Source organism: Anopheles nili, chromosome 3, assembly GCF_943737925.1.
Source record: "Anopheles nili chromosome 3, idAnoNiliSN_F5_01, whole genome shotgun sequence".
NCBI classification, from domain to species: Eukaryota; Metazoa; Arthropoda; class Insecta; order Diptera; family Culicidae; genus Anopheles; species Anopheles nili.
The window spans coordinates 11,398,087-11,531,394 of record NC_071292.1 but is presented as its reverse complement, the minus strand read 5'-3'; the positions used below and the strand labels follow the sequence as shown (position 1 = coordinate 11,531,394).

The following is a 133,308-nucleotide window of genomic DNA, read 5'->3' as shown; positions in this document are numbered from 1 at the left end:
TATCTACACGTCGCTTTGGCCTTCACTTGCAGATGGCGCGCGCGCGTGAAAGTGTAAATAAAACGCTCGCTCGCGTGCCAATGGAGGGTCTTGTTGTGCCGCTTGCATCTAGCGTAGAAAAGCAGGTCCACGGAGCCCCCACAAGTTCTGCGGTCGTGGAGAAACCCGCCCGTGCCGTGATTTGTGTCGTATCGCTGCACTGAACGTGAAACGAAAAGCCACCATCATTAAGCATGAAATGTGCTGCCTGCGATTTAATGGAGCGCACCTCAATGGGAACCTGCAGTTGAATTCGAAAAGGCATTAATGGCTCCAACGCTCCAACGAGGTGGGAAAAATGGCAAAAAAAATGAACACGTGCCTTTGTGAAAAAACCCTCGCTTTTGAGCGTTCTCCAACGAATCTAAGCAAGCGCGTTCCATTTTCAACGCATTGTAGGGCATATATAAACATGATGTTTTTTTTGCGGAAGGTTTTAGAAAAACTGCTGTGATGAAAATTGCATCCCAGAAACGAGTAGATTAAAATGTACATCCATTCGTGCTTGTCGATTATGCAAAGCAGTGCTGCTCCTGGCATCCATTTATCTTCGGTGGATCCTTCCGAACATCATCACCATCAGCGACGCAAATTCTACTTCACAGTTTAACACAGCTTAATTGCGCATTTCTTGTGACTATTGGTGCACCAAAGAGCCCTCCCCATTTCATCCCAATCCATGCTTGTTGCTAAACTCGTGATAATAGCCGTAATCGTGATCGTTTCCTTTCTTTATTTTTCATTATTTGTCTGGTGATTCAAAAGGGGTCCCAAGAACAGCGAGCCCGCTTCCGGAGCTTGCTTGTTGTGAGTAATCGTGTTACTAGCCAAACGATCGACACATACACACCCACGTACACCCACAACCGTAAATCACGCCCGACAGCCGCTTGATTAAACTATCAATTAGTGCACTTTTTCACTGCCCTTTCGCCTCTGGCTTCGGCACCCGGACGTCACTGGTTTGGTTGTGAGCGACAAACAACCGATTGAGGGTGGTGGGGGCCAGTAGGAAAAACACCCACCCCCACCCGCTCTTTGTTTCACACCCACGCGGTACACCACCAGCAAACGGTGGTGGTGTTGTGTGAGCATCCTCCAGGCGGAGTGGGTGTTTTGCACGGGAACGAGAGTTTATCGCGATGCTGAAGTGGCATCAATTCACTTTTCCGATCCACGCCTCTCGCCAACGATGATCCGATGAATAGCCCCGTCTGGTTGTTTTTTTTTTTTGTACTGCATCCACCGTGAGCTTTTCCTTTTCAACTTCACCCACCCCCGACCGATCGCCGATGGTAAGATAAATTATCACGCAAAACTTTACCCAAACCCCCAACCGAATACACCAACAATCTGGTGCTCGCGGCCATCGTCCCAACACATCGGGGGCGAACTTTTCCCAGGCGGCGAAAGAACAGAAGGGTCAGTACCATCAACGGGTGGATGAGACGAGAACAAAAAACACTCCCCAAGGAAGACGCGCACGATCCGCGATCGCGGTTTGTGTGGAGAAAGAGAGAGAGAGAGAGAAGGATTTAGTTGGCCCCTTTTCGATTGATAGAGTCATTCCGGAAAACGGCGATGGCGATGGCGATGGAATCGGGGAAGGGAAAAGACTAATAGAAACGCCGCGTCTGCACTGACTTCAGACTCAGCTCAGAGTGTGGATGCGATGGGAAACAGCAAAAACACACACACCCACAGAAGAGCAAGTTTGCGCCCGCTATGGTAGAGCTATGGTCGCTTCTTACCCACGTACTTTATCCATCAATATGCCAAGCCAGTGTCGTTGATGAAAGTTTTATGGCTGATTGTAAAATTGATAGCAAACGGGGAAGGATTATCGTGCGATAGAGAAATCGGATCGGTACAGGGGGAGGTGAGAGCGAGAGACACCGATCGTGGGTGGTTGGACCCACCGTGTGTTTGCGTCTCGTTCTCTCGACTGTAGCGACGTTAAGAGCCGCTTCCAGGACTCTGGCAGGTGGTAAGACAGCTTCCAAGAGCACACGATGCTTGCCGCTAGTTCAAATATGATTTTCTTTGATCAAATACCGTGAGCGCTCCCTCCGATAAGAAGCTTTGCGCAGCACGCAGCATGGTTCGGCACTCAAACAACAAACATCGCTTCCGGCGGCATAAGAAGCAAGCCGGTCCTCATTCCTGGCCGCATATGCACGCAAAATTTAATCTCAATCTTCAGACTTTCAAACGCCCCAAAAACCCGTGCGCTCTGCACGAGATTAAAGGCGAAAAGCACTAAGCACGGCATGGCGGTCACGGAAGCTCGATCGCATCTGTAGGGGCACAATTTTGCAACACAATGGCGCATTGTTTTGTGGCAGATAAAAGACCCTGCTCCTGATGTGGAAGTGATTTATTCCGCTACGAGCGCAAGCAGGATGTGCGCCTTTTGCATCGGAAGAATCCGGCCATGAACGAAATGGCCACTGACCCACTTCCGTGTCCATGACAAATGCATCGTTCGAGCGGCTTCATCTTTTCGGCTGCTTTAATAAGCACCGACGCCATGTGTGGTGTGGGTTTCAGGTTGTCGAGGGCAAAAAGAAATGGCATCCCATTATACAGGACCTACTCCTTTTCTTGCGCACAGGATTAATGCAATCTCGCTTTCGATATTCGAGCTGCAAACTTTACGTGGCTCCTCAGTCAAATGAAATATGCTCATTGCGAGCGCTGATTTTGATGACAATTTTACAAGCGCAAGCAACAAAAAAAACAAAACCCACTCACAGAAGGACACCCTAAGGAGGATCTCCTCCCCTTCCATGGTGGGTCTGTAAAAAAAGTCGTTAAAAAACTTCCAAACTTAAGTCAATCAATTTTGCGAAACTGTTTTATATTGCTGCATCTTGCGCTCGAAAGCGCGGCGTGTGTTTTGCATTCACGCAGGCATGCGCCCGGTTTGGCCTTCGGTTTCCGGTCCAGTTTTGTCTTCTTGTGCAAAATGTGAACCAAACTTCTCAGAACGAAACCTCCCATTGCTCTTGCAAAAAATAAAAAAAAAAGTCGTGTGCCTTCCCAGACACAAGGATACGCTCGGGATTTTTCGGTTCGCCGCGGGAAAGCGGCAACTTTTCACATCGTCTTTTCCATCGCTCTCCTGTCTCCAGGACCATCTCCCGTCGGCCAGCCGGCTGCGAGAATGAAAACTTTCCCCGATGGGACGGAAAAAGCGTAAGAAACACATAACAAAGATAAACACATTTTCTCCGCCCGAACTATCCCGCCCCCGAAAAGCTACAGCACAAGCTAGTGCGGCTGGCAGCTCTCCCTTAACGGTGTTGTCGCTCGTTTTCAGCTTTTATTTTTGGCCCCTTGCTTTACTTCCTTAGTTTATCGCTCCCTCCCGTACGTACGTACGTACGGTGCGTGGGTGGGTGCGGGTGCGTCGTTCAATTTGTTGCAATGATTTATTATGAGCCAGGATCAGGGTTGGAATTTTTCCCTCTAAGCCACCCACCAGCTACGGGAAAGTGCTCCAGCGGACTAGAGGAGTAAAGGGAAAGGGCGAGAGAGGAGGGGGAGTCGAAAGCCCTTCCCAGACAGTGGGGGGGAGGTGGGTGGGCGGCGGGCAAACAGCATCCGCCCATCTTATCGGGCAAAAACCTGACGAAACAATCGCCATTTTTTATGGTTTCATCGGTGCACCGGGTCATGGTGGATGAGATGTTGCCGTATTTTCGGAGCTTTTTTTTCTCTCTCTTTTTCTCTCTTTTTTATCATCTTTTTTGTCTTCACACCCCAACCCCGTTTTGTCTCGTCTTTATGGGGTGCTCCAAAAACGCCGCGGTCGTAAAGATGTTGTGTTGGTTCAGCTGTCCTGGATTATGTGTCCGATGCAGAGCGAAACTGGTGCTTCGGGCCTGGCGATGGTGGTATCAATTGAGAGTGAGAGAGAGAGAGAAAAGGAATAAAAAATGGGTCGATTGGAACTACCCGGCATCGGACAGACGGTGCATCACTTACTGGAATGTGGACTGAAATTTTTGTCTTCCCTCGACCCGATATTGGTGGTCTAAAGTCTAAAGTTTCTGGAAAGGTTAATTAATTGAAAACTAGTTTCAAAACTGACCACCAGGAGTAGTTCGCTGGTCAATCCATCGATGGGCGGACGGTTTTTCGTTCCGTTTTCCATCCGCCTGGAAAGTGATACGAGAAAGTCTCTACTATCAACGCCACCACTTGATGCAAAATTCATTATACGCCCTTACACTCGAATCTCCGCCCAAAGAAATCAAATTTATCATACCGTGCTAAATTGCTAAATTGCCCCCGTCAAACATTCGGGCATGCAATGGCTCCTCAAAACAATGTAAAGCACAAATTTATCTTTAAACTCCGGCTGCAAGCGGCTAATTAATGGGTTGAATAAATCTGTGCGGTGCAACCTCTTGGAAGCAGGACCACTTCCAAGCGACGTTGCTGCCCCATAAACTATTCCACGACACACCCAAAACGGGGCCCGCTAGCACGCGAAAAGGATGCACATCTCCCGAGTGGCTGCTAAAAATTGGTACGCTTAAGCCCAACTGCAAAACTGTTCGTAATTTCACGCGAGGAAAAACTCCATTTCCCATGCTCTTTGCTAGCAGGGAGCCACGCTGAAATCGAGCGGGAAAAAGTTTGAGTTGGAAATTGTCCACCCCACCGGCGAAAGCTTACTCGCGCGCGAACTGTGCGCCCGTGGCACTAGTCGACAAAGCCGACCACAATGGCACTGCCGGAACAAACGTCGACGTGGAACTCCGGGCGGTTGCTCTTAAGGAACCACAACGTGATGCTGGAAGAAGTGACTTTTTTCCAGGTCTCGCGGAAATGCAACCATTTTAACTCCCACCCTTTGGTGTGGATGTAAAATTTACATCCACCAGCAAACCATTACTGGCTGGCCTGCTCGCTTTTGGACTCTCTCATCCCGAGATGAGCCTCGTGAGAAAAATATTTTAATTAGAAAATGGAACCCAACGAAATAGCTTCTAGCTTTGTGCAGTCGCTCGGGTTAAGCTAGCGTTCAACACCGCGGCTAGGGCTAGTTAAATCGTGCGAAAAGATTAGCCGGCATCCGGGAAATCATTCAGCGTCGTCCCGAGCATTCGGCTTGGAGCCCGCTGGAAGATGGATTTACCACCCGGCAGGTCATTCACCGGGTATAGCTTTTGCAGAACGGCAGCTTTTCTGTGAATTTCGTATGTTGCATAATTCCTCGGGCTCACGCAAAAATAGTCCCATTTACAATCAACGTTTATATTTGCTGATGAGATTCTTTCCGCCTTGTCAAAGTCATAGGTTGCTTTTCTTTACTATGTTTTTTTTTCTTTCACGACTCAAAAAAAAACGCCTCCAAAAAAAACGCTCAAACATTCGGAAATAGTAACGGAAAGCGTCGCATTGAAATTGCGACAGTTCGCAAAAAAGCACAACCAAATCGATCACGACGTTTAACAAAACCAAACCAACTCCAACCGTACTCTCCAAGCAAACAGTGCCGCTCGTCATTATATTGAACGAGCAAATATTGTTGCGCAAACTTTTGAACTTCTGCTCGAATGTTCTCGAAAGCTCCGCAGGGTCCCAAACCACCGCAGCCGATAAGGAAGCCTCCCATCCATCCATCCGTAAACATCCTTCACGGCAGAATGGCAACAATAAACAAAGATTTGCGATGTGACGCACCAACCAGGCGGCTGATAGATCAATATCACGGTCACAGCGGCATCACATCCGGTAAGATGACACAATTTCGCTGACAGTGCCGTTGGCAAATTGTTGCCACATTTGAGTGCACAGTTGCCGAGAGGTTTGGAAGGGAACCATGATTTTATTGCAACCGACGGCTGGATGAGAGAAGCAACAGCGAGCAAGTTTTCATGTAGCTCACCAAGCGGGAAGTCGGTTGTCCGCAACTGTGTGGGTGAGCCGGTGACGATGGAGCTTTTACGTTTCCTCCTAAACGGGTCGAAAGGACCTGCGAGGCGGAGTTTCCAACCCATAACCCCCGTCGAGCGGGATAGGGGCACGAGTTCGTTAAAGGAAATCATTTCTCCTCTGGGATGCCTTTCGAATGAAGCCCTCCCACGCGCTATGGAAGACGGTCATATTTATTTAAGAGTTCCTCGCTGGCTTCCTGGAATCCAAGACAGCAAGTCCTCTTGTCAAGCGTTGTGCAGTACATTAAATCGTTCCAGTTCCCTCGTAAAACCGTGCGATGACATTCAATTTCAGAGGACAATTCATCACGATGTCCTTGCTGGCACTCGAACCGTTTGGAGACCATTTTGTTTCAAACTGATGCTGCTGCTCCTGTTAAACAAATGTAAAAAGATCTTGGCTTCGTTTAAACACAACAAGCTTAGGGATGGAGAGGGATTGAACCAACATCAGCTTCGGACGGACCTCCTTAACCACACATTGACCCCAATCAATAAAACGATAAAATCATCACTTTATCTCTGATGAAGCCACTTTCCTGTATCAGCTACAATAACATTTTCCATTTTTTTTCCCCAACACCAACACGGAAACTTTACACATACACCGAAAATAGAGTTAGCAGTAGACATTCACTGGAATCAATTAAAACCGCCAGTTAATTGGTTTTCTAATTTCATTTCCATCCAGAACGCCCCCACGCGTCTTGATCGCCGTAAAAAAAACGATACATAGCAAGGATGCCCTTTCACGTTCACGTCCACGTCTCTATTGGCACTGTTTGCGCTCTCTTCTTCCAATACGGAGAATCGCTTTGAAGTTGCTCACCCCTTTTTTGTCCGGTGGGCGAATTAGTTCAATAAATACACCCTCTTTACGGGGCTTTCCGGGTGGTTTGGTAAATCGGTTTCGTTAGCGATACTTCTAGGACGCGCTTGGTGAAGGAAAAGTAGTACCCTGTCCTTCACTTCACAGGACTCCTGCCTGCCAGGGACACCTGGGCTCATGGTGCCGAGTTCACAATTCGGTCGGTTTCTAGGTGTGAGAAAGAGAAAGAGAGAATGAACTGCTTCCACTTAGTAAACCTCCCTCTACTACGAGCTCAAACCGGAACTAGAACATTCCGATGGGCGCTTCCTCGAAGCACCTGGGGGCGAGAGTATAAGAAAAAAAAACAAGCGAGCGCAAAAAAAGGACACCAGCACACCAAAACTGTTGCTGAAATCACGTCTTTAGCCTCCAAAAATCGACCAGCGACGTTTTCAGGGGGCAAAACTTTCCTATCTCAACGCGCCCCCTTTCCCATAATGCTGCTCGGGTGCATAAAATGAAGGAAATTATTATCCCAACACCGGTGCCCGCTGCTGCTGTGGCTTCCGGTTCGCTGGACTGGCAGGTTTCTCTCTGCTTCTTTTTTTTGTTCATAAACCCCCACGGCAGTACAATCCTTTCCCGAAACGAGCCCTCTCGAATGTTACCCAAAAAGTGCTAGATTACGGTACTCGATTCCGTGTGCGAAATTTGTATCCCAAAACCCTAGGGAGTGAGTAAATAATCCCAGGGACTTAAAATTAACCCTCACCCCCGTCAAATTACAAACCGCACGCCAACGCGCGGTGGGACTTTTTCCCTCCGTGAACGGTACGGTGGATACGTGCCAAACCGAAAGCGCCACAGGCGTTGGTGAGAGAATTAAGGCAAGAGGTTTGCCGGGAAAGAAGCACTAATTTCATTGCGATTCAGTCACACATCGCCCGTTGCGAAATTATCCTCCATCGCAATCACGCGCACGACCGAGCACCCTTGCGTACGGGGCTACGCATACGCCTGGAGGAAGCGCTTTGAGGCTTAAATAATCCACTCTCAAAAACCAACCTCACGGTGACTGATAATTCTATTAACAACGCCGCACGCCTTCAAAACAGGGGCTGTTCTTTGACGCCTTCCGCGGAGTTCCTTGATGGGTCCTGGATGGGTGCATTATCCTTGTCCGGTGAGGCGCATCCGACGCGACGCGGCAAGGCATCCGGCGATTTATCGCAGTAATTTACGTTTGCTCAACACTCATTTACACGATACTCGAGCGCGAGGAAAAGTTTCCCGTCCGTTGAAAAGCGATTCTCGGGCGATGGAAGATGCACAACACCGACACGCCAGGGTGATGCACCTTGCCTTTGCTTCGTGACGGTTTAATTAATTATTGTTCTGCGCTGAGAGTGGAACCACTTGCTTCTGGCAACACGCGGCCACGTCGAGGGGTGATTTGTTGAAAGACCCATTCTCTCTCTCACTCTCTCATCAAAGGGCTGGGCATTGGTTTAAGGATAATGCCATTTTTTGTGCTGTTCGTTCATATCCTGGGGTGGTTTTTCATCCCAACCCCGGGTGAGCGAGTTCCCAAGCGGTAATGGGACGGTAGCCCGCGAAGAAAATTGCCCTAATTTGGTTGCACTTTTGCCACACTCAACCACCAGGGGGCGCTACCGTCGGTTGGGAGTACCAGCCTGGAAAGCTTAATGGATTTTTTTGTCTGCACTTTTCCTGCGCGATTCAACCTTCCGTCTTCCATCCATGATGAGTTCCGTGGGGTTGCAACTTTTGCTGCCACATTCCACATTTCCGGTATGGCCAAGCGCGCCCAGGCTGCAGCCAATCGTATTCCCCGAGGGAAAAGCAGGAAAAACTTACCCTCCTGCTAGACTCTGTCTGCCAGGCCGGAAATCGTAACGGGAAACATTTCGTACCACGGAAGGGGGGGTCATTAAAAATTTGGCACAGAAACATTTTTACGATGATTGCGTACAAGGCGGCGGCTAACGATGCAAATTATCGTACCATTCGCCACTTTTTCGTGTCCACCTTTTCCTGTGCAGTGAGAAAGTTACGGTGAAGCGTTGTTCCGATTCCAAGCTACTGCCGGGTTACGAACCCGGTTTCGAAAGAAAATCCAAAACCCGGCGCCCTTCGAAAGCTGCACCAGCCACGGGATCGGGAAAGCCGTGCCGGAAACGCGTGGAAAAGTCTTGCCGCATCACGTGTGGGGTGAAATAAAATTAATGTCTCTTCGAGTGCTTTTGCGCTACGGCAGCTGGGGTAAATTGTTTGCAAACCAGGCGGACGCATTAAGTTTAAAGCCGCGCAGTAATCGGTGCTCTTAATCGGGTTATCAAAGGTGCTCGTTGGGATTGAATGAGTGAATTGAGCTGCGAGTGGGAGTTTTTTAAGTGCGTTAAAGAAAGCAAAGTGCATGTTTTATTGAAATCACCTTTCGGGGGCATACAAAGCAGCAGGAGGTTTTACAGAATTTTCGTTCATTGATCGAAGGGAAATCTTTAATTTTTCTCAACACAATCAGTTTCACAGAAACCAACGGCCTAGTTATAAACCACATTTGAGTGTTTATTCTAAACAAAAAAAAACTCCCCAAAATGCACCAGAAGGGAGGTTTCATTTGGTGCTGCCATCCGAATCTTACACTGACTTAGATTTATACCATGTTTGGCCCATTTAAATTCGCGAACTGAATATACTCTACCCAGAGGTTCAGAGAACTTCCAGCCCTTCACACGAGCGACAGGACCTTCGTAACGAATTTACTCCCCTTAACCCAATACTTGGCCCGAGCTCGGTTAATGAAACTCGAAACCCAGTCCCATAAATACGTGGCCACCAACACAGTCGACCCGAAAGAGCTGCCTCCAGGAAGGACCATGGCCCGATCGGTCCGTAATATTGTATTCCGTCGGCGTACGCACATGTGACTGGGCCATGCAACCAACCGCCAACAGGAAGAATGGCAGGATGGCGGTTTATTTTCTGCCATCCCGCAGCGACACGCGATATCCCGACTGTCGTCTGAATGCGACGTGAAAAGCCGAGCAGAGAATCCTTGCACTACGCGCGAACCTAAAACCCCGTGAGGGCAGGATCCTTCCGTAGGGTCTCTTCTGGTAGCGCTTTTTTTTGTCATTTTCATTTCCCATACCGACCCTGCACCGACAGTGTAATAATCCTGGACCTCTGGAAGCGCGCAACGTCGAGATCTACGCGCCAGCACCGAAGCTTGGGTCTCAAAACTTTTGCGCCACTATTTAGCGGGTGCTCCATTTCATTTACGGTACCGGCACTCTCAAAAATGGATACAATTAATTCCATTCTCGAACTCCCAGCAGTCAGGTCCCGGGATGTTTTCGGGAGCTAACGGAGTGGTGCATAAATTTCACGTCCACTTTCACGGACGTGGCCAGTGTCAAAACAAGGAACTTACACCTACGGGTGCATGGGCGCGCCAGCCAGTGGACGGAATCATTGCCTTTCAAACGGACGGCGCACGTAATCCTGGGACGTTTTCCCAGGCCATCGAAACCCGGCGAAATGAGAATGCTGCTCTATCTCCATCTCTGGCAGTCCTGGGAGCCCAAACGATGGACCCAACCAGGCGAAGCAACCGGCCGAAGTTGGACACACACACACATCTCCGTGCCACGCACGCACTCCGGTTGAACGAGGCGTACCGGCTTTTCGGCACCAGATGCTAACTCTAACACCACACCCACACGTGTGACGTGCTCTAGGTTTGGCCACGGAGACGGCCCTTTGCTTCTTCTGACCGAACGGACGGACACACAACAGCTTCCGCCGGGTGGAAGGTGCATAAAGTAGCCGAATTTATATTTATTCAATTTCAAAATGCCATTTCGTTTGCACTATTTACGACGCCCCATGGGACGGATCATCCCGGAACCGGCAGTGAGGTCAAGCGTTGTTTTAAGTGGCAGAGTTCGGAGTTCGGAGGAGGCTCATCGTTTCATTTAGCTGGAGTAATTTAATTTCCACTGTTTTCAAACCAGCGCGCTACGGATGGGGACGTGGCCTGGCTCCAGTGGTGCTTCATAATACGTGACGTAGATATATGCACCCAATTTCGGGAGCAACGGATGGGTTTGGCCGGCTGGTAAGGTTATGCCAACATGTGCAATCAAGCCGGGATTATTGCAGCCACCGGATGGAACAAAAGTTAGAGCCCGCTGGGTGGATGAACCCGTTGGCCAAATGAAACCAATGTCCCTGCTTGTAAGGAAAACTTATGTGATCTGAAAAAAAAAACAAAACGAATTGGTGAAAAATCGTGCGGAATTGTGGAAAACCACCCCCAGACGAATGGCGCGTGGCACGTTATCTGCGCCTACTACCACCACGGTTTGCATAAGGGCTATGTAAATCTCTATCGAACGGGTTTTGGAAGGCGGATTTTCATCGGATCTATCTAAAAGGACATTTTGGAGAGCCACAGCAACCACAAAAAAATACACATGATCCCCATTAAATTGCCCACCGGAAACAAACGCCATACAGCGTCATTTCGGTGCTAGAGATTAGAAGTTATCTTTTATCGCTTGTATCGCCCTGCTCTTTGTTCTAATAAATTGCCCCAATTGGAACGTGCGGTAGATGTTTTTTTATGTCTGTGTGCCATATCACCTCCCTTATCTTACCACACCTAATCCCGCGGTTTCCGAACATGGTGGAAAAACGACCCTCCCTCCCGTTAACGACGTCATTCGCCTTTTATTCGATCCCAACAGACTAACCATGGAGCCTTTTTTTACGGGTTTTTAGGAAAATCCATACAGCTCTCTTGCTCTCTTTTCTCTCTCTCTCTCTCTCTCTCTCTCTCTCTCTCTCTCTCTCTTTTGTGCTTTTGCGAGGTTCGTACCGGAAATAGCCCGGTGGGCTCGAAAACGGTGAAAATTGAATATTCATAATCGTGAAAATGACTCATGAATAAAACATATTTGATTCCTTCGCGTGCGTTTTTTTTTTCGATGCCTTCGCCATTTCCTACCAAAACACACAATCGGAACCGAGCCCAATGCATTCTCTCTAACTCTCTCTCTCTCTCGCCTTTTGATGCACCAATTCGTCCACCCGTGTAGAGCCAGTGCACTAAAACATTGACGAACGGGTTGGTTGGCCGCGGGCCAGAGACCCCCACTTTGCAGGACGCTGTTCGTGACGCAAAGTGACCGAAGAAACACGCCGATCTGCGCCGATACGCAAATACTGCTGGTGTTGCGGGAGGAAGAAGAAAAAATAAATTTCCGTACAGCCCTACCCCAAAAAGTCACCAATCGTAACGGTGACCGTGCGGGCAGGCTCGCCTCGGTTGCATTTATTAGCAGCCGGTGGGAATTCAAAAATCAAAACCCAACCCGAAACGTGTCGCACACAATCGAAGAAAAGAAAATAGTAAAGCAAAAATCCCGCTGTACGTGCGGCACGAGTTAACAAATTAAAATACCATGCAATTCCGTGTGGATTTTGGCCCAACACCCGGGCTCTATTTTCCGTCGTGACCGTTCCGCCATTTACCGGTGGAGCACGCGCCCGGCAGAACGGTTGCATCCGATTAGAGGCATTAGTCGGTGCATAAGCAAGTGAGAACGTCGGAGTGAAATCACCATCGCTGCTGCTGAATATTGCCGGGCCGACAATTCGTTCAGGTGCTCGGGGAAATGCACCAGCACCCAGTGAGAAGAGCGACAAAAAAAAACAGAATCTAACGAAACGCGAACGTTGAACCGAAAAATACAGCCAACTGAATGCCAACCTCGTTCCAAGGAAAGAAAGAAAAAAAAACACCCCCGGAAAGGAAACAGATAAAACTATCATATGTTAATATTGCGAGAGCTGCAACGCGGCCATTTCCGGTACGGTGCACGCGCCGATGCACCGGTTCCGTGACTAAACCGGGGCTTCTGCACGCGGATCATGTTCAGCGGTGCTGAATAATTCAACCGAAAAAAAAACCGATGCCACGCTTCCGATTTTCTAATGCGCCCACCGCGAAATCGGGCCGGCTGATTCGACGGTTCAATCAGTTCGGTGCGCGCGTCAAACAAACCAAAAAGAAAAACACACACAGAGAGGGTTGCAAAAAGAGCACGTTAAAAATGCACCAGAGCATAAACCTTGCTGTGAACGAGCAGCACTGGCACGTGATCAGGAGCCAACGCGATATCAAAGGAACGAGGAAGCGGCCTGCGCTACGTTTCCGTGGTTGAATTTCGAAACCCTTTTCGAAAGGCTTTTGGCTTCCGTACCGGTGGAACGCTGATATACCGGGAACCGAATCGTACGCAAGGCGCTCTCCATCCGAAGCCGGTTCCATGTTTTAATTACCCCGATGCAAATGCCGAAGGATGGGAACCGAAACCTCTAGATTGTGGTACATTCTTTGCAGGCATCGCCATTAACGCGTTTCGACACCGTCTCGCTCGCTCGATGCCACACCACTTACGGAACTAAATCAGCTACATTCTAGCCGAAGTAACTTTGCCTCAAATTATCCAACCGCTCTGGCTCCAGACTTACATGCTTGAACGACGGCACGCCGTAAAAGCTCGACCATTCCGGCAAGCCCTGGGTGGCAGATTCTGCAGTCGACAAACTTTTCCCTTTTGGCGACCTCTACGCACCAGTCATCACCTCGGCAGTCGCTCTTTCGCTCGTCCTTTTGCGTAATGATCTACTCTTTGCTGTGCGACCGCGCACCGGGCAAATGAAGTGCCAAGAGTGTCACGGCCGTCGTCCTTGCAGACAGCAGAACATAACACCCCGGGTTTGCGAGAAGCGCCAGGCTGAGCAGGATCAGGCGGGGATGATGATCAAATGACTTCTAACATTATTACCTCCGGTGGAAAAGTTACATTGTTAGCCACGTGTTCCCGGGGAGTGGCGAGAAAGCGCACACCGTTGCTCATCCTGAAAGCGTTGCGCAAAGGCGTCGGTGTTAAAAGTTTCCCCGTCGAGCACCGCCCCGGGGAAGTTAATTTCTTCGTACTTCGTCGTGGAGGTCCTTGGGAAGCGACGCACGAGACTGTACGCTCCAGGATGCGATGGAGGAGGTTATTTCGGCTTACGGATGAATAAATGATGCACACACTTCACAGCAATGCGTAGGGGCACCCGGTGATGTGACGCGTACCGTTTGCTGCGCGAGAAATCCTTGCTCACGGACAGCATGAACTTCTGCAATGTTTCCTCTTCTTGACCAAGAGCGGGGCGCAGACATCAGCACGCGATTTGCGAGGTAAATTTCGTACCGCGCATTAACAATGTGGTCACTGTAGTGCGCGCCGCAGGGCTTTTGACAGTTGACTTTGACAGCTAGTAGACGTTGCGAGCGCGCGCGTCCTTCAGCGCCAACTGCGATGGCGGGTCAGCGTGATTGTGATTGAGGCAATAAAAAAAAAGCTGTGAACACCTTTCCTTTGTGGACACCGGCGACATTTTGTGGCGGGTTGTATCCCGAGGCGGCACGGTTTTGCACGGTTAGCTTTAATGATGTTTCGCGAGTTACGCTTCTTAGTTACTCCTCGCTTGCGATCCTGATGGGTATTGTGTTTTTTTTGTTGCTTCTTTTTGTTTGACAAAAAATGTCGCTCGTGAGGGTGAAGCTTTTTATTTTTTTTTTGCTCATTTACACCGAACTCTCCATGGGACGCTGCATTCACTGCGGACATTAGTTATAATTAAATTTTGGGGACATCGCGCCATTCGCTTCGGCCGTTCGGTGGAAATTCGCCGGAAAATGGCTCGCACATTAAACTGCGCACTTATCCGGACAAACACCATCTCTTTGCCGGTGGTGTGGCGTGGAAACACACAAAGCTCCAATTGGCATCGGCCAAAGCTCACGAAGCAAACATGATGACCTAACTCAAAAGGTTAAAAAAAAAGACTTCGTTACCCTTCGCGCTCGAAAGGTCCCGGATTTTATAATTTGACCTCTTCCTCATCATCATTTCTTGCCCGCTTGAGAAGCCATTTTTTATCATTTCTCGTTGTTTTTTTCGGGGTTTGTTCCTTATCCAAGGTCACCAAAAACGCTCTCCCTTCGGTTAGCTAAGAGGAGCCAAAACGATGACTAACACGGTCAATCGTACCGGCCATCTTCCGCGGCGGTTCGGGAGACTTAAACGAAGATTTATGCCACATAATTTGCACGCTGCAACCATCCACAACCGGTAGCGCCAATCGCAGCCACATTGTCTATTCATAGCTGGTAAATAATTGATAGCCGGGCGGAAAAGGGCGAAAGGGTTCGCTAATGGAAACCGAGTGAAATGATCCGCAAAAAGGTTGATTGATCTAAAATGCTGCACGGCAACGGAAAAGAAGCAAACAAAAAAACGCAATCCGTCCCTCGCTTTTCAGCATTCGCGAACCGAAAAGATTGTAACGCCATAATGCGCTGATGATTAATATATTGCAGCGAATGTAGTTATGCGAGTTTTAGCCGTTACATCATCATGGGGTTTGGGTGATTTGGAGCTTCGTGCATTATTAAACGCGCTATCATTGTCGATCAAATCTGTTCAATTGACAATCGTTCTGGAATTTTCTCCAATAAAAAAAAGTTCGTTATACAAGCAATCAACGCGCCATACATCATGTTTTGCCACGCATCGATCAGCATCCCAACATTAATTGAATCCATTGTTTATGCGTACACCTTGTACGCATTATTTTCCTCACAAAAAGCCGACACATTCCGCGAAAATCCCATTACGCTTGCGCAACGCATCCTAAGCGCAACGACCCATTTTCCACCACCAAACGGTTCGGTTAGGGTGGGGGTTTAATTAAATTTAAATTACTATCCGAAATGAGCCGCCCTGGTGTCGGTTTGCATGATAACTAATCGACAGGTTTGGCCGGTGCGGGTGGTTTACTGACCGCAGGCGACCGGGTAGGCGTGTGGCAGGATTTATGAGAGCCATAATTAAGCGCCTGATTCCTGATCCTCCCCTTCGGGCAGGTAACGCTCGGTGCCTGGAATGATGAGAATTTTCAGGAAGAGCTACCAAATGGTTACGCGGGCGCCAAAAGAGGGGAAGGGTGCGAATTGAAATTATCACCGGCACTGGAACGGGAGCAAACAACCACAAATGGGACCCTAAAGGTGGCTAAATTTAGGAGCACTTAGTGATGGATTAAACACATGAAACGGTTGATTTTTGCTGTGAGCTTAATAGAAGTTTCTAAAAATACCAAAAGATAGCTAAGCGATACGATCTTTTAAAAAATACGACATACGATGCCGTCACTCGATCAGCCCGTATCATTTATCGGCAAACGAAACCTCCAGTTCCATCAACTCTCAGCAAATCGAATCGCTGCCAAATCAATCCGGTTTCCGGTTGACAATTTGATCGCAGTTTTCTCGGCGCAGCAGACGGCCAAACCTGAGCTCGTGCTCGCAAATAAATCATACAGCATGGTGTGCAAGGCCCGCGGAAAAGATTCCACACAAAACATAACCCCATTTGCCGGCGCCATAAGCCTGTGACGCCGATCCGTTTGTTTCTTGTGCGATCGAAATCAAATCGAGAACCTGCCGCTCGGTGAACCTCTATTGTTTTCGAGCCGAATCACATTTTTCTCAACAGCAAACCGGTGCACCGGTCGGTGGAAAAGCTCGGCAACGGTTTGCCACACCGGGAACGACAGGAAATCAATTTCCTTTCGCCGCGGATAAAACCGTCCAATACTTAGCGCCCGGTGTGCGGTGCGGTGTACCGAAACGACAAGGAATTCGAGCGTGTTTTGGGGCTGGCTTTTTCCCCGCTCTTCGTTGGAATCATTTTTCGACCCCCGTGATAACCGGAAACGGTAGCTACCCCCAGCAGCCCAATCCGGACCGTTTTACGATCGCCCGACCACCCCAAGGAAGAACGCGAACGCGTGGGCATAAAATATTCAAAACATCTTGTCCTCGAGGACATTCATTTTCGCAATATTTATCATCGTGGAAGCGATTGGAAGCGATTGCCGGGCGGGCCGTCTCGTGTCGCCTCCGACGGCCTCAATGGCACGCGGGCGACATCCGATCGGTGTCACTTCCTGCCGTGTGTCGTCGTTGTGTCGGTTCAATTTTTTGACAGCACCGTGTCGCCGGATGTCGATCGAACGGTTCCTAATAGGCGGAGGCGGGGGGAAGGAAAATAAATAAAAATCAAATTACCGTAGAAAAGTGAATGAAGGTTCATTTTTCTCGCCGCCTCACGCCGGGTTCGATGAATAAAAATCCGCTATCAAGCGTCTCCACGTCTGGGAAGGGGGGGGGGGGCTATCGGGTTTGGGGTGAAGGTGATTTTGCATTGATTCGAATAAATTCGAACGTTTTCCTCTTTCAAGGAAATAGAGCACACACACAAAAAAAGGTAGCTCAGATTTTCGTCCAATTTACCGCTCGTTGGGTTGAGCTCAAGCAAAGTTATGCTCCATTGGCACTGCTTATCAGTTTTTATGAAAGTAGTACACCTTGAATGCTTTCCAGCGTATCGTCTCGTTCTCGGGACACTTTGTACGAGGTTTTTGCCATCGCAAATTAACCCCGTATACCAGAATGGCCTTTCACCGTTGCACAGAAAGGACAGAACTTTGGCTCAATAAATCCATGGTAACCATGGTAACGCGAGATCGAGTGGTGCCTACCACGAAAGCCCCATCGACCACCGGTGCTTCAATCGACGACAATATCATCCATAAGCAATGGGGAACGGAAAGTTCATCTACATAGATTTCCCATTTGCATACATCTCCGTTATCGCACCCGCCACGGCCCCGGGGGAAGTCGAGTACGCCGGGCGCGCAATAATGCGCCTACAACCGACACGGTGGAAGTAAATCCTACCACCGATCGCTCTCGGGTGCGGGAAACTTTTCCCCCGACGCGCGCCGGCAGGAAATGAAAAGCGATGCTGCGCGGCGGAAAAACAACACAGCGCAGGATAACGCCGGAACGGGATGGAGGCATTCTCCTTGATTACGGTCGACGCCATCGTCTTCTTCGTAACTGTCGTTTCCGCGTGCGAAAACATACGATAAATTTACATTTAATAAGGTAAACAAAGTTAAGTGCGAGGACTTGGAACGGGAAAACCCGAGGGAGGAGAAAAGAAAACCCAGGAATCCGAAAGTGCCCCATCGAACTGTCATGCATTGTGTGCTTGTCGGAACGGGGGATGAGATTTTCCATTCCCACTGGTGGTTACCGATGGGCTGGAGTTGGTGCCGTTCATCCGCCAATGCATTTTCCGGGTATTCGGCTGTCACCGGGAACGAGAATGGATGCAGTTTTTCCGCGCACGTGTGTATGTGTGAGAGCGGAGGATAATCAAATCATTCTGCTGATTAATTTATTGCACACGTATCCGGTACCGCGAATCGAACGGATCGGGAAAGGATATTCATAAGCCTACGCACCCGGGAAACGCCACAGATTCGCGGAATGCGAAAATGTTGTCCCATCGCTTTGTAAACGATTGATTGGAATTTCAGGTGCCATTCAGGTCGTTCTTCCAACGGGTGAGTGAAGCCATCATCACCGCCACCATCAGATCCGTTGGTGATAAAACATGACGCATGCGAAACTGTCAAAAAAGGATCCTTTTCCTTTTGTTTTTGACATCACGTATAACATCGCTCGAAATGTCAGTTGATGGATTATCGCGGTTTCCGCCATGATCATTATTTACCACTACTTTACTTAACGGTTTAAAGAAAAGCACCAAAGTTTTATTTTAAACACTGTGGCAAGCGAAAGAACGAACAAATGCTCACTGCTGCGGCCGGAACGCTCCAGCGGTGTTAATTTCAAACCACAAGCAACCCGGTTTTAGTTTCGGCTCGTAAAAGCTTAAGCACACAAAACCTTCACCCCCCCACTGAAAGGCTCGACCGTGCGAATACATGTCCACCGCACACACGTATCGTCAAACCGCACACACACGCCCGGCCGGATGCGGATCGGTGCGAAACTAGGGAAGATTTATGCCATGCCATCCATCCATTCGTCCTATCCGTGCACCGGTGTGCCCATCCATCCATCTTGGATGTAACCACCGGACCTTTGATGATACGCTGGACCAACACCGGGGCCCGGACCAACACCATTATGACCTCACGGAGCTATGGGATTCGTCACCGGCTCCCCCTGCGGTCCGGGTGTGTCCTGGGAGGGACGCACGCCACGAAACATAATCGCACGTGATGGGACGACGTTAGCCACTTTTCTGGTCGAATTATTCACACATCCACGATAAGGTACGGTCTCCGTTGGGCGTTGGACACTTCGAAATGAGGAAAAAAACCCTCACCCAGGAAGGGTGGGGTCCGCTTCTGGAAAAGCATAAAAGCAGGACGACAACAAGGATTTGACACGAGGACCACGGGATGTGATGGAGCTCTCTCATCCCGCCACCGGAGGCTGGCGTGTAAAGTTTACAGTGAATTTCCGTGAAAGGATAAACCCCCGCCGATTCCACATGTCCGGGAAATGTAGCGAAGGAAGGCGAGAAAAACAAAAACCACCAACAATGTGACCCCACCGGTGAGGCTACCTCGGATTTTCCGGGAAAGTCTGGTCGTGGCACGCACCCGAAGCAACCCGCCACAACCGCAAACGTACGTTTCCGTGTCGCACGCATTCCATGGGATGCCATGGTGGGGGTTCCGAAAAACGGGAAAGCTCCCACGAGACCCACCTACACAGGTCGTAATTTAGTGTGTGTGTTTGTTTTTCCAGGATCCACGCACCCCGAGCGGGACTTTCGCTGGGAGTTCGCGGACATTAGTTGAGCCGACTGTTCGGCCTAGGGAACGAACCAACCCAAACCGGCCGACGTGGACATCAAACGCAACAGAAACGCAGGTTCGCGCGTGGCAGTTGTTTATGGATGGCTGCGTTCGCGCGTGGGTGTGGTGCGAACTGGTCCCGAGGTGACTAATGACCTCGACAGGCCCCTTTGTGAACTCCGGGTCCATTACTAAAGCCCGAATTCATCATATCCTCGGGGCCACGAGCCTCCCGTACGTGGGGCACAAAATTTTATTCAACAAAATTCGGACCATTGTGAGTTGCGGTTGCTGTGGCAACCACTGTATGTCTGCTATTTGTTGGAGGGCGTGTACCACCGTGCCTGGAGGCCGTGGCCGTTAACCGAGTGGTGCAAATTGATAATCGCCTGGCGTCCCAGGTTTGAACGTCTAGGAGAACGGCCTCAAGCCAGTTTCCTGTATTCCTTTCCAATTAGGGCCGTTGTTTTGCGGTTGTTTGGATTTTAAAACCACAGCTTTCGGACGATTTCACGGTTTCCAAAAGGCTGCACACCGAGCGCCGGATAAAAGTCCGAAAGTTTTCCAGGCACCCGAGAACCCGCTTTTGTTTGCCGCGTGGCAGCAAACGGGGAAAGCATAAGCAGCTAAGGGTGGCTATTTTTAACTGCCAACAATAGGGATCGTTCGTAAAACGCGCAACCACGCGCTGGGTTGAACTTGTTGCTTCGCTCAAGTGCCTTTCACACCATTTTGTTATTACGGGCAGAGGAAACAGGAGATGGCGCTTCGTTGTGCTTTCGTAGTCAACCATTTCCATTCATTTCATAAAATTGTTCCTTTTTTGAATAAGCTTTCTTCGCCCCATACTGCTGTGGGTGTTGTCTGTGAGCATTGATTTTTAATTTAGTGCAACAAAAGAAAACCCCAAACTCTCGGGGCCGTAGCTAGTCGTATCAAGTTGATGGTAAAAATCATTCTTATAAATTTTATTGCACTCTCCTTACCAACATTGTTTCCTGCTCTACATCTTCGCTGCTTCAACAGTTGCCTCAGACTATTACACGACCACTTTCCTCCATTGCGGCGGCTTACATGAGCACGATCGGGCAAATAAAAATCGAAAAATGGCCCCAAACGAAGGGAAAACTTTCCCCATCGTCGACGATGCTTGGCTGGTGAATTGCCGAAGCCGTCGCGAACGCGTCCCGGGCACCGGAGCACCGAAACTAGCTGCAGTAAGTGGAATGTTCCGCCAAAACGGGAGCACCGGAAGTGAAAATTAATGCAACAACTGCTGCTGCGGTCGCAGGGCAGCGTACAAAAAAAAACGCTGGTGAAACGAAGGATAGAAAAACCGCGGTAGAAAACTTTTCAATTGGTCTTCGCCGCCAACGACAACGGAATTACAATTTGCAATTCTAGCGGGGACAAAATAGGGAGCGAAAAACGAGAGAAGAGAACGATACCGTCGATCGAACCGTGCGGGTGACAAAGGCAAGTGCCGGAATGGAACGGGCTCCATCGAAATACAGTTTGGGTGAAAGTTTTCGTTATTATCTTCGCTCTGTTTGTATCTATTTTTTTCTCCAGTCTACTCTGGTGCAATCCCGCCTCGGTCGCGACATCCGATTTTGATGTGTTTTATTTCACCGTTTTTTTTCGGTTGCTTTCTTCTTTTTTCCAACCACCGGAAGATTATTTCGCCCATCGTGAATGCAGATGCACGGTGAGCTTCGCCGGATGGAGGGGATAGGACCATAAAACTATTCAAAGTGGAAGCCAAACAAAACCAACCCAACGGATGGTACCGAGCGAAGGACGAAGGATCACCAGTGCTCGACTAGTTTTGCATACATTTCGCGTGGCAGGATTTTAGCTTCCGAAGCTCGCACAGGATCGAATGGTGCAATACACAACAGCAAAATTGGGATGCAGAACGAACCGAATACCGAATGCCTTTCGGCTGACGGGAACCAAATGCAGCCCATTCAATTTGTCTCGTCGTGTTGGCCTTTAGAGCGATTTCGAATTCCGGTAATCATGAAATCGCAAGCTGAAATATCGGCGACATAAATTTCGCTGCAGAATGCGTTTGATTTTTAATCAACCTTTTGTATGACAGATTAATTGCACGTTGCACTCGTATAACAGTAATTATGCAGCACGTTTCTCACAGGCGTATGACAGTTTTGTGAATGTATGCTTAAAACATCGGACAGTCAACGTAATGCTGTAATTGCTACCATCTTAACAGCGGATGAAGATGTTGTAAGAAAATAGCGTTATATTCCCAGCCCTCAGATTTCATCAGAATAATATTTCGCGCTACTCAAAAACGACACGTGGTTGATGTTTCTCGTAACAAGCGCATTACAGCCGCTGTCCAGAAAAAATACCACGTTCGCTTGCGAATCGCCAACACCCAACACGCTCGGCTGATTAATACCAAGGGGAAAAAAGAAAGCTTCCTTTCACGCAACAGCGAACCATCTTTCACGTTTTCTGCAAATCACCGCACTACAATTTTATTGTTTTACTGCCCTGCAAACCGCGGCCTCGCTTCGCCATCGGTGTAGTTGGGGCGGTTTCATTCCCCACGTCCAGGAAGAAAAAGGTAAAAATAAAACCCCTAACGGAATGCGAGAAACTGTGGCCCCACTTCAAAACTACACACCTGACATTCACCCCTTTTGCTTGCGATGAGATATTCCTTGCGTGATCCCAACCGCATAGAAACCGGGAGCAAAAGGCTCCTGGGGAAAGAAATCCCACTTTCTTCAGGAAGTGGAAACGGCATAGAACAGAAAAAAACCCCAAACCCCAGCAGTGATATTAACGAGAGCAGCAGCAAAACGCGTCCTTCCGCTCAGGACGCTCGTTTGGAGCAATACCACTCACGGGGCGTGCGGGTGGCGTTGTAATAAATTCCTGCCCACGTAATTATACGCCATCCGTCTTTGCAGTGGCCCTGGGTGGGCGTTGGAAGTGGGGCATGATTGCCAACCATCAAGCGGGAATGTTTCAAATACTGCAGTGGAAACTCAACAAACAAACGAGAAAGTGGGGAGAAAAAACAGACCTATGAGATCTCCCTCGAGGTGCGGCATCATTCTGCAAGTGAACATATTTTTGTTTTCAACCCCACGTGAGGTACCGCTGATGCAACAATGATGTTGCAGTGTACGTTAGCTTCCGACCAGAATGAAGGGGGATCCCGAGCCTGAAACGCGAATATCTACTTAAGCTTGTTTTCGTGATGTACCACGCAGCCCTCTCGCAGGAGCGGTGGTAGTAATCATTCGCGAAGGACATACAAGCGATACGAGAAGGAGAAAACGAATGATATTTTCCTCTAAATTGTGTGACCCTTTGAAGGATAATGTAACGGTTGTTGGCAGTGTTCATTCCACCTGCAAAAGATGGGCATTTTTTGAACGCAATCGAAAACCTATCCATAATTGAATTACTTTATCAACGTTCACGTCGTACGGAATATTATACATGCACTTTTCTTTGTTTTGTTCAAACAATGGCTTTTAATGGTTTTTAAATCCAGCTACATCAGCTGGTTCGAGTGAAACCACGCGCGTTGAACACACAGACGCATTGCGTTCGATGAGAGCACTTTCCCCGAGTAGGTAAGGAAAACACTGTGAACAATTATTCCATCGCGTGGATTGCATGTGCAATGCGTATTATTTACCTTCTCGCCCGTCAGCGGCATTGTCGCAGCATAATGAAAATTCTCGCACAAAAAAACGGCTTCGGATTGTAATTGTGCAGCTTCAGTGAACGCTGGTGATTTTTTATTTATATTGCTTCAAGCCCCCTATCACAGCAAGAGAGGAAACCAGCCCCAAATGTACCGACGATGATTGACCATAAATAACAGACTTACCGGTCGAACAAATACGACAAGGTCTACAATAACTCACTCGTATCTTAATCCTCTCCACCGGCCTCTGAAAGGCACAATTTGGAACAAATTTGTCACCTCGAAGCTGCTCAACTGGCACCTCTCGATCCGTGTTACGTACGATCATACCCACCATAAATCAGCCGTACCATTTGTTCACACATTTTTGGTGCTTTTGCGCAGGAGGACATTTTAATTTCGCACCAAATGAAAGTGAGCAGCTTCATTAAGCGGTACTATTTCAGCCCAATGCAGGTACGTGGAATTGTAGCATTCGCTGCAGAAGCGCAACGCGAGCATTAACTGTAACGTACCCGGGAGTGAAATATCCGGAAAAATGCTTCCACTTTTCCGAGCATTCCCAACACAGGATAACACGGTTCTCCCAGCGAATGCCGCTTTATTTGTGTTTTATTTTTCGATCCAAAATTCTGAGAATCATCCGTTCGTGTTCCGCATGATCACCTGTAGCATATGTGATAAGCGGCAGGTGTCACTACCAATAAATAAATAAATATGCCACCAAACTGAAACAATGTTCTCGAATCGGTGGTGGTGGTGAAGCTCGAGTGATCCTGGCAAAAAAAAAGCACAGCATACATACCGTGGCAGTTGGCTATGAATTTTAAAAGCAACCGATTATTTCACCACGCTTCGTTTATGCTGCCGATTTGGTTGGCATCCGTAATATGTGCTGCCATTTCGATGGTAATATTAAAATGGCTTTTGTTTGGTTTTTGTTTTCATTTCTCTGCCAGCTAATTGAGTCAGCATCGGCGCGCAAATGGAATTTAATTTCTGCCACCAATATCCCGCCCATTTACGCCCCCTAACACTCCGTAGGGAATTGCTTCCGTTTCGACGGCGAAATTGCGTCTGTTTTTCTGCACCATTACAACGCGCTCCATTTCTGCCCGTGTGCCGCTGGCAAAGTGATTACAAAGTGGCCACTTTCTTGTGATATCTCGTGCGTGAACCACCTGTACTCTCCAACCGTGCGCCTCTCGAAGAGCCGTGGCATCCCGGCGTGGGAGGAAACAATTTAAAAATACCTTGTTGCACCGTACAAAACGCGGGGATCGATGAGTTGTTGTTGGGGCGAGGCAAATAAATAACGAAACGCTCATTTGATGACATATTCTCGCCGGTCACAAAACGGCACACGAACGTGCGGCAAACAAATTTCCGTCCCCAGCACAACCAACATTGACCCCAATTACCGGTGAGCGCGTTGCCCCACGCGTTGGAGTTCATTTTTAAGCATCCACGCGCAAAAACCACCCAAACCCGGCCCACCGGAGGGTTAAGGACTCTCCGTGCGGCACGATAAATCCGAGCAAATACATTAATTATGCTTTATGACATTAATATCCGGTGGGAAGAGAGAAGTTCGAATGGAGAGAAAAAAAGGGAAGAGTGGGTTGCGCGTAAATAATTGTTTTATTAAATTAGTCTGAACGATGTGTGTAAATTATGCACGCGCGTACGTGCCGCGCATAGATATCACACCTGTCCCCCACACGCTTGACATCCCCAAAAGGGCAGGGATGTGCTCGAAAAAGGGCACAGGGCGCACCGTACGCTTACGGTCGATTGTTTCGTTTTCCCTTTCACACTTCATTTGTTCGCATTATTGGGCGGGGTGGAGAGTGAGTTTCTTCGAATTTTCACCAGCAGGCATTGTTTCATTATGCATGCAAATTTATGTATGCGAACAATCAAACCGTCTGCTGCGCGGGATGATTTTAAACGCATTTTAATCCATACAAACAGCTGGCGGTGGGTGACGACCCAGGTCAACATCTCTATTACTGCGGTTTTTTTTTGTACCGTATTGGTGCATTTTTGAATTCACAAATGAGCCCAAAAACGATCGTTTTAAAGACACACTGTTTGGGTGGGTATTTTGGTGACAAACTTCAAGCTTTAATTAAAACACAATGTCACCATTAAATAGAGAAAATCATTGCACCAACACCAGCATAAAACCCGCAACCAGATGCGCTCATAATAAGCCCCATCGAAAACAACCGCAAGGTGCATCGAAACCGTTATTCACTGACGCGTTCCCGGACACGAACACACAGCCACGGGAACGGCCTGGCCGACCGATGGTAAGCGGCGGAAAATTAAATACTTCACAAATCCTCGTTTTCCAAATATTTAAGGCTACTTCCCGCGGCGACGAACGTTCGACGCAGCGTACCACAAGGCTCCACCCTGGAGGCGGTGTAGAGTCGTCAACATTCTGGTAGCATCCTGTTTCACCATCCACGGCGAATGTGTCGGTTCCACCTACATTTGGGAGAGGGAGAAGCTTGATTCGATTTTGGTTGCCTCAGATTGCTGTCGGTGCACTTCGATGTGCGGGTGGGATCGAACGAATGAAGCACAGTGTGCCTTTGAAGGACGTACAAAGTTTAAAGGAAAAATACAAAATTCAAAGAAAGCTGTTTAAAATGCACTCATGATCGTACCGCACTGCTTTTACGCAGCCATTCGAAAGTGCATCTGCTCAGCTTTTTTCCACATCCGCGGGGAATATTTTGTCCCCTTTTGTGATGCCCTCGAAACCAGTGTTCTTCCGTGTGGTAGAGTGACGGTGTGGTCTCGAACCGGCAAGCAGCAAATTAATAGCTGACATTTCACCTTTAGGCCATCCACAATTCAATCGAACTGCCCCGTGAGCGTACGCAAACAACGCTCCCGTTCGCTGGTATGGTTCCCTTTCGGTTTTCCCATCAACACATCCCGATAATAACGCACTAATGGTCATCATTCGGGCATAGGTTTCAATTTTCGCCTGATGCCCGGTTAGCCATAACCTTCAATTCACCAGTTCCGGTGCAGTACGATGGACTGAACGTCCTCATTTTCAAGGAACACGCCGGTACACGTGGTCTGAAAGGAGCAAATCCCTTCGCAATGAGCTCAAAAAGATGTTCCCCTACCGCATTGTTGGCGCACATGGGCCCTGAGAATTCGAGTTGCACTGCACTCGGACCTTCGAGTCTTCCATAAACAGCCACTGGTTTTATCTTGGCACGCGTGGCTAGTAGGAGTTCACCCTCTGCCTGATTGCCTTCAACAAATCCAATCCGCGCTTAGCGCGTTCGGTCGATTAATTCCATTAATTGCACTACGCGTACCACGCGCGAAACGACGCAACCGCAGGCCTAACGCAAGAACGACGGTGACCCAAAGCCGTTTCGAACGATCGATAAATCAATTTCGATTTCGCGAACGTTATTGCACCGGACCGAGCTTTCGTGGGAGACGATGATAGACTTACTTCTGTATCGCGGTCTCGCTGATCTCGCGGTTGCTGCTTCGGAGTTGAATAATTGAATTAACAACTATTTCCTGCTCGTTCGACGCGTCTGGGCCATGCACTGCCGCAACAGCAGCAGCAGCAGCAGCAACAGTACACGTTCCGGTTTCTTCATCGGCCGATGCAATCTGATTCCACCGCTGCAACCGGAAGTCCCAACAGGCGCCTTTGCACCCGGCTGGCTGGCTGGTTTGTTGGTGGGTTAGCAAATTCAATTACGAACCGTACAAACAGGAAACGGCACCGGTGTGCCTTTGGGCGGTCTGCGGATATCCTTCCCACGTGCGGGCATCATTCCTGCCGTTGGGAGTTACGAGACGCAATTTAAAGTTGTTGCCCTCGAAAACGAAAGCACCAATCAGAAGTCGAGTATTTATTAGCTTTTCCGCCTCGAAGGAAACGTGCTGCTAAATGGAAGAAAAAACACGCCGTAATGTAACGTGTTTTTGGGGGTTGTTTTATTTTCCTGGGTGTACAAAAATTGATTTGCCTCGAAAAACAACAAATCCATCTCATTACAGATTGCTTTTTTGTTTCCCTCGGTGCAGATCGCTCGCCGGATTGTGGGCGTTCTTTTTGCGCCCTTGTTTCTTGTTAAAGAAAACAAGCAATACATCATTTTAATCGCCCAAACGCCCGCTCCATGCGAACGTAACCCCACGGTGGCTAATCCTATTACAGTGTTGCAGTGCAACACCGTGCGCGGTAAACATCCCTAACGGGTAGCAAATCAGCGACTAAATCCCGCCTTCGAGTAACGATAAATTAGTGAAGTTTTACCACCCCTACCCAGCCGAGCCCAGCTCGTCCGGGTGGAAAGCGTGCGGGCAAATTTCCACCGTAAGTTAAAAGGCTATTAATCATTAAAATCCACCGGAAGCTGGCCAACGGATTGCACCGGAGCTGGTCTGCGTTTGCCCGTCCGACGATCGCTCGGCGGATTAATGGACGCTGGACCGGCGTTGTGGCATGCAACTGGGAGCCACCGTCCCCGGGGAAGTGCCCTTGTTCGGGGTGCGATTGTATCCCGTGTCCGCTGACAATCCTGGAATCCTGGCTGGTGTTGCAGCTAAGCTTCTGTTTAATCGTTTTGCTCTCGTAAGCTGCCGGAGCTTCTTCAGCAACGTCGACGCTCGAGAGCATACAACGTCTTAAAACTGTCCTGAGGTTGGAATTTGTTTAGCTCCAAGCACGCGGACGTCCTGCATCCTTAAAAGCACTCCCCCCTCCCCGTTAGAGACCGAAAACTGGGCCTCAAACTCTTGACTAAGATGGCATGGGACCGGCATCCTTATCCGTGATGAATGTCTTGCTGTTGTGGGAAAGTTGCCTTTTTCCCCGTCGTTGCATCCTTGCCGGATGCGCACCCAGAAGCTGTGAAATGCAAAATGCATCGCTCTAAATGAGCGTCGGCCCTTGTCAAGGCTGCGGACCGCCAGATTTCAACCAGTTGTGCATTCGTCAGGAGTGCCTCTTGAATGGCTCCCGCTTGGCGGGAGGACGCTGGACGGATTTTTGTTGCTTGCGAATGGGAAGTTTGCTCATGGCCCGATGCCAAAAAGCCATCGCTACAGAAGCAGATGTTCTGTGGCCTTTTCTGCTTCTGCTGCTCGGTGTGCTTGCTGGTCCACGCCCTTCACATTGTTGACGAGTACTCCATTCAACTATCGGTGCTTGCAATATTGAAATGGTTTTGCACAGCATAAACATAAACCCTGGTAAGCAGATCATGTGCGTCCGGTCCACATGGCACAAATTCCAACGTACCAACCCAACTCCCCACGATGAGAAAGGCTTTAATTTGTGTTGCGAGAGCGATGTGTACGAATTGAAATGAAACGGGGCGCTTGAGTTATGCTTTTCCATTTGAAACAAATGCATCTTGGGAGTAGGGCACATTTTCATTGGCGAGACGAAGGAGGAGTTTTCATTTCCATGCTGAATGTTTCTGTTTGCTAACCTTGGTTGTAATTATCTATGTTACAATTATGCTGTGCAATTTGTACGCTAGGAATCGAAATCGACCATGTTTTTGTAACTGACCACGTGGTTTTGTTAGTCGTGCTCCACGTGGTGGTTTAGCCGAGACACGAACCCGATGGAGGCGCTCGGGAATTGCCATATGCAAAGCGAGCACGTAAACTGCTGTAAAAAATTTGGTGATATTTCTATATTTTTTTTGATTAAATAATAATTTTGCTCACGTTTTAAAAGTTAATAAAAATATGGTTGTAGCACATAATAAAGAAATTTTATTCGCAAGCCATGCAGTGTGTCTCAACCGCTGTCAAGTTTCCACTTTGACATTTTGGCAGCATTGCCGTAAGCAAACAGTGCGATTACATTAAACAATACTTTTTAGAATAAATTAATGCCTGATGATAAGAATTCACTCTGTATGCTATTTATATAAGTTCTTGTGTTCTTGATTTTTATTAGAAACTCTAATAAATACCAAACAAACCCAAAATAGTAATGCATCTTCGATCAGCTGATTACAACGTCTCTCGGGTGCGTGTTTGTAAACAAACCCGCGCACAGCCTCCTTCGATCGTGCTTCCTTTCATTCCCCTCGCTCAAAAACCAATGACATTCAGCTGTTCGAACAGCTCTTTTATTTCTCTTAAATTTGCAGCTGCCACCATCGTGGCAGAAGTGGTTTGAGGACATTTTACGTACACTTCTGCGAAGGTTGAATCGCGTAATACGAAACGACTACTCTTACTAGACGCATCTGTTTGATATGCGCTCAAGAAGTTTGCACAAATCAGCTGAGTAGTCGCGCACGGCTCGACCACACTTTATCGCGAGTTGTTCCACATTTTGTGATAAGATTTGGCAAACGAAAAAAAACATTTGAAGTGCGGTGCGGCGGTGCAATAACGCAATTGTTGCGCTTATCGGAACATAATCCATCTGCGAGGAATAAGGTATTGAAAATAAATTGCCTCATATGGATGCAAAAAAAAAACAAATAATGGCAAAAAAGTATTCTTACTTTAGTGTCGGATATGAGAGAGTGCTACGAACATGTACACTAAATCAAAGAAATAATCGAAAGCTAACCAAATAGAGTTTGAAAAGAAATCATCGTATCTTAGTGGAAAAATTCGTTCTTTTCTTCGTCATTGTGTGTATACAATACGTCACGATTGCCACCCAGCGTTCGTGGGCCAGCAGATCGAAAATATTATTTTTAACCATCCGAGAGATCGTGCTGACCATCCCCAAGAGACAGGTGGAGAAAAGAAAATAAATTACTAATCATTTCTCAGCTGCCAATGCTGCCATTTGTGTGTTTTGTGCTACCCGGTGTTGTGTTTTCATCAAATTTCTATATTTTATCGACAGATCGCGCGTGGTGCAATAATTTGGCATTGAAACTCGTGCCAATGGTGCGGTTGTTGTAATGCGCGAAGGTAATCAACCCCCTCACCGGTACAGGCGTGTGTAGAATCAATTGACACGCCGGCAAACGCACACACTTCGAACCGGTTGACGAAGGAAATCCGCCACACATTCTCCACACCACCCATGGAAGACATTAAGGGTAAGAAATCAATCACCCTTCAGGGGAGCAGCCGAAGCAGAAGCTTCTCGATCTTACCCATACGATCGTACACGATCATGTGCGATCTCTCGTCAGTAAATTTATTTAGTTTTTATCAAAAGTTTAGCCATCGAATCGGCCCATTAAAGTGTGCTTAGTCAGCACAACTCGTCACATGCCACCAACAACGACTCGTAGTAGTTAACACACGGTTAGTCAACAGCTAGCGATGGCTTTTAGGCGGCCCCATACTCTCTGTGATTCATCCTTTCTCCGCAAAGGAACCGAACGTTTCAGTACGTCCTTTAGTTTTTTTTCCTATGGAATGGAAAACCCCCACAATTCGCGTCACCGGAATGCACCTTCCCTGCCCGGTGCACATTGCACATTACCCGAACAGTAGCGTAGTGTTCCCGACTTTGGCACGGCGATTTTTATTTCCTGAGCAAGCCCCTATCCTGAATTTACTTTTAAAAATCGTATCTAACATATTTCTTTCTATTTGCTGTCGGTATAGAAAACCTAATCCCTAGCTTGCACTTTGCCGAAAACGACGGAGAGGAGCTTGCCGAAGAGATCGGACTCCCGAGACGGGCCACGATACCGTCGCTGTTGCAGCGGAACAAGCAGATAAATCTGCTGGAGCAGATGGACCACATCGAGGAGCAGGATAAGCTAAACGAACTGCGCCAACGGAAGGGCACGGTTCGCATCGGCCAATCGAAAGCTACACATCGGGAGAAGGAACCGTCCGCAAATGAACATCCATTCGGGGAGAGTCTCATGGTGCTGGAGTTTGGAGAGAACTCACCCACCGAAGCGATCCAATGGATAGTAGACAAGATACGCGGCCGGCGTGTGGACGGTGGAATGGAGTTGATCGTGCGCAAGGAACCGCTCAGCACGTAGGTTAAAACCACAGCCTGCCAAAAGCCACTCACTAGCGTCTGATGGATGTTGGATCTCTTGCAGGGAAGGTTCGAAGATCATTTTCCACATCTCGGCGACGCACATGAAGCTGCTCGAGATCGCCGACGACATGGGTTTTATGAAGCGCACCAAAACCGGCATCATCCGCAACTTCAACGTGGCCTGTCTAGACGAGTTCATCTACGATGAGTCCATGTCACTGGAGGACATCCTAACGCCAGCTGACCGGCAGATAATCGTGAAGCACGCACTGGAATCTATCAAAGCGGACGAGGACGAACACCGGATACCAGGCACGAAGATCATCCTCTACCACGGGCAGTCGATCGTGCAGGCGGCACAGAGCAGCGAACTCATCACCAACCTGTACTCGCTGCACGACAAGCGCAAGCTGAAGGATCTGCGCCACCGGTGGGTAAAACCGAACCGCGTGCAACCGATCGACGAAATACGGGACTACTTTGGTGAGAGCGTTGGAATGTACTTCTCGTTTCTCGGCTTCTACACGTACGCGTTAGTCGTCCCGACCGTACTCGGGTTCCTGCAGCTTGGTCTCTCGGAGGAAACGGAAACGGTGCCGTTCTTTTGCGTGTTCTACGTCGTCTGGATGAAGGTGTTCCTGGAGCTGTGGAAACGCAAGAGTTCGTCCCACGCGTACCGCTGGGGTACGGTCACGATGACGAACCTCGACGAGCCGCGGGTCGGTTACTACGGTAAGCTGGCACGCGATCCCATCACCGGCAAGTGGACCCCGCAGTACCCGAAGTGGAAGACGTACGTGCAGATGTACTGCGTGACGGCACCGATCATCTTGCTGTGCATGGCTATCGCTGGGTTTGTGACGATCTTTCAGTTCTACGTGGAGGCGTACTTGGCTGAGATGTTCGGACCGGACGCGTACATTCTCTATCTCCCGTCGGTGGTAAACGCCATCTACATTGCCGTGTCGACGCTGGCGTACGATTGGTTGGCGACGTTCCTGACGGATAAGGAAAACCATCGCACGCAGAGCCAGTACGAGCGGCACCGCGTTAACAAACTGATCGTGCTCGAGTTCGTCAACAACTTCCTGTGCCTTTTTTACATTGCGTTCATACTGCAGGACATGAAGATGCTGAGAACGCAGCTCATGATGCAGCTGATCGTGCTGCAGTTTCTGCAGAACGTGATCGAGAACTTCTTCCCGTACCTCAAGAAGAAGGTTGGTCTCAAAATCGTGCGGTTGTTCGTGAAATCGAATGTAAGTTGATGTGCAGTGTTACGTGAATTCTTGGCGAAACTAATCCTGTTTGCGCTTGGGTGTGTTTCAGTACGAGAAGCTAAAGGAAGCACACGAAACGTACGACGAGATGGGTCTGCACTCGCTCGATGAGGACGACCCACGTGTTGTGCAGAACCGAAAAGAAGCAATTCTGGATGAGTACAACACGTACGATGACTATCTTGAGCTGTACATTCAGTTTGGTTACGTGGTGCTGTTCTCTTCCGTCGCCCCGTTGACGGCATTCTGGGCCATCTTGAACAACGTGATCGAGATACGGCTTGACGCGTACAAGTTGTGCAGTTTCTTCAAGCGACCGTTCGCCCGTCGCACGAAAAATATCGGTGCCTGGCAGCTGGCGTTTGAAACGTTGGCCGTCATTTCTATACTGACTAACTGCGGCATTCTCTATCTCTCGCCGCACATGAGGTGAGTCAGATTATCAGCACTTTTGTTTGCTTCCGGAAACATTCACTGTACCGTTCAATCGTTCGCAGGGAACTTGGTGCCGGGTTGAGCCGAGAATCGTACACGCTCACCTTCCTAGTCATCGAGCACGTGCTACTCGGGTTGACCTGGTTCATCTACAAAGCCATCCCGGACACGCCGCACTGGGTGCGGGTGGCTCTGGCAAAGGCTGAACACGAATCCCGCCAGGCCCTGAAGCGAGAGGTACGAAGTACAGAAGCGCGTTAGTTGGTTGTTTATGAGCTTTTTTATCATGTTAAAATTAATAATCTAATCCATCAATCTACAGCCAATTGTGCATTACGTACGTGCCACACGAAACTAACGTTTCAGTTTTATTTCACATTTTAGGACTAGACACGATACTGCGCTACCCTTCGTCATCGTCGGTTTCGTCTAGTCCTTGCAACACGACCCAATGTCCTCCTGCCATCCACCCACACACTTCCACGCCACTCCTTCAGGAACACAAATCAGAAACACGCGTCAACGGCTTCTCTCCCGTAGTTTTTTAGCATTAGCCATTTTTTTCGCATGCCGTTTGCAAATTGCGGTTAATTTTAATCCATATTTTAGCGCCATTACACACCAAACCGTGCCGTAATGTGAGTTATAGGATGAAAACGCTAACAAGAGTGATAGTTCGTATACGTAAAGGCAGTTTTCTGCAATATCTAACGGCTTTTTTTGGAAGAATTTTTACAAACCATCAATGCAGCTCGCTCGTTGACTCCTCAAAAACACTCTCAGAGCCGGACAGGAAGTCGCTGCCTGCAAGGATGCGCTTAAAGCTGCAAGGCAATACTAGAAAATAGAGAATAATGTGTGTTAAGGTTTTATCTAACCCAAGGGAACTCCACTCGGGAGGACGCCAAAATGAACGTACAGACTTTACGCTACTTACAGAACGCACAACGATCTCGCAACGTGCTGTTTCGAAGGTTTCGCAGCGTTTACGATACGCATTCGATGCTGACCTGACCGATTCTTTATGCGGCTGCCTTACCACTTTACCGAGAAGCCTGGTGCTCCAGGAGTCTGCAGTGATGTTATCTGTTAAGTAAACGAAGAATCCACATTTGGGTGCATTACGGAACTAGGTAGAAAGGAAATAAAATGTTACCATCATTGAATTACATGCGTGTTTTTTTTATCACCTCGTTGAGCCTCAACGGAAATCTTCGGATGTATCCTTTCAACGCGCACATGTTCGCATACCGATCCTTTTTCCTGGGATGTATTTTGTTGTCAGATTTTATTGTGTTTCACAAGCGCAACCTAACAAACCGCTACTAATGTTGATTTGGTTGGTTTCGTAATTCTTCTGTTTAACGATACACGGGCCTGTCCTATCGATTCACGAAACATCCACAAACGGTTCAGGGATATGAAAACAAACAGAGTTAAAACAGGAAACATCGTCTCTTCATCATTTTCGTTTGTTGTTCTTGCTGGGATTCGTGCAGGCCAACCGTTCGCGTTACCAAACCATTAGTTAGTTTTGCTTATTTCTCCAGTCCAAATCGCCTTTCAAAAGTCTATTTGTCTCACACACACGCCTTAAAAAACCTAAACGCGTAAGCCCGCCCGGGCGTATCCTCAATCTATCACTCAATTCGCAATCTATCCATCTTGAATTGCGTCTCTGCCAAGCTACTGTCCACTTGCTCTGTTCTCGAACGATGGAACTTGATTTCCTTCGCTTCGCGTTTTATGTAAGTAAGCTACTAAACCTAGCTGAGCTATGCTGAACTAAGAAAAGAAGAACATATCTAACAGAAGAAATCATACCAAACGGGGGAGGGCTGCTGCCTTATCAAATCGAATCTGTCTCTTCTTCTTTGACCTCTACGCATCGTGTAGCAGGCTCCCTTCCTAACGACACAATATGCTTAACCATGGCATCCTGCGACTCAATCCACAGTATTCTTTTTCAGTTGTTTTGTTTTATCTATCCACACTTCAGTGCCGAATTGTTTGCAAGAGTTTTCTCTTTGAGATGAAATCCCTTTAATTTTTTATTTTGTTTTGTTTTACCTTCAAACGGAGCGATACGTGTCCCGCTTAAATTTCGCATTTCTATTACACAATGTCAAAAATATATCTGTCTTCTGCTGTACATTGCTCGTTCTAGACGTTTCCCAACACGATCGGCTCGTTCTCGTATGCCTTAAGCATTTCTCACGTGTTAGCATTCACACGTGCATAAGGAACATATCTCAGGAGCACATTCTCGCCTGATTAATAACCTAATCACCACCAGGAAGGTGGACCAAGGATACCGAGGGCATTTTCTGTTCCGTTACGGCTCCCAACGTATACAAAGAAGTTGCACACCCTTCGTCTATGACACACGTGCTCAGTACACGCTACCCATCTTCTTTACACAACAACTATCCGCCCGTACATCGTTATTCCCTCCCATGCCGGGTAGGGTTTGGTTCACTTCCATTAGATCTTGGTCGCCCTTCATCAATCGTGCCGCGATTACTTCTCATTTCGCAGGTTTCTCAAACTGCCTCTTCTATTGGGTTTCACAAGGCGTACGAGCGGTGCAACTGCTCCGTACACACCCAAAGCGAATGAGGGGGGAACGAAAGTCTAGTAAAATCATAAGTATAATGTAATGTAACGTAAAAAAAAACAAACTTAATTTTTAAGCATCATCATCTATCGTTATCGTAATCGTTTTGGTTAATGCAGCATTCTAACTGCCACTGTCGACGTTCACGCGGGGTTTGTTTTTTGGGGAACTCCATGAAACGCCACGCATATCATGCCGCAAGCGGTTTCCTCTGCTTTATATGCTCTGCTACATTTTGTAACGCTCATGGTAAGGAACAAAATCGTTAACTTAAAACACGTCCGTGCCTCACGGCGGATATCACCGATGGGTTATAACACACTGCGCATTAGTACACCGAAAAGAAAAGCAAACACTCAATACAAAATTTAGCGAAAAACGTACATGTCGTTAAAGGCGTAGAAGATAAATCATTTCTCTGCGCGTTCTGCAATCAGCAGGGACTCTTGTGGTGTTGTAAAATTATTTTGAAATATAAAAGAAAGCCCGTGCAACATTGCTCCGAATAAAGCAAACGAATGTAACATTTGCTCACGGGAATTTTCTACCCAATTAGCACAACAGCGCAGAGCAGAACTTATGTTTGTCCGAATAAACTTAAACGCAAACACACGCAAGAAAAGCGTGATCAAGGTGCTTGAAACGATGGAGGCCGGAAGGTGAAGCAAAACGTCGTCCGGCGGAGGTAGAATAGGGGTAGTACTGTGCCCTAACGTCTCGGTAGCATCACAACGCGAACGGGGATGCAAAAGAGCACGGGGAACAGGTTCGCAGCCTTACGACATCGAACTACATGGCAATCGGGGTGAGCCCATCTGGGTGAGGACGCGATCCAACCACTGCAAAGGACCGTTTAAATGCAGCTCTATCCAGCACGGCGTTGAGGTAACGGTTTGTCGGCTAGAAAAAAAGAAGCAAAACATAATCAAACAACCAAATCCCACTCCTGATGGGGCCACGTGACGACGACAACTTACCGATACTCGGCTCCCCAGCCCTTCACGAACGACATCCGGATCGTGCACATGCGGGTTAGCTGGTAGACCGCCTCGAACCCATTCGCAACGGACTGCGATAGTAGGGTGGCAAATTCCTGATTGTTGAAGATCTTCAGATTGCATCCTGCGGAAAAGGAACAAAAGCGAACGCATCAAACTGCTGTCCTTGCCGGTCGTGAGATATCGCGATGCGAACCTGGTGGTATTTTGCACACCGTCGCCGGATGCCATCCGTATCTCTGATTGCAGTTGGGGCTCTGTACGAAGATGCTGGAATCGCTCAAACACTCCGCAAACACCTCACCACCGATGTAGTACAACCGGACGCCCTTACCGATGTGGCGGCGCGTCTGTTCGACCACCTCGTTCCGGTTCACGTTCGATAGCAATCCCAGACAAAAGCTGCAATGTACGATTCCGATTAGTAAGCTAGCCCTTTTCAAGAGGAAATGACTGAACCTTACCGTTCCGAGTTGGATGGGTCTGTGAACCCGTCGACGGTGATCGATGGCTGGGAGGCGTGGAACGTTTCGCCGACGCGCAGGTTCAGCTCGTAATAGCTGATAGAGCACCAGAACGCCGGCTCGTGGTACATCACGGGCTGAGCGTCCATTTCGGCCGGTGACATGCGGGACATATCGGCTAGCGCGAGGAAGGAACCAGACAAATAAAAATTAATCGTGTCATTTGGTGCAAGCGCGACAATGGGGGACGAAAGGAAGGACACAAATCAAAAGGGATCAAATGATAACATCAACGAAAGGATCACACTTCCGTGCAGCTGCTTCCCACGCAAAGTACGCTGCCATATCCAGTTTGTTCGGTTTGATGCGGTTTGATGAAGATCTTTCCGCAGGATACACCGCCGAGGAGAAACATAAATCGAAAATGAACGCAGATACCAACAATGACTCACTCATATTGTCATTCTGATCGAGCGGATCGCCGTCTTCAGACATGTAGCCGGGTGGTGGCGTCTCGGTGTTCGGTATGTTACCCACACCGACACTGACCGAGTCCATAATCGTCGTGTTGGTCGGGATCTGTTGGCCAAGTGTCGCCTCCATGTAGCACGGTGAGGAGAGCTGCTGCTGTTGCTGAAGTTGCTGTTGATGCTGCTGTTGCTGCTGCAGCTGCTGGTGGAGCTGCTGCGTGGATACTTGCGACGGTTGCGGGCTGGTTACATAGTTATCACTGGATGGTACAAGACAAGAAAAGGATGCGTTAGTAATAGCTCTTCATCCATAGACACGAAAAAGCCTATCCTTTCCGGCATCGAGAACGTACTTTAATGCGTTGTACTGTATGTTGACTGGTACGGTATTACTAAGATCGTCCAAGGTGTAGGTAACGGAGTTTTCTCCCTGAGGGTTCGATAGGTTCTTCGGCACCAGGATCGTCAGCGGCTGCTGCTGCTGCTGCTGTGCCTGTTGTTGCTGTTGCTGCTGCTGTTGTTGCTGTTGCTGTTGATGGTGCGAATGTTGCGAGTGCGATTCAATGCGGGCGTAGTGATATGGATTGATGCACACCTCGTCCTTTTTCAGATGATATGCGTACTCGCATACGTCTAGTGCTTTTAGTTCCGTCTGACTCTGCAAAGAGCAATTCAGCATAATTAGGAGACCGTTCTTTTGGCATTTTTTGGACGAGTTCTAACTTACCCGTAAATCAGGCCAACGCCACAATCGACAGTATATGACGTGAGGTATGCCTTTCTTTAGCGCAACTCCATTTTCTCCATTCGCGGACACATTTCTGCAAAGAACAAATATGGACAAGCCAACAACATTAGACCAAAGGGGAACCAAATAATGTCCACAATTAAATTTTAACATCAAAAACGTTTCGCGTTTTACCAGTGTGTTTTAATTATATCACCCGATCCCCATCGCCAATTACGAGGAGTTTTATTTTGCGCTGCAGACACCATAAATCACAAAAGGGGTAAGATAGACAGCAGATGAACGTAAAACGTAACTCCAGGCCAGTCCAAAACGGTCCGTCAATCAACTGAGCGTCAACCGTAGCCATCGGCGTAACGACAGATAAGCTAATTGAAGGCCGTAAAACAACCGTACAACAAATGACACGATTAAGTCATCAATTGTGCACTTTTGAGGAGGTGAGAGGGGGTGAGCATATGGGTGGAGGCTCAACGACCTCCACACAAAAGTATGGAGGACATGACAAACAAAACCCATTCAAAAACACAGGGACATCGCAGAACGGCAGCGAAAAAGTGCACCCCTTTTCTGGAGGAGTAAAGATTAATTCATTCGTTGCATGATTTGTTTATACAAAGTCGCAAAACAAACGCCACATGGTTGAAGGTGTTGATATTTCCGCAACAAATAATAGGTAATTATATTATCAAAGGACGTTTCAGTGACATATTCAAACGCCCTAATATCCTCTCGGGCCTCGTTTAGGATGCGATATACAGCCGATCGAAGATTCACGAACGAGAAAATGGCTTATTATAATTTTTCGACCCCTCTCACTCGGCCACACACCAAAATAAGCTTAATTTCGTATACCGTACAAATATTTCCACTTTCTCTGCCCACTTACGCCCCCGCTCGCGCGTGTGACTCATTCCATGCACACACACACATGCGATCACTTCCACAACACTGGCAAAAATGCATCATAGGAGCGCTCGCTGATGTAATTGCGTCCACAGAAAGTGGCGAACGTCCGGAAGAAGAACGCCCATGCGGACGGACACGGGACGGGACGTCCAATTTATCTTGTCTCGAGCGAGCGCTCCACCTCCTCCACGCACCCACCGAGGACGGAAAAACCCCACTTTCTCGACCAACCGTCCCCGATTCGCTAATGAGATGTGCCAATGCCGGAGAGCCCCCAGTCAGCAGAATGGCGTTGAAGCCCACGTCTTAGGCGCCAAGACTGGTTAGGGCTTCAACGAAGCGGGTTTCATCGTAATGTACTGCCAAAACCCACGCAGCAGCAGCAACAGCAGCAAGTGGCAAAGACAAGTCGAGGTGTCGCGGTTCATCGATTTATGGAATTGCAGGGCTGCCCAGCAGGATCAAGGGGAGCTGATCGCGTCAATTGTTGCAATTGTGGCCACTGGCAAACGAATGCATTTCCGTGCCCTACTACAACGATCTTGCACGGATGCACGCACAGTTCCAACTCCACTAAGGCGTGGAATTTGCCAGCGTGTTGTTTTTGTCTGCTTCTTCTGTGGTCTCTCTCTCTCCCTCGAGCATTTATCATTCGAAACAACCCACGTGTAGCACACGTTCGCACGCATGTTTTGGGTGGACTTTCAGGAAGCAATGAGGCGAAGAAGAAAACGCACAAAAAAGCAAATTCCCAGCCCAGCGACACGGTTGATTCGGTTTCGATGTAACGCATCGGAGTGCATTTTAATCGACGTCGATTTTAATGCACCAGCGACGCTGCAATTATGAAATCCATCATGATGAGGTGAGTGATCCTCGGACCAACCGCGATGTGGATCCGTTTTATGTTAGGTTAGTCTTTAGACCAACATTTTTTTCTCAATGAGGAGAAGAGTCTCAAGTTCCTTCTGCGAATCGCACCCTATTCGTCAACAAAACAAACACTAGACGATGATAATGGACATGTTTCACATTTTCCACGGGTGTGTCACGTTCGTTTCTTTTATCGTTTGATAGCGAATCAACCAGGGTTACCGGATATAGCCCGGTTCAAAATTGATATGGCAGCACAATCCTTTCACAATAGCCGGATTGCAAAAAATACTGAACCCCCTCCGAAGCGTAATTAAAACCCCATCACAGGTCGAGTCCGACTCGCCTATTTAATCTCTATCGGTTTATCGATATTTACACGTCGCTACCGGGTGTAATGTATTTATTAGTGCCGCGAAATGTCACCATCGTGCGTTTCTCCGCCTACTGAGGATGGCATCATCTTGCGTTTGTTTGCAAATGACACAACACGCCAACAAACACAAATACACACATTCTAGCACTCCCCCATCACGCATGTTTTCACCATTTTCCGATGTTTGTTTTCCACCGCGTCCTTGCATCCTTGCGAGTGCCGTTTCCCCCTCCATTATGTATGTTACACAATTCGGCGCCACAAACACACAAACGCACTTGCACGCGGCTCGTCCTAACCAAACACCAGCCGCCAACACCAACGCGCGTAGCCGGTGCACCACCGCCAGCAACCTCTCTCGCTCATCGCGCTATGTCTGGCTGGTCGAGGGAGCGAGATGTAGCCCTCGCAGAGGGCTTACGACGACACGGGGTTAGAATTTGCACCGAAAAATGAACGACCGAAAAACCAAAAAAAAAAATGCACCACCACTGGCAGCCATAAAAAGCGTCCTCCAAGCGGCGAAGGGGAGGGGGGACAAGCGGGTGCAATGGGTGCCAGGAGGATGCAATCAAATGTAGCTGAGTGTGTGCGTGTGTGTGTGTGTGAATGTGTTCCACCTCACTGGGAGCTGGAGAACCGCAGGCGAGACGGACACGGTAGACTTCTTCCCCCAGCTCACCCCCTTTTTCCACTCAAAAGGGGTTGGTTTTTCCTTTCGCTCTCACGTACACTGCCGCTCTCTCGTCTCGCTCGCACACGCTGGGAGGTTTGCAAAAATGATGCAGCCAGGAAAACGCACGCCAACAGCACAACTCTCGATTTTGCCTTCTATTCGTGCGAACATCCAACGCGAAACTGCACGCCCAGGCCCACTGTTCCCGGTGTGTTTGCGCGTACACCGACTAACCCCCACGTTCTCTCTCTCTTTTTTTCTCTCTCTCTATCTTTCCTCCCCCCAGTGCTCCTCTCCTGAGGCCTGTCTCGTATGCCGCCTAAACACACAACCCAACCGCTTTGGACCGTGGGCGCATCTCGTCATCATCGCGTTTGCCCGTTGCTGGGATACTCGCGAGAGAGCAAACGATGGAAAGGCTGTGTAGTTTTGCGTCCTTAAACACTCACACACACACAGATCACCCTCCAAAATGCGCCCTCTCTTGCGACGGAACCGTGAGAGCAGGCATGCCACCGGACGTACCGACTTGCCAAAGGGATGAAAGAGGTCCCGAGGATAGGGGAGGAGAGTAGCAGAGCACCGTGTCTAGACACCGCGGGCGATGAATTGAATGATGATGATGATGATGACGATGATGGCTGATGATTGCGCGACCGACGGTCCGATGGCATCTAGATTGCGAGAGTTGGCGATCAGTCGGCGAGCAGAACGCAAACGCACGTTTTCCTCGCGAACAAGAACAGAGTAGCCCATCGTGAAGTTTTAATTCTCTTTTTGTGGTAAGATAATCGTGCAGGATAAATACATAAATTGACGATGGTAGACAAACGCTCAACAGGACGTTCTCTAATATAGATCAATCATTTTCCACACGCCTGTAGAAACTGGATCATTTTTGTTGCTGTGGAGGCAGAGCGCGATCAAACAAAACTAAAAACATCAACAACACTCAACGCGATGAAGGAACAAGCGTCGGAAAGATGCCACGAAAGGTGGAGCATAATAAACGGGGCAGCGAAAGCACGGGAAATAAGTGGAGCATAATATACATGCTGCAGAAGCTACCCTTCGAACTTCAAACGTTCGTTCTCTCATCACCATCAAGGGGCGCGCGATGCTGCTGTTGCCTTGCTTTCTACACGTTTTGTGCGATTTAAATGTTGTTCCATTCTGCGAATGGTTTTATGGACGCCCTTCTGTTTGGTTTCGTTCGCAAGATGAGGCCCATCGCTCCTGGTGGAAGCTAGTGAAACGGGGCCAACAGAATCCATTTGTTTTCTGACGTATTTTTGTATATTGTAGTTAACGAATGAACATATATTTCTCATGCCATTAAAAGCCATGTCGTCTAAAAGGATGACACTTTTAGTCCAAAGGAAGGCTGCGTTGCTCAAACGCCAGGAAACAGAAGCCCTGAAGGACAGTACAAAATGCCGATCGAAAGTCCTTTTGTGCGAAAGCAACGAAAAAGAAACCACCTCCAAATTCCTGACGACAATGTAAGCGAATGAAGATGTGGTGTTTCAGCGAGGCGCGGTGGAAGCAAATTTATGAAAACGTGCGCATTTTATTAATTAAGCCACGTGCGCCAAACAAGGAGCACGGAGCGAACCTGAGAATCACGAGAAGCAACGAAAAAAGACGCGACCATGAACGTCGATAACGACGATATCAGGCACCACCCCAAAACCGGTATAATTAGGCAGGCATTACATGGGGCGCTTTTATCAGCTGCATCTCGCACCTGCAACCCAAGAAGGAAGTTAGCCACTGCACCAACAACAACCGGGGGAAAAGATAAGCAACAACAACAAGAAAAAACCGGCGAATTGTATTAATAAGGAAAAAACATGATGTCTGCATATTTGACCACATTCACCAATAAACCACACGCGACGGTTCGAGAGAGGTACAAAAGGATGGAAAAAGAGAAAGAGAGAGAACATATTGACCGGGAAATGAAAATGAAGTTCAACTATTCGGCCATGGCCAAAGCACGAGCCGGTCGGTCGAAAACAAAAGGCGCCACTTCGCAGTGTGTGGTGCTTTTTTTTTTTGTTATGCTGACGCGCTTGTGGTGGTAATGTTGAGAAGCATAGCAGGCGGGCTGACATGAAATTTAGCGCGTCTCAGCGTACACATAAAAGTGCACGCTCTCTCTCTCTCTCTCTCTCTCTCTCTCAGTTTCTCTACGCGGAACCCACTGAAAATTAAAACAAAAAAACCTTGAACTCAGCAAAATGGGCTTGCCAAATTTTTGTTTATCCCCCGCCCGATTCGTTCGTTTCAAACTAACACTCAAACAAACGCCTTCAACGCACAGGCAGAACATTACAGTGCCGCGTGAAGTTATGACGCAGTGCATAAGCATACATTTATGCAACTTTTGCAATGCTCAAAGTCTGTAAAATACGATAAAAATCTAAACAAACTAAACACAACTGCATTTTGAGGAATTTCCACAACTCAAACCAGGAATTTGCGAAAAAATGTACGTACAAAAGTTTTCCTAAATTAAACTAAAGACCTCGTTCGAAAATTCACACTACAAATACGCAAAACAGAACCTCTTCTCCGTCGGTCACCATGGTGACGAAGAGCATTTGATGAGTCCGCTCCAGCGGATGAATGGTTTGTTGTGCGTATAAAAATCATGCAATTCCGCCATCGGGCGTGATTACGATGATGATGATGATGATGACAGTGGAAGGCGCATAATATCTCCCGGTATGCCGTCGCGCCCTATTCCGTGGCGTAAGTTCTGCAACGGACCGGGAGCAACGAAAGCGAACTCCGAAGAACAAGAACACTACACCCCACCGAGAGAAGGAAGCGAGTGAATGGTAAAGCGTGTGAGAGATAAGAAGAGAACGATAATAGAGAAAGGGCCAGATAGCAAAGGACGAAATGAAACGGAAAAAGGAGACGGAACTTGCATTGAAAATGAACCGAACGAGCTGGAGACCGAGACTGAGGCCGAAAACAACACGCATGACACATCAACGAACGAGGGGGGTTTAATGATGATGACGGTATGATGACGGCCAGGCAACAGGGAAGCAGAGAAGCAAGGCAAGAGGGGAGCGCGGACGAAAAATAAGCAGGGACCAAAAACCGATTTCTATGCTAATTTTGAGACCGATCGCGGTGTCTCCCTCGTCTGGGGGTCGCGATGCGTCTGGGTCTGGGGGTGCATATATCTTTTTTTTATTATTTTTTTCTCTCTCACCAACGCGCGCTTTTGCATCGCGGACTCCACAAACAGAACCCTTCTTCCTCGACCTCCTAACACACCCACCACCGGGCTCTTTTACATACACACGCGCAATGACGCAGCCACAACACGTCGACTAGGGATGAGGAGATTGTGTCTAGCTTGTGTCGGAGGACGGCGAGGACATATTATGGCGCTTCCGGGAGAGAGCTATCCTGTGTCGCTTTCCACTTGAAGGGAGAAAAAGGAAGAAGCAAAGGTAACTGAACTGTGTTCGTCGAAAGAACGACAACTCGTCCAACCGGCGACGCTCGAAACTTTAGCACGCGTCGTGGAAAACACGCCAAGGGTCACTTGAGGAAAATTCGCCTATTCAGCCGTTGTCAGCACCTAGCAACCCGGTAGCAACCGTTGCTTTATGCTAGCACATTTCCATGCGCACTTTTCCGGATGAAAAACCCCACAAATCTTACACTAAAACCCGGCAAAATCTAACGCAGTGTTTGCTTAATTCTAGAACCTAAATCAGCACACACACGCTGTTCGGAAGAAAATTGGACAACCTTCACCACCAGCCAGGAAGTGAAACAGAAACCGCGCAAAGTCCCTCGGTTCGGTCGGAGCGCCAGCAACGGGTTACTATGTCGGGTCGCGCGCGTACGCAAAACTTTCACTGTCTGGCTTGTGTAGAAGCGCCCCAGCGTAGTTTGTTGGGGAACATGGAAAGTGCCAAAGAAGCCAGCAAAAAAAGGGCTAACAACTCTCGCCTACTGTCGCCTTCTTCCTTCGACTGCCATTCCGGAACATTATGAACGAAACCAGACTGGACTGGTCTCACGAGCGCGAGAGTGCGATGTTCATTTCGAACCAAACGAGCGACGTGATTTTGCTTCTAATTCCAGAAGTTCTCCGGTGTTTTTCCGGTGCGAGTTCATGCCACCGGTGGAAAGCGTTAGAAGTGACGATGCGCGCGCACATTTCCGTGACCGTTGCGTGTTGGTTCTCTCAGCGGTGATCCTTATTTTTTGTCGCCCCTACCGGCCGGTCTACGATTCATTCTGCACAAAGGCACACTCCAAGAGAAGAGGACAGGCCGGGACAGGGTGGTTGGGCGACAGACAACCATCGGGAAAACACACACACACACACAATTCAAGGGAAATGTTGTTGACCTTGTCCTCGCGGCTGACGGACGGAAATGAAAGAGCTCGTCGCGCTAAACCGAGCAGGTCCAGGAAAATGTACGAAAATGAATTTTAGCCAAAAACTCCCCACAGCGTCCCACATGGCATGTAAGAAATGGATGGTGGCATGTAAAGACCCGACTAATACAATAAGAATCACCGAGGAAAGAGAAAAATGTTCGCGCCAGACGGTGACGATCGATTTTATGTTTTCCGCCCAGACTAACCCCGTACGCAGCATAGACGGCTGGTGACGTCACCGATAAAGACCGTTCCAGCGACTGGGCGGAACTAGGTAGCAGTAAAACCCGCTAAAAGGTTGTACAGGAGCAAAGGGTTTTCTCCCGAAGAGTGTAACATATCTACAGGGGAAATGAATTCCAATGGAGACGCCCAGTTGCCATTGTTTTAGGTGAAGGAACTCTACAAAAATATCACATAATTTTTGGAAATTTATTTCTATTTTATAGTGCACAACAAATAATGAAAGATTTGGTGACATTATCGGTATTTGATGCAGAAAATAGCTCATACTTTTCAAACCGTGGGAATGCTTGATACTCCCATTCGAACAGCTCGACCTGTTTTAAAAAAAATACTATTCCACGAAAGCGTTATCGCACTCAGGGCACGGGGCAGATGATACAAGGGCACCCTTGTACACGACCGGTCACGGAAGCCAGTCCTCGAATGGGTAAATATTTGCAACACTATTCTGATCTTCACCTTTTCAGACCGCCTCAATGACGTCACACAAGTGGAAGGCCCGCTGTTTAAGCAAACACTCACGTGCGGTGGTGCACATTGTGGCATCGTGTGTTCACCCCTTCTGGATTGGTCGGTTGCGTCAAATTGAACAGTTATTATTGATAATATCGAAATGAAGAATGGGATCCTTTTTGTTTGCAGGATATAGTGGTGGATGCAGGATATAGTGATGGGTTAAAAGCTTGTAGATTAAATATAGAAAAATATCGCTCCTCAAATGTATGTGTGCACTGGAGAACCTCTCGACAAGAGCCCTATTTTCTTGCAATTCCTAATCATGTGATCAACCGTCCACCCCACAGAGGGTGCATTTCAAATGCGACGTGATTTGGGAGCAAAAAAACCCCAGCAACCGGTCACTAACACGTTTTTTCCCTAATATTTCGTCTGACGAAGACCGATACGTTTGCCCTTGATCTTTAATCACAAGGGAGTAGTAGGCCGCGAGATATAGGGAGAGAGAGTGTATATTGTGCGCTTACGCAGCTAGGATCCCTGGCATTGCCCAAACATCGTCCCATCGAGACTTGGGCGATCCTCGACCACCCACCGCTTTTCAACAACGTTCCCTCCGCTCCTTACCTGGGTATCGGTATGCATTTCGTGTGGCAGCTCTGCACCGTGAGGGCCCGCTCGAGCTCGTCGAGGGCGCTCGACTTCTTCATCTTCTTCGCCAGGCTCTTGACCGCCTTCTCGCTCCATTTCCCCTCGACGGAGTCGTCCGACGGTACCTTCCGCCAGCCGAGCAGCCGCTTCACGATCGGCGGTGTGAAGGGCAGCATACTTTCCACGGTAGGGAAAACTCGCGCACCAACTAAATACCCGCCCTGCACTTTTCGCTAGAGCCGGAGATGGACTCGCGTAACCTTAACGAGGGTGATCTTCACTTTCCAGCACACACGCGGAACACGGATCGCGGAACAATCACAACACGCAGGTAAACACACAACAAGCAATTTTTTCTTCTTTTTCTCTTCTCCTTCGCGCTGACAGTGGGGATCAATATTTGACAGCTCGATGGGCTTTTTTTTTACTTTTCACATCACCCAGCTCACTGCGCCACAACACTTTGTTGCTTTTCTCACACCCGAAGCAACGAGGAAAACTTGCCCCACGAAAAGCAACGATCGCAGCGGATCACCCCGCAGCAGGAAATGCTGACGATGCACGATATCCGCGGACAGGCTGGTATTGCGTGCGCTTCACGGCCCTCGTCGTCGAAAGTGACAGCCAGGGCCTTCGGAGGCGAAGAAAACTTCCCTCCCCGACGGGACTGTTTCTTCCCGTGTGCGTTTTCCTGCTCCTGCCTTTTCCTATTGCGTATGATTTTGATACCTCACCGCCACTCTCCCCTTCCGCACGACTTACACTTTCCACCAGCACCAGCGCGAGAACGAGAACTAGTCGCGAATTTTCAACCGCACACTTCTTCCTCTTCGTCGCAGCCCGGCGCGAACATCCGCCCGGGAGCGCTCGTTGCCTGCCCCAGCCGAAACGGGTGTGCTTTCTAAAGGACTTTCAGCATTCCGGGCACCGGAACGACCGCGAGCATCTACAAAGCGCACCGTGCGTAACGATATGCAACCGATATTTGCTGCGATCCACTTTTTCTTCCGACCGTGCGCGCGAGCGACAAAAGTACGACGTCAAAACGGGGCAAACACAATCGCCTCCTTTGCTGCGCTACACCGTGACGTCAAACGTAAATAGAAGGAAAACTGTTCGAAGGGCACCGCGCCTAGTGCAGAAAACGGTTCACTGTTTGCTCTCGGTTGTGGCGTGAAGGGCAAGGCGACTTTCTGCTTTTCTCGCTCATGACGGCTGCTGAATTTTGTAATCTGTACAGAGTTTTAGCTTTTTTACGGACCGAAGTTGTAACCGTGAGGCAGACGTTCAAGACGACGTCAGAATGACGCACAAAACGTCAAACGTGCTCCATAGGTGAGCTCCGACCTTACTCACATGATGAGCGGTGAGAAAACTGCGAATGTTTTTCTCCCTTCTCATGGTATAAGTAAGCGTGGTGAGATGTCGTGAGCTGATTTCCCACGGAGCGTGAGAAGTGAGAAAACAGGACATTATCCTTGCGTACGATATCCTTTTAGATATAATGCATATTTTCGGATTCGTAAAAATGACGAGGAAAGCTACTGATTAACGAAACTAATTTATTTTCTGATAATAAAACGCTCGCATGTCTCCGGTGCAAATGAAAAAAAATCAAACCAGTAATGCGACGTTAGAAAATTCAATATAGAGAAACCAAAACTATACGCAAAAGGAACTCTCACAAACAGCAGTTCCTGAATTCAATGGTATAAAAAAGTCCCGGCTGGTGGGAAATTCCTGTATCCTAACAAAAACCGACCTTACTTAGCAAAAGGAAACATAAATTCAACAAGTCTGCTCGAGTTCGATAACACAGATGTTTTGGTTTGTTAGTTCATGTTTTCGTTTAAGATTTAGAAACAAAACACAATAAGACGATTCCTAGGAAGGAGAGGAGTGTGTTTGGTGTGCTGTTAGTTTGATTAAGGATTGCTTTGGATCTCTCAACTAAAACAAGCGGCCAGCTACATCGCACATACACACACCGCGCCACTATTCGATCACAGTATTGATATTAAGCGTTTGTTCACGCTCGTCGTAGATACACTTGGCAAAGTTTATCTGCAAATAGAAAAAAAAACAACATGGCACAAGTTAGAGAGATATGGGCTCGTTAAGCAAAAAAGTCGAAAGCTACTGGCACTTACATGATAACAAATTTTCTTCGCAATTTCCTCGCTTTGACAGCGGGCACGTGGTCGTTTAACCATTTCCGGCGCACTAGGCGTGAGGGACGACTTTGATGGCAGCGACAGACAGAACTCGATATACGTAACGGGTTTCGATTTGCTGCTGGATCTACCCGACCCCTGGGAACCGGCACTAGACGAATCCACCGCCTGCACCGTGAGCGGTTGACAGGAGATGATCTCGCTCATCGGATAGTTAAACACGGTCATCGTCGTATCGTCGTTCTTCGAGAACCCCCACACGTTTTCAGTCGACACAATCAGGCGCATCTTCGATTCCTTCGTGTCCAGCAGGTACGGCTCGTACGCCATGAACTGCTCGCTAAAATTGCGCTTATTGATCAAGAACAGGTACTGCTGACCAGTGCTTTGCAGGTACGAGTACGGTGGGAGAAGTCCGCCCGGTGCACCGGTAACCGTGCGCGGCGGTCGTTTCCGTTCCGGAAGGATCCGGTTCGATCCCTTGCTCTGCTCTCGCACCGCGTTCGCAGTCTCGGATGCCAGATCCAGCACGCCGATGACGGGTTTCGTTACCGTGCCGACCAGGCCTTTGCCGAGTCCGGTAATGAAGCCGGACAAACCATCGTTTGCTGTGCCCTGGTACGTGTGTTTCACAATGCTCGTCACGCCTCCTAGCAGTCCAAATGTGAAACCACGAAATCCAGCCACCAAATGGTCGCCGGTCGAGACGCTGCCACTTCCGGCGGACACGTCCAGGATACGCTGGCGTGCCTCGACGTGCTCGTCATCGAACACCACCTTGCCCAGCCCATCCGAGATGGTTTCCGTCAGCTTGGCAGTCGAGTTGGAGATGCCATGCGTGACATTCTTCACCAACGACGAGATCGAACCTTCGAGCAATAGCCCCGAGAAGCCTTCGGATAGATCGTTCGCAAAGCCGAGCGGATTCCCAAGAAAGTCCACGCTTCCCAGGATGGAAGCGGCTTGCCATTTCAACTCCTGCTTGTAGTGTGCCCGTATCGCGCCCAAGTACGCGTCCAACGTCTCGAAATGGTACCGGTGTGCGAACTGCTCGAAGTTGATGACCGCATCCTCAAACTTAATAAACGTAAAGCCAAGGTTCCGCTTAATTTCAGCGAACTCGGACGTTAGCTTGCTCGCCGTCACAAAGCTGAGCCGAATCTGGGCCGGGATGATGCGCAAATCTCCAAAGTAGTACCGTGTCACGTTGCTGTCCAGCACCTTGTAAACGATCTTCTGCGCTTCGTAGTCCGTTTCGTCGGGCAGGGACGTCGGATCGACGGTGGATTTAGCGAAACCGAAGAACTTCACCAACCGCAGGAAGAGCCGCTCCTCCAAGTACACTGCCACCGGTCGGATGCTCACAATGAAGTGTTCGAAGATGACGGCGTTTGTGTTCGGTGAGGGAAGCTGCTTCACGTTCAGCTGCAGCGATGATCCGGCCACCATCGAGCCCACCGATGCCGGGATCGTGTACAGCATGATCGGGCAGGACGTCTCAAACAGCTGGTTGTCGATCTGCATGTCTCCGACGGAAAAATCCAACGAATTGACCGCCGGCGTGCGGATGCACTCCATGTGTATGTTCTCCAGCGTCACGTAGGCCAACTCCTCGCACGGTTGGTTCGATATCAACGACAGTCCGATGCCTTTGCGAAGCTTCAGCTGCACGTGGTATTCCTGCGAGACGTCCTGCGCGACACCTGACCCAGCAGCAACATCGAACGACGCACTGCGGCCACCTCCGAATATGTTCGAGACGTGCTTCCAGCTCGAATCTAGCGTCAACTCACCACGGCCACCAGCCTTCACGTCCCGGATCTGGATGGATTTGATGGGACCGTCCATGCGGTACGACACCGACAGGCAACCGGAACCGGGGCGCAATTTTTGCCGCTCAATCGCTTGCTCAAACGGCACACCGCACTGCGTCAGCACCTTCGTGTCGGACACGCACATGCCGAGTACGGCCTCGGAACCGGCACGCAGCCCAAAGAAGCCACCACGTGCTTGCACGCACATGTTCGAATGTTCGCACATCAATCGCCCATCCTCCGTAAAGTGCCACGTTTGTGTCGAACGTCGTTGCCGGTTGGCTGGCCGAACCACAAGCCCGATGCAGTGCAATGGTTGAGGTGGTTTCTCGAGATCAAGCACGTAACGTGATTGCTTTCGTCCTGGTTCACTCGGTGGTGATGTGCCCTCGTGTTCGAGTTGCTTCTCATTGTTCATGCGCCACAGCTGGGAGCGGTCACCGGTCTGCTTGCGTACCAGCAGCACGCGGCCATCCACCACGCCAAGGACGAGCTGCTGTGAGCGAACCTCGAAGCGACCATCCGCTTCCGCGCCCATCTCGAACGTCTGACTGAACGCGATGTAGATGAAGTTTTCGTACATCAACCGGAACGGCTCGAATCCATCCAGTCGGCAGTTGGAGTAGTCACCGCCGGGAGCTTCCAGCTGCAAGTAGGGCGCACCCTTCGGCTCATCCAGTACGTAAGCGATCGAGCACTGAGGGCGCACCACCGTCTTAAAGGTGGCTTTCATGTCCGCCTGGGCGAACGTGATCGGCACGTGCGAATAGTTGTCTAGTCGGATCGGTGGTGGCAACGCTTGTGCGTCGCTGAAGATCATGAAGTACGTGGCGCCGTGTAGGATCATTTCCAAGCGCAGGAAGTGCATCGCCCCATTCATGTTGCGGATATTTATGTACAGACTTAGGCCCGTGCCAGCGATGGGAATCCCGCCCGACCAAAGGCACTCGGGCACCTCGGGCAATCGGACACACAACTCGTGCTCTCGCTCCAACCGCGGCCAATGGAACGGAATGTGACAGCCCGGCACAGCCTCGATGTACGACGACGAGGAAGATGACGACGAAGGACGAACCGATGTCGGATCATACACGGTTGTGCTGTTGACGAGGCACTTTTGCAGCACTTGCAGGGTGTAGCTGCTCCGATTGTACAGCTGGTATCGCGGCGAGAAGGTCACAATAGACGTCTGGCCGTACTTCCCTCGTGCACGCCGGACCTCGATGCCTATGATGAATGTTTCCGAGGGGCTTCGCAATTGACGGTGCTGCGTGCCCTGCTCCAGCTTAAACGGTTGACACCAACTTGGGGTGGCCCCAAAACGCCGGCCCAATCGCATCGTCACACTTCCGGAACAACCCGGATCGCTAAATGCGAACATGAACGGTGTGATCATACGCGCCTCTTCGTTTTCGCCAAACTGGCCCGCGCACTCGCTATCGAGATCGTCCTGACGGAACACTAGAGGAAGTCCTGTACGGTTTACGAGCCAGTATGGTGCCCCGATCGAGATTTGGACGCCTCGACCCCTTGACACGACGATCGTTGCCGAGAGCTTCAACATCCGGCCGCCCATGTCAAATAATCGCACGTCGACGGTGATGGCTCCGTACGTGCCCGCCGGAATCGTGATCTGACCAGAGTTCGGGTAGCTGTCAAGCGTCAGGGATAGTTCGATCGGTTGCTCAATGTCCACCTCCGTGATGCGTGCCGTCTCCGAGGAGGAGATACGCCCCTGGCTACCGGAGGGTAGACGGTAGAGTAGATCGCAAGGTAACAAATTGTGGATGCGCATCGGCGGAAGGATCGTGATGACGTGCCCGGGAAGGTGTATCACGTCCCTACTTGGGTATGGTTCTTTGCGTATCGCCAGCAGCATTTTGCACGTTTTGTCACGTGGCCCACGGCAACTGCGCAGCTCCTGATACAGTTCGCCTGGTTCAATCGCTTCGCTCCATTGCACACCCCGGTCCGTGAACTGGAAGCCTCCATGAGTGACCGACTTGGGAACGTCGAACCGCTGCAGTAACGTCCATCCGTCGCTAGAGCTGCTAGCTTGCGATCCAGGCACAGGGGACGGTGCTGACGGAGTGAGCGAGTTCATGGCATCCTCTAGCGCTGTTCCGAGCAGCGGCCGGAAGTACAGCACCGCATGCACGTGTGTCAGGGGCACGTGAAGGGACTCGTTTGAATGCAGGATGGCCGTTTTGGTGTCGGGCCAGATGCGTATGCCCAGGTGCCCGAAAAGGTGTTCCATTTTCACCAGCACCGGCAGATCAAGCTTATTGATGAGCTTCAACGCCGATCGTACGGTGATCAGCTTCTGAGCCGAGCCCTCCATCGTCACGCCGAACACGATGCGAGCACGTGGTGTTTGCGTGTAATCCGTCATCCCACCGCACAGGTCAGGACGTGCGTGCCGGAAGTACGTTCCGACCCTATCCACCGATACCGGACCAACCTCATGCCAGCCTTCGACACGCACCGCTATCTGATGCAGGTTAAGCTTGTGACTGTCCCGATGGCGGGCTTTGTTGCGCGTGCCATACGAAAACGTGGCCACACCGCCCGGTTCCACCAACGTCCAGCTAGCTTCGGCGGGTACGTTTGGCAACGATCCGACTATGCCACCACGTTCACGGCTCGACGATACAAGCTCCGATGAGATGAGCGTCGTGTACCACAACCGCGCGCCCGTATCGTTCTTGATCGCAAACGGTATAAATGGAGCTCGCTGACGATAACCGGCCGGTGTGATGACCGCATTCGACCCATTCGCTTTTCCGCTCGCACCGTCCGACTCGACGTAGTAATCCTGCAACCAGTTATCCTTCACCAGTGCGAACAGTTCGATCAGCGTACTCGTAATGTTCAGCCGCAGCGTGTCATTGCTTTCGACGCGCATGTTCAGCCGATTGCCTCCCGCCTTTGTCGTCGGTGATTCCGTGTCGATCGCTAGACTGTGGCCCCATTTCGCCTCCAACTTCCAGGGTTCGATCATCGGCTCCCAACCGCTCAACACGCGATTGTAGTAGTCGACGGCGAACACACCCGACATGCGCCCGGCGTTATAACCGGCAAAGGTCGCAGCAAGAGCATCCGCCACTTGATGATCCGTACCATCCGACGTCGCGTCACCGGACGGTGTAACCATGCGGCCACCATGCATCTTTTGACCCAGCTCCTGCCGAAGGTCCAGCTTACTAAGGGAAAATTCCACCAGTGGCACATCCGCGTCCCGACAATCGTCGATGACACATATCGAAATGCACGGTGACTTCAACTCGACTGAACTGATGTGCAACGCTCCGGAATCGCTTCGTCCTCCCGGTCCGGTGCCATTACTTCCCACGCTGTTGCTGTGCATGAGACCGCGCTCGTCGTGCCTGCGCGGTTCCTTGTTCTGCGTCAACCAAAGTGCGGCCTCGTCTAGCTGGTAACTGCAGCGTTCCAATGCGAGTATACAATCGTCGCGTCGAAAACCAAGATGGACCAACTTCTCCACCGCACGGGAGTTGATCTGCGGGACATCACCAACCGAATCTAGGCTTCCTCCCCTCGAGTGGCGCTCGCTAGCCCGCCGTTCCAGCTGTTGCTGTTGATGCTGCTTGTGGTCTCGAGCATTTTTCGTCTGCTCGGGCAGCGATTCCAACATCTGCCGGAACATCCGTACATCGTGATAGGACAACCGAATGCATAATTGTTTCTGCATTTGAACCTGTTGGTAGAACGAAACAGATATTAGTGTAGTTAACGATAGTTAACCATATTTTCGCCATGCTTTACCTCCAGGACACCCTTTTTCACGTCCATATTAACAGTGACGGGATCGATGATTGAAAGTGCAGTGCGTTCTTCAGCTCCCAGTATGCAGGAAAATACTTCCAGATTGTTCAAGTTGATCGACAGTGTTTTGTTCACCTCGAACGGACGGTACGAGACGACTGTTGTGCTCTGGAAGGTAGAATCATAGAGGTTAGCCTTTTCTATGCATATACCCTATTCTATATTACCCACTATTTACCTTCAAAATGACCGTATTTGTATCAAGTTGATCAGTTTTTTCCACGAACACAAGCTCCGAATCGGTAATGTTGAGCTTTAATTCCATGCGGCTTTCCTCCGAAGGTGCCGGTATCCGCTGAGAAACGTTTCGCAAGACCGTTTCCGTGGAACGGCCAGTCCACGGTCCTCCGGTACCACTATCAACACCTACGGTTAACAGCGGTTGCACAGGTGGCGGTGGAGGATCCTCCTGCTGCAGAATAAAGTCACGTGCACTTTCCAACCAATCCAGGATCGCCATTAGACGCATGTTGTTCAGCAAGATGGTAAATTTGGTCAAATCTTTTCGCCGTCGGCTGTGAATTTCCGCCTGCACCAGCTCCGTTCCTGGCTCGCCACGGATCGGCTGCAGTATTTGAGGGAATACGTTCAGTACTTCCGTGCTGCCAGCGGCACGTCGTGGCCTCGATGGATCACATTCAGACGGCAGAAATCTCGTATCGATCAGCTGAATTTCTTGCGACACCAAATCGATATCCTGCGCGCCATCGCTGAAGCAATCGACCAGCAACTTCGATTTGATGAAGTTCACGCAGGCGAGCGGTTCAGGTGAAGTATCATCCGGTGATTGTACAAGCCTCACCGACACGTCGAGCAGTTCGAGATGAATTGACAGGTTCTTCCACACATCCTCCGGCTGGTCAGATGCGTCAACTGTGTTTAGACTGAGCGTGCTGTTCGGGATGGAAAACGCACGCAGGTACAGCTCGTCGATAGCTTCACCGAGATTGTGCGAAAGGAAACCGCGGATCAACCGATACTGCTGTAGGTCGAGCTGCGCATCTAACTTCGACAGCGTTCCGTGTACGCTTATGTCCGGAACTGTAACGCAAGAACGGAAAAAAGCCTGCTTTATCTCTCAGACACAATACACTATTCCTTCGCGTGTTCCTTACCAAAATGACTGCTCAACGAATCGAGATTACGTTCTACCTCCAGCTTCAAGTGGCACTTTTCCTTCAGCAAACTGGAGCCTTGGATTACCACCCGGTAGCCCTTTAGATCGATGCCACACCCGGAACTGACTGACGTCGACGGCATCTTGCTGAACCGTTCCTCCGATTGAGCTTCGAGCCGAGCCGCAAAAATATTAGTGTGGAAAAGGTTCACGTGCATCACGTCAAGTACTTCGCGATCTCCTGCACTCAACCGGAACTCGTTCGTGAGAGTAAATTCGCCCAGATCGGCCACGATAACCAGCTCACTGTTGTAGCTCATCGGAAGTAGAATGATCGGAGCTCCGGCATTAATCGATAAGCCCAGTTGCGTCGGTCGTTGATTATGATAGGTACGTCCTTCCGATGGTTTTATCTTTCGCAACATGGGCTGTAGTTGGACAACAAAAAATAAATTAATTCAATACACTTTCTTTTGACAACGTTTGCTATTACACTTACCGTTTGCAGGTGGGAAAACTCCTTGAAAAATAGCTGTATCTCCGCAATGAATCGTTTCGTGTGAATGTACCGCACCGAGGACATTTCGATCGTAAGCTGAGCATCCTTCTCAAGACCCCTTTTCGTACCTTTAGCCGCGTCACGTACGTACTTGAAATTAAGCGCCTCGTTACCGGTCGTCATAAATTTTTCCCTGTACAGTGTTCCGTATGGCGTAAGATCACTCAGCGTGATCGAACCGAGGCTTCCGGCAACCTGTTTCGCTTGGCCGCGCTTCGAGATCGTGAGCTGCACGTTCGAAACGTTGGCTTTTGCGATTTCGCACATCGGTTCCGCCAGGACCAAGCTCAGCGAACGCACGGATATCTCTAGTTTCGACTGACCACCACCCTGCGATCCGGCCGATTCACTAAGAAAGCTGCCGGTCTGGCAATCCACTTCGTCCTTCCGTGGCACACCACCTTCCGCGCGCCCACCTGACGCTTGAAATTGTTGCTGAGAGGCCTTTTCGGAGTGACTCGTTCCTTCTGTATCATCGGAAAATAGACCAAAAAAGTCCAACAACACAAACCAGCTCTCTACCGACACGATCAGATCGAGGCTGTTAAAATCGATCAAGCTGGACTGTTCCAGCGAGCCAAACTGGGTGGCGAACGTGGGGCAGGCTGGATCCACCAGAACGGAGTTGTAAATGACGAGGTTTTCTTCCGGTTGCAAATGGGAACCCGCCGGAGGTCGCTGTATTAACGGAGACGGTGGAGGAGTCTCGGGACAAATTGTGCGGTTCGCTGCCAACAATGAAAATCCCATTTGATCTTGCAGGTGTGTCGGTAACGAACAAGGTACATCATCTGTCATTCGCTTCATTAACCCGACTGGATTCGGGCAGGAATGGGAAGCAAATGAGGATGCGTTCAAACGTTCGTTCGAGTCTCGTTCGGCCGATGAAATCACCATGTAGCGGTTCTTCGCCGTATCCGACTGTAACAGATCCTCCATGAGAAGTGAGCGCAACGATATTTTCACATGCGTCTCGTACTGGTTGCGCTTGTCGAAATCGACACAGAAATCCCGAAACGATATTTGCACCAGCGCTTCATTGCGGTTCCCGTTCAGCTGGATGATGAAGGCCGGCAAATCAAAGTTTACTCGTACACCAAAGGTGCTCGATCCAGCGCCCGCCGACGAGCGTGCATTCATGTCGAGACTGGACTGATAAAACAATCCCTGCCGGGCCTTGGATGGAATTGGGAAGCTGTTCAGTGATTCCTCCGCGATTTCTGACACCTTTTCGAGCGTCGTGGGCACCTCGCTCGGTGGGCGCACTAGATCCTTCGGTATCTTGAACAGGTTATCGATCGTCTCCAACAGTTGTTCGTACTGCTGCCGTTTGAGCGACAGCCGAAGTGGTTTCACCACACAACCTACTATGCGGAAGTAGTCCCCATCATCATCCGTTGTCATGTCGCCTTGCTCGCGACAGATCTCCAAGCTAAAGATTGTGTCGTGGATAATTGGAATTGCGTTTTCCTTGCATGAATAAAATTCCTCCGCTCGCGGCAGCCCAGAAAACCGAAATCCTTTCCGATTGGTTGTGTCTAGCGAGTACAGATTGATATTTCGGAAATCGATCTTATATCGATCCTGATTGGTTGTCTCACTGTGGCCCCTCGTGTCTCCACCGAGAGCTCCATCTCTCGCGATGCTATCGATGAACTCAGTCGAATCTTCCTTTGCGAACCTTATCCGTCCGCTCGTCGTATTGTTTCCCTCCGTTACACCCTCTGTGGGCTCGTAAATGCCGTCCAAATCGCTCAGGTTCCAATCAACCGACGTGCGGTCAGTCATACTGAACAACAAACCCGTTGCTGTCTCCTCATGAGCGCTCGGTGGAGGACTCCCTAAAACATTCACTACAATGCGTTCCTGAGACGACGATCCCGGCGACGAAGGGGGTGCTTCGTCTGTGTTGCTGATCGTGATTCGTCCCAGATGTGCCACGAGTACCTGTGGGCTACTACTGCTCCGCGGAAGAATAAGCACAGGTGTGTCCAATGTGATGTCCACCTTGAGTGTGTAGTCCGAGTTCAGCAGGACATCCTGAGTCCTCGACAAGGATACTGTCCGCTGGCGCCGTACTCGTCGTGGCGATGCATAGATGCTTTCTGGCCGACTACTGGACAATTCGGATCGTGATTGCACCAACCCAAGGGCCATGTCCGTTGCCTTCTCACGAATCGAGCGGGCCAGATTCTTCAGGTAGTGCTTGAACTCGGTGGCGCACCAGCTCAGCTCCTGCATGAAACGGGCACAGTGGATGAACCACACCGAGGCCATCTTCACGCGGATATCAATGCAAGCATGCAGGTCCTTCGACACGCGGAATGAAAGGGCCTGCCTTTCTTCGTGCATTCCGTCTGCCGTCGTTTGGTGGGGATGGTCGGTGTTTTTCGATCCCATGCCGTTACCATACACTTCCTGCGCCAGCATCGTCATCAAATCCGGTCCGGCCGAATCTGCGGCATCGAAGCGTGCGGAATGTACAGTAGTAGCCTGCTCGGTTAGCGGATCCTTTCCTACCGACAGTATGCGCTGATGGTTTACGCCTTCCGGCGTTAGGTCCAGCACCTGCAAGCCTCCCAGTGATCCTTCAACGGTAATATCGCTACCAAGCGTAGCATGTATCTTCGCTTCGGACATCGTGAACGTGCCCACCTTTCGTCCTACAAGGTAATTATCACGGATCAACGCACGTAGTACAAGGACGTTTAGCCGGTGAAAATCGAACGTAATTTCCAACCGCACGGGACTGGCGGGTTCTTTGGCAGAGCTCGCATCGGATGACAGGTGGTTCTTGCCAGAAGGCGTCACAAATGATGCCTGATCGGATGCTTTTGGAGTAGGCGTATCGGGTTTCTCTCCCGCATCCATGCCGTCGTTCCACTGTCCACCACTTTGTTCTGGTGGGGTGGGTGCCGGTGCCGGTATAACACGTTTGACAAAGCCCAATAACTCCACGATCGTTTCTTGGTTAGCTGAAGAAACAAAAAAAGTGGTACAAAATGTAGTTTATTTTTTCCTAGAAAGGATATACGTCCTTACCGATTATATCTAAGTTGTTGAACTGTATGTTGGCCACCTGTAGCTTATCTTCCTGCCGTTCCGCTGTCACAAATACGATCTCCACCGTGATCAGTGCATCTAGATCACCCAATGTGGCCGCATTCCATGTGGGAGAATTGGCTGTTTTGTTTTACAACGTTCATATACGATTATGGGAAGGTGAGCAAGCAAACCGATAGTAATGCGGTAACGAAAACCGGTAACAAACCAAAACACGAAAACCGGCGTGTGTCCGGGCGGTTCCGATAATGAAACAAATGAGAGAAAGAAAAAAGAACAAACAAGAAAAGAAAATAATGTAATATGCGTGCATGCAGTAATTATAAAGCATTTTCAATACGAAGTTGCTACTTCGACGCACTATGCATCCAAAATGCTCCCTAGGATGTTTGAAATAGAACGGGTGAATACAAATTGTAAAATTCTCTACATGCTACTGGAACAAATTTCCGTAATCTGGAGTCAAGTTACCACACGGAATTTATGCCTATTTTTAAACAAAACATAATATTTCACTCATCTAAATAAAGAACGTATAACACAATCGGCGAATCAATTATTTACAATGATCTAGCGCAGAAAGGTTAAATATGAGCTACGAAATTAACATTAAACAATGGAGGGTTTCTAGCAGCCAAGCCAGTCTCTAAATTTACCTCGCTGTAAATTACTCAACGCTTTCGAAATCGTCAACGGGCTAGTTGGTCGTCGATAGTCCATGGTCGGATCCGGCGGTGACGCAGGCGAACACGGCGAACAAGGCTCACTCTGTCGAAGGCTTCCCGACAAGCTGTCCATGCTGCAATATAAAACATTCGTCCATTTAAGCACTTTCTTCCTCCTCCTCATCGCTGCGTAATTCTCGCAGTACTTACCCAACATGGCGATGACTCGCAATCAATAGCTCGAAGTCCTGTCCGAACGATTGCATTGCATCTACCAGCAGCAATCCGTGTACCGACAGCGTAAGGCTTATGTCCTCCGGACGCTGACTGTAGCCAGCCTTCACGCCGGACACTTGCAGCTCAGCGACACTGCGCCCACGTGACTGCACCTCGAGCGACATCTGATCGATCGTGAACTGAAACACTACGATGTTCGTAATCGATTCCTTCCCAGGGGTGTTCGATCCAGAACTCGCCTGATACGCGTCCTCGTCGTTTACACCGAACGTCGTGTTTGGGTCGTACGAGGGCGGCTTTGTGCTTGTGGAAGTTTCTGGTTTGTCCATCGGAACTGCTGGTACAGGAGCAAATCCTTGGCTACTGGGGACACCACTCGCCTTAGCAAGTTTGTTGATCAACGTTAATATTGAAAACACCTTGTACTCGTTGATGTGTGCGTTCAACTTTGGTAGCGTGCCAGACAACGTTAGACTGGGATACTGGGGATCACTCGTGTACACAACCCGTCGTTCAACCTGCAACACAATGCTGAATCGATCGAGAACGTGCAGATTGGACGTACCCTTTAGGCTGGCAGCAGACCAGCGTTCTTTGGCGTGACAGACAAGCACTTGTAGATCCGTCAGCTGGATGTGGTAGCGATCGTACAGCCGCTGATACAGCTGATGCTCGTCTAGAGCTTCGCCCCAAGCATCAGTTGGGGCTGCTGCTGCTGCCGTCTGATTAGTGCCAGAGTCCGGAATCTCAGAGAACGTACTTTCCATCGTTGGCGAGTTGGACGTGCTTACTTGTGAACCTGGTGGTGTCGCACAGGGTGTCATAAATGCATCGTCATCATCGTTTTCTGTTTGAACCTCGGGCGAAATGTCTCGTTGTCCGTCAGCCCGTCCACCACCGTAATTCGTCTTCGATGCAATAGAGGATCTCGTTGCGGGATTAGCCGATACATTGCTCACATTGCCCGGAGCCGGTCTGTTCTCTCCATTGGTCAGCTGAAGACGTCCGAAATCCACCACGATGATCGTGCTGTTGATACGATCGCTAAAATTGTCCACAAAAATGATCTGCGGTGCCGAGATATCAAACTCCAGCGTCCACGTTTTGCGCTCACTCAAGTGCCCTTCGATTATGTAGTTCCAGTTCTTCATAAGTTCTTGTTTAGTCTTGTTTTTCATATCTTCCAACCGCCGTCGTGCATCGTACTGCTGGTGTGGTTTGGCGAGGAAATCCACCAACCACCGCACAGCATCCATATTGTACACTATGTCAAGCGATTCTGATTTCACCATCAACCGATAGTCCGTTTCGTGGGACAGGGGCTTCCGCTCGTACTGCAGCTGAAAAATCGGATCGCCAAAGCTACCTTCCGCTGGAAGGGATGTCGTGCTAAGCCTTGCAGGTGTACGACCACCAAGCGACGCAGGGCTGGGCGAAGAAGAAAGTCCCACTCCGGGCTTCGCGATAAATTCGTCCTTCTGCTGCGGCTTGACAAGATCGGGAAACTGTGAATTCACCGTCAGACGGTCCTTAATCAGGATAGAGCCCAACGATAAGCCAACGTAATGCGATCCACTGCGCGGCCTCGATTCAACATCCATTTGGAGATCCTGAAACAGGAACTGCAGCTTGGGTGTTTGCTCAAGCGCACGGCAAAAATCGATCGTACCGCGCTTCAGGATAAAGTTGAACTTCCCGAACACGGCGTCCCGCTTGAGCAGCGAGTTGGACTCCACCGAACCGGCCAGAGCGTCCAGGATTTCGTCCTCGAAGCTGCTACTACCAGGGCTCTGCTCACCATCCTGCCCCCAATAGGAACCACCCTCGGTGGAACCGGCCTCCAGTGCCAGCTGCTGGCTTCCGGTTTCGTCAAACGAACCTGCACTCGACGGTGTTACTTCGCCCTCACTCGCACCCGCCGGCGGTGTTTGCTGATGACTATTGTTATTGTTGTTGCTGTACCACCACTGCGGGAAATAGTACACGAGCATTGATTTGGCCGTCTGGCTCGGAGAGCTGGCGGCGTTGGTTTTTTCTATTGATGGCATCTGCATCATACAAATGTCCCGCAATAGCCGCAATTCATCGAACGTTCGTTCGCGCTCTATCCGATCCTTGAACTGTTTGCTCGCACTCGTCAACACCTCGTTTGGGTTCGCGAGGATCCGCATATATTCGCGCATGTACTGCAAATTTTCCCGCGCTATCTCGAACGGATCCGACCCCAGATGGCGACAGAGCCCGTGGCACCGGACGGCGTAACGCCACCAATCGCGGGTGCATTCGCCCACCGACCCCGCTGGTCGTTGCAATTTAAACCTACGAAAGCGTGCGATATCGTCCAACCCGCGGACACATTGCATCATTTGATTGTATTGTATCTGAAACAAATTAAATTCATTATTCGCTATGCTAAAAGCACCTCAAGAAAGGATCAAGAAAGGACCACTTACATCACTTAGAGCTATCTTAATTTCCTCCCAAATAAGATCACAAACGAGCCGGGGTCGGCTGCGGGTTCGTAAGGGTGTTTCGCTGCGATCACGTCGCAACTGCGCCCGCACACTGATCGGACTGATAATGGGCACCTGTTCGTGCTCTGCCCGTGGATCCCAGTACACGGTGAAGTTGGTCAGTTCTACCAGCTTGAACGTGACCTGTTGCGTGTTCCAGTTGGTCGTTTTGCCCGGCTGCCAGCTGGCGTCGCAGCTCTGCGCCGAAAGGGAATCGATCTTGATGCCACAGGCAAACCGCTGGTTTGGCACCGTCAACCCATCCTCGTACCGCACGTGTATGCCGTTCACCGTCAGCTGCAGGTTCTCGATGATGTTCGTCACCAGCGAGGTGCCGTAGTTGAGCCATCCGCTGTAGGACGAAGCGTAGTAGCTGCCCTCGGTCATGGGACTTTCGCGTTGTGCCCGCCATTTCGCTTCCAGCCGGTCTAGAGAGGCTACCTTCAGGTCGAGTTCAGTTTGCTGCTCAACATCCGCATTCCAGTCCTGGTTAAGGTCAATTGGAGCGCACGTGACCTGCACGTCGTCGATGTACAGACACCACGAGGCAGTTCGAAAGGATCGCACCGGAACCGTTAGCTTCACCTTTCCGATCGTGCCGGTAATGAGCTGCAGCGGTAGACCGAAGTGTCTCAGAGTATCCTTGCGCAGAGGAAGATTTTCTAGCTCCACCTGGCCTGTAAACGAAAGCAATGATTAGTGAAGGGATACTTGTTATGTCCGAAATAACCTGATTTTATTTTTTATCGGTGCGGGGCCTATAGATAGATTGCCGCTTTATGTTACATTATGGCTCTTTCGTCGCCGTATGGTGGACACATAGTTGTCCCTCGAGCGTACTCGGTTCAAGTGGAGCATTTAGTAAAATAATCTATTATCCTCCTAACACGTTCCATCTGCTCAGTCCCAGTCCACGCCCAGCCGATCTGACTCATCAGCAATTTTACCACGCAGATATGTACACTCGGCTGTTGGTACGATGGTGTGTTACTTTACCGAATACCAAACCGATTCCGCCGAAAGTAAACAAATTACTTCAAACAATCGACGGAGCTGATTACAAACCGCCCAACCATATATCTTTGTCCCCATCGGATACCCTAATCCTAGACATTATATCTTATCATCTAGAGCCGATATAAATCAAACGGGTGTGCTCCGTTGGCATGCCGGTGTGTAGATAAACCAAACATCGTGAATTCAGTCCCCGAGCGTTTGTAGTGATCGGAACAAGAAATCTTTGCCCCGGTAGACATCGAATGATTAGCAATTTTGTACATCGATAAAATGTGTGCGATACGGTTCCATACGCCAACGATGAGTACCTCATGGTGCCGTCGTCTTCGCGCTCAACAGGTAGAGCGGACCGGCAAGACCTGATCGGACGGTTTTGTTGCCAAAACCACCCTTTTGGCGCGACGAGGTTTGCCTGGGTATTTGGTGGGGGGAACGCGCCCGACGGCGAGCGGCTGGTGGGCATTTTTGTTTTCTATTGAACTGGACTATGACCAGCAGTAATAACGGCGCGCCGTTTGCTTTTATGGAAGGTTGTTACATAACCCTGAGCATCGCAGTAGCCATCGAACCGCCGCCGACTGAGAGTTTCTTTTCGGTTGTCCGTTTTCATTTTCCTTCCGTGGACGAGGCGCGGGCTAATGCCGTTTTGTTTTTCCAGGTGTGCGAACGCGTGTACGCTGCCGGAACATAACCGGAAAAGCTCGAAACGCACCCAGTGCACACGGGGGGAAGGTGGAAAAGCGTACACAATCAAAACCGCAGCGAAACTATGAACGAATTTTACGTGGTAGCTTTGCTCGGTTGGGCGGAACAACCGAAACCACCGATAAGCGCCACTAGCAATAGTAGCTACGACTCGTGACCAACCTTTGACCACCTGAAATCAGCCGCTGGTGACGACCAAATGAACAGATTTCTCTAACAATCTATCATAGAGAGAGAGAGAGTGTGTGGACACGGCGTAGAAATCGGCAGCAACGATGGCATCATCACTTTGCGGATGACGCAGTCGAGATTGCTAGGCGTGGACGTTATTTTTTGCCACCCGCTCTATTGAGCAAGCGTTTTGACCGCTGACGAAAGGCTCCCCAGACTTACCCGAGAGCAATGCCACCGTCAGCTGGGCTGTGTTGAGATTTTCCACATACTTCCCGAGGTAGTTGTTCAACACCCAGGCAATCAGTTCCCGCAGCATACTGTCGTGTCCCGTGCGGGCATTTGGTCAGGGCGCTGCGTCGCAATTAAGCCAAATCGTTTTCCTCCTGCTGGCGCGCCAACACCGGGGTATAACTTCACGGAGCGTTAGCCACAGCTCGGTCGTTTCCCGCAGGGCCTCAACCCAACACTATGCACTCGCGGGTTTATTATGGCAGGAACATGGGACAACAATTTTGTGCACTCACTTTCCACGTTTCCCTACCGCCCTCGAGCGTTGCGGAAACACTTTTTTTTATTGCAACAGAGCCAATTGTGGCTGCACAACGAATTTCGTTTGCAAGTTTCACACACTGGTAATTATATAACCTACACTTGCTGGGAACTAACTTTGACGACTATTCTGATGCCCACTGATGGCCGAAATTTATCACCACGTGAACCGTCGGACACATTCAACCACACACGCGGCTAGGAAAACGGAACGAAAGTGAAAATCGCGGTCCGTCGCCAGCGAGCTGCTCTTTTCGTTTATCGCAGCGTTTTCTATTGGCACTTTGTGTGTAACTGCAGCTGCGAGGTAAACAACAGACATTTGACAGTCTGCCAGGACGCTGTGTTTACATCCTTTGCGGTAACACTCCACGTGAGACGATCAATTGTGCCGACTGTCGGCAAATTCGAGTTTGAAATGCTGTTAAAGAGGCAAACTTATTTATAGCTTTATATAACTATCCTTATAGTGTTCATTTATCAATAAATGGTTAGGATAACGAACAGCTAGAAGCTCCACCAACAAAAAATATCATGCCACAACCATTTAGCATTGAAGAGTTCCGACAAGCCATCGATTGGAGAGCGGTGGTTCTTCTCAGTTTTACTAGAGAAACTAGGTACATTTCAAGACAATACATGATAGTATACCCAGGCAAATATTTTACGATGCTAATGAACTCATTCTGGAATCCCGGAATAGCTTTACAAGCTGTATGAAAGAATCTGTGAAGTTCTTTAAGGCCTTTCCACATGGTTAAAGCCAGCGAGATGGCGGATGGAGCTAAGCATTCACCAAACCAATTGGGAGCTGCATACGAAGCCGCTCGACCTCGAGCTATTTCAGTTTCAGTTTTCAAACCTTATCTGGTTATTAGTAAATTACGTTTTTAATCCAAATTTTTAAATGTTTGCTGTAGATCATTATTTTCAAAACCCGATGTCACTAGGTACGTAAAAACGGTGATATTTCTCACGCATTGTCACTAGGCACCGTAACATCTGCCTGTCAATATAAGAAAAAAAAAACACGCGGAAAATATTCGGCTTCGATTTTTAGCATACGTCCTGAAGAAAAGATATTTTTATGTATGAAGTTAGTAGCCGTGAAAGTTTGTTTGTTGCACAGTGATTGGTAAGGAGTGAACCTATTGTGTAAAGTATACTAACTGTATTAAAACACTGTGGTAAGTACTATTTTGTTCCGTTTCACTCCAGTGCTCTCGGTGAGAATCGATGCCCACAGTTGTGCAAATACCGGTGGAAGAGTGAAATACTTTGCGCATGAATGCGACTGACCGTTTCACCCCAAACACTTGTAGGCAATGGAGCAAACGCACATCGAACCGCAAATGTGCCAGCCCATGATCCCCATGCCGGATGACCCGCCGGCTGGAACGCCAAACGTACGTCCACCATACACGAAAAAGCCATTACGGAGCAAAAAGGTCATAAAAAATATATGCCAATCGCTGCCCTTGGAGGAAGCACTCAAAACCGAGCTCACGACGAACAACATGAAAACGCCAATATCGGTGCTGCAGGAGTTACTTAGCCGTCGTGGGATTACTCCACAGTACGACCTGCTACAGGTGGAGGGCGCCGTGCATCAACCGACCTTTCGCTACCGCGTATCGTATCAGGATAAAGATGGTAAACAGCTTCCGTTGCGAGTGATGTCAAACGATATCGGAACTTTAATCATTCCATCTCTATTCTTTTTACCATTACGCTTAAAGCCTTGGGGACCGGGAAATCAAAAAAGGAGGCTAAACATGCTGCGGCGAAAGCTCTGATCGACAAGCTCACAGGCTCGTCCTTCCTCGATAATCCCCAAGCATACATAAACATCAACAAGTCTGAGTGAGTGGTAGATGTTCCCAGCAGTAGCCTTTGTCAGTTGCTGATACTTTGTATCTCATTCGATTAGCCCCGGTAACAATCACAATGCGACGATGAACAGCGAAGAAGAGCCGACGGGCAACCCGATCGGTTGGCTGCAGGAGATGTGTATGGCTCGCCGGTGGCCACCGCCAATGTACGAAACGGAAACGGAAGAAGGTTTACCGCATGAGCGCCAGTTCACGATAGCATGCTTGGTGCTGAAGTTCCGCGAGGTGGGCGAAGGCAAGAGTAAAAAGATCGCCAAACGACAAGCGGCCCAGAAAATGTGGCAACGATTGCAGGATCAACCGCTCGAACCGAACCAACTAATGCAGCTGATGGATGACGACGGTAACGAAGAGGTGCGTAAGAAAGCCTGTTGATGGAGAGGAGCAGTGCCATACTGCTTTACCCTCGCCCATCAAGGCTCGCCGTCTGGCACGATACCACTGCTCGTAATTGCGATTTGCGCAACTTGCCGTAGAGGGTCGTGTGTGCAGATACCCTTTATGCCACCCTAGAATATGGCAAGGGCGGGCCATTCACGGGCAAATGCTCTGTATTGACCTGAATCACGCTTTACCAAATCCCACCACTGACGAACAGCCCGACTAAATGACGGTGTGGTTTTTGTTGTGTATTCTAGCTCCGGCAGGTTGGGTTTACTGGCCGGTACGCAGGTCTAAAAGATGTCTGCATACCCACCCTCTCGACAAACCAGAGCCAAAAGGTGTCCCAGTTTCATAAGGCGCTAAAATCGCGCACTGGAGAAGCTTTATCTGAGTTGCAGGTGTGAAGTTGTGCACTACGTATTATCACGCCGATGGACGTCGACGGTGGTGATGGTTTTGGTGGTAGAAAAACTAACTACTTTCCTTTTCCCTGTTTTGTTGCAGAATCTAAACCTGAGCGATAGGAGTCATGATTTTATCCGGTTGCTGGCAACGATAGCCAAGGAGCAGCGCTTCGAGGTTACGTACGTGGATATCGATGAAAAAACGTTCAACGGTAGGTACCAGTGTCTGGTGCAACTGTCGACGATGCCGGTTGCCGTCTGCCAAGGCACTGGAAAATCAATCCAGGAAGCGCAGATGTTCGCCGCGAGAAACTCGCTCGAATATTTGAAAATCATGACCAAATCCTAAACGGTGCGAACGGGCCTATGAGCATGGGCCCTAGCTGCGAGGGTCAATGGTTTTGATAATGGAATTTTACGATTCAGGTTTGATATTTATATTGATGATTCTGAACACCGGCGATAGCGGCGGTAGGTCGATTAGGCGGATCACCGCTATTGGGCAATGGGTTTGCTATTACTGCTGCCCGACCGGTAGGTCAGTACCATCGTTGTGGCGATGATTTTATTCTAGCACACATTTTTCTTCGTCAGTTTTGTGTTGTTTTGCAATTCAACTTTTTTCTACAATCTATTATACATAAAATTTGTTTTTATTCCTTGCGAGGAATTTATTTGATTGATTTAAGTAGACAATTTGCGTGCATATTCAAAAATTTCGTACGAAGCAAATATTGAAAATACTAACAATAATGGTAACATATTGGCCGTAGCGATGTTGAAAATGTTTAAAATTAGTTTGCGAACAAGCAAAATACGCATGCTAATATGCTTATGCATGTACCGATTCTCGCTTTGGAAAACAGTAGTATCAGCGAAGGTTGAATTACAGCAATCGCAAACACACAAGGAAGTAAAAAAGCCAAATCCAACGCGATTGCAAACATTTATTGCAATCGTGCACTGAGGACGAACTCGAATGTGAGGAAGTAAAAATGTGTGTTATGCTCAGGTCCACTAAATGAACGATAATGAAAGCGCATTCCTCCGGGGACTGCGCATGATTTATCTTCTCTCCCCTAACTGAGGTGGGCGTTGGCCATCCGGTCAAGGTTCTTACGAATGCCAATGTATCGTCATACAAGCTATACTTTGCATGGAACTAGTGGATTTTATTTTCCAATCAAGAAACTACGAACTAATTCTACATCCTTGCTATTAACGTATTTTACATAAATGTTTGATTGAGTTATCCAACTCTTATATGTCGTTATCTCAGCAAGTTTGTAATATTTTACTACATATATTTTATTTAATGCATGCACGTCCGTAAGTGGTCATAAATCGAAGCATAACTAATGGATACCATGGCTCGCATTCTAACCGAACTTCACAATTCTTTCACTGCACCCAGTAATCTGGAACTGCTTTATACTATTTTTTGATTGGAACTCCATAGAAGCAATTTTGCTATCTCAGAGGAAAAAGTAAAATGAAATTACATATGTGTAGAAAGTATTAATGCTGCTACCACTTAGAATTCTACTACTTCCGCATCACGCTAGTAACATTGTGTGTTAACAATGAACAATGAAATTTAATAAATATATGAACTCGATTAATGTAATACACTTACCTAGTGAGCAACGTCCCATGCTTGTAGGAAAAAGGGCATTAATTTAATGCAAAGTATAGAGGTTGTATCACTGATTGGATAAAATAAACTGCTGGTATTGAAACGCCATATTTGGGTATATATTTCTTACGAAAGATAGCTTATGATAGTGTTTAAAAATTGTTGAATCGTGTTTTTTTGAATATCACATTTAAGCCGTGTTTGCCCAGGTGTGCCGCATGCTCTATTAATTTGTTTATCAAATGGAACAATTTAGCAGTCAAATTGAAGATAAGTATTAATAGGATGAATTTTAAATACATATTTAAAGAATAATGGTTTAAAGTATAAAAGTTTAATTTGCTAAAGTTATATCACGATAGCTCAGGCAAAACACGGATAATCTCAACATTATTTAAATCCTCCCTACATGTGTGAGCTAACCTTGCTGGAACGAAAACAACAACGGCTTGGCACGTGTAAACAACCGGCGTATCGCAAGTTTTCGCTAAACAGCTTTTAGTTGTGTAATTTTATCGTGAAATTCTTAGCATCCCACAATGGACTACAGCAAACGCGTCGATATGATATCGGCCTATAAGGAACCGGTAAGCTACCAACCACCAGAAACGCTGGCCGAGATGGCCATCAGCACAGACTACCCCAACAGGAACTCCGTGCAATATCGTTTGACTGAACCAGTCCAGCAGCCTGAACATTCGCTGCCACCTTTCCTGGACCTGGTGGCGGTTAACGGACTTGGGAACACTATTGTGGCCGGCAATAGCTACACCAGCCGGCTGTGGGCTGGCAGTTTTTGTGGCTGGGAAAAGGTAGATGATATCGGTCAGAAGGAAAGCGTAAGCTTTAGCAGGCACTGCGAAGCAATAATAACTGCGCTTTGCTACACGAAAGATGACGCTCTGGTAAGAGATATCACGCAATGTAGATGGAAAATATTTCCGGTTAATGGTTGTGTTGCTATTGCAGTTTCTTCTCGGTAATGATAAAGGCTCGATCGAGCTGTGGTCCACCGGAAATGCGGTGCGTGGACCGGGTCTCTACCAGGTGGATAATCGGTACGAACACATTGGTGCCATTACGGCACTGGCCACGTTCAATGGTGATGAGCGGATCGTAGTATCTGGATCTTTCGACGGCTGTGTGAAGCTGTGGGATTACAGTGAAGGGGATTTGCATTCGACGAAAACGATGCATCACGCCCATACCGGAGTGATAGCGGATATGGCCACGGATGCCACGCAGGATGCGCTAGCCGTTAGCTGCTCCTATGACCAGTCGGCACTCGTGTGGGACTTCCGAGAAACGCGGCCTGCAGTGGCGTTATATGAAAACCACGATGCCGCATTCACGACCGTCCAGTGGTGTGACGAGTCGAACTGGAACCGGTTAGTGGCGCTAGGCGATGCAGCAGGCCGTGTCCATTTCGTAGACATCCGACAGCCGAACGTATTTCTTGAAACAATCCCGTGTTTCGATAGGAAGATTCGTAGGATTTCCTTCAACGGGTATGTAGCAAAGCACGTACTAAAACCGTAACACTGATGATATTATTTTTTCTCTATTTTTTCTAGAAAACACTTCGCTGTTCTTGGTAATACTGCGGAGGTGAAATTTTTCGATGGCAAATCGAAGGAAATTCACGTAGAAAAAAGTGCAACAAACTATGTGCGTGATATTGTTTGGAAGCAACAGACGGGCGAAAACATTATTTCTTGTACGCTTCTGGGTTGGGACAGTTATGTTAAAAAGCTTATCATTGGTAATTGAAATCGATAATGATCACGTTCAATTTTATAATAAAATATGTTACTTGGTGAAATAATCTGCCAGAACTAAACCTCTCTCTCTTTATGTTCATTACAAACGATATATCATTATGGAACATTTGCGTCATATGCTCGTATTCAGCCGGTACACTGGTGGCATACTACAGAATGTCGAGAGTTTAATAAGCGTGCAGAACACTTGACTTTATTTCTTGACTTGCTGTAAGGATTCGAGATCCTCTGTTTTGCTCTATGTCTTGTTCCGAGGCAAACGTGGAAGCAACAGACGGGCGAAAACATTATTTCTTGTACGCTTCTGGGTTGGGACAGTTATGTTAAAAAGCTTATCATTGGTAATTGAAATCGATAATGATCACGTTCAATTTTATAATAAAATATGTTACTTGGTGAAATAATCTGCCAGAACTAAACCTCTCTATCTTTATGTTCATTACAAACGATATATCATTATGGAACATTTGCGTCATATGCTCGTATTCAGCCGGTACACTGGTGGCATACTACAGAATGTCGAGAGTTTAATAAGCGTGCAGAACACTTGACTTTATTTCTTGACTTGCTGTAAGGATTCGAGATCCTCTGTTTTGCTCTATGTCTTGTTCCGAGGCAATCTCCTTGTTTTCCATGAAACCGTTCTTCAGCTTAAAGTTTTCTTGAACTTCAGTGACTTGTACCATTAATTCGATCTTAATTTCCTAGCGTGCCGTTTACTTGCAATTCAAATTTTACGAATCTTGTATAACGGTCGCCAATTAATGCTAACCCTAAATTTATTGTTTTATTTGCTTCAAAGACAATTTTGAAAGTTTCTTTGACCATTATTGTAATTAGTACATTAATGTAGCTAAAGTAACTTCTTTTATAAAAGCAAGCGATAAAGAATTCCGGCATGGAGTTTGACGCCTCTGCTTCACACGGTCGTCCTTGTCGGTCGATCCAATTTACGCAGCTTCTTTCGCCTTTGTAGACCAATTCAATACCGGTCAGCACGCTCCATCTATTTAATGTTTAATCTCCCATTCAAATATGGCAAAGAAAGAAAAAGAATTAACACTTGCCAGTTAATAAATCTCTTGACAGTTTTATTTTCGCATCGAAATAAAGACCGTTTAACAGCCTAGCACTAACCGTGGAACCTAAATTGCACAACAAGTGAGAGTACAACAGGCTGCACTTCCGGCTCGCGGCGTTACATTTAGCTCCTGCGGGTTCGAATGTTGTCCTAAACGTATTTTCGTTCACATCCTAGCTAATGTTTATCGTCACAATCGTCCTCGTCGTAGTACGTAAAGTCCTGCGTCTCATGTCCACCCTAATCGCCCTGACCACGTGTTGCTCGTGCGTAATAGTAGTTTTAACGTAATAAATGCATTCATTTCACGAAATTTGTGTTTTGTGCGCGTTGCTATGGCCACCCTCATCAACTCGTTACCAGTGCTGCTTTGATTGCAGCGTAATTTCGAGCCCCTTGATAAAGATCGTATTTTCCTGCTTCTTCTTCTTCTTCTTTGCTGTTTGCAGCTCCACCGGGGAGGTTTCATTATCACGCTATGCGCATACACACACACACACGCTAGTAGTGCGCACAAATCGCGGAAGACAAAATTTTTAATATCGTCTGGGAATGGGGAACTGCCGATGTTTTTTTCCCTTCTCGTTTATCTGTAAACGTTGCTGCCCTTCCTTCATCAGTGTGTGTGCGTGTGTGGAACGATGTTTTTGCTCCCCTTTTCTGCTGGAGTGCCGCGTCGGAACATTTGGGGGTTGCGTAACGCAAGAAATACTACCACCCTTCCACACCGAAGATCGTGGGGCTTTGCCGCCTTACGACTGATATTCCTTCTTCATGACCTTGGCGATGGTGCTGAGCTGCATGTTGGTGGTGCCCTCGTAGATCGCACCGATCTTGCAATCCCGGTAGAACTTTTCCTGCGGGAAATCTTTCGTGAACCCGACACCCCCCATCCAGTCGATGCACTTGACGGTGGTGCGTTGGGCCACCTCGGACGCGTAATATTTAGCCATAGCGGCCTGCTTCAGGAACGGTACACCCGCCTCTTGTAACCGGGCCGCATTGTACGTCAGCAACCGAGCTGCCTCGATCTCGGTGGCGATCGTCGCGATCTGATGCTGCATACCCTGGAACGAGTACAAATCCGCACCGAACTGTTTGCGCTCGAGCAGGTACGGGATGGTGGCATCGAGGCAACCCTGCGCCAACCCAATCATCTGCGCTCCGATACCGATGCGACCCTCGTTTAGGAATCCGGCCGCATACTGGTAGCCCTTGCCGTACTCGCCCAAAATGTTCTCCTCGGGGACGCGTACGTTGTCCAGATGCAGAGTGCAGGTGCCAGACGCGCAGATGCCCAGTTTGCTCTCCTTCTTGCCCACCGTAAAGCCCTCGTACTCGCGCTCCACGATGAACGTCGTGATACCGCGATACCCAGCGGACGGATTCGCGTTGGCCATGATCAGGAACACACCCGACACGTCCGAGTTGGAAATCCACATTTTGGTACCGTTCAGCACGTAGTGGTTGCCATCCTTCTTCGCGGTTGTCTTGAGCGAGAACGCGTCCGATCCGGCCGATGGTTCCGAAAGTGCGAAACTTCCGCTGTACTCCTGGCACAGCTTGGGCAGGTACTTTGCCTTCTGTTCCGGCGTGCCGAGCTTGGTCATAAGCGAGTTGACGAGTGTGTTGTGGATGTCGACGAATGCGGCCGTTGCTGGGCACACTTTGGACAGTTCCTCCACCACCAACATCATCGTCATGAAGTTGCAGGCACTGCCGCCATACTCGTCGCTAACTTCAACCCCCATCAGACCGTTGTCGAACAGGGCACGAATCACAGACGGGTCGAACTGATGCTGCTCGTCCATCTTCTTCACCAGCGGGAGGATCTGTTCCTGCGCCAACTTGGCCACCGTCTCCTTCATCATCAGCTCATCCTCGCTGAGGTACGTGAGTGGTGAGGTAGCACCACGGGCCGTTCCAAACGAGGAGTTTGCGAAGGATCGAGCACCGATCGATCCGACCGATCGACGAACCACCTGGCGGAGCACGTTCTGCAGCATCTTGGTGAGGGTGGCTGGAGGATGGAGTAGGAGGTGGCACACAACCGGTTACGACGGATAGACGGAGTGCGGATGGGCAGCGAGAAAACCAACCGGCCACGTACGAGCGCACAAATCAACTGACACACGGTTGCGCGGTCGCTCAGCCGGGTTTCCACATTCGCGAAAAACGAACAAAATTTAAAAGAAGAAAAAAACGGGTTACCAACCGATCACGCGTCACGCAGTCGCGATACTCGCCCCAAAGGATAGGTTGTGTTGGTGTGCAAACACCCGGTTCCAGGCGCGGGTTCCACGGGTGGCCACGCCGGCGGGTTCGTTCGCATACAACCGAGGCCTATCTAATGATCCACCGGACCGCCATTAGAAACGCCACGTGCTGGTGGTTGTGGTGGGGATCTAATGACGACAAACGAAAGACGAGCCCCATCGCGGTTGGGGCTTGCACTAACACGCGCTCGTACGCGCACCCTCCGACGAGCTCCACCCCTAGATCTTCTTTCTACCCCTAATCGTACGCATTCGTCCTCCAAAATCGCGTCTCAGCGCGGAAATGACAAGCGGCGATGGTTGGCTGTTAATACGTAAATTGCGGTGTAAGCAAAAAACAAAATCAACCCCTATCCGATAAGATAAGCGCACGGCGGGCACGTTGAATGGACCCGAAGATCGGCCCGTATCCATCTGACGCAGTTATTCTACTTTGAACTTGGTTTGGCTGGAACGCAACATGTGTAGGCAGAGAAAAACAACATCACGATCGGTCAAATTAGATGATCGTAAGATCGTAAATTAATGCGCATTATCGTTCGCTTAAGACCCCCGTACAAACAACTCCTGTATTGCTCCAATACCTTTCGCTTTCGTTAGCTGTTTCCGATACAAAAAGTATATTAAATTCAGGTATGCAAGAGCATTTTATTTAATCATGATACGTACATTCATTGTGCAACATATTTAACGCTTGGCAGGAGAATCTTCTCGTTCACCCGTTTCGTCCGATTTCTGAATAGACAAAAAATCTTACTTAACCTACTTATGGCAGTGCACCGGCCTTTCAAAAACTCAGCAACCGATGCCCAATACTTGCGTAATATAGAACAAAAAAAAACCTTAACTATAAATCTCTACACCTGCTAAAGTTTTCCCCTGACCTCCGTAAGGACGTTTTCCTGTCCGCAAAGGGAAGGCAGGGAGTGCTTCGTCAGGCGCGCAATCATCACATTTCGCATAGAGGATGCAAATTTCACAACCATTCGGGAGAGCCGCAATCTTGACCGCGAATCTGCCCGCTCCCGTTCTACGCTTGATTGCTTTGAATAACATTTCATTTCGCTTTCGTTAGACAACATCACGCATCACGTTCCTTCATACCGGCCAGACAAACAAACACACACACGTAACCTCCGTGTACCCCGGGGATGGTAGCGAGTTTGTGAATGCCCTACGCTGTTACTAATGGACCAAACGATCGTTAGGCCGGTGGTTTGTATGGACGAGCATGATTTGTTTAACGATCGCTTAACCTCTACGGAACCTTTACCGAGGTGGCCGGGCAAACTTTATAACCGTTTCTGCTGCACTGCTTCCGTACGACCCCACAAGGCTTCTTTTCTCGTTGATGCTGCGCGTTACCACCACAGGCACCGGTTCCGTTGGAGGCTTGGCGCTCCGTTAAAAGGACGTCACCGAAACCGGTTTCGGCGGTGTTGTTATCATTGCCGTTCGCGGTGGGTTACTCTGTGATGGTTGGTTCTGCAGTTGTACTTTGGTTAAATGCATTAGAGTACTGCTCGATGGACTAAGCTTTTACAAAATGATACAAAAAAAACGAAGGCTCGGTTGCCTTGAGGTACTGAATTACGTATACTATGAGTATGTGCACTTTAACAGATGAACGAATCGAAACATTCGCAAATCGTCGCACATTAAACAGTCACACGATTTGGAATGTAGAATAAGAATATTTTGCTGAAACAAACGTAACATCACGTGTTTGTGGAGTTTTACCCTACTTAAGGCGAAGGAAAAATTACCCTTCATTTTCTTCTTAACGCTTATTGGATAAATGAACGAATGTATACAAAATGGATCGTAATCGTAAGTAGAATGAGATAAAGAAAAAAAAACGAGAAAAAACACGGAACCGCGTCCGATTAGTCAATGTGCTAAAAATTCGATCTTGCCTTTTTTTCCGCAAAAGGCACACGCACGTGACAACCTAAGCGGGCTCTGTCTGATTGCTTGATTCTTCGACAGAGAATTTGCACGATATTAATAAAGTAATAAGAAAAAACAATCCCACGTACCAGTGGACGAATTTAACGTTCTAAAAAGTTAGTAATGGGTGTTGGAACTAATGTAACGAAAAAAAATCTCCAACGCTATCGTCGTTGACGTTTCGTTGGTGGAGCAATGGTACTCGGCGAGCTGGCATTATTGTTCTCCACATCCGATACCGTCGTGCGCTGGGGTGTTGGTCTCACCTGTCGCAACGGAATCTTCATCAGTCGTTCCGCTTGGCGCACAACTTGCGGATCACACAGCCAGCTGCTTTGAAGCAACTCATCGATTGTGGGGCGTGCGCTGGGGCTCAATCGGAGGATTACAGAAAGCATTTTCTTGGCTGCCGGTGTCACCTGCCTCCACACGGGATGGCGCCAATTAAAGCTTCCACGTTTGATCTGCTCAACTGCCGGCGAACCGTAATCGTCCGAAAAGGGCAGCGTGCCGCTAAGCATCGTGAACAGCACGACTCCCAGGCTCCAAATGTCCACCTTCTGTGTGTACGCGCCTCGGCCACCCGTTTGCAGTACTTCTGGGGCCACGTATTGCGGTGTTCCGCAGATGGTACGCATGACCGAGTTTTTGCGGACGAACTTACTCAGCCCGAAGTCGGACACCTTGAGGAGTGTGAGCTCGTTGTCGTCCTCTAACAAAATGTTGTCCGGTTTTAAGTCACGGTGAGTGATTCCTTAAAAAAAGAAAATAAAATTAAACGTCTTGATAGTTATATATTCCTTCGATGCACCATGAGCGAATATTGTCAAAATTTTACTAGTCTACCATGAAACAGCTGTTCAAAAAAACAAAACAATACGCAGATTTTATTTCATTCTCACGCAGGTTCTTCTACGAGAAAGCAACATGAAAATCACGGACAATATATACAACAAAAGAAAACAGAACGAAGGTCAACGGCATGCGCGAAGAAATTCGAGGATCATTTTCTACCTGCGCCTATAGAAGGGTCTAGTTTTTAGCCCTCAAAGCAAGACAGTAAATCTTGAAAATTGACAGGAACGTTGAACGAAGGATCGACATAAAAAAGACGACGAACAACGAACATATCTCGAATTCGGATAATGAATCCGTTGAAATTTTAAACCACGCTGCGAAAGCAGACCAAAGCCGGGAACGATATTCGGTCATTCTTCTTCAAATGTCTACACTTACCTTTCTCGTGCAGGTACTTTACAGCATGGCACATTTGGAGGAAGTATAGCTTGGCCGTCTTTTCCGGAAGGTACTTGTTAGAGATAATACGCGTCAGTAAATCACCACCCTTCATGTACTCCAGCACCATGTAAATAGAATCCGGTTTATCGACAATATCATGCATTTTAATAACGCACGGCTACGGGATTGAATGAAGAAATGAAAAGGAGATATCAGAATCATTCGCCCTTTAACAGCTGATTCGGGAGGCTTACATGGTTGAGACTTTTCATAATGTTAACCTCGTTCATCACACGCTGCGGATCGTTCAGGAACTGTGGCCGGCTTCGCTCGTTGAGTGGGTCCTTTGCGACATGCTTCATGGCGTATGGGTGACAGTTGATGTAATCGTGCAACAGATACACCGTTCCACAGGCTCCAGAACCGAGTTTGCGGCCAATATGGTACCGATCGAGCAACTCTTGCTCCTTTATTTCCATCGAAACCCTGTAACGCAGGTCGTAGTACACGAAGGCCCGAAAAGTTTCGCCAACTAGAGCGATAGTATCGCCGTTTTTCAAAATAGCGCATTTGTTGGTGCCTATTAGGCGCTTGTTGACGTACGTTCCATTTCTGGAGTGATCCTGAAAGAGCAGAAAAACGAGAAAAATTGTCGAGAGTTACAACAATGTGTGAACAGATACTGCTGGTTGCTAGTGACCACTTACATATAGGTAAGTTGGGCTCGTGAGGTCCTCTAGGTCCTTCTTGATTGTGAAATGAAGTTTAGACACGCGGTACAGTTGTAATCCGTGTACATTCGACTCGTCCAGTATGAGATCGCATGCTATATCTCGGCCAACTTTAAACTCACTATGGCAGAGTTCTGAAGACGATTAGAGAAAGTTAGTGAAGGGTGATGCAACTGCTGGAAAATTCAAAACATTCATAACATGCAGAACGTGGTGATGTGAATGAATACGATCGATCGATTCAGATGTAACCGACGATCTATTAGTAGGGAAATGATGATGCAACTAAAAGACTGTTATAAAGACTGTAACAAGGGTACCGTAAATGGTAGACGGATCAGGAGAGACGTAGAAGATGGGAATTTTAGTACCGAGACTTCGCATTGCCACTCGCTTTCCCAGCAGCCGGCCATAGCTGGGCAGCATCTCTATCGGTTGGCTCTCCTGCGTATATTGTGATTGGGTTTGGGTACCCGTTTGCGTATCGGGTATAGTTCCCGTGTTTTCCATGATGTTTTTTTCCGACGTAATTCACACTTTCACGTATTTCACGCACCGAACTGATCGCGATGGAGGACAACCAGTTGTTTAAGCCGAATGCGCCATTGTCTGTTCTGTCTCGTCTTCTTTGTGTACCATTCTTTTGCGTTTCTTAACTGCACGTGCCTGAGCGGTAAGCGAGAAGAGTGCATGTGCTGGTTCTTGATTACAAAACGTATATCTTTTCTCTCAGGTTGATAACGAAAAATCGACAAATTTAATAGATTTAACACATAATGGTGATGTTATTTAAGATATTTAAGTATTTACCTACATGTAAATAATCATTTTACGCATTATGTTTGCTCCGGTCATGAAAAAAATGAGATAACGAGAAGGTTCAAATTTGAATTTGTCGAAGAATTCAAGCCACTCTGATAATCTCTTTGAATAGAGGACCGCGTGCACAGGGTTTACATACGCTACGAACCTTGCGCGAGAGAACGTTGTCTCTTGACGGCACCGTCAATGGCGATGACAGCTGCCATCGGTCTCGTAAGGAAAATTTCGTAGAAGTTTTCGCTGCTTTTCTTGAAAGGGATTTCTCATTTTCCTTTCCATCACAACATCCCATCAACTCAAATTGAGCTTGAGGAAAACGCGACACTAAGTGCGCTCTGCTGCTGTCGGTGGTGGTGGTGGAATAAGGTGGGCAAATCTACGCCGTGTTTTGGTTTCTTTGCGGGGTGCATCACTGGAGCAGTGTGTGCTGCTGTTGCTGCATCATAGCTCTTTATCGTGCCTGGTTGCTGCTGCTGCTGCTGTCCAGTTAAGGAAACCCGTGTGTAGCATCCGTCATGTCCACAAAAAAGCAAGACATCGTCGACAGTTGGGAGGAGATCGACGACGAACGGGTAGGTAATGGGCACAAGCAACCCACTCGTCCGCAAGGATGCTGGGTGTGCAAATCTGCTGCTGTCTCCACCATCACCATGGTGACCTTGTTGACTAATTGACACTCTGCGTTCCATGGTGTGCACAATGCGGCCATCTAGCTAGCGAGCACGATAACGATACTGAAAAACACCACCGCCGCCGCCGCCGAGGTGGGGAAGTCGGACGCGAAGCCCATCGTAACGGGGATAGCAGCTCGCCAGAATTCCCTGCCCCAGATGCTAGAGGAGGAACTGCGACCGAAGATGGTACCCCAACGGATGCAAATCTTGAAGCGACCGCAAAGCAGCTCTGGTGCGGATGGTAAAAATGCTACGGATAGTAAGCCCAAGGCACAGATCAAATCACTGGACCAAAGGAAACAGGAATATGCCCAGGCACGGTTGCGTATTCTTGGTTCGGCGCACGATGACGAGGAAGCTGAGTAAGTTGCTGTGTTGTGTTGTAATTGAAACCTTGACTGACGGCAGGGTGCTGATCTTGTGCTGTTTTTGTTTTAGAACGAAGAAAACAACACCCGCCGCAAACGGATATCGAATAAACAACGTGAACAACGTGAACAACAACAACACGAGCGGTAATTCCAGTTCCAATTCCAGCACCGCGAGTGGCAGCGGTGGCACTGGAATCGCTGGCAACGTTGGCAACGGCGAGGCTATGCCCGGGAATGGTGCAAATAATAACGCGAACAACATGTACCGCTTCCATCCGCCTTATCGGCAACAGGCCCCGATCGGTACCTTTCCGCCAACGTTGCAGAACGGGCCACCTCGTGGTCAAGGGGCAGGGATGTTCTATCCGACAACGCCCGTTCATCAGCAGCATCATCATCATCATCCCCTACCCATGCACAGTGCGCTTCAGATGCAACATCATACGTTTCCTCATATGGCGCATCACCATCATCCCCAGCAGCAGCAACAGCAACAGCAGCAGCAGCAGCACAATAGCATCCCATACCAGCATCAACAGCATTTTGCTGGTCAACATCTCAACCACCAAACCGGAGGTCACATGTTCATGGGTGGACGCAATGGCAGTAGCATTCCCACCGGTTCCACGACAGGGTACTACGCCACGAAGGGTTACGGTGATGGAAACGGGCCGATGCCACCGCTTCTCGGACACGCTCCACCCGGGGCCCTAGTAACGCACCAGATTCCATACAATGGTATTGCTACAGGCGGAGGAGGAGCATTCGGACAAGCAAATTCTCACAGCACTCCTGCAAATCAACACGTGCTCCGTTTGCCCGCCGGGCCGGACGGTTCGCAAGGTTTCAACATGAGACGGTAGCTACCAGGCGCTGGTGTTGCCCGTGTTGATGATGATGCTAATCACCTTTCCGAGCTAACAGCAGCTGCCGGTCGTGTGCTAGGATAATGGTTAACACAGGAGGATAGTGGGTTTTATTCTTTTTTTTGTTGATTGGTTCTGAATAACACCATATTTCTGATAACGTAACAACTCACATGGCGCGGTGATGTTATTCTTTACCTTACATTTCTACTCGCGGAAGAGTGTAGTTGAAAATTCCTTCGTTCTCCTCAAAACGCCACCCATCGAAGCTTTCCTTGATATTTCTTGTTTCCCTTTCGGAGCATTGGCTCACAATCGCATTGCTCATCTCTATCACCCTTTTTGGCCGAGTATCCGAAAGGAAAGGGAGTCACTGTTCTAGTGAGACAGCGAAAAAACTATACAACCAGGAGAAGATACGTTAAGAGACACGAAGGCTTATACAGGACGAATTCAAAAAAGGCAACGTTAATGTGTATTCTGTTACGCGCGCACATTAGCGCTACACAATCATTTACATAAAATTTTATGTTTTTATATATATAGTCTGAGTTATGTATAAAATGCGTTAAAAATAATGATAATTATGGTGCAACTGAACACAGAGATTGTGCCGTTGGGAGTTATTTAAAATAGGCGTAATTCCGAAACAGCGGCCTTGGTCTGGGACTACACTGTATCCGAATTCGGCTCGTTGATGAGCCCTAGCGATTGTGATGGGATCCCAGCTAGTTCAAATACTATCCTTGTGACGTGTTTCTGTTCCAATCCAAGCACTGTTGCCATGGGAATGAGCGTAAGGAAACAGGTACTCTGATGGGACGGGAAACTGCGCTTTTCGCTATCGCAAAAACGTCACACACACACACACACACGCTGCTTTCGCAAGGCAAGATCAGTTCCATAAACAAAAATCTCCGTACTGGCCGTCACTGTTTCTTCGCATCGTGGCTAAACACGCGATGACGAGGAGCGAGAGAGCGACCTTAAGGAAGCTGTAACGTTTTTTTTATAGACGCTTGAAGATCGCGCAAAAGGCTCGATCGTGACGCTCTTCAGGGGGATTCGCGATCGCGAGAGCAGTTTACTCGGGAGAGAGTGCGCGTGGTGTGTGAGCCTAGAGGCTACCAAGTAATGTGAGATACTCCAACGCCACTCGCTCTATGGAACCCGTTTCCGACAGCGCCAGCATAATACAAAATCAACCCGCGGAAGCCGCACGGATCGCAAAGTATTTCACTCCACCGAACGGCCAACATTACGGTGCGCGGAACAGATCGTTGACGCTTCTTCCGAACGCTCGAACGTACTAGAATAGAATCCCACCGAGTGCGCCCGTGTGTCTGTGTGTGCGGGTTTTGCCTAATCAGACTCAATTAGAGCCGCTCGCTCGACGGACGCCATATCCGAGGGAAGCTTAGAGGATTGCTAGCGTTAACCAGCTCGGTGTGTGAAACCATGGTCAGCGAGAGTGGAGTGCCGCGAAAGGTGCTGGTGATCGGTGGGGGTGGCCGCGAACATGCCATCTGCTGGAAGATGGCTCGCAGTGACCGGGTTGGGGAGGTGTACGCACTTCCCGGCAGTCCCGGTATTGCGGCCATCCCTAAGGTGCACCTCGTGTCCGATGTCAGCGTGAAGGACTCCAAGGTAAGTGCGACGTCCGTTTGCTGGTGTGCGTTCGTCCCGTTCGCTCAAGGATTCTCTTTTCCTCACATCCTGTAGGCCATCGCAGCCTGGTGCGTGCGGAACGGGATCGATCTGGTGGCCGTTGGTCCGGAAGATCCCCTGGCCGAAGGGCTTGGGGATGTCCTGCGAGCGGCCGGTGTTAAGTGCTTTGGACCGGGTCAGGCCGGAGCGCAGATTGAGGCCGACAAAAATTGGTCCAAGGACTTCATGCACCGGCACAACATCCCGACTGCCCGATACGCGAGCTTCACGGATGCGGACGAGGCAAAGAAGTTCATCCGGACCGCACCGTACGCGGCGCTCGTCGTAAAGGCGAGTGGTCTGGCCGCCGGGAAGGGCGTGATTGTGGCGGAAACCCTCGACGAGGCGTGTGCCGCCGTTGACGACATCCTTGGCGAGCGACGGTTCGGTGCAGCCGGTGACGTGGTCGTCGTGGAAGAGCGCCTCACCGGTGAGGAGGTATCCGTCCTGGCATTTGTGGACTCACGCACCGTCCGGGTGATGTTGCCCGCGCAGGACCACAAGCGGCTGCAGGATCACGATCGAGGACCCAACACAGGCGGCATGGGCGCGTACTGTCCCTGTCCGATCATCAAACCAGCCCAGCTTGAGCTGGTGGTTCGGGAGGTGCTTCAGCGGGCCGTCGATGGACTGCGAGCGGAAGGCATCCAGTACAACGGTACGTTAGTGGAAGCTCAGTAGCGGTGCATTGTTGCTGCTTGGGTGGTGATGAAATTCTCCCTTCGCGGTGGTTGCGATAAGGGCGATCCGCGTCGCCTCGCGAGGTCAGGATCGATCGAGCCATTGAAATCGAAAACATTCCGTGTGCGCTTGCTTCTCCTGCTGCGATGACGTATCGCACCGCAACCGGAACGCACGCGATCTCGCTCGGAGATAACCGAGACCGTGGTGGATCTTCCCGTGGCTTCTTTCACTAGCTTCGTAGTAACAAGCGACATTGCGGCGATCGATCTAGTTTTCCTCGCATCATCTTATTTTTCTGCCCCACGAGGGTGTTTATGTTTATGTCCTGCGAGGGCCGATCGTGCGGTCGTAGATTTACGCGTAACGCGATTTGTGTTATTGCCTGTTTTGGAGCGATTCATGTTACTGGGTTCATAGATGCGCGTTTAAGATCTTACCTGCTTCTCTAACACGTGGACTTCTCTAGCACGTGGTTAATAATCACGTGCACGCACGTGGCTCTGATCGCATCTTTAGACACACACAATCATCTGACAGAATGCAGGACTTAATTCGTCCTTCTTCTATTCCCATGGCCCAATTCAGGTGTTCTGTATGCCGGCATGATGCTCACACCCAACGGTCCCAAAACGCTCGAGTTCAACTGCCGCTTTGGTGATCCGGAAACGCAAGTAATCCTGCCCCTGCTCGAGAGTGATCTGTACGAAGTGATGGAGGCAACCTGTGAGGATCGATTGCACGAGATTAACCTCAAGTTTCGTGCCGGTCTCAACGCTGTCGGTGTCGTGATGGCAAGCAAGGGCTATCCGGAAACGTCCACCAAGGGGTGCATCATCAAAGGTTCGTCACATGTCTCCCGGGCGACGCTCGAAGTAGGCGTGAAAGATAGCTCTCTAAATGAGTGGTATTTTTTACAGGACTAGATGCAGTTGCAGCAAAGCCCGAACATCTTGTCTTTCACTCGGGTGTGGCACGAAACGAACGTGGCGAATTCACCACCAACGGTGGCCGAGTTCTTATCACCGTGGTGTTAAACAGTGACCTCAAACAGGCGGCTGCACACGCCACGGCCGCTTGCTCCTCGGCGATCAGCTTCGAAGGATCCCAGCACCGGCTGGACATTGCACAAAAGGCGTTCAAACAGTAAATGACCGTTTTGTTGATTTCAAACCAATGTGGATAGTGGAAAATAAAGTGCTTCTCGGGCTGGGCGTGTGCATTGGAAGCCAAATTGTGTTCGTCCCATTCACCATCGTCTTGTCGTGCGTGTGTTCCTTCCAGCTCATCCAAAACATCGCTCTCTGTATTGTAGGAACTGGGGATCAAAACAACTGGCACTGAAATGGGGGTTTTTCGTTTCCATTTGCAGTTTAAGCCTGTCGTACAAATCAAGCGGGGTCGATATTGACGCCGGAGACGCCCTGGTTCAGCGGATCAAGCCGCTTGCTCGCGGTACAAACCGATCAGGAGTGGTCGGTGGACTTGGCGGTTTCGGTGGACTCTTCCGGCTGAACGATGTAAGTCACTGGGACGGCGCAATCGTCTGGGAATATAAATCGATCTAAAAACCTACAACCTCCCCTACAGGTGATGTACACGGATCGGAACGGACGATCGGTTCGCTATGCTGACCCGGTGCTGGTACAAGGTACGGACGGTGTCGGTACGAAGCTGAAGCTTGCCGAAGCTCTCAACTCCTGGGAAACGATTGGCATCGATCTGGTGGCGATGTGTGCGAACGACGTACTGTGTGCGGGTGCGGAACCTCTCGCTTTCCTGGATTACATCGCTTGCGGGCGGTTGGAGGTGCCAACGGCGGCTCTCATCGTGAAGGGCATCTCGGAGGGTTGCCGTGAAGTGAACTGCGCCCTGCTCGGGGGCGAAACCGCCGAAATGCCCTCGATGTATGCCCGCGGCAAGTACGATCTGGCCGGGTATTGCGTGGGCGTTGTAGAACATTCACAAATCCTTCCCCGAGTGGACCAAATTGCGGTGGGTGATCTCGTGATTGGACTTCCGTCGAGTGGCGTGCACAGTAATGGGTTTAGCTTGGTGAACCGGATCCTCGAGTATACCGGTACGAAGCTGACTGATCCGGCTCCCTTCAGTGAGGACGGACGGAGTACATTCGGTGAGGAACTGCTCACACCTACGAGCCTGTATGTGGCACCGCTTCTTCCGTTACTCCGAAGTGGGGACACAGTGAAAGCACTGGCCCATATTACGGGCGGTGGGCTGATTGAGAACGTGCCCCGTGTATTGCCGGACGGGTTGGGCGTCGAGGTGGATTTCACCGGAGTAAGGATACCGCCCATTTTCCAGTGGCTTGCAAACGCGGGTAATGTAACCGATCGCGAGATGTTGCGCACGTTCAACTGCGGCATCGGAATGGTGGTGATCGTGTCGGCGAACGATCGCACCTGGAAGGATGCACTCGGCCCACATGGCGGTGTTCTGCTGGGAAAGGTGACCCGCCGAGAGCGCGGTGCCGAGCAGGTGGTGGTGAAGAATTTCACGCAGGCCATCGGAAAGAAGGGCACATCCTCGGAACCAGCCATATCGTACAAGGACAGCGGTGTTGACATCAGTGCGGGTGATGAGCTGGTCCAGCGGATTAAACCACTTGCCAAGTCTACCAACCGGCCGGGTGTGATGGGCGGATTGGGAGGATTCGGTGGATTGTTCCGCTTGCGTGATGCCGGATTGAACCTCGAGGATCCGATCCTCGTGCTCGGAACGGACGGTGTCGGTACAAAATTGAAGATCGCTCAGGATTGCAACCTGCACGGTACAGTCGGTGTCGATTTGGTGGCAATGTGTGTCAACGACATCATCTGTAATGGGGCGGATCCGGTCGCTTTCCTCGATTACTACGCATGCGGTCAGCTTGATGTTCCAGTTGCGGCACGCGTGATCGAGGGCATCGCTGAAGGATGTCGGCAGGGTGGCAGTGCTCTCGTTGGTGGAGAAACGGCCGAAATGCCGGGCATGTACGCGAAGGGCGTATACGATTTGGCCGGCTTTTCGCTTGGTGTTGTGGAGTACAACCGAATGCTTCCGCGGATGGACAGCATCTGTCCGGGTGACGTTATTCTCGGCCTGCCATCGAGTGGCGTGCACAGCAATGGGTTCAGCTTAGTGCACAAGATTCTTGAATTCTCCGGTCACTCTTACAACGACGTGGCGCCGTTTAGTGCGACGGGCAAGACATTTGCGGAGGAACTGCTCGTACCTACGCGGATCTACGTGCATGAGCTGCAATCGCTTATGTCTGAGGGCCTGGTGAAAGCGTTGGCTCACATCACCGGCGGTGGATTTACGGAGAATATACCGCGCGTTCTACCCGCCGGTGTGGCGGCCTTCCTTGATTTAACCGAACTCCACGTGCCGCCCATCTTTGGGTGGTTGGCGCGGGCAGGCAATGTGACGATGGAAGAAATGCTGCGCACGTACAACTGCGGTATCGGCATGGTGCTGGTAGTGGCCACGGAGAACAAACAGATGGTGCTGGAACGCCTGCAAGCTGTTGGAGGAACGGCCCTTGGCACAGTGGTCAAGAAATCGGACCCACTTGGACAACGCGTGATAGTGCAAGGATTCGAGGACACGTTGCGTCTCGCACAGCTTACCTGCGCCCTGCCAAAGAAACGGATTGCGGTGTTGATTTCCGGTTCGGGCAGCAACCTACAGGCGTTGATTGAAGCCACACGCAGCACGGTGTTCGGGATTCGAGGCGAGATCGTTCTCGTCATCTCGAATAAGGCGGGTGTGTTTGGACTGGAGCGGGCTGCTCGGGCAGGCATTCCATCTAAGGTTATCCTGCACAAGGATTACGCCACACGGGAACTTTTTGACGCCGCCGTGTCACAACAGCTGATCGAACAACGTATCGATCTCGTGTGCCTGGCCGGGTTCATGCGTATCCTGTCGGAGGGCTTTGTGAGACGCTGGAAGGGAGCACTGATTAATATTCACCCTGCGCTTTTGCCCCGCCACAAGGGCATCCACGCGCAACGACAGGCTCTCGAGGCGGGTGACGTGGAGTCGGGTTGTACGGTCCATTTCGTCGACGAAGGCGTTGATACCGGAGCAATCATCCTGCAGGAACGTGTACCGATTTTGCGAGGTGACACTGAAGATGCGCTCACGGAACGTATTCACCGGGCGGAACATTTGGCGTACCCAAAGGCTCTACGGTTGGTAGCGAACGGCATCGCCAAGCTGGGGGAAGACGGAACCCTACAGTGCTACGATTGCTAGCAAACTCGGTATGCCGGACCACATGGGAAAGGAAACTCGTACCGCATTAAGGACATTCGCGACACCATTCGTTACGATAGCATTTGTTACAGCGTTTTAATTTTACTATTTGTTAATGTTTAACCAAACAAGGAACCAATAAAGCCTAAAATACTTGACCTATTCGAGGGATCGTTTGACGTCCCTGTGCTGACGGGTTTTTCCTTTGTTATCCCCTGCGCCGGGGGACTTGTGCAAGGGGTTTTTGCAAGAATTTCACCTCCAATACGCTCCAGATCCAGACGGACCATCTGTTTGTTCATCATAGGCACGATCAAGTTGAATTTGTCGATCATTTTGTTGATCCTGGCCACCGTCTCATGTTGCTCGGCCAACCACTTCTCCCATTGGTGTTCCTCGTGCACGGCCAACGGAACAGGACCAAGCTTGGTGCGATCCCGGCGCAAATCCTCCCGCAGACTATCCACCGCCTGCCGGATGTCCTTGTGCAGAGTGATCCACTCCGGGGTGAACCCATTGTCAAGCATGATTTTGTTCATCTTGTGCGTGGTGAAGTCGACGTACGGGTTCTGTGACTGGTGGTCGGGCAGCGGTTTGCCGAACCCGGACAGGTTGGTGAAGTCACCTCGCGACATCGCCTCCTGGATGAGGTCCTCTACGACGCGATCGTAGCCGTACTTTGTTTTGATTTCATGCTTCTTAAAGTACTCCCCTTTCTTCATGAGGGCCGCCTCGGATGCTTGCGCCTTTGAGAGCCGGTGTTCGAGAACGCGCTCTTGTGCTTTCGCTGCACGTACCACTTGATACTGCTTTTGCCTTTGGGATGGCGTACCGAAACCGACCCCGTCAAAGCTAAGATACTGACGGTGTTGCGGAGCGGTGTGCTTGATGTCGAATACTTTGACTTGTTCCTGCAAGTCCTCGACGATGCCTCGGCGCGCTTTGGCAAACTTTTCCTGCAACACACGGAAAGCCGTGTCGACTTCATGGAACGCTTCGGCGCTCGATTCCGGGTGGCCGCTGTCTGGATGGAGTTTTTTCACCAGCTTCAGGTACGCTTGCCGGACGCTGTTCTGGTCGGCGTCTTCGCTTACACCGAGTAGTCGGTAGCATTTCTAAGTGCAAAAAGAGGAACGTTTGAAAAACAATTCAGCATATAGTGATGTGAAACATATATAACTCACATTATATAATTCCCCACGACGTGTATGAACGGTCCGTATGGGGAGCATTTTGCTACATATCAAAACAAATGTAGCAGCCCGCGGTTTGTGGGAAATCATGTTGTTGTTCGTGAGTTCGCTACAAAAATCAACGGAAAAGCAATACAAATTTTAAAAAGTCAAAGCTTTGAACAAAACAAACAGCCGGCACTGTGACCTTGAACGTTTTACCCGCACTACACGATTGATACCTACCGCAAGCTGATGTTTGGTGACAATCGAAAAAAATAGCGTTTTCAGCGAAGAATTTACACAAAATTTCACAACATTACGCCAAGGCAAACAGCATCCACTTAGAAATTCGCGTGAGCATAGATAAGACTGGCCCACTTTCGTGTCGGAGCTTTCGTAGCATAACAAAAAACAGCTGACAGTCTCTGTGGGTGGTACGAGGGTCGGTTAAAAGCTTGTTTTGATAAATAAATTAGAACATATTATTCTGCGTATCAGCAACACAAAAAATAAAATGTGTTCTTAGAATATTTTTAAAAACGTTGGCTAAACTAAAACAAAGCAAATACTATAAATTACTAAACCTTTATCAATCCTGTGCGCTACACATTCGGCACCGAACTGGGTAGTATAGACAGCATGAGTTGAGGCCCAGTTCGTGAGTAGCACAGTGAGAAGGAACACAATTGACAGCTCGATTCCAGTTTCAACAACAAGAGAAAAAACACGCAGCATTTTGTAAAGGTGTCAAAAAGGAAACGACGAAGTGGAGACGTGGAAAACAGCTGCCCGTGCGTTGCGATTGCGGAGAATTATCGTTTGTGCGGGAAGCAACATTCGGAGTGCATTTCAGGGCCGTTAGAACATACCGCAAGTTACTGCTCGACAAGGCACGATGGCGGAAAAACGGCGTGCCAAGAAACGGAAGGATGTAAGTGAGATTCGCCGAAACAGCGCCCACTTCTCCACGGGGAAGGTCAAGGCTTTAGCTCAGAGGCCTGTGTTGTTAAACAAGATAAGCCCGAATTGTTGTGTGCCAGAATTTCTATGGCCCACTTTCATGCGGAACGGAACGCGTAGTATTTTCTGTCCGTTTACGTTGCACCCAGGTTTCCTCGTGGCCAGACGCACGCTAGACGGGATAGAGGAGAAAGTTTTTTTTCATTCCCTGTTTAACCCCATTTTACTCCGCATAACTGCTTGTGACCAACTACGTCATTTGCGGTTGACTCCTGCCAACGGTACGGCCTAATTGATTTGGCCCACTCCGAGAACTGATCAACTGGTTCTCGTAGTGCGTTTGTCACCTACCGATGCACTTTGGATGGGGATTATTACGGTAAATAAGGCGTTTCAGAGACGGCGGAAAATCTGTTCCGCTTTAGAAAAGAGGTCACTGGCTTGGATTCGCTTGAGTGATGTAGCGAGAATAACCGTCTCGTGGCTGGCTGGCATGCAAAATGCTAAGGAACGCGATCACCTGAACAAATACCTCAGTAACGCCCGATTCACGCGGTGTGACGTGTTATTTTATTCATTATTACGTTTCATTTCGGAGCATTCCGACGTATCGGCATATCAGAGTCCGCCTAGCGTACAGAATCTGCGACGCGTGGCGTTGTACCGAAAAAAGGGTGATGAAAAATTCACACAGTACGTGTTGCTCTCCTCCACAGGAATACGTCGGACCCGGCGGCGCAGAACAGGAGATTGAAAAAGCCTCCAAGGAGGAGTACAAGGTTGCAAAATGGCTAAAATCCAACGTGCCAACCAAGAAGACTAAATTTCTGAACCACAACGTGCAGTACTTCTCCTGTGAGTATGATGACCCTCACGCCCTGTGAGATGTGATTCCCCATAATATTCCATTTCTCATAAAGCTTCTTCGTGATGGTGGTAGTGCGTTGGTTACGTCGTGTCTTGAAGTGCACGATGTTTGCTTTGTTCCGTTCCCTGCTTGCTTTGTCTGATGTACGTCTGCCCATTGCTAATTGTTTCTTCTTCCATTCCTTTCCGTTTGCCGCTAATAACCGCTTTCCTCCCGACCCAGCAATGAAAGCCATCGATGCCCTGCTTGCGTCAAAGTTTGGCCAGGGTGACAATTGTCTCTTCCCGCACCGGCAGGCCGTGATCGATTTTATGGACGAAATGCTGTATCACAAATTTTTCCATCGCGCCCGGAAGGTCCCGGTGAGCGAGCAGGAACTGCGCGGCAAGAGCAGCAAAAAGCCGACGGAAACGCCACACCAGGCCGCCAAGGAAGGCACCGGCAAAGCGGCGAAAGAGGAACGGACGACGGATGGCGAGAGCAGTCAGGCGGAGGGTGCCAAGGTTGAGGTGGCGGAAAAGCGGAAGCGCAAGATCCGCCTCGAGATGCACCCGGAGCAGGTGTTTATCGATGGGCACGAGGCGTACGTTTGGCTGTACGATCCGATCCCGATGCACTACTGGATCTTTGGTGCGCTGCTCGTGGTCGGAGCGATCGTCATTTGTCTCTTCCCGCTGTGGCCACCGCTGTTGCGAAAGGGCGTTTACTATTTGAGTATAGCGGCCGCCGGTTTTCTGGTGTTCATCCTGGGACTGGTCGTGCTACGGTGCATCATCTTCTGTCTGATTTGGGTCGTCACGGGCGGAAAGCATCATTTCTGGCTGCTGCCGAATCTGACCGAGGACGTTGGCTTCTTCGCCTCGTTCTGGCCGTTGTACAACGTGAGTAGCGATCTCGAAAAAGTACAAACTGCTGCACGTGGTGATGTATGTTTAAATGCTTCAACAATCTCTCCCTGTTGCATTCATCCCCACACAGCACGAGTACAAAGATGGCCAGACCACCAGCGATAAGGGCAGCAAAAAGACGAAAAAACGAAAACGTGACAAAGATAGCGGCGGCGAAGAGGAAACCACTCCCGGTGGTAACATCCTACCGACGATCAATGAAGTGAAGGAGCGTGAGTCGGAGACAAACCGCTCCAAGGCGCCCCCGTCGACACCAGGTGCCGCTGCAGAAGGGTTGCGACATCGTGGCGCCAAACAACAACCGGAACCAGTGCCCACACCGGTCACGGTCGAAGAGTCGATCTACGAGGAGCAAAAGTGAGTTTGTTGAAGCTCGATACTTGCGCGTATGAGTAGAACAGTAAATTTGGCAGCTTCGTTAGTACCTTGCTTTTATTTCTTTTGCTCTATTCTGAAACTAACTGCTTATGTTTTGGTGTATCGGTTGTTTTTTTGTTGTTGGTAGTTATTTTTTTATTCCCTCTCCTAAAAAATCACCTTCCACATTTTATGGTTGTAAGTTACACTCGCAAGTACACTTTGTAAAATAAACTCCTTTAATGTTATGTGTTCTTTATTTTTCATTATAATCATCGCTAGACACTTTTTACCGATGTGAATTGCTTTTCTTCCAATTTCTGATTTACAGTAGTTTCTCAAATACTTCCCAAACCATTAACAGGATCATACTTTAATACTTGTACATAACGCATTAACAAATAGGATGTCAGACACCTCGTTTGATTTTCGATTATAAACACTACATGTTTATGTAACGTTTAGCTTATTGGTTTAGGTTTCGTGTAGTTGCTTTAGTAGTGCTATTTGTTTGCCAATTACTGTGCCATTTGGATGTAATTTCGTTACTGATGTACATCACCATCATCCACTTCCGTTCCCTTGCAGTTCCGGTACGCCATCGGAAAGCGATTCGGAAGGCTCTCAGCGCTCGTCAACGGGGAAGGACTTCGAGATGGTTGAACCGGACGAGGTAGACACATCGTAAACTGCGACACTAGCCAACAAACCCCCGGTTCCGCGCCCGGTGTGCTAGTGGCCGAATTGGATCATTTTGTTAAACTCTCACACGTACACACCAAACATCCGCATAATCACACGGCTCGCGACCTTGCATCATCTTTTCCCTCCGAGAGATCGCGGGCTTTCACTGGAACCGTGACGAACGTGACGCATCTGTCGTAATGCACCCGGGCTACTTCGGCCGCTCTTGCGTTTCTTGAGTGCCCACATCCATCGCGATCGGTTGATAGCACGCACCCTATCAAGAAAGCGGTGGTACCACTGAGGGAGCTTCTTCGGTGTTCCCTTAGTCGTTTGGAGGTCGTGATCGAGAGACCGCTTCGTCGGGGGTTCGCGTCTGGCGTTTCTGCAAATGATCGAACCGTGCAGAGCTCCTATCACAGTAGGCTTTGAAAGTTGGCTTGAAAAATGTTATTTGGGTGATTATTTTTTTTAACTTATCCGTTGTGTGTTATAAGATCTGACATGGAGACCGTGTTTCCTACCGTTCGTTGAACAATGCTAGTGAGATTCAATTGCACGATGAATATTTTCAACAGTTTTTGTGTGGGTTTGAAATGAAAGACATCATATATATTACGTGTATATTTAACGCATCGATGATGTTGATTTAGATTATCTACCAGAATTATAGAACAAGAAGAATGTTTTACAAAATGTTTAGCCAAACATCACTCGCCTCCTGCAAACCGATCGGATGAAAATGTGCTCCAGCATCCGGTCGGTGCTCGGGCAGTGTACAATGAAAAATAAGCAAGCAAAACCCGAAATAAAGAGTCAACATATTAGAGCATTGGTATATTGAACCACCCGAACTTCCTCCTCGTGGTTGGGTTCGATCGTGCGCGCACAGCCGCGGTCGATCTGCTTATCAGTGTGGCATACGTTATCGGCCCACTTCCGTACTTTGGCATTAGAACGAATGGATGGTCGTAAATACATTTTTTTTCGACAAACAGTAACGCCATGTATTGGCAGACTGCGTGCAAAAACATAAAGATAATTAAACCGCGAACAATTTGTACCATCACAGCTGGTCCGGAGAATTTAGTTGAAAGTATGCGGCGGAACGGGTGTTGTGCAAGGATGCGCGAGTGTATGAATTTTCGGGGTGTGCATTTTAACGCGATTCGGAGTGTGACGTGGAAGTTAACCGTCTGAAATGACCCGTTTAACCTCCTCTCCTCGCCCCTCTTTCCTCTTACCTTTCCATGCATAATTTATGTGTCCCTCCTGTAGTAGCAAAAAACAAATCCCCTTAAAAGCAAAACCCCAACATTTACTCGACAATGTAGGATTTGAAGCCAGTTCCATCTTTATGCCAAGTGTCAGATAGAAGGTACTAGAGGAATTATGGTATTCTACGTGGTATATGGAGAGTAATAACTAAACGAAGTAATATAAGAAGTAAAGAGAAACAAAACAAGGCGCATCTTTAGCGGTGCGACACTGCTGGCGTGCGATTGAAAGCGAGAGAAATGTTTTTTGTAGTGTGTGCAAAAGTTAGGTAAGGTTATACTATTCAATAAACTTTATGGTATTAAAACAAGCCACCCGCGTTTATAGCCTATTTTATTGCGTCACTTTGCTGTCGGAGAAACGGCCTGTGAGAGGTTCGAATGTTGTGCGAAGCAACCGCGTACTACCACGCACCATGCACGTAACACGTTGGGTGATGTTTGACAAGAGCACAAATTGTGTCGATGTTAAATGACCCGGAAAATGGCGCCCACGGGCCACGGTGTGTGTCGGCATTTAGGAGGTTACGTGTTGAAACGTGCGAAGATTCTAATGGCCAGCGGGGTTCTGTCATTTCGATGCAATTATGAAGCACGTGCGAAATCGTTACGGTGTCATCGTTGGCTTTTCACGTTTAACGACGGCCCGCAATGTACCACAGCAGACGGAGTGTGAAAAAGTACAGTATTTCCACCATGCCGAGCACGCTGAAGCCCATGAAGAATCCGGCCGTCCCTCCGATGGACACTGGCAGCACGTAAGGATACGGGCAGAAAAAAAGGCACATTATCGCAACAGCCAACGGATCCGTGGCCGTCCGGTGGCACTTACCAAGTAGATCGGTGAATGTAAACAGAAGCTGCCGGCTGAACCGCACCAACGGATAACGTTTCACGACGACCAACCCGCCGATGCTGCCGATGAGCCGCTGCGTTTGCTTCAGGATCTGAGGGGGATAATGAAAAGTGCTTGATGTTTGTTTCAGTCCACGAGCGTGTGCGACTCTGATAAAATCCTAGCGGAACGTGCTTTCAACGCGAAAAGTGTCCCCGTTGCAGCGGATCAAAATGAAAGTGGCCACGGGTCACGGTTGGATTGATTATGTGGGATTTTTCGTCAAAATGCGCTTTCCACGTGTAGTAGGCGACCGTGAACGATAGCCATGGGCTGCTTGGATTGGAAACTGACCGCTAACAGTGCAACGAAACGTGCCACCCTACCTGACGGTGCTCGATGATGACCTTCGAGTCGACACAGTTCTGCTCGCAGTAACAGGGAACGCCCTTCTTGTCGTTGTGGTCTCGCTTGAACTCGAGAAAAAGCTTTTCATAGCGCGGAAAACACTTCATCAGCTGCTTGTAGTGGCACACCTTTTTCTCGTGTGGTCCGGCTGCAGAAAAACAAAAGATGGCCGCTGCTAAATGGACACCGTTCCTACACGCCGTTTCTGCTCACTTACGTGGATTAGGATAGAAATGAGGTATGCAACCGCACAGTTTGTGAGCCAGCTGTATGCGACACTCCTGCAGGCAGATGCCCTTCGTGTAGATCGAATAGTGCGTCAGGTTTGACTCGTAATTGAACCGACAGCCCCGTTGGGAGATGGTCGTATCCCTGGGAAGAAGACGAACGAATTTTTGTTTGTGAGAAAGTGCTTTTTGAGCAGAAACATCCGACCGTTTACTCTTTGAAGTCCTTTGTGGTGACGATTTCAATCGAAAAGGTTTCATACTCGTGCGCATCATTCGAGAGGGGCTGATATTTTGCGATGTTGGGTGTTTCGTAAGGGCTGTGGTAGAATATCTGTAAGAGAAAATGTGCAATTCCATGATCCGGATCCTGGTGTGTGGTGCGCTTTATGCAACGTTACCGAAATTGGTGGCTCAAAACCGATAAAGCTGTACGTGATGTCACCATCGAAGAGGTTACCATAACGAACGTTGTGGACGACACGCGTTGAGTAGAAATCGTCCGGAGGACTCTGTTTACCGGTTAACAGCCAACTACCGGAAAATGCCATTAGTCAGGGGGTGGTAGATCGAAAGGAAAAGCCAAACATACCTGGCAGTCAGGTTCGATGAGATTTTATTGTTCGTTGTGTAGCAGATGCCGTACTCGGTTAACGTTTGATGGGTTTGCAAAAACTCCAGATTGCTTTGGGTACGAACGCGCAGCTCTGTATCGTCTAGCCGAGACAGATCGCGTGTTAGGTTGTAGATCACCGTCATGTAGTTCTCTGGGTGTATGTGCAGCATATCTAGGATACTCTGTGGCGATAAAGTGAGTAAAAAATAGGTGAATCTTTGTGATTTTCCTACCACCGAGTGAACAACTGACGTCCACTTTATCGCTGTGCTTAATATTTTCAAAATTGAAGTACGATGAGTTGGCTAGCGATTCCAAAAAGTCGTACAACGCCATCTGATCTTCTTTCTGTGATATTCCGTTCTTACTGTTGGAGAGAGCAGAATAATATCTTATGATGCCGTTCAATAAAAAAATAGCGCCTAATAAACTGTACCGACCTGCAGAAGTTCAGCAGGTACGGCAAATGGATACGCTTCAGTGGACAGATCGTCAAGCTGGGCATGGAGGTGTTCCAGTAATAATGATCCTTCTCGATCGCAACCACCGTGCTCTTGCTCTGGTATCTTTCCCACGATACAAAGCTCAACACGACGGAGAAGTAGAGCGCCGCGACGATCAGCACCAGCCAAAAAAGCCTACCGAAACAATGCGTTGGTGCGCTTCATCAATAATTGATTTGTTTCTTTCGCATACTTACTTCTCGAGCACATGCAGAAACGGTTTCCCCAGATGCGAAAGCCCGTGAACGGCACCCTGCTCGAGAAAGATAAGCACAAACGTGCTTATCGAGCGGAACAGCCGTACAACCAACCCCAATGGCTTTTTTCCATCCGTCAGTTCGTTATCTTTGGCTCTCCATTTTCCGCCACTATGTACGGGCGATGCTGCATGGAGACGCATCGGTTACGTTGACGATACACGCCGATTTACGATTGTTTCTATTGGGCTTTCAGTGACAGCAAGTTTATGGATGAACGAACAATAAAAAAACAACGTACCACCCTGGAAATGTCTTAATTAGCAAGCGAGCGACAAGTTCAACACGCTGTTGTAAGTTGCTCATCAAACACTTCAAATGCTAAAGAGCGCTAGACAACGTGCTCGTTTGCCAATAAAGAAGAGTCGTCGATAGGAGCGTTTATGGGTTGTTGTTTGAATTAGGATTTTTATTACGACGAGCACTTATTTGAAAGGGGGGGTTAAAACCACGTAACTATTTATTCAGATGGTTGCTCTACGCGCTACACATTGGCAATGGTGCAGCACTGAAAACGACTGTAGTGTTTATATTAACAAGCTTTGCTTGTTTAAAGCTGTTTAATGCTCAAAAAATAAGATAGTATTCGAAATTGGGAGTTTTCAATCCAACACGTGGTCGGCAGCAAAATCACATGGAGGCGCCCAGTCTTTCACGATGATTTTTTTCTAACCACACTTTTCACTCACGATATTCTATTCTTGACAACATGCGGTATTGCCAATACCGTTATGAAGTGTATTATGAAGCAAAATGTTAGTCCCCATTCGCATCAGCCAGTTTAATGTGCATAAAATAATCGCATTCTAATTGCCAACAGCGTCGGAAACTGATCACAATTGTGGTTCGTGCTTGGAAACACCGCATGTTAAGTGCAAACTCATGTTGAGTGCTTCATTACTGTTGATTTTTCTTCTCTACGTGTGTCACACATGGGGATGTGAAACTCACGATTCTTTGTCCTGTATTAAACAATCGTCTCGTCAATCCCCACAAAATGGAAAAGCATTCGTTACTGCTAGATGTGATTCACCGTTATTGAAAGATTTACCATTTTTTTTGGATAAAAATACTTTTATTCAACATATTGATTGTCTTGAAAACATTGCACTCGAGTGGAGGTTGCTGCTTGCTTGGATTCAATCGCACCACCGCAACAGGACTTTCTTTCGAAATCGCAGCAACCACATCCCACCTCGAAGGACACGACTAGCCACAGCAAAGGGGCGTCATGAAACAACGGACAAAAGAGTCCGCTTGCGCTTCTACTCCTGCTCAACGGAAGGTTGCTTCGGTCGCTTTGAAGGCCGCCGCCGAGACACCTTCGAGGGGCTGTTCGCTGGCTTTGGTTTCGGTGTCGGTGGGTTCTCGAGCTCCTCTAGCTGCTTATCGGTGAGCCGATCCTTGTACCAGTCAGCGCTGCGAAAAGCAATGGAAGTCATTAATGCAGTGTACGGCAGCGAAGTTACCATTGTTCACTTACCAATCCGGCACCTTGCGGGCCCACTCGCAGTGTTTAGCGACGTCGTCAAAGGCTTGACCGAGTTTGCAGCCGTTTCGGCGAGGTGTTTCACCGTTAATGCATACGTAGAAGAACTGACAATCGTCCGGGTCGGCGTAACGGGGATGGGTGGCTGCTTCGGTTTCGTTCACCTTCGGGCAGCTGAACTTGAACACGTCCTCCGACGAGCAGCCCTTCTTTTGGGCCTCATCCGGCCAGGTGCAGATACCGGTGCGAGGATTAAACACCAACCCTTCTGGGCACGTGATCATGTTGAACATACCATCGACGCAGTAGTAGAACTTATCGCAAGCTCCCGTCTCGCTGGCAAAGTATCCGTTTTGGCGCGGACAGTGTAGGGAAGGTTTCGGTGTTTCTACCCAACGAGGTGAAGATGATGTTAGAGACGTTAGAGAGCTCCGAAGACGTTTCAGACGTTAGAGAATCCTAGAGAAACAACTTACGATACTTCGGACGCTTGCTGCAATCGATGTTGAAGGGCAGATCGCACTTCTCCTGCTCGGAGTCGTAGTCGTTGAACACCATACCGTCCGGGCAGAGCTTCTCCGTGAGCTGACCATCGCGGCATTGGTAGTACTTATCGCACTGTTCCGCATCCGCGAAGTAACCGTTCGGTTCGGGGCAGTTCTCCGACAGTTCCGGGTCGATCTCGTCTGAACTGCCCGCTGCCTGTACAGGTCCTTGTTGTCTCACCGTACTGCGGACGGGTGCTTCCGCTGGAGCCACCGATTCTCGGTTGCGTATCGGTGCCACCGGGCTGCCCGGTGTTCGCCTATTCAGCTCATACTGCCTGCGAAGCTGCGTCTGGGCAGTGGAAAGTCCTGCGGATCGGGAAGAAAAGATCTCATGAAACGAAAGTCCGACAGCTGCCGTCAGATGTCAGCACCATTGGCATCGGCGCTAATCCCCACCGACATTTCTCAGACATCCTGGCACACGTGTCCGTTCCCTTACTAAGTTTGTGATCGTTTATTTTGATCACCGCAAATATCGCCCACCGCTCAATCGATCCGGTGGGGCCATAAATCAACCGGCGTGGTAAAGAACTCGACACGCTGCTGCTATAAATATGCTGCCCCCTTTAAAAAGATCGCTCCAGAGTTGGCCCCGTTCCAGCGCGTGGCCCTTTGCTCGGTCCGAATTTTCGTCCGACTCGTGGCCACCTCGCCGAGTGACCGCAGGCAGGTAAAGGGAGACTCGAGCGAATAATTAAGGTATCCAATCCGGTGGGGAAGGCGTTTGCGAAATTTCACTTTCAATTAGTAACCGCCACCGGTGAGCGACGGTTTCGTTAAATGGTTTTCACATCGCTCGCTAAACTTAGCACCCGAAGGGGGTTGGGGTGCACCGGTAAGGGCACCGGACCCGGTCGAGCCGGTCTGGACGGCGCAAAAATAAATATCAAGGTCCCTTGGAAGGGCCACAAGCGCGCGAGCTCGATCACGCGGCCGCTATGTCGCCGGACACCGGCAGGCTCGCAGTTTGTGCTGCGATCGCGCTCGGAAGTGGTGCGATAAAGTGCAGTTGTGGTCTGGCCGGAATTGGGAAGTGACTCCTTCGAATCTGCGGTTTATCGAAGCTCATGTGAGGTCGAGGCTAGAGCCGGGATTAGCCCAATAAAAGAACACTAACCGTTTCGAGTGGCGAATCTTGTGGTTTAAACCTCCTCTATGAAATTGCAGGACCTTTCCGATAAAAATATAATTATAGACTGTGTGTCGGCACGGGAGCAAAAATGCATGTCTCAGCTCATAAAACATGCACATAAATTCAACCAGCGAAAAGCATCGTACAAATTGCACTTAATTACCGCTTCCCATTACGCGCGCGATTTATTCGATCCGGCAAGCGAAGAAAAAGCCAACCAGAAAAAGGTCAACCGGTGGCGGTCAACCCGCAGTCGTCTTCCTTGAGTTACGATCGCTCTTGCTGTTGCCGGGAGTCGTTTATTTTTCTCGTTCTCCTGCTTGCGGGTTCTTTTGCTTCAGCCCGTTCCAGAATATATCCTCAGACGGCACGTGTGGTGCAGAAAAAGGGCGTGACGTTTTTGTCGTTCCCGCGATCAAATTGGTCCCGATTCGGTTAACAAGTGGCCGTGATCTTTGCGTGACGTTGCAGATTGTGTGGGAACGGTTGTTCCATTTCGTGCAGCACCGGCAGCAGCAGATAATCGATACGGTACAACAGCAACGATCGATGTTTGGTTTGCGGAATAATTCGGCTTCGGTAATGAAAAAAAGGACCTTTAAGTGATGTACTCGAAGCGAGAGGGAAAAAACCCACTAATTTCAATCATAATTCCCTACGTCATACGTCGTCATCATCGCCGTCTTACGTAGAATCATCGCTCGCTCCGTCTTCAAGGGGTCGTTTAATGTGTGTCAAAAGTGCTATTGGCGATGGCGTGCCTTATTGAGAAGTACACCCAAATTCGCGCTCGAAAAAAACAATTTTTTTGTATAGCAATCTATTTTGCCAACCCCATCAAAGTGCCTGTGTCCGTGTCCGTATGATTTATCGTGTGGTTGGCTGTGGGGTTTGTATTTCCAATTATTTGTCCACCGAAGGAACCATCGGTGGTTCGTCGTTACGCACGTGCACACCCTTGAATCAACCAAAGCTGCAACCGGTTTTCGGTTGCGATCATCCGGTTTCATTGTTGCTCGAACACTAAAGGCGAACCCCGAAAAGCCACACCAGTTGAATTAAATCAAATAAAGAAGATCGTCCATGGCTGGTGCTGTTGCCCCGACATTCCGGCAAATTCTCATCGTGACGACACCCCTGCGATGAAGCTGCAGAATGAAGGTTGACTTTAATCGCGCCACCAAGAGAAGCACACAGTTGATCAAACATCCCTGAGGACCGTCGGTGTGCTACAGTTATGGGGCCGTACGCGTGCAACCGCGAAACAGACCAGTCGTGCTTTATCGGTATCGCGGTATCGTAATTACACGATAACATGGCAGATGTTATCAGCAGGTCGACATAGACGGGAGAAGTGTTTGGAGAACATTTCGTACCAATACACACTCACACCCCGTAGAAGTGATCGGTCAGTTGTCGCCACCTTTGGCGGTGGACCGATGATGATACCGACGCGTGGACCGGTTGGCAATGATTTGAATTTAATCGAAACCGAAAATAGACTCCCCCGTCAAAAGGGGTGACGGGTGCGATAGCATCGAGGGGGAGCGAGAGAGTGGGATTGGAAAATTGATTGACGAATAACGCGAGTGAGAGAAGCGTGCAGTGATGTAGACTAAAATGCAGGATGAAACTCACCGGCTTGGGGTGGCCTCGTTTTGGTGACAGTGACCTTGGGATTAGCCGTAATGCGTATCGATGGTAATGAAAGTAAATGAGGGAGAGAAAGAAGCCCGCTAAGGGATGGGAAAACGCGATGGCGATAATCGGGCCCTCGTCGTTTATGACACGACTTCAATCGGGTCGTTAGCGTTGTCGGAAGCATAGCCATAAATAGATAAGCATGGGAAGGGACAAAAAAGGTGAATCTGTTTCGACGCCACAGAAAATATGCAATTATGAATGTTTAATGAAACGGTGCTCTTTGTTTTGAAATTCAGCACAAAAAACCACTCCCTGCAGGACAATAAAGTCGAAATCCTTTGAGGAGCAAGCCGGGAAACGAAACCCCCTACTTAGCCATTAACAAAGCACGTACACAATAAACGTAAACCCTGCTGGGGATTTCATTACTGGAACAATGTTCGTGTGCTTTTTTTTTCTACGACATGCGCTCCAGATGTGCCCCTGAATATTCCCAGCGGGACGTTCGGCCATGAATTGGATTTCTTGTGGTGGTTTCTTACACGGCACGGCGGGGCTAACTGTACCTTTAACGCCGGACTGCACCCCATCAATATTCCGATGTGTACCAACCATTATTGCACAGGGGAAAAATCACAAAAACCAATTACGACGCATTTAGCGAGGCGTCCTTGGTGGTCGGTAGACGAGAAAAAAATGAGGTAAAACGATACGCAAATATTGCCTGAATACGGAGGCGAAACAATAAATAAAAATTTGCCCCTTCCTATGCGATCGTTTGTAAATAGGATGAAGGGGGACCATTAAATGTGCCACTGAGTCATCAGTCAAGATGCTGCCATTATACGAAGCATTAAATAGCATGCTGGATTAACGGTTACTAAATTATTTCGAATTATTTGAGGATACACTGAGTTTACACGATCATGAACCCACAAATCCTTAATAGTGAGGCAAATATTTTTAGCAACATAACAATTAAACAGGATGCACGTTAATCCTTCGGACGGGTCGCATTTTCCGTTGCAAACGCATCAAAGCAACCCGCGTGTTCGCGATGCCATTCTCACCCCTTAATTTGCACCCCATTCGCTGAGAGAGAGAGAGCGAGACGATGCGAGTGTGTGAGAAAGAGAGCACGCGAGTGAGCGGAAAAGCGAGAGAAAAATCTCACCCGAGATCGAAATGGCGCGATGCTGAGCGTAAGCGAACAAGCCACAACCAGGCGTCTCCCTCACGCGAGCTAGTATACGCCGCCGCGCGACTACTAAGTGGCGGTTCGTCGGTGAAGCAAAAAGGATCGCACTCACACACCGACACACCATGTGGGGAGCTGTGTCGTTTTCTTCTCAGCAACCGAAAAGAAGACGCCGCGGAACCGTGCGTGCCTGACGGCGCTGTCGGATGCGAACGCTGCGTCGTGCTGGTCGCGTTTTGGGGGCTGCGCTGCGTGTTCGTGTTTGCCGTCCTGTTTTGTGTGTGTGTGTGTGCTTTTGGTCGATCGGATCCCCAATCCGGTTTGACGGTGCTCCCCAAAAAAACGTGTGTCCAATTAGTGTACCCCCGCGGTACCGGACAGTGACACCAAACGTGCTGTAAGTGAAGTGTCCCTGTCGGTCACCGACGTCGAGTCCTTCTCGTCCTTTCGCGCGTACGTGTGTGCCAACGTGTGTGTGTGTGTTTGTGTCCAAGAAAAAGGAGAACCTCTCGCAGCAATTGGGCGAGTGTGACCGGGAAGGACATCGCAAGCAGCTCGTTAGTGACGATTTGTTGACACACCAGCGTTCGTCCTTCTCGGGACGTTGCGTGCGCTTGAGTGGTGCGCTTGCCACGTATCCTTGCCACACCGTACCGCCCGGGCACTAGCGAGGCCATCGACACCGAGAAGGCGTCACTTTTGCCATGCACCTCATAATTATCTCGCCCCGTACGTAGCAGGGCGCGTTGCTACGCCCGCCAGTGGCCACGTAATGGTCGCGTAAATTAACCACACACCGAGTCCGTGTTCCGAAGCGTGCCCAAGCACACGCCACCGGTGTGACGAGATGACAATGGCCCGCCGGGGCACATAAAAGGGCACCATATCACGGCACATTTGTGCGAGATGGGCTGCCACCAAAGAGCTGTCAAAGTGATCAAACAAACGAACGAACGAACTAACGAACAAGAAGACGTGTGAGAGTCACCCCCAGGGGAGGGATGTGATGGGGTCGCTTCCGGAGAACCGGCTCGGGGGGAGGGAGAGGGCGAGTTCGGTGAGCAAGCGGGCACTATTAAGTGCATAAATACGGCTGACTTGCGCGCTGTTTGGTGTGTTATTGTTATGTCGTTTATGTCACTTGATAGCGGTAGCGGATAACGCGCGGATGACGCAGACACGCGGTCTAGCACGACCCAATCCGACTCCGGCAGGATGTCAAGGTGGTGCGTTTCTTTTTTTTTTCTTTTCTCTTTTTTTGGGAGTGCGTTACGCGTGGGGACATGTTTCCGTAAGGAAGCCCACCAACAGAGGGTACAGATGTTGCTGACGGCGACGATGATAACGATGATGATGTTGATGATATCGGTGATGATGGTGATGCGAGAACCGATGGAACGCGGGCGCCCAGTGCGCATGGGCGGTCGCGCTTTCGGATGAAATCGAGAGTGGTACTTTGTCATTCTGCGTTGGTACCGCTGGTCGCAGTCGCTGGTGGTGTATTTTCGTAAGTTTGGCACCCCTTTTGGGTCACTCGTAGTAGCCGCAGTTGTTGGGCACGGTGTTCCACACCGTTCGAGGAGTTAATCCGGTTCCAGGTTGGGCTCCCAAATTCCGAGCCTCCCAAAAGGATCCCATCGCTCGGTGAAGCACGTTGTGCGTGACACTTCCCACGTTCTCTGAAGGCGCGAGACCACAAAGCAATCCTTGTTGCAATACGGTGAGAGTGGGAAATACGTACACCACTACAAGCGCTCGGTCTTTAAGGACATCGCTGCTTGTGTGTATGTGGGGGAGTCCTTTCTTTCAACTGTGGTGGAGGAAAACCCCCCAGCTGAGTTAGTGTTGGTGAGACGAGCCTACTAACGTCCACTAGCACAAGCGAACGGAGAAAAAGGCTCGTCTCGTGGTGCAGCACAAATCAACAGGTTGAAAATATCCCGAGCCCCCCCTTAACTTCGGAATAGCAACTCAAGGTGTGTGTGTGTGTGCGTTCGGGCAAGGATACGCTATTAATGTTGACGTACCGCGCTTGGGAGGCGCCAGTGTGTTAGCTGGTTCTACTGAAAACCGACCGTGGAAAATCGGCCGCTCCACGCGAGTCCTGCTTCTGTGCCCTGTGCGTTCGGTTCGTTTGTTCGTGCGAGTGCGCTCGAGCCAACGTTAGGCTAGGTCATTAAATATTTAGCGCTGACTTTGGCGAGGAGCGACACCTAATCGATTGCGGGAGTCCTTTAAGGGGAGGGAAAAAACCGGAAACGGAGTGCTCGGAAACCGGGGAATCGTCCCGTACGGAAGGTATCCGTTTCCGTTTCCGGTGCTCCACTGACCTACTGGTACAGTTTTTCGCGGCTGACGTCTGCGTGCCAGTAGCACCAACGTCAAAGCTCGTCACCTCCTTTCCGGCAGGCTCACTTCCGGCGGGTTGTTTTGTGGAAGGGAGAAAACCCACCGTGGGCTAAATACCGAGAACGTCAGGAAATTAACAGTCCGAGAAGCCAACGCGAGCCGTGGCGAGTTTTCTTGCAGCCATTTTGAAGCAAAAGGGTGATGGACGCGACCAGGCAACAGGTTGGTGGTTGAGAAGTGAGATGATAATTTTCAACCACCCTCTGCACAACATCTGCGTCCGGGTGTCACAAGCATTGGGGTAAACTCCACGCTCCGATAGTGGCGGCTGCGTTGACATCCAAGTTGACATCGAACACGCATCTCGTCCCGGCATCTAAGTCGGCATTGACGAACACGCAGCCGGCCTGATAACGGTGTGGCCTGGCTGTCTTGGTGATGAAGGTGGGCCTCGGAAGGTGGACATGTACCTTTTTAACATCGGTCTGTTGTGTTTGCCTTTCGGTAGGTTGCAGTAGTTGCGCGGCATCGGCGGTGTTCTCGGCAAACATTGGACCTTTAGCGGTGTGACAGCTGGTCCGTCGGTGGACAGTCGTTCCTTTCCAGTCATAGCCTGCTGTGTGTGTTTGTTCTCGTGTCAATAGAGTGTGTTGTCCGGGGAACGTGTGCCAGCAGGATGCCGTGATAATGATGACACGTGCTGAAACCGTTAGACTACATCGCAGTCACACGGTTGAGACGGAGGCCATCAAAACCAGCGCGCTAATTCAACCCCGTACGTGAATGGACGATAATCGTCAGTGATTTGAGCGTGCGTGCGTTTAAAATTCGCGCCAAAGGTGATGTGAGAAGAATCGTTCCTCCGTGCTTGGCTTTAGTGCGTGCGAGCAGTGGTTGAGTGGTGGCGTATCGTGTGACAAACGCACGTCAAAAAATCCAAACGTTCGCTTGTGCCGGTGAAAAGTGGACCGGGAAACTCCCCGGGCGGCGGGGAGGCCAGCGCGATGGCAGCCCGTGCCGAAGAGCTCCATCTGCCGGCGCGTAACGGTGACAAAGCGAGTGTGGGTCAGGATTCGGCCAACGGGTATCTACTGCGGACAGACGGGATCGAAGGTGTGATGGTCGTGATGGAACCGGCCCGGGACATTGAAGCGTCCGGGCCGTTGTTGCTGCGTAATTCAACCCCCGATCGGTCACCCGTACCGGTGGTGGTGAGCTTCGGCGGGCCCGGAATGGCCACCAAAACCAGCACAACGTTGGCGACGGCATCGGGCCACGGCCGGGGCAGTGCTAGTGGTGCGGGTCCTGCCGGGGGGAAAAATCCTCGCAGCATTACACCGAGCCGATGGAGCTTGGTGGGACCGAGATTGTCGGCAATATTCGGGAGACCGACTATGCTAGTCGTGGGTGTCCTGATTGGTGTCCTGCTGGTGTATCTCGTCGGGCGCTATCAAGCGCTGGAAGGAGACCAATGTGGTCGCGATTCGTACGGGCCTGGATGCGCGGATCCTGACACGAGAACGGGCAACATTTGCCTCACGGACGAGTGCGTCCGGACAGGTGAGTTATGATAAATGGAGGGCCGCTCCTTTTTGCCGCAAGGGCATCCATTAATCATCGGGTGCATCGTTTCGCGGGAAAGTGCACCCTTTTGGAGGGATGAGATTGTGTCCTTCGGAAGGGCGCTCGGTGCGATGCACATTAAGGAAGGTGACGGCGTAGAAAATTAGCTTCGTAATTGAATCGTTCCATGATGCGATTAGTCGTGGACTGTCCTGGTACACGAAGAGCTGATGGGTTGCCTTAAGGGACGAATAGGATGGTTTCGTGTTCCTGCACGTGGGGGTGGTTTTCCTTCTCGTCCTGCGAAATGTGCGGTGTCAGGATGGGCATCATCTGAGGCGTCATTTCTCATACCAGCTTCTTCTGTGGTTTTTTTTTATTTACTTCGCCGCTCCTTCACATCTCCAACGCAGCATCGTCCCTGCTAGCCGCCATGGATCGGACGGCGGATCCGTGCAAGGACTTCTTTCAGTTCGCGTGTGGTACGTGGAACAGGATGCACGTGATACCGGAGGATCGAAGCTCTATCAGCACGTTCGAGGTGGGTAATTTCTTCCAGCAACTTCCGTATTCCGCCAGGCGGTGATGATTGATGATACCGGGCGGTTGTACTACGTTGTGCTTTTTTGGTCTCTCACGTTTGCCTTCCCATTTTATACCTCCACCCCAAAAGGTGCTTGCAGATCAGCAGCAGGCAATACTGAAGGGCGTCCTGGAAGAGCCAGTCAACAAGGAGGACAACCGGGCGACAAAAAAGGCGAAAGCTTTCTACAAAAGCTGCATGAACTTGGGTAAGTTTGGAGCTTTTTAGGGTGTCCAACGCTTTCGTCACTTCGGTTTCCCATTTTTTTTCCAGAGCAAATCCGCAAACGTGACGTGCAGGCGTTGCGGAAATCGCTACAAAAACTAGGCGGATGGCCCGTGATCGAGAAGAACTGGACAGTGCCAAATAGCACCATCGAGCATTTGCTTGGGAAGCTGACGGGCGAGTACGACGAGCCGGGACTGGTCGAGCTGTACGTTGGTGCGGACGACAAGAACTCCTCGATGAACATCATACAGGTAGGCGCCCCTGACCGAGCTCCTCGAGGACTGGCTAATCACCCTTGCTGCCTAACTGCCCTTTCAGGTTGATCAACTGCTGTTGGCGTTACCGTCGCGCGATTACTACCTGAAGGAGAGCAGCGAGGGCGACATGAAGGCGTACCACCGGTACATGACACAGATCGCGATCCTGATGGGCGCGGACAAGGACAAAGCGGCCGAGGAGCTGCAGCGGATCGTCGAGTTTGAGGTGCGGCTTGCAAACGCCACCCTGCCGGAGGCCGACCGGCATGATACGAGTGCCATTTACACGAAGATCACTCTGCCAGAGCTGCAGCGGCGTGTACCGCAGATTAACTGGAAGGAGTACCTACAGGTGGAGGGCTTTCTGCGATGGGTGTTTGATTCTGCGATGTTCTGCTAACTCTCTCTCTCTCTCTGTCTCTCTGCCGTAGACGACACTTGGTGCGGTGGAGCTGCACCCGAACGAGTCGATCGTGAGCTATGCGATGCCGTATCTGGTGGAGTTGGGCAAGATACTGCGTGACACAGATCGGCGAATCGTGCACAACTACGCCATCTGGCGGCTGGTGATGTCGATCATGACGCACATGATCGATGACTATCAGAAGGAGCGCGTCGAGTTCCGGCGGAAACTTCTTGGCATCCAATCGGAACGGAACCGGTGGTCACAGTGTGTTGAGTGGACGAACAAGAAGCTTGGAATGGCTGTAGGTGCCCTCTTCATAAGGGATAACTTTAACCAAGAGAGCAAGGAGACAGCCCTCACGATGATTCACACGATCCGGGAGGCGTTTAACGAGCTGCTGGCGGACATCGACTGGATGGACGATGAGACGCGAGCGGTCGCGAAGGAGAAAGCGGATGCGATGAACGAGCGGATCGGTTATCCTGACATCCTGACGAATGCGGACGAGCTCGAGAAGGAGTACGTTAATGTAGGTGTTGCGCGGGTGTGATGAAGAGTTTTCAAAAGAAGTGCATCCTAATTGATGGGGTTTTTGCGTATTTTCAGCTCACGATCCACGGAGAGGTTTTTTTGGAGAACATTTTGAGTATCTTGAAGTGGGAAGCTGAACGGAATTTGCAGTTGTTGCGCAAACCGGTCGACAAGAACAAGTGGGCAACGGAGCCTGCTGTCGTAAATGCGTTCTACAACCCCAACAAAAACGATATTGGTAAGGGAGTGGCCTGGCGTTCTTTTTTGACTCAGCTGATGCACTAACACTCCTTCCATTGCAGTTTTTCCGGCTGGTATCCTGCAGCCATTGTTCTACAGCCAGAACTTCCCAAAATCGCTCAACTACGGTGGCATCGGTGTGGTGATCGGGCACGAGATCACGCACGGTTTCGACGACAAAGGTCGCCAGTTCGATAAGGATGGCAACATGATGCAGTGGTGGAATAACGCCACCATTAAGACATTCCGCGAGCGGGCTCAGTGCATCATCGATCAGTATTCGCGCTACAAAATCGACGAAGTCGGTCTCTATATGGATGGTCGGATGACGCAGGGCGAGAATATCGCCGATAACGGTGGTCTTAAGCAGTCCTATCGGGTACGCAAGAGGACTTACGTCCTTTAGGACTTCCACTAACTTCGGCTCTCTCTTTCTCTCTTTTAGGCCTACCGGAAGTGGGTGAGCCAGCATGGCTCGGAAGCGGACCTGCCTGGTCTGAACATGACACACGACCAGCTGTTCTTTCTCAACTACGCCCAGATCTGGTGCGGTTCGATGCGCCCGGAGGACGCTCTCACCAAGATACGCTCGTCGGTACACTCGCCGGGCATAATACGTGTGGTTGGGCCACTGTCCAACTCCCGGGACTTTGCGGAGGCGTACCGGTGTCCGCTCGGGTCGCCCATGAACCCCGTCAGCAAGTGCAGTGTGTGGTAAGCACGGGCTGCCGGGGTTTCGCTTTCTGTTTGTTTTATTTTGTAACTGTAATAACATTACGATAATTATTATCGCTACTCTTATGATTGCTGTAACTACTATCAGTTTCGTACAAAACGCACATATCAACAGTTGAATAGTTGAGCTATGTTTGTTCTAATCGATCGGCTTTATATAGTGTTTCTTTTGTTTCGAGTTTAACATCCGAACGGGGTACGAACGAATGCACAGTTCTGTAAGCCGTTCATATTGATCAGGTATTAGATAGAAGGCTAATTAGATGTTGAAAGGGACTCAGAAAGGGACTATAAAAGGAAGGTCGTAGCGTAGAAAGTGAGAATTCAAATGCATTCATCAACAGTTCGTATGAATATTTATTGATCGAACTATCGCACGATCATTAGGACGAGATCTAGCGGTTTCAGTACCTTTTTTAGCTCAAAGCTATACAGAAGCGATTGCAATTAGAATGTCTGGATATCGCTCGCTAGTGTAGAAAATCATTCTCTCAGGCAAATGATCGTTTGTTCAACTGTCAAACGATCGTCACCATATCTCCATCCACAGCGCTCCGATCTGCTTTAACTTGAGTACTCCTTCGTGACAGCTCGGGAACCATTTCCTGATCGCGAACACGAGCGTAATGGCACTCCTTTTGTTTGCCTTTCGCCAGACAAACACCGGTTTCGTTTAGTTAATTGCAGCAGTACGTTAACCTTTGCGCACACGCAAAAAGCCTGCCCCGGCGACCTGATAAAGCGAAAGCGCGTGCCTTCGAGCAGACTCAAGGTTACGCAGTCAGGAAATCTGGGCGGCCCGGTTGTCCTTGCCGTTCTGCCTTCTCTTGCCTTCCTCGTACCCGATGACGCGACCTTCGATCGATGATGGGTGCTCAACTCAACTGGCCGAGTCTCCCACCACCCCATCAAACCACCCCTCTAACTACCTTTGTGTGTGTGTATCGATACGCTGTTCCAGCGCGATGAGCACCATGGCGTCGATTCGTTGCGTGAAATGTTCCGAAACCAACGGCAACGTTTTTTGGTGGATTTGAAACGAACCGGGCAGGCAACCAGGCGGGGCAATCTTATGTCATAGTTACGGTTTGACTCGAAAAAACCAATAACCGGTTCCGAGGGCGAACCGGGGCACCCGTTAACCGAACGAGTGTGTGTGGGAGGGATGTGTAAGAGGGAGTCCAGTTGTCGAAAATCGTCCTCTCAAGCCCACCGACCTGGCCCCGCGGGAGAGCTTTTTTTTCCATTAGTTGTGCCAATAAGTGCACGGAACCGAGCTGAACCTTGGCATGCCAACGAGCAAGGGTTGGCAATAGAGTGAACAAAAAAAAAACCATAGGAAGGAATTAACCACAAACGAACCGTACCGGTTGAAAAGGGGTGTGCTGTGGTTTTAATGGTTTTACGACTCGCGTTTTTCTTTTTGCGCACCACTCTCCCTCTCTCTCTCTCATTCTTTCAACCACATGCAGCAAGGGAGGCGTAGGAGGCGCACGAATCTCCTGTCGGTGGTGGTGGGTCGCCGTGAGCGTGATCGGTTCACTTTCTAAAGCAATCGGAGGGTGTGAATTACGGCCCCAGCCTGCTTCGATGTGCATTTTGTTTCCCGCAGCTTACTGCAATCAGAGGCGCGTCACAACAATTAGTAGAGAGATGCACAGCTTGAAGCTACCAGGCGGGCAAACGTTTTAAATTCAATTGCCACAGCGCGAAACCCGAAATGAGAGGAAACGGAAGATAAATAATGGCACTTTTGGGGCATCGCAAATGAGCGAGCAATATGCTTTTCCACACTTATCGCTACGAGCACCATTTTCCAGGCTTTCTCTCATCGTGTTTTTCACACACTTTGGTCAAAATGGGGTACGAAATCAAGCTCTCCACCGACCACACGATCCCGGAAGCTTTTCATCCCCCATGCACGGCTGCGCATTGAGACCCCTGGTAGACAAAAATATTTTCGCCACGTGTATAATCGAATATGCACTGTGTTTATGGGTGTATGTGCGCCACCGTCAAAACTCACCGAAGATCACACTGAGGAGCACCAGGAAACTGAAACTAAACTTGGCCGCTGCTTTCATCTTGACGGTCGCCTCACGACTAATAATCATTACAATATATTGTTTGAAATATCAACAACCGGAGGCTCTAGCCGCAGCGGCTTCGAGAAGGGGCAGCCCACGTCGACCCCCTCGACCGCTGTGTGTGTGTGCGTTTTTTTGGGGGAGGGAGGGTGGTCCAAGGGTGGGAGGTGAGAGGGAGTTGGCCGGGTCTAGGTGGAGCTAGTGGGAAGTGGTTATACCACCGACATCGACCTACCAACCGGTCCGATACCGATCCGCAGCGTTTCGCCCGTAGGCCAGAGGTTCGTCGCTTGTGTCTTCGCTTGAGTCTTTCGTTTGTTCGTTGGGCCGTCGATGTAGGGTGAATGTCACTCACGGTAAAGCTTTTGTTTCGTGCCCGTTTCGCTGTCGGTGTTGGTGAGCGGTGCTCGTAGAGGGTGGTGAAAAAGTTCACACCCCACCTGGGGGGGTTGATTCGATTTACGCGTGCTGGCACCGTTTTCTCTGTCACTCTTAGTGGTTTGCTTGACCGCGCGAGCTGTCGGTTGGGTTCCGCGTTCGTCTCAAAACAACTTTGTCTTGCGCATCTGCGCGAAGGAAAAGGTTACGGAAAATACAGACACACACACGTGCGCGACGTCGATCTGTTCGTACCGGAGCGAAAAACCCGTTTGGTTCCGATCCGGTGGCCGATTGATCGCGGTTGCTGCATCCGTTGAACGCGGTGGGTTTCCATGGGGAAAAAGTGGCACAAGGAAGCTTTGGGGTGGGGAATGAAAGCATGCACGCTAGCCGTAGAGAGAAAGAGAAAAAGAGAGAGAGAGAGACCGAGAAATTATGAACCGGAATGCAAAAGCGTGTTAATGTCGAGTGATTGCATGGTGGATGGATGCTGGCGAAGAAGAGAGGCAGAAAAGAGCATCCATCCGAGGCCAGGTTCATTCATGCACTGCACATCGATTGTATGGTTTCTCAGACGCCCGGTGAAGGCACTGGTGGATGGTGGAAAAGCTCGAAAATCAAATGCATTATGCTGCCATTGGCCGGCCAATTCGTTTGAGAGGCAGTTTTCACTCTCAGCTGCCTCTTCAATGGGTAATGATCCGTAAACTTATGGCTTTAAGTTATCAAAATAAAGTCAAGCACTTTGTAGAGCATTAATTCATTTGAAATGAATTAAAAAGTAACGTATTTAATTGCGCAATGGTACATGGAAATTTTGATGTAATTTATGCATCTAATTATATCAGGTTATTTTGTGTGATGGTAATCTTTATGATGGCAAATGCACCGTAACAAGGGGCAATTTAACGCCCACTTCTTTTACTGCTTTGTGATTCATATGAGTCGCTAAAGCACCGATTGCTTGGATTGATGGATAGAAAGATGCAGCCATTGCGGAGCCTTTTAACATCCTGCATTACGTGCCAAAAAAATGCACACATTGATGCCCTTTTTATTCATCTAGCTGAGAGGCCTCTAAAAAACAAGCCTTCGTTTGCATGAGCTCGTTTGCTTACGAATGCAAAACACCATCGTTTGCAGGGTTTTTATTTGACCCTTACCGAAATGAATGTCTGGCGCAGTCCTGCAAATTTCCTTTCGCAGTTTTCCAAGGCACACATTTTTCGAAGCTTAGTCATGAAGGAGTGAAGAAGAAAGGGCATGTGAGAGACAGAAAAAGAGAGAGAGAGAGAGAGAGATGAAAGAATGGGTAAATCTCATAAAACTAAATCTCCATTTGTTATGCTTTACGACCGAAATTATGACGCAGGTCCTTCCTGTATGGTCTCACGTTGCTGCTCACATACGGCAGAATGCTACGATAAATATCGTTTTAATTCTCGTTCCCCATTCGTTTCGCGTGCACCAGCTCACGAAATCGTTGCATACGAGTCTAGGTCCATTGGGTCGTTGCAAATATTAAAAACTGCGCAGGGAATCCGGAAGGACATGCCCGTGTGTGAAGCCATTTCGTGTGAGGTCGTCGAACGACGAGAAGGTCAGTTCTGCAAGGTCCTGCGGCTGGTTAGGCCGGTTGTAAGATTTGCAGCTTTCCGTCTCCTGCAACCTGCCAGCGAGTGATGGTAATCCAAAGAAGTAGAAGAAAAAAAATGCACAAAAGGAACAAGCGACAGAGAACTAAAGCTAAAAGCTGCTTCCGTTTGGTACGAACGCGAGGACCTTGCTGCAGGACGTCATCTCACTTGAAGCCATCGGTCAATTTCGACATCCCCACCCGATGCGGCCAGCTCGTTTTTATGCCCTACGCCGTCATTGCCTTTTCCCCCTAGCACTAGTCACGGCCACGGGTGCAAGGAAACGAGCGAAAATTAATTAAGAATCTCTCGACCAAGCCCGGACATTCGACGGTGATGGAACCGGGCTTCTTCTCCATCGCTGACGCACAACTGCAGGACGATTAAAACCGGTTCCGCTGGATGGAACGGAAGACGTACATGGTGAAGGGAGGGGGGAAAAAAAGAAATAAATAAACCGGGTCACAAAAAGCGGAAGTGTTTTGCAGAAAATATGTCACATCGGCCACGGACACCCGTAGACGGACGGACGGCTCTGGAGCCGTAAATCGAGAGGGAAAAGAAACGGCGACATTTTCCTCTAACGGTAGAAGGAGAGCGCGAAAGAGTGAGAGAGAAATAATATGAACATAAACGAGTGCAAGCCTCCCCGTGGGATGGGCATGAAAAGGGACAATCGGACGATAAAAATAAATGATAGTGCCCGTCCGGATTAATTGAAATGATACGTGAGTCCGGTGCTCCCTCCCCCCGGTGGAGGTCCTGGAGACTTCCATGGGGGTCTAAGGACCTTTGCCGGTTGGGATGATAGAAAATTGTGTTTACTTTCGATTACGCCCTTTGCTGGTGCCCGTATTTTTACTGTGTACCCGATCGTGTTTAGCGACTTCTGGCTGTTTGATCGTGGCTTGGCTTTAGAAGTGGTACGCAAACGAAGAGTTCGTCCTTTGACAAAGATAGTGGAAAATTGGTTACGATAATTATTACACCACTTTCCAATAAAGCACCATGGAAAGGAAGCTTTTTACTGTTTTGTTTGTGCTCTGATGAAAAGTCTCGAACTCAAATTGAAGGGAAAAACGAGCGGTAAAATTTATTCGTTACGTTTTTCTCCCCGTTCCGTTCGAACAAATTGTTCCCAATCGCACGGACGAGAGGACGAAATCAAGATCGGACCCCCGGAAAGAAAAAAAAAACGATGACACGAGCGTGAAAACCGCAAATCAGCATCCAGCTCCCTCGTACCGATTTCGAAGTCTGATCCAAGATTGCCATGAGATCCTGTCCCGCTATCGTGATGTTTTATGCTCCATTCTTCGTGCACACATAGGCTCTGTCTCTCTTGCACAACGGTGCTAGATCCTTCCAAACTCCGCGAACGAACGGAAATAAATCAGTTTCAGCTGAGGAGATTCGGTCGGGGCTTTTTTACGAGCTTCCTTCGCCGGACATCATCAGAAGCCCGGTCGGTGCTCGTGCGTGGATGTAATCTTCTTACGAGAGCTCACAGCGCGCCATGTGCGCGTTTTGAGTTCGTCCCACAGCTCAGAGGACTGCCTGCTGGTGGCGTCGTCGTCGTCGTCGTCGCGTCAGGAAAATGCGATGCAACGCTGCAGAACCTCCCGGGCCAGTCTGGCCACGTACCGGTTGCGACTGTTGGATTTGTTTTATGATGTCGCCGGATTGAATTCGGAAGCGGTCGGAATTATTTCACCTGCTTTATATATGATCCCCTCGCCAGCGCGTCGTCTAACGCAGGGACAATCGGTCCGTCAGCGGTCGCGCCGGATTTGGTGCCGACGGAGGGATTTCCTGCAGCGAGCACATCCGGCTCCTGGTGGTCTAAGAACGACAAAAATTGGGGCATTTTCTTGTGCGAAGAGCTTCAGCCCGATAACAGACCGCGTCTAAGCAGCCGGCATTCAACGTCTTCATCATCCGCTCGGGGGCAGGTGATGGTATTTGGCGTCCGAAAGGACATGAGCGGGCGAAAGAAACAGCTTACGAGCGGCTTAAATGTGCTTAGTAGATATTGTTGGCGTGGGAAATGGCACTGTTTCCAGTTTTTGTTATGTTTCTGTTGCCAATTTAAGGACGCACGTGCTCGGTTATGATGTTATTTACAGACAACGATTGTGTGTGTGTGTGAGGATTCGTGTGAATCTAGCGCATGATTATTTGAGTCCGAGAAATTCAATGGCTGGAGGTCATTAGCTCCCCCGGTATGGGGATTTTCGAAGGAAAAAAAATCCCCCATCGTGGGAGTGTTGACATTTACCAGACGCTGCTAATGAAAGCAACTTTGAATAATATTTTCACTTCTCGATCCGCTCTCCGCTAGGATTAGCTAATGTTTTTTTTTCGCTCATGATGTGCTCCCCAATCGCTTTATGTTGCCTCCGATCATACCGTTGGTGTTTGTGTTTTGAAGGGTCTGGTCCGGGAAAAAACCGGACACGCAAGTCAAATTCATTTACTACCTAATGGTACGCAGTAAAATGAGATGTAAGAGCCCGGAATGATCCAAACAAACAACGGAGAAACAATCTCCGCTTGTTTGCCGTTCGGCAAAACGGGGAGCAAATCAAATAAACGAACTTACGGCCGGCCTTAAACCCATTAGAAACTAATTCCCAATCCCGGGTTGGTCGATCGGTTGGAGCATAAACGCCCCGAGGGTCGACTAGAGCGCACACAATTCAGCGCTTTAGGAGCCCCCAGCAATGGAAAGAAGAAGTGTGGGGCCCAAATCGGGCAGCAAATTTGGTTCCCCTTATTTTCGGCACTTTGTTAGCTTAAGCGTTTCGTTTTTGGTGGGCCAAAGGAATGCCCTTTCGGTGTTCTGCCACCCGCTACTGCTCTTCGGAGTTGTGGAAACTATCTACCCGAAACCTTTCGCTGGTGTTAGTCACGGTCCGGAGCGAGACGGTGAGAAAGAAAAACAAAAACCGAATCCCAAAATCAAACGGCCCCTCCTCCCACACCCTGGTACCGGCTATCATAGCTCTACATTATCTCGTTCACGATAATGCGATGCCGCAGAGCCCGCAAGTTCCCGTAAGGATGAAGTGGACCCACACGCTGCTGCAGCGCGTATGTGGGCTTAGTTGGGAACAGTTTTCACCCCGCCCACCAGGGAGGGGCGCTGCGTTGGATGCGGTCCAATTCGAAGAGGAAGAAAGAAGAGTTTTCCGGGTGCCGGTGAAGGGGTTTTGGGGTTTTTCGTACGACAAAAAGCAATTGCCCTATGCATGCGGGGTTAGCATACGGGAAGCGGGCATTATTATCGTTTCGGGGACGAAGCTCGCCTTCCGTTCTCGCCCACCCACTACCGGGGGTTGGTTTTAAAATATTCTATTATCCGAAGTTTTCTTATAAATTAGCTCACTTAACAGCATGCGCTGACGTTTGCCGTTTGTTCGGGTGCTTGGTACGCGCGTTGCCTACTTTTAGGCGCTGATGTGTAAGTAGGGCATCTCCCATTACTCGAAATTGCCTCCTTTTCCGGAGCAATCGCTTTCAAAAGTGCAAATATGCAGCGGAAAAAGAACGCAACTAAGAGCAGCAAAAAAGGGAGAAAAACATTGACCCGCTAACATGCACTTAAAGCGGAAAATAACGGAAAGAAATAAAAAAAAACGCGCCCACTGCGCTGGCACAAGTTCTTCGTTTTTGAACCGACGAGGAAAGTCCATTTCGAGGACGAAAGCTCAACCGCACTAACGCAGTGAAACAACACACGTACAGAAAAAATCCCAGCGCAAACTGCAGCCAAAGAAAAAATCCGGGAAACTCAAAGCAACTGCAAGTATGCACCGGGATTCTCTTTCCCTCGGCAGGAACCGACGCCCTCAAAAGTATGTTTAATTGATTAGATTAAAAGTTTGACGCCAGATTTTCGCAGAAAGAGAGGAAAAAATGAGCTCGCATTCAACATAATCCTTCTTCTCCCGTTTTTTTTCAAACACAAAGTGGGATGCAAGCTGCTCTATTTTTTGCCTCTACTGACCTCGCGGATGCGGGAAGCTGCAGTTCCCGGAAGTGTAGCCGTTAGTCAAATGGGGAAGCATAATTCAGGCGCAACTGGCGTGATGGCCGGCTACTTAACGGCTAACCAGGCTGCTCGGATGCACCCACTCGTGGCATGTCTTTGGCCGGACGTTTTGGCTTGCGGCTGTATTTTTATTTCCATCCATGCCGCGTGGCGGTCGGAGAGATGGAATAAAATTTCCTCTGACAAGCCGAAACACGAGATTCACCCGGAGGAAAAAGTTTTCTCCGGTTTTTGGATGGTGCACTGCAACTGCGAACGGAGCAGGCGGGGAAAACGCAACAGGATGATTGGACGCCTGGAGGAAAACTCAACAAGTTTCAGCCAAAACCAAGCCCCGTTCACCGGTTGCTACGATTCGGATGCAAAGCGAGCCGGAAGCTCGTAAATAAATATTGTTCTATGTGCGTTTTTGTGTGAGTGTGCTAGTCAAAGGAGTCAAATCTAGTTTTCATTTCCAACTCACCTTCACCGGAATGCGGTAAGAAGATTAAAGCGGATGAACGCACCCACGAGGCGAAATTTAAGAGCGATATTTCTAAATAAGGACAATTCCACGAAAAGTCGGTCGCCCTGCCGCCTGAAGGCGTACCCGGCGTTTAATAGTTTTCACAATTTTTCCCCCATACAACCGAGAGAGAGCGTTCAACGTCTTCTGGTTGAGGTTTGGAAAAAGTTCACCCCCGATAAGGCGCACCCGGTAGCAGTTTCTTTGCGGGCTTACGGGCTCGTTGAGGTTTCCTTTGACACTCGATCCTAACCTTCTTTCGAGGGAGTGAACAACTTTTGGCTTACCAATTCGCTTGCACCCTCCGTAAAGGGGTTGTACCGAGCCCACCACCGGGCGTGTCTGGTGTGAATGTCAGAAGTTTGTACCGAAAGTTGTTAACCACAATCAACACACGGCAGCCGCGGCGAGAACTCGGTCGTCTGTCGGTGCCGGTTTTTTAAGTAGATGCATGGGGAGGGTTTTCCGCATTTTCCCTAACCCAGTTACACCCTCGTTCGGTTGGCGATGGGCTTTGTGCGTTCTGCATTGAAGATTGTGGCTTTATTGGATGCTTGCCCTCGGTTGAAATATGGCTGCAGTGCAGCAACGACAAAAGGAATGAAATGCGTCCTTCTTCGGGGGATAGCCTTCGAATTTTCTGGAAAGGAAGTAATTTTATTTATTTTTTCTTCCTCTCTTCCGGAAGCAATAAATGTGTATCCGTTATTGCGCATGTTGAGCCCCAGCAGCTATCGAGCGGACGGGTCCTCCACGCTCGAGGGTGTGGATAGTACAAAAATGGAAAAATTGATGATTTTTTATGCCCTAGACGACCTGCATCGGCATAATAACGGCGTCCTTTCAAGTACCATAGCCGCACCAATCTCGGGGTTTGTGGAATTCGAATCCAAAAGCTACCGCTCTTCGGCAATACGCAATGGAGCCCAAAATTGGGGTGCTGCGTAGGCAGCAACATAAATTATGTTGCCGTATGTACGCGCGTGTGTGTGTGTCGTCTCAACCACCCCCACATCACGGTCCATTTTCTTTTCTTTTTCCCACATTCTCACAGCACATAAAATGCACTTTCCAATTGATATTCATGGAGAGAAGCCCTTCGAAATGGGCTGCAAAACATTCGCCATTTAATGAATATTAATATCGGCAATCCCGCAAGCCTCAGTTTTGCTCCCAGTCACGTCTTTATCCGCCATCGAGCCACCCGTTGTGCGGGCGTACCGTGCGTACCGTAATGAAATTATTTGGCTTTCTAATCAAGCTGTTCAAATAGATAAAAGAGAATGGCTCGGGGACACGCCGTCACGGACCCGACCCGTTCGTGAGCATCGTAATTAATTCGACTGCACTCAAAATGCAACCACCGGGACCGTTTTGGAAGAGATTGAAAATTTTACGGGCTGCGATTTATGGCTGACCATTTTTGCTCGGTCGTTTTCCACCTCGAACCGGGGTTCGACCGGACTTTACGCCAGTGTCGAGTGTGGTTTTTGATGGAAAACGAAATCGGTCCTCACCGACGGTGGCCCTCCGGGCACTCGTGCTACCTTTCTGGGCAGTTAATTCTCGGTGCGGAATTAACCGGCACCGTTACGGGTTTGGTAGGGTGAAAGTTCCCAACCGTTTGATTGTTTGTTCGGCGACGAAACGTTCGTTGTCGTGGTGGAAAACCTCGTCTTTTGTCCAACCAGCGCCCTTACTTTGTTCTAGGGGGGGTGGACTTCTCTTCCATTCTTTTAAATGCTCCCCAAAATGGGCTTCCTTTCAGTGGTTTATGGAGACATTTTTACGTACCTTACAGACATCTCGCGCTAAAAAGGACCCTTGAAAGCTAAGTGCAAGTGGTTCGCATTAGCTGCTCGTGGATATGGAACGCATTTCCACGACGTCTTCACTCCTATATGGCGCTAACGCGGCATGATCACGATCGATTGCGCGCCTTTTCAAGCGTTACTCGCTCGTAATAATATTAACCGCGCACGAGCCCACCAGTGCCATGTGGCAAGGCGCAATTTTATGGCTGGCACGAGTCGGCCTCGGGAAAGTAATCCGACAGATGAATGATTTATGCTAAGCGAAGCACGCACGCAGCAAAAAATCCCGCAAGAAACAGCTCCCGGTAAAGGCGTACAAGGACGCGAATGGAGCGTGAAAGATGAAGACCCACACGGAAGCCGGAATGCCCATGGTTTGGGGTGTACCGGCTCGTTAGCGGCGACTTTGGCGACTAATTACTCTCGTAAATAATGCACGGGGCCTCCCAGAAAACGCCCCCAGTAATGGCTATTGATCAGCGCAAATTGATCCTGGTTTATGCGGTCGCCGGGCGTGGTACTTTTCCACCTTACAAGGCTCCGTAGAAGATGATAATTTGGCAGTGGGTTGGTTTTTCTCCGGTGCGCCGGTTCCGACAAAACCCGGACGGTCGTTTGTTGTGATCAGGATTAAAGTTTTACGATGATTGCGTACACGTGGTGTTGGTCGAAGTAGCACCTTCGTTGGCAAGGCAGCATGCTCATGCCATCAAGTGTGCCATGAGCTGGTGAGTTTGTGTGAAGTAGCATTTAGGGAAGGCTCTTACCGACACTTTGTGTGTGTGTTTCAGGCGCCTCTGGGAGTACAGACCTACGCATCACCTGTCTCTTAGCAACGGCTTAAAAATCGCATAAGCTTCTCCGTACAAAAGCTCACGAGAGAAACAGCTTTTAGCGGAGCTTTTGCGGTAGAAGGTTAGGCGAGCTCGTGTGGGCTCGCTAAACAAACGACCCGGGGTTTCGAGTTTCGTTGCGATTTGTGAATCTTCCAACAGCAACCGTCAACTTCTGCTTCGTTTTCGGCTTATGGCGGATGTGTCTCTGGCCATCCTCAGTACGCTTGCTGGCACACCCGCAGTGCCGTCTCGGAAGCGTAATTTCGTTAGTTAGTTATTCATAACCGACGCAAGGGAAGCTTGTTTGCCGGGTCGTGTTGTTGTTGTTGTTGCTGCGCGCTCTTGCATCCGGCACGGAATGCAAACTCACAGCCCCAGCCATGGGCCCGTCCCGATTCCCGAGAGCCACACACAAACACACACGCAAGGCTGCCATCAGGCGAGCATCAGACAAGCAACCCTTCCCACGGGGGCCGGAAAACCAACCGTTCCAGTGCCGGTTCCGGAGCACGAAGGGAGTGTTCGGCGTCCGGTTTTTCCCGCACAAACGGGGGCCCGCCACTGAAGCCACGTTTACACGTCGCTACGGGCTCATAATCCGACGGGCGAGTTAACTTCTGAAGCACTTCCGTACACGCGACCGGGCCCTGTCCCTTCCGGCTGAAGCTGAAGTGGCAGGAAATTGTCGGTGTTTGCTGCGGCTCAGCACCGCGGTACCGACCACATCGCAGGGTCTTCTTGTGGGTCATGGGATGTGGACGGGATGTGCGGGACACGGTTGCCCGGGATAAGCTGGTGCAGGACGAAACGCGAAACAAAAACAGCAGATTAATCCCGTTTGGCCTGCCCGGTTTTGGGTTTGTGTGGGCGAGAAAGAGGACAACCGGGACAGAGCATTACGACGTGAAAGATGTAAGCTGAATCAGTGGTTGGGGCACTTTTTTTGTGTTGCTGCTGTTATGATTTTATGCTCCGGTGTTCACCTTTTTGGAATGTGAATAGTAGAGCCATCCAGGATTTTGCTCCGGAGGCCGAAGGTTGATTCTACCACCTTCTCGTTAGCATGTTTAATAGCTAATGAGTTAGTGAATGGCGGGGATTCACGTGAAAAGAAAGAGAGCTTCTTTAGGAAACTTTCACGCAAACGATAATGATAAATCAAAAGCGAGTGGCAAGGTTTTTAATTGCTGGCGCTAATTTAATCAACAACTTTTCTATTCAATCTTCATGATTAATGCACTATTAATCATCTCATTATGGCAATGAGATGTCAAGTTGACTTCATGCAAAGTATCCTTCTAATGCACAGGATATGACCGGCGGAAATTACCGATCTAATCTATACAGCAATGGAGACGCCCCATGCATACATCGTCAGCTAAGCGTGTTGCAATAGTTGCAATCTAAGCAGCTTAAGCAATCATAAACAGGTGCCAGTAGAGTCAGATTCCGAAAACGCATAATCTCTCTATCGATTGCAATCAATTTACAAGCTCAAGCTGATCCGAGTTAATTAGAATATAGCTGAACTACAAATGGAACCGCCGGGTAGCCAAAGGACCTTCTGCGGACCCCTAACTGTGCCGCTAAATGGCAGCCAATTGATTGATATCCCCAGCGGTGGCTGGGAATGATTATTCCATGCATTAACGCGCGTCGTTGTGCTGCCGATGAGAGCGACCGATAGTGAGAGAAAGCGTACAATGGGCGTTTGTTTGGAGAGCAAAATGGTGTAATATCATCCGCGTAGCTCGAGGCAAACAGCATAATATCGGGAAACACTCGGAAGGCTGGGCGTAATTTGATGGAAAGCCCCCACGGAAAGCACCGTCTCTGGATTGAAACGGCTTCGTTAAGCTCTTAAAGCTTAATTGATTTCGAGAAATTACACTAATTATGGCAGCTTCAAGGGAAGCAAATCGCGCATAACCCGGGACTTTGGCTTCGGCCGTGCGACGAGATCATTAGCCCGAGCCAGTTCGGGTTTTTGCTGCATCACAACCCTCTTCGCAAGGATTGAAATCCCATTGCACTTGGTTCGCCCAAAGCGCCGGTACCTAATGGATGACTTATTATCGAACCCTTCAAGCGTCCGTTCGAAAGCGCATAAACTCGCATCAGCACGTTCGGCAAACGGGGCCACAGTTCATATCGGATGCTGAGATTAGATTACATCGCAGCTCGTGGAAGCGTTCTGACGTCGCGACGTCCAAATGTGAATTCACCGTTGCGTGTCGATGCATCCAACCGATGCGCGGGATTGACGGCTTTAAGACGGCTCGAGACGATCGTCTTACGGTGGGTTATGGCCATGTTGCTGCACTAGCAAATGAGCGGCAACGTGATTGGAATTGAATTTGTGCAAAAAGTGAACCAATGTTCGTCCCGGGAGGTGCCGTCTGGCGTTACACTTGCATAGGTTCACCCCGTGGTTGGGTGGTTTTCACTCGCTTTCCCGGTCGCGGCACTTTTCTGCGGGGATTTGTACCGAAGCTCGCGTGAGGACGAAAAACACATCATAAAATAAAGCAGAAAATCCTCGCCTTCTTTCGCACCTGCATCGCGAGGGAACTCGCCACGTGGATTCTAACTACCAGCGTAGCAACTACCTTTCCTGGGGTTGCCCTCGAATGCTTTCGATCAATCACCGGCCCCAAGGACGAGGTTCTGGCGAAACGAAGCGCGTTCAATCATGAATATCGAGAAATGTCGGAGCTTCTGTCTCGAGCTCGTTCAGAGAGGCAGCTTCTGCTGGGAAAGCTTACTCCCCGGGTCTTTCGTGTTCCTTCGCCAGACTCAAACTCCTAGCCAGGACACGTACCCGTGCGAGGGTTACCTTGCAAGTGAGGTAGCAGATAGTTTTTCTTCGACACCCGAGCACCCTGACGAGATCCCCCACAGGGTAGCACACGTGAACGTGCAATTTGTTACTGACAACCTGATTTGTGTGTTTGTGCCCTATCGACGTCCCATTCTATGGCCCGTTCAAGCCTTTGCGTCGGTTCTTTAGCAGCTTAGAGAGCTCTCTGATGCGTGGTTAAGTATTCTTCAACGTTTGATAAAGCCACAAAACATGATAAAAGCATGCACATTCCTTCACGGTTAAACTCTCATCAAACCAACCGACGTCCTTTATCATGGGACATGGGGTGTTTGAGCTTGAGTAGGGAACTTAAACGATATTAATTAATCCCGCTTCAAGCCAAACTTCCATCCTTCAGGATTTTATGCAGGCACCCGTTTGTTCTTTGATAAAAATTCTAAACACCTGCCCACGAGGGAGGAAACAATTCTCCAATATAATCGACGATTCCGTACGGCTCGAGTACGTCTGCTAATGCGGCCTTCCGGCATTCCATTTCATCCTCTCACCTGTGTGTAAATCAATTTACGTGGAAGCATGCAAAGCAGTGCTTTTCAGAAATGTTACCACCTTTGTGCGAGCTTACAGTTCTGGGTGGAAGGGCATTTCGAGCGGAAGTATGCTTTCACCAACCGACGAACGGGCCAAACGGGAGGTCATGCGGGCCAAGGGTAATTAGATTGATCCGCTCTCCGTCCTGGTGGTGCCGGATCGAGCTCGGTCGAGGTTACATCAAAAGAAACCATCCGTAACGGAAGGTATTTTTTTACGCTCCCCTGCAAGCTCCTTCAGGGTTTGGAGAAGCAAAATAAAAGGAAATAAATCTGGGCCGAAAACGAGGGGAAAGCGACGATGTTCCCACGCATACCAAAACGTGGGTATGCTGCCTGCCAGGATCCTGAACAGCTTCACTGCTCGCACAGATGTTTCCGATATTGGCAAACGCGATCGAATTGGGAAGCAAAACAAAAAGAATTCGGGAGATAAAAAAACACACACATCCCTTCGACACATACCGGCAAGGAAAAGCCCAGAGACAAAGCTTTCAATCGGAGAGATAGAGAGAGAGAGAGAGAGCGCGAGAGGGATCGAAAAGAAAAAGAAATCGAATGACGAAACACCAGCCACCCCGTGCCAAATGTGCGCAATAAATCGTGATTGCACACTGCTCGAGGTAAATCAAACGGAATGGGACAAAATATGGCACTCATGTGTACACGGGGCACTGCTGCTGGGTGGTGCTGTTCATGCATGTTTTATGTTTATGATGGACCCGCGTGCTACCCCGTATGTGAAAGGGGTGGGTGATTCGCGTGTACCTTCACGGTTCGTCCTTTTACGACTTTGAAGCCCCTGCCATTCGGCTCCAATTCGCTCCAATCGCCAGCGCAATGTAAGTTCTATGCTAATGATGGTTGGCTCTCCGTACGGGCTGCCGTAAATGATAAATAACATATCCAACGCATCCGTTTATGCTTTCCATCTCGTGCGAAAAAAAAGCAACACCCACTTTCATCAGGGAATTGAAAGGATGCTTCGGGCGGGCGAATGCACAAATGCTACCTTTCCACGCAGATCAACCCTTTTTACGTTCGATTGCTGTATAGAGCTGAATTTTGAGTTCGTCATTAACTTAATCTCAATCGTACAATCGAGCCGCCAAGGGGTGGCGTGTTGTGCTTGCCGGGAAAATGTGATTTTTCTCTAAAGAGTTTTCCTGCGAGGGGTTTTCCATTCGTCTTAGAACACATCACAGCAGGCGAGCCGGAGCCGGACGAACCGTCTGGGCTAGACTATTTGATCTAAGGATGCCGTGCACATATTTCATGCACACACGCCGCCCATCTGCGTGCAATATTATGCCCCAAGGCGGTTTGCCGGCATTTTCCAACCGGCACATCATCAGGACTCTCCTGGAGCCCGTGCCCGGTGCAGCTATGCAGGGGATTGCAATTCATTTCACCGCCGGCTTTGATAAATAAGTTATCATTTGTATGCGGGTGATTTTTATTGCATTATATTTCGTTATGAACGCCAGCGGCTGCTTCGGTATGGTGGGTCTGAGTGGGCTGGTTGAAAGGAGCTGATCTTCTAGGACATGCGACCCGACCGTCGAGACGACGATGACTCCCTTTTTCCGCAGGCTGTACGAGTATGCCATTTTCGCACCAATTCCCCGCCTTAGCCGCTGCTCGAACCGATGACGGATTATCGTGACAGGATTATCCATCACTTCGGCAGCCCTCGATCCGGGCGTGCCATGACACAAACGCACACATGGGCGCCAAAGCAAATAAACAGCGAAAACGTGCGCATCCGTCAATAAGCGAATCGCATTTTCCATTATTATTATTTTTTTCGTGCTCTTTTAGGCTCTCTTGATCCTTTGAGATGGTGCTTCTGCTGCTGCTTGTGATCGGCATCGTTGAAGGAATTACGCCCGTCAAGTACTTGCAAAAGCTCGCAAAAGTTGCATTACCCACGGTGTTTGTCCAGCCATCGGACACCGTTATCGTGAAGGTGGAATACAATTATCTGTTTATCTTGCATCCGCCTACTTTATCCTCGACAAAGGCAATTAGCGCAATGATAAAGGTAGCCATTCTTTGATGGGAAAATATTTACACTGCTCCCAGCGAGCTGCTTTATTTATCATTTCCACACCGGTGGGTTTGCAATTTCAATTGCACGAATCGGTTGTAATACGAAAATTTACTTAACGAAAGCTACCCGGTGCGATCCGGTATTTCCGAAGCTGTGTTGCGGGCTAGGTACCGTAGCTCGCTGTAGTGCTGGAGGGAAAACTTTCCATTAGCCACTCCAGTGTAAGAGCAATCTCTTTGGGCGCTTCCGAAGCGAACCACGATCGTTCAGCCGTGACGGCGTGGTGGAAAGAATGTACTGGAATTTACTGTAGGCGCTTTGTTTTTTCGATGCTGCGAGTGCGTACACGTGTGGGTGTGGAAAATATGTGTTCGTCAAAATATTTGTGTAGCTATTTATCTTTCCTCTTAATTTTTGCCAGTACCATGGCGCGAGTTCATCATGGTTTTGTTGCATACGCCCGTGGTATGTAACACCCGTGTGTGTCTGCGATGGCACCCACTTCGAAGCGAACACAAACAATCGCGGAAAAACATGTGTAAAATAGGAAAAAGTTTCTTGCCCGGTGCCGCATAATTTTCTCCCCGGTTGCACACCAACGTGACGCGAAAAACGATTCATAACGCCGGCTCGTGTGCGTACCAGACGCAGCTTTAAGCCATTTTTGCTAAGTTGCATTTTGCTCCTGCATTTTTGTTTATCCCTGATGTTCGGAATTTCGTTGCACATTTCGCATCCCTATGGGATTCGTTTTTTTCGGAATTTGCGTTTATGCTTTATGTAGTGTCCATTTTTTATTTCTCCTTACATCCTCTGCTTGCTTTGTACGAAAAGTTACACATCTACGAAGAGGCCCTCTGGTGGTCCAATATTTCAGAAGGTTTTTGGAATTATTGTGGGTGCACTTGTTAAGCTTCCTCTCGGGTATAAACGTACAGTCACAGTCCTGCATAGTGCATAGGAAAACAGCAGAAACGCATTTATCTCACCATGGACATCGTGCCACAAACTCGCCATGTGGCTCTGCGTTCCCAGTCTCTAATAACCGTGCAATTGCAGTACTCGGTCTCTAATAACGGTGTCGATGCATTGTAATGATACAAATCCACTATTTACAATCACAACACGGAATTAGTGCCGCTCTTAGATTCCATGGGTTTCCACGTACAACGTGTCAATTTTTCTTTTAAATTAAATGAACCACATTAATACGCGCCCGATGTTCGATCCGGCTCGGACGCATCCGGCATGAATAATGAGTGTGATTAAACATTTCACACCAAATAACAACAATGGCGCGGTTCGATTTGAATCCTGATTTTGAATCACCCACCCTTCCACGTGGGTGAAGCTTGTTTTCCCGCCGGTCCTTGCCTTGTTTACCATACAGCCGATTGCCGGAATTTCCGACGTGCTGTTTATCATGAATAGGATCGATAATTTTCTCGCACCATTGCCAAGTTTATATGCTTTCGTGCCGTTCTCTGCCACGGTTGACTCCGACTCGTGATTTTGCCACATCATGCGGCGGTAGCTAAAGTGGAAAAGTATCTCATTTAATTTCCCCCGGCGCTGCAACTGCCCCCAACCATAATTAGATAGCATTAATACGAAATTAAATTCCGCCATAAGCACACGGAACGAAGTAAAAGTTCGATGCACCAGCGATGGAATGCTCGACCCGCGACGTCCGACATGCCGATGATAATGCAAAATCAACAACGGCGAGCCAACAAAACATACGGCAAACGAGACCAGTAAGCCATAAACGGATTCGCCCGTAATCTGGGCGCCTCTGGAGCCCCGAACGGGCATAAAGAGAATTTTTCTTTTCACATTTACTTTTATTTGATGTTTCCCTGCTGCATTATGTATCCATTTCGAGCCGGCAGAGGTCCATCTCCGGTGAGGTCGGGTATGGTTCCGTGCGCCAGTCGCGAGTACCTTCCGGGACGGCGCTTTGTCCCGTTTGGGATGGCTAAGGGGCAATTTCCGGGTCGCGGCGAGTGCCGTCCGCTGTAAAATGTAGTTCGAGACCATGTGGTCGGCCCGATGGCCGGATCGCAATTGTTTGTTTTACGCTCCCCCGGGCTGCCGTAATGAAAACGGACAGATTTTTGTATGTATGCTTGCTAGTCTCGGCTCCGCACACGGTACGGCTGTTATGAGCCGGAGATGAGCATGGGCAGCAATGCAATTAAAACACACTAAACTCAACAACGATGAATTTCATGTGGTAAACAATTTGGACAAGAATGTTTTCGAATGCACGAGCCTGGCCCACCAGTGGGTCTCGAGGCGCCGACGAGGAATGAAAGCGTTGTATCTAATTGATTGTGGAATGAGGCTTGTTAGGATACTTAGAGCAAGAAGTGTCCATAAAATTCGTTGTAACAGCACGCTAAATGTGTCGAAGTCGATATTTTTATGAACATTTTTGAATGCATTTTTGAAGCAAAACTCACGGATATTTTTCAAATCCGATGAGCCTGATAAGATCAATTTGTCTAAAGCAATTATACATTATTTTTTTCGTTCGAAAACTACCAAATGTTTAAAAAGGATATCAATGATCATTCGGAGTGTCCTGCAAGGATATCATTCGAATTTATTCACCTTGAACCGGTGCTGTCAATTTTGACAGCGAGCGCTGCGGTTAAGCTGGCTGTCACTTATTTAAACCTCTAACGGTTGCGCGTCTCCCGCCTTGAACGATCATTGTTCGCCTAAGCCTCTTCGAGATACGGTTCTCGTTCGCAGTGGGTCCCGGCTGTTAAGCAATTTATCTGTTTTATATACACCGTTTCTTGTGTTTCCTAGTCGGTAAATTATTTCATTGATCCCTTGTGCGGCGATCAAGCGTTGTGTGTGATATTTAACTTTGAGGTTAACGAGTCTTTTGCTGAGCGAAAGCCGAAATACAAAATGGATACGGAAAACGTTCCCAACAATCGTCTCGCATCGTACAAACATGGCTCCAAGTCGGCATCGGTAAGTTGGTAGTTTAGCGATCACGCGCGATCTCGAGCGCATTTGTCTATGACCCCGTTCTGTATCATTCTTTCCTCGAAACCTGCAGGAACTTCGCCAACGGCGCCACGAGGTGACGGTTGAGCTGCGCAAGAGTAAGAAGGAGGACCAGCTGCTGAAGCGCCGTAACATCACGGAAGATGACGGGCCGACGTCGCCACTGCAGGAAAACAACGCCCAAAGCCCGGTGGCGCTAAGGTTCGAGGACATCATGCAGCACATCCGGAGCGGTCAACCGGAGAAGGAATTCGCCGCCGTACAAACGGCGCGCAAGATGCTTAGCCGGGAGAAAAACCCACCGATCGATAAGATCATCGGGCTGGGTATGGTTCCGGTGTGTGTGAAGTATCTCGAGGCTTCGGATCGGCCGGCCCTTCAGTTCGAAGCGGCTTGGGCGCTGACCAACATCGCCTCTGGTACGTCCGACCAAACCAAGGCGGTGATTGACGCGAACGCGATACCCCGCTTCATTCAGCTGCTCAGCTCGCCCTCTGTGACGGTGGCGGAGCAGGCCGTCTGGGCACTCGGTAACATTGCCGGCGATGGTTCGAAGGCCCGCGATATTGTGCTGGAGCACAACAGCGTGGACGCGATCATAGCCCTCGTACGCAACGGCAACACACAGATCTCGTTCCTGCGCAACATCGTGTGGCTGATGTCGAACTTGTGCCGCAACAAAAACCCGGCCCCTCCGTTCAACCGCATCGAACCGATGATCCCGGTGCTGTCCGCACTCCTGGACCACGAGGACTCGCAGGTGCTCTCGGATGCATGCTGGGCACTGTCCTACGTCACAGATGACGATGTGGTGAAACTAGAGTCGGTTGTGACCGCTGGAGCCGTCCCGAAACTGGTCCGCCTGCTGGGTACCAACAATCCGGCCATCATTACGCCGGCCCTGCGCAGTGTCGGTAACATCGTGACGGGCAACGACACCCAGACTGATGCTGTGATAATGGCGAATGCGCTTCCTCTGCTCACGAATCTCCTACGCCACACAAAGAACACGATCGTGAAGGAAGCCGCTTGGACGGTGAGCAACATTACGGCCGGCAACCAGGGCCAGATCCAGCACGTGCTAGACTCGGGCATCTTTAACGTGCTGATCGACGTGCTGACACAAGGGGACTTCAAATCGCAGAAGGAGGCCGCCTGGGCGGTGACGAACACGACAACCGGTGGCTCGACCGAGCAGATTATTCAGCTGGTTGAGAAGTACCCGATGATGAAGCCGTACTGCGATCTGCTTGAGGCGAAGGACACTCGCACCGTGCGTGTGGTGCTGAGCGGATTGGGCAACATCTTCCAGATCGCATCCCAAATCGGTGGCCTGGAGAACCTGTGCACGCTGTTCGAAGAGATCGGGGCGCTCGACAAGCTGGAAGCGCTGCAGAGCCACGAGAACGAGGATATCTACCATAAGGCTCTGCAGCTCATCGATGCGTACTTTAGCGATGGGGTAAGTTCGAACACGGGTGCATATATTTCGTTTTTGTTCTGTGACGCTTATCGACATTCCTATTTGCTCTTTTCCCATTGCAGCAAGACGTTAATGAGGAGTGCGCTCCGAAGGAAGTCAACGGGGCGCTGGAATTCAACCCTACGACGCCGCAGAACGGAGGGTTTTCCTTCTAAATTTTCGAAGACTGCGTGGGGGCGTGTTGCGAGCGTTTCCAATCATCATCTTTGCCATCATGATATGCCGCAATTGCGTTTAAAGTAATTATCATCGTTGGGAAAAGATTCAAGGGAGGGAGAAAGGATGGGGATAACTATCACGAAAGGAGGAACGTTCAATTGATTATCCGTTTTTATATATGTCTGGTTTATTTTTATGTTTTTGTCTTGTAAAATCACCCAGCTGCCTGTATTGTAATTGCCCGTGGAGCTCGTTTCTCAGCGCTTGTTTATTTCATGCCTATTTGCTTATCTATTCCAAGATTCGGCCCCATATCAATGCCTCTATGTATGATGAAAAACTTATGGGTTTTAAAACATTTACAATAATAATAAGTGTAACTAGCTAAATGCCTATGGCGGTTTTGTGTGGATCTTTTGTTCGTAAGAAAGAAACGTCGCGTTGGTAGATAACTGTCTCAAAACACCTTCCGAGTTGACGATTTATCCGTACACAGATTCAAAATGTCCGCGACATACGCGCGCACGGTTTTGAAATTCTAATGAGCACACATGGGCTTTCGCCACGCTGTCTGCATGTTTCTTGAGCACAGCGGCGGCTAGCAAATGCAAACGTAACCGCACCCATTAAGCAAATAATGAAGCGCCCCTCTAGCCGGTGTGCAGAGATATCGTCCTTTTTCGGTGAGGGTGAGGATGAGCCGGTTTAGTTGACTTTTAAATTTATATCCATCATGCGTGGAGAACCAAAGGACGCGTGCGAAACACGGCGATGATTTCGACCAGCACGGCAGGGACCTTTGTCTCGAAAAAAAAGCATTATGCAGTTCCCACTGGGGGGATTCCTTTTTCGCCTCATTGCAGCGTTAGTCAATCTTCGAACCAGCCGGGAAAACCCGTAGCTACCGGATACACTTAAGAGATTAAAACAAATAAAAAGCTCCTACCGCTGCTGCACGAGCCACACAAAATGAGCAGTAAAGTTTGGTCCTGGCGACGGTCGTCGGTTACCGCAGCGTTCCAGAACATTCCGCTTGCTATGCACGTAGCGTGGTGTCGGTTTTTTTTAAAAGACGAACGCCGGTTTCGCATGTTAAGGAACGCCGGGCACGGCCACTTTCGTCCGTCACCGCGTGCTCGTCGGATAAACGTGCGTGAAATGTGTGAGCGTGAAAATGCGGTCCCCGCTGCATCCCAACCGTACGTTCGTGCCTCGGCCAGAGCTTTTGCTTTCCCCCGGTCTTTTGCGTGGCGCGTAAAGTTTTGTTCTCGCTATCACTTAAGCACAGATTTGCAGTCATTTGCGAAATTAGCCGCATCAGCAATGAAAAGCGGATGCGAAACTCGGAGTAGCAAGGCGTCCTTGAGAATTGACGAGGGAAAGCGCTCCGGCGATGTGGCTACGTGCCCTTTCGAGCTCATAGGTATGAGTTTATTTCTTGTAGTACAGCTTGGGGGCATTCGCCTTTTTTGAATACTTACCGCAGGATTTGATACTTCGGTTATTACTTTCACCCAGTCACGAAGAGCAGCCGAGAATCAAATTTTAACCGCGCGTCCTTTAAGAAATTGCGTATTTTATATCGCTTATTACCCTCCGATGGTACATTTTCTCCGCTTCAAGTAAAGATTCGGGCCGTTTCGTAACGCAATTGTACGCGTAAAATAAACAAAAGAAACAGAACTAAAGGCGGACAGCAAAAAAACAAACGGTTTGCGAAAAGTTTTCCTGACGCAAGAAGAG

General features: G+C 49.3%; 15 protein-coding genes across 15 annotated transcripts; 8 read left to right on the top strand and 7 right to left on the bottom strand.

Moving 5' to 3' along the window:
- The first annotated feature begins 30,398 nt into the window (after positions 1-30,398).
- LOC128725716 (anoctamin-10) lies at positions 30,399-34,193 on the top strand. The gene is made up of 6 exons (XM_053819481.1): positions 30,399-30,414; positions 30,932-31,319; positions 31,387-32,584; positions 32,655-33,034; positions 33,103-33,277; positions 33,980-34,193. The coding sequence occupies exons 1-6, from the start codon at positions 30,399-30,401 to the stop codon at positions 34,052-34,054; spliced, it is 2,232 nt and encodes a 743-aa protein (XP_053675456.1). The 3' UTR covers positions 34,055-34,193.
- A 115-nt stretch (positions 34,194-34,308) lies between these two features.
- On the bottom strand, positions 34,309-47,935 carry LOC128726136 (mothers against decapentaplegic homolog 3). Its single transcript, XM_053819926.1, has 8 exons — positions 46,923-47,935; positions 38,317-38,410; positions 37,943-38,247; positions 37,572-37,849; positions 37,120-37,297; positions 36,852-37,057; positions 36,635-36,779; positions 34,309-36,557 (listed from the first exon to the last, which is right to left on the bottom strand). The coding sequence occupies exons 1-8, from the start codon at positions 47,120-47,122 to the stop codon at positions 36,434-36,436; spliced, it is 1,530 nt and encodes a 509-aa protein (XP_053675901.1). The 5' UTR covers positions 47,123-47,935; the 3' UTR covers positions 34,309-36,433.
- A 600-nt stretch (positions 47,936-48,535) lies between these two features.
- Positions 48,536-65,146, bottom strand: LOC128723327 (intermembrane lipid transfer protein Vps13D). Its single transcript, XM_053817055.1, has 11 exons — positions 65,050-65,146; positions 62,875-63,611; positions 60,395-62,802; positions 60,176-60,318; positions 59,499-59,639; positions 56,397-59,431; positions 55,896-56,325; positions 54,959-55,821; positions 54,721-54,888; positions 49,097-54,652; positions 48,536-49,010 (listed from the first exon to the last, which is right to left on the bottom strand). The coding sequence occupies exons 1-11, from the start codon at positions 65,144-65,146 to the stop codon at positions 48,942-48,944; spliced, it is 13,647 nt and encodes a 4,548-aa protein (XP_053673030.1). The 3' UTR covers positions 48,536-48,941.
- A 1,558-nt stretch (positions 65,147-66,704) lies between these two features.
- Positions 66,705-69,796, top strand: LOC128727155 (RISC-loading complex subunit tarbp2). Its single transcript, XM_053821032.1, has 5 exons — positions 66,705-67,032; positions 67,119-67,242; positions 67,310-67,625; positions 67,919-68,053; positions 68,160-69,796. Exons 1-5 carry the CDS (start codon positions 66,705-66,707, stop codon positions 68,406-68,408), a joined length of 1,152 nt encoding a protein of 383 aa, XP_053677007.1. The 3' UTR covers positions 68,409-69,796.
- Positions 69,797-70,234: 438 nt separating this feature from the next.
- LOC128722738 (protein valois) lies at positions 70,235-71,465 on the top strand. Its single transcript, XM_053816417.1, has 3 exons — positions 70,235-70,600; positions 70,665-71,203; positions 71,270-71,465. Exons 1-3 carry the CDS (start codon positions 70,235-70,237, stop codon positions 71,463-71,465), a joined length of 1,101 nt encoding a protein of 366 aa, XP_053672392.1.
- A 1,032-nt stretch (positions 71,466-72,497) lies between these two features.
- LOC128727491 (short/branched chain specific acyl-CoA dehydrogenase, mitochondrial) lies at positions 72,498-74,599 on the bottom strand. The gene has a single exon (XM_053821410.1). It carries the CDS (start codon positions 74,561-74,563, stop codon positions 73,310-73,312), a length of 1,254 nt encoding a protein of 417 aa, XP_053677385.1. The 5' UTR covers positions 74,564-74,599; the 3' UTR covers positions 72,498-73,309.
- A 2,348-nt stretch (positions 74,600-76,947) lies between these two features.
- On the bottom strand, positions 76,948-79,263 carry LOC128722736 (ovarian-specific serine/threonine-protein kinase Lok). The gene is made up of 5 exons (XM_053816415.1): positions 79,074-79,263; positions 78,730-78,887; positions 78,277-78,645; positions 78,020-78,200; positions 76,948-77,537 (listed from the first exon to the last, which is right to left on the bottom strand). The coding sequence occupies exons 1-5, from the start codon at positions 79,261-79,263 to the stop codon at positions 76,948-76,950; spliced, it is 1,488 nt and encodes a 495-aa protein (XP_053672390.1).
- Positions 79,264-79,895: 632 nt separating this feature from the next.
- LOC128723392 (myb-like protein I) lies at positions 79,896-82,076 on the top strand. Its single transcript, XM_053817124.1, has 3 exons — positions 79,896-80,147; positions 80,289-80,611; positions 80,688-82,076. Exons 1-3 carry the CDS (start codon positions 80,091-80,093, stop codon positions 81,481-81,483), a joined length of 1,176 nt encoding a protein of 391 aa, XP_053673099.1. The 5' UTR covers positions 79,896-80,090; the 3' UTR covers positions 81,484-82,076.
- Positions 82,077-82,944: 868 nt separating this feature from the next.
- Positions 82,945-88,299, top strand: LOC128722450 (trifunctional purine biosynthetic protein adenosine-3). Its single transcript, XM_053816113.1, has 6 exons — positions 82,945-83,133; positions 83,209-83,851; positions 84,463-84,717; positions 84,795-85,020; positions 85,247-85,394; positions 85,465-88,299. Exons 1-6 carry the CDS (start codon positions 82,945-82,947, stop codon positions 88,135-88,137), a joined length of 4,134 nt encoding a protein of 1,377 aa, XP_053672088.1. The 3' UTR covers positions 88,138-88,299.
- On the bottom strand, positions 88,257-89,369 carry LOC128722734 (dnaJ homolog subfamily C member 28). The gene is made up of 2 exons (XM_053816412.1): positions 89,322-89,369; positions 88,257-89,252 (listed from the first exon to the last, which is right to left on the bottom strand). The coding sequence occupies exons 1-2, from the start codon at positions 89,367-89,369 to the stop codon at positions 88,257-88,259; spliced, it is 1,044 nt and encodes a 347-aa protein (XP_053672387.1).
- Positions 89,370-90,094: 725 nt separating this feature from the next.
- On the top strand, positions 90,095-94,677 carry LOC128727411 (translocation protein SEC62). The gene is made up of 5 exons (XM_053821321.1): positions 90,095-90,243; positions 90,989-91,127; positions 91,363-92,021; positions 92,119-92,405; positions 92,994-94,677. The coding sequence occupies exons 1-5, from the start codon at positions 90,208-90,210 to the stop codon at positions 93,091-93,093; spliced, it is 1,221 nt and encodes a 406-aa protein (XP_053677296.1). The 5' UTR covers positions 90,095-90,207; the 3' UTR covers positions 93,094-94,677.
- A 324-nt stretch (positions 94,678-95,001) lies between these two features.
- On the bottom strand, positions 95,002-97,355 carry LOC128722732 (sodium channel protein Nach). The gene is made up of 10 exons (XM_053816410.1): positions 97,153-97,355; positions 96,893-97,090; positions 96,705-96,819; positions 96,429-96,634; positions 96,238-96,370; positions 96,052-96,170; positions 95,827-95,981; positions 95,588-95,757; positions 95,199-95,313; positions 95,002-95,114 (listed from the first exon to the last, which is right to left on the bottom strand). Exons 1-10 carry the CDS (start codon positions 97,353-97,355, stop codon positions 95,002-95,004), a joined length of 1,527 nt encoding a protein of 508 aa, XP_053672385.1.
- A 924-nt stretch (positions 97,356-98,279) lies between these two features.
- On the bottom strand, positions 98,280-112,229 carry LOC128726837 (protein obstructor-E). Its single transcript, XM_053820672.1, has 4 exons — positions 112,142-112,229; positions 99,178-99,555; positions 98,696-99,089; positions 98,280-98,631 (listed from the first exon to the last, which is right to left on the bottom strand). Exons 1-4 carry the CDS (start codon positions 112,227-112,229, stop codon positions 98,478-98,480), a joined length of 1,014 nt encoding a protein of 337 aa, XP_053676647.1. The 3' UTR covers positions 98,280-98,477.
- Positions 106,477-110,248, top strand: LOC128726836 (neprilysin-1-like). Its single transcript, XM_053820671.1, has 9 exons — positions 106,477-107,132; positions 107,549-107,676; positions 107,809-107,926; positions 107,992-108,197; positions 108,265-108,555; positions 108,635-109,138; positions 109,216-109,378; positions 109,443-109,759; positions 109,826-110,248. The coding sequence occupies exons 1-9, from the start codon at positions 106,577-106,579 to the stop codon at positions 110,096-110,098; spliced, it is 2,556 nt and encodes an 851-aa protein (XP_053676646.1). The 5' UTR covers positions 106,477-106,576; the 3' UTR covers positions 110,099-110,248.
- A 17,592-nt stretch (positions 112,230-129,821) lies between the features above and the next one.
- LOC128723055 (importin subunit alpha) lies at positions 129,822-131,588 on the top strand. The gene is made up of 3 exons (XM_053816760.1): positions 129,822-129,887; positions 129,976-131,385; positions 131,469-131,588. The coding sequence occupies exons 1-3, from the start codon at positions 129,822-129,824 to the stop codon at positions 131,559-131,561; spliced, it is 1,569 nt and encodes a 522-aa protein (XP_053672735.1). The 3' UTR covers positions 131,562-131,588.
- Positions 131,589-133,308: the final 1,720 nt, after the last annotated feature.

What these genes read in the sequence shown, in the direction of transcription:
- LOC128727491 (XM_053821410.1), bottom strand. Translation starts at nt 74,563, where the DNA reads ATGCTGCAGAACGTGCTCCGCCAGGTGGTTCGTCGATCGGTCGGATCG.
- LOC128723055 (XM_053816760.1), top strand. Translation starts at nt 129,822, where the DNA reads ATGGATACGGAAAACGTTCCCAACAATCGTCTCGCATCGTACAAACAT. An exon ending in ATGGCTCCAAGTCGGCATCG is followed by an intron (nt 129,888 to 129,975) that starts GTAAGTTGGTAG and finishes CGAAACCTGCAG; the next exon opens with GAACTTCGCCAACGGCGCCA. An exon ending in ATGCGTACTTTAGCGATGGG is followed by an intron (nt 131,386 to 131,468) that starts GTAAGTTCGAAC and finishes TTCCCATTGCAG; the next exon opens with CAAGACGTTAATGAGGAGTG.
- LOC128726837 (XM_053820672.1), bottom strand. Translation starts at nt 112,229, where the DNA reads ATGATTATTAGTCGTGAGGCGACCGTCAAGATGAAAGCAGCGGCCAAG. An exon ending in CAGCAAGCGTCCGAAGTATC is followed by an intron (nt 99,090 to 99,177) that starts GTAAGTTGTTTC and finishes CTCGTTGGGTAG; the next exon opens with AAACACCGAAACCTTCCCTA. An exon ending in GCCCGCAAGGTGCCGGATTG is followed by an intron (nt 98,632 to 98,695) that starts GTAAGTGAACAA and finishes TGCTTTTCGCAG; the next exon opens with CGCTGACTGGTACAAGGATC.
- LOC128722732 (XM_053816410.1), bottom strand. Translation starts at nt 97,355, where the DNA reads ATGCGTCTCCATGCAGCATCGCCCGTACATAGTGGCGGAAAATGGAGA. An exon ending in TCATTTCTATCCTAATCCAC is followed by an intron (nt 95,758 to 95,826) that starts GTAAGTGAGCAG and finishes GTTTTTCTGCAG; the next exon opens with CCGGACCACACGAGAAAAAG. An exon ending in TACATTCACCGATCTACTTG is followed by an intron (nt 95,115 to 95,198) that starts GTAAGTGCCACC and finishes ACGTGCTGCCAG; the next exon opens with TGTCCATCGGAGGGACGGCC.
- LOC128723327 (XM_053817055.1), bottom strand. Translation starts at nt 65,146, where the DNA reads ATGCTGCGGGAACTGATTGCCTGGGTGTTGAACAACTACCTCGGGAAG. An exon ending in AGTTTTCCCACCTGCAAACG is followed by an intron (nt 56,326 to 56,396) that starts GTAAGTGTAATA and finishes GTCCAACTACAG; the next exon opens with CCCATGTTGCGAAAGATAAA. An exon ending in TTCGTTGAGCAGTCATTTTG is followed by an intron (nt 55,822 to 55,895) that starts GTAAGGAACACG and finishes CTTGCGTTACAG; the next exon opens with TTCCGGACATAAGCGTACAC.
- LOC128722450 (XM_053816113.1), top strand. Translation starts at nt 82,945, where the DNA reads ATGGTCAGCGAGAGTGGAGTGCCGCGAAAGGTGCTGGTGATCGGTGGG. An exon ending in CAAGGGGTGCATCATCAAAG is followed by an intron (nt 84,718 to 84,794) that starts GTTCGTCACATG and finishes TATTTTTTACAG; the next exon opens with GACTAGATGCAGTTGCAGCA. An exon ending in GACTCTTCCGGCTGAACGAT is followed by an intron (nt 85,395 to 85,464) that starts GTAAGTCACTGG and finishes CCTCCCCTACAG; the next exon opens with GTGATGTACACGGATCGGAA.
- LOC128727155 (XM_053821032.1), top strand. Translation starts at nt 66,705, where the DNA reads ATGGAGCAAACGCACATCGAACCGCAAATGTGCCAGCCCATGATCCCC. An exon ending in ATCGTATCAGGATAAAGATG is followed by an intron (nt 67,033 to 67,118) that starts GTAAACAGCTTC and finishes TTACGCTTAAAG; the next exon opens with CCTTGGGGACCGGGAAATCA. An exon ending in ATAAACATCAACAAGTCTGA is followed by an intron (nt 67,243 to 67,309) that starts GTGAGTGGTAGA and finishes TCATTCGATTAG; the next exon opens with CCCCGGTAACAATCACAATG.
- LOC128722738 (XM_053816417.1), top strand. Translation starts at nt 70,235, where the DNA reads ATGGACTACAGCAAACGCGTCGATATGATATCGGCCTATAAGGAACCG. An exon ending in ACACGAAAGATGACGCTCTG is followed by an intron (nt 70,601 to 70,664) that starts GTAAGAGATATC and finishes TTGCTATTGCAG; the next exon opens with TTTCTTCTCGGTAATGATAA. An exon ending in CGTAGGATTTCCTTCAACGG is followed by an intron (nt 71,204 to 71,269) that starts GTATGTAGCAAA and finishes TATTTTTTCTAG; the next exon opens with AAAACACTTCGCTGTTCTTG.
- LOC128726836 (XM_053820671.1), top strand. Translation starts at nt 106,577, where the DNA reads ATGGCAGCCCGTGCCGAAGAGCTCCATCTGCCGGCGCGTAACGGTGAC. An exon ending in GGACGAGTGCGTCCGGACAG is followed by an intron (nt 107,133 to 107,548) that starts GTGAGTTATGAT and finishes TCTCCAACGCAG; the next exon opens with CATCGTCCCTGCTAGCCGCC. An exon ending in CAAAAGCTGCATGAACTTGG is followed by an intron (nt 107,927 to 107,991) that starts GTAAGTTTGGAG and finishes TTTTTTTTCCAG; the next exon opens with AGCAAATCCGCAAACGTGAC.
- LOC128725716 (XM_053819481.1), top strand. An exon ending in TATCTCTCGCCGCACATGAG is followed by an intron (nt 33,035 to 33,102) that starts GTGAGTCAGATT and finishes AATCGTTCGCAG; the next exon opens with GGAACTTGGTGCCGGGTTGA. An exon ending in GCCAGGCCCTGAAGCGAGAG is followed by an intron (nt 33,278 to 33,979) that starts GTACGAAGTACA and finishes CGCTACTTACAG; the next exon opens with AACGCACAACGATCTCGCAA.
- LOC128723392 (XM_053817124.1), top strand. Translation starts at nt 80,091, where the DNA reads ATGTCCACAAAAAAGCAAGACATCGTCGACAGTTGGGAGGAGATCGAC. An exon ending in AGGAGATCGACGACGAACGG is followed by an intron (nt 80,148 to 80,288) that starts GTAGGTAATGGG and finishes GCGGCCATCTAG; the next exon opens with CTAGCGAGCACGATAACGAT. An exon ending in CACGATGACGAGGAAGCTGA is followed by an intron (nt 80,612 to 80,687) that starts GTAAGTTGCTGT and finishes TTTTTGTTTTAG; the next exon opens with AACGAAGAAAACAACACCCG.
- LOC128722734 (XM_053816412.1), bottom strand. Translation starts at nt 89,369, where the DNA reads ATGCTCCCCATACGGACCGTTCATACACGTCGTGGGGAATTATATAAT. An exon ending in GTCGTGGGGAATTATATAAT is followed by an intron (nt 89,253 to 89,321) that starts GTGAGTTATATA and finishes TTTTGCACTTAG; the next exon opens with AAATGCTACCGACTACTCGG.
- LOC128727411 (XM_053821321.1), top strand. Translation starts at nt 90,208, where the DNA reads ATGGCGGAAAAACGGCGTGCCAAGAAACGGAAGGAT. An exon ending in CAACGTGCAGTACTTCTCCT is followed by an intron (nt 91,128 to 91,362) that starts GTGAGTATGATG and finishes CTCCCGACCCAG; the next exon opens with CAATGAAAGCCATCGATGCC. An exon ending in TCGATCTACGAGGAGCAAAA is followed by an intron (nt 92,406 to 92,993) that starts GTGAGTTTGTTG and finishes GTTCCCTTGCAG; the next exon opens with TTCCGGTACGCCATCGGAAA.
- LOC128726136 (XM_053819926.1), bottom strand. Translation starts at nt 47,122, where the DNA reads ATGCTGCCCTTCACACCGCCGATCGTGAAGCGGCTGCTCGGCTGGCGG. An exon ending in GGCGTTGGCCTGATTTACGG is followed by an intron (nt 38,248 to 38,316) that starts GTAAGTTAGAAC and finishes TGCTCTTTGCAG; the next exon opens with AGTCAGACGGAACTAAAAGC. An exon ending in GGTGTGCAAAATACCACCAG is followed by an intron (nt 36,780 to 36,851) that starts GTTCGCATCGCG and finishes CCTTTTCCGCAG; the next exon opens with GATGCAATCTGAAGATCTTC.
- LOC128722736 (XM_053816415.1), bottom strand. Translation starts at nt 79,263, where the DNA reads ATGGAAAACACGGGAACTATACCCGATACGCAAACGGGTACCCAAACC. An exon ending in TGATCCGTCTACCATTTACG is followed by an intron (nt 78,888 to 79,073) that starts GTACCCTTGTTA and finishes AATCGTCTTCAG; the next exon opens with AACTCTGCCATAGTGAGTTT. An exon ending in CGAGCCCAACTTACCTATAT is followed by an intron (nt 78,646 to 78,729) that starts GTAAGTGGTCAC and finishes CTGCTCTTTCAG; the next exon opens with GATCACTCCAGAAATGGAAC.